The sequence below is a fragment of the Elaeis guineensis genome, chromosome 4, assembly GCF_000442705.2.
Source record: "Elaeis guineensis isolate ETL-2024a chromosome 4, EG11, whole genome shotgun sequence".
Classification (NCBI taxonomy): Eukaryota; Viridiplantae; Streptophyta; class Magnoliopsida; order Arecales; family Arecaceae; genus Elaeis; species Elaeis guineensis.
This window is the reverse complement of record NC_025996.2, coordinates 11020226-11164404: the sequence shown is the minus strand read 5'-3', so window position 1 is coordinate 11164404 and position 144179 is coordinate 11020226. Positions and strand designations below refer to the sequence as shown.

The following is a 144179-nucleotide window of genomic DNA, read 5'->3' as shown; positions in this document are numbered from 1 at the left end:
TTTTTTTCATCAGGCAATAGCCGATAGAAGATAGAGGAGTTGGATTCAAATGTTTAGATGTACTGGAGGTCAGTTGTTGCCCAGCTATGCAACCAAAGAGGGGGGTGAATTAAATTTTTAAAAATTTAAACTTAACTTACAACTATGAAGAATATTTGACAATGAGCAAGATAAGTATGGAGAGTGTAATTTATGCAAGGTGTAGAAGTTGGATGCAAGAATGCAAGAGGATAAAGAAATTTAAAAGGAGAGCAAGTAAGCACAACACAAACAAGAAGATTTATAGTAGTTCGGTGCTAACCTTGCACCTACATCCACTCCCCAAGCTCTTACTTGAGAATTTAAATCCACTAAACTGTATTCAATCGAATACAACGTCGGAACCTCCGACTCTAGCTATTCCAAGCTAGAATACTTATTTTTGGGTACAAGCCAACCTAATACAATGTCGGAACCTCCGACTCTAGCTATTCCAAGCTAGAGCACTTGTTTTCCAGGTACAAGCCAACCTAATACAATCCGATTCAAGGTTCGGATCAACCTTTTCATATTTTGAAATCCTTCCAAAATAAAAAATTAACTCAAAACAGAGTATAACAGTTAATCATAGGAAATACAAATGTAGCTCCTTTAATGAGCAAATAAAGCTTTAAATACACTTTACACAATAAGAATGAAGCTCTTCTGATTTTTCTCAAGGTGGTTGAAGACTTGAATAAGCTTTGAGGGGTTGGTGAACTTGAAATGAAAGCTTTTTAAACTTCAAGAGGCTCTTGCTTAGGGTTGAAGTAAATGCTTGAAGAACCTTTTTCAAAACCTCTCTCTTATCTTTGATTTCTCCTTTAATGTATTTTATAACTTCAAATAATGGTGGAGAGTAATCTGGGCTGAAATAGAGTCGTTAGAGCACATTAAATGGGCATTAAATGCAGCCAAAATGAGCTAAAAACTAGCCGTTGCAGAACTTTTCCATCGCAGGGGTCGACTCATAGGGTCGACTCATGCTCATGAGTCGACTCATGGGGTCACAGGGGTCGACTCATGGGGTCAGCTCATATGGCATAGAATAGAAATTGACAGTTTTGTATTTTTGACTTGCACAGCAATAGAGGTCGACTCATAGGGTCGACTTATGCATAGGGATCGACTCATGGGGTCGACTCAATTGGGTGTGTCAGCTAAAAATAACATGTCGTTCAGTCCCTTTTGCATGAGTCGACTCATGAGGTCGACTCAAATTTATAAATATGATTTTTTTTCAAAATACATATCCAAAAATATTGAAATTGTCTCCAATAGATTACAAATCTTGTGTTCTTGCTCTTGAGACTTTCGAATTAGAGCTTGATAAAATTATGATTTTTCCCTGAAATACAATAAATCTTTTTTCAATCAAAATCATTAGTAACCCCCTCAAATGCTTTGTAATCATCAAAATCAATTCAAGGAGCAACAATCTCCCCTTTTTTATGATGACAAAACACTTGAGCAAAAGCATATATAAAGTATTGAACATGAATTTCAAATTTATGAAGATGCATCACTTAAATATTATAGCCAATTATTTGAACAAATGCATCATAAGCAGTTTGAAGATAAATTTGAAATTTGCTAAAAATTTAAAATTTGTTTATAAGTTCATTTGCTTGGAAAAAAAAAGCTGATGATTTTGATTCTTTGACACATGTGCCCATTTGCTTAACAATTTACTTATTGCTCATTTTTTATTGCTTATTGCTCAATCTTGATTTTGATTCTCTACTCTCCCCTTTTTGACAGCATCAACGAAGATTCTTACTCCCTTTTTAAGGAATATTTTCTCTATTCTCCCTTTTTGATGGGATCAATTTTACTTTTTAGCCCCTTTTTGATTGCTTATTTCTTATTGCTTATTGTTTTACTCCCCCTCAATATAGCAAACGTAAAAGATATACCAATTTGCTCATTTAGAAGATATTACAATTCATAGTATTCCACAACACAAATATAAGTTATTTTTATATCTCATAATTAAAAGCAATTCAATTTGATCACATTCATAGACATTCATTGAAGGTCAAAGTATCTATATATATATTCAAAAAGTGATGAATACATAGGTGTTTCAATATATATGAGTCAACTTAGAGTACAAAATTCATGAATAGAAACTATCCAAGAGTCAATCAATCAACACATTACATAGCCCACAAGATAGATCCTAGACAAAAAAAAAGAAAGGACAGACTACACTGGATCTAATAGATGTCATGGCTAGAAGGATCGGAGTCTGATGAACCAGAGATAGGGTGAGGAGATGTAGGATCATGTTCACGAGCTCGACCTCGACCGCGTCTGCCTCGATCATGGGTAGAGGTGCCAGCACGAGTAGAGGGGTGAGAAGATCCTAAAGCCTGAGAAGTATGGACTGAGCTACGAGTGAGAGTCTGATGGTATCTAGAAGATTCAAAGCTCTCGAGACAGACTGCATCAGGACACTAAACTGAGTAGAAGCATGTTCACTAGAGTCCCTGATCTTTCTCCTCAAGAAGTCAAAACCACTCTCTAAGACTTCTCGAAGTCTGACCGCCTCTGCAGATAGTCTGAGACCTCTATGATGCTCTCATGCGGCTGTGGATGGGCTAGACTAACACTTGCCCCTGCAAGTCAAGTACTCTACCAGTCAGTCTCAATATACAACCCTCAAGCTGCTCAATGCGTACTGACTGATCAGTAATCATCTGAAAAATAGTGAAAATGTGAGGGATCAGTGTCTGATCAGATACATCCTGAGATGTCTATCCTGTGCAAAGACTGAAGTACCAAACTGTCGAGATAGAATGGAGGCTACACGCTGAGATATCATCTCAATCTGATCATCTACCAATCTGAGCTCTGAAGGATGTGCCCTGCTGTCCAACTGTGGAACTGAAGTATGTCTCTCACAGACTCTACGGGCCAGCCTCGTGATCAGAAACAAACTGAATATCTGGTGATGCTGCTCTATGATCACGAAGGGGTGAGGATGGTCCTTCCTCCTCTGCTCTATCCTCAGCTCTCTCTTTCACACTTTTATCAACCACCATCAGTTTTAGAAAATCCATGCGGTGCAATGTGTGGCGGTTGATAGTGTCGGAGTGGGATAGTCTCACTACAGCTCTCCCTCAAAATAACTCGAACCTCCTAAAAACTAAGGTGAGAGCCATACCAAAAGGCAAGTGTGCCTTGGATCTGTTCAAGGTCTCTCTCATGGCCTCAAACATCAATACAGGGAGGTTCAGGGGTTTGTGTGATCACATGGTACATAATACAGATGTCCCTACCAGAAAGAAGATTGTGTCTACCACTTCTAGAAAAAATAATTTGGTTACCATGTGGTGTAGCAGTCTCATCTCAATAGAAAAAATTTTTGCCTCTAATTTGTTCAGACTTCAGTGAAGGTTCTCCTAGGATAACATTTATTCCTTCCTCTTTAACTGGGAGCTCCATGTTGGTATACCCCTCACATGGTAAATGAAGTATCTGCCCCAAAAGCACAGGATCTAGGCTAATTTCTACACCTTCACTGTGATTTCACTGTTTCATTGTTGTACCCCAAATTTAGGTAAAATTCTCTGACAAGATCGACATATGTATTTTCTTTTAAGGAGTAATAAAATTCTCATCCTTGGTCCTTAATCTTTGATCCAATGGTGAACCCTTCTTTTTCAAAAAATCTGAAATCAATATTTTTTTAGATTCTACTTTTTATCAAGAAGGGTACCTTACTAGGGTTGATTGGTGACGGGTTGAAGCTGAAGCTGAACCAGGAGCAGGTTTGAAGCAGAAGTGGTCTCGATTGCTAGTCTCTTTCGGCGCACACTTTCCTCTAACCCACGAACGGATTTTCTCCTCTGTGAAGCTTCATCTTGGGAGCTATTTGCACAGGCAGGACTAGCACGGAACTTAGGAGAGCAAATGTGAGGGAGAGAAAAAGATTTAGTGGAAATGCAAAGATTTTGGAGAGGTGATGTGTCAATTTGGAGAAGACGGATAGAGTCTAGGGGCCGATTATGAAGAAGGAAAGGAGAGAAACTTGGTTCCTAAACGGATGATTTGAAGAGTGAAAATTGGTGGGAGAGATATTTGAGAGAAATCTTTGGTTTGAGGGAAAGAGAGGAGACTGGTTCGGGAGGAAGAAGGGAGAGTTGGGTCGGCTCAAGGAGAATTTTCAACAAAAAAAGAGCCCGAAGGATTTTGTCATAATTACAAGTTTACCCTAGGGTCGACCCTGGGGGTCGACTCATGGCACAGAAAAATTCAAAAGAATGATAGAAATTTCAAAAAAAATTAAAACTCTGAGAGAAGGATGTTTACCCAAATATTGATCATATGAATGATAGTTTTGAGCTTTTAAGCTCTTAAGAAAAATGAGAATTGAGCTCAATAGATTTGGTTAATAAATTTTTGGCATTAAGAATTTGGAATCAGAGAGATATTTAAGCTGATGATCAAGGATTCCAGTTCTCTCCTAATTTCACAAAATCTATCTTCACTTAAGGCTTGGTAAAGATGTCAGCTAATTATTTTTCAGTACAAACATAGTCAAAATTATATCTTTATTTTGAACATGTTCTCTTATGAAATGATATCTGATTTCAATATATTTTGACCTAGAATGCTGAATTGGATTTTTAGTGAGATTTATAGCACTAGTGTTATCACATCTTATGGGAGTTTCATTGAGTTTGATACCAAATCTTGAGTTATTGCTTAATCCACAAGATTTGAGCACAACAACTTCCGACTGCAATGTATTCGGCCTCGATCGTAGACAGTGCTACCAATTTTGTTTCTTGCTAAATCAAGAGATTAGGTTAACTCCAAAAAATTGACAAGTTCACTAGTACTTTTTTATCTAATCTACATCAGTAAAATCGACATCTGAATATCCTATTAAGTCAATTAATGAGTCCTTAGAATACCATAATCTTAGAGTTTGTGTACCATTTAAATATCTAAGGATTCTTTTAACTGCATTCAAGTGTGATTCTTTTGGATTTGATTGAAAGCGAGCACATAGACAAACACTAAACTTAATATCAGATCTACTAGCAGTTAAATATAATAGAGAACTAATCATGCCTCTATAAAATTTTAAGTCTACACTTTTATCTTCTTCGTCCTTGTCAAGCTTATATGATGGGCTCATGGGTGTGCCAATTGCTTTGGAGTTCTCCATTCCAAATCTTTTGAGTAATTCTCTTGTGTACTTATTTTGGGTGATGGAGATTCTTCCTTTGTTTGTTTGATTTGGAGCCGAGGAAGAATGTAAGTTCTCCATCATGCTCATCTCGAACTCCCCTGCATAAGTTTTGCAAAATTTTGACAAAGAGTTTCATTAGTAGATCCAAAAATAATATCATCAACATATATTTGTATAACTAATATATCATCTTGATTTCTTTTAATGAAAAGGTTGTGTCTATATTTCTTCTTGAAAAATCATTATTGAGCAGAAATTTGCTTAGCCTTTCATACCAAGCTCTAGGTGCTTGTTTCAAACCATATAATGCTTTGTTTAATTTAAAAACATAATTAAGAAAAGCATGATTTTCAAAATTTGGAGGTTGTTCTACATAAACTTCTTCAGTAATATATCTATTTAGAAAAGCACTTTTGACATCCATTTGAAATAACTTAAAATTATAAAGCAAGCATATGCAAGTAGAAGTCTAATTGCTTCTAATCTAGCAACAGGTGCAAAGGTCTCATCAAAATTAATTTTTCTTCTTGATTATAATCTTTTGCAACTAATCTTACTTTATTTCTTATCAATTTCCATGTTCATCCAATTTATTCCTATATACCTATTTTGTGCCAATTATTGAATAATTTTTAGGTCTTGAAACTAAAGTCATATATTATTTCTTTCCAATTGATTAAGTTCTTCTTGCATTGTATTTATCCAATTATAATCTTTTTCAACTTCATCTATGATTTTAGGTTCAAGATGAGAGATAAAAGTAAAATGATTGAATGCATCTTTAAGTGAAGAACGAGTTCTTACACCAAGTGTAGGATTACCAATGATTAGTTTCTTGGGGTGATTGTGATCATACCTCCATTCTTTCGATAGATCATTTGTACCTGAGGTTGTTCTTCACCTTCCTCATCCTGTTTGTTTCATGTTCTTCATCATCTTGAATGGTTGAGTCTTTTAGAGTGATCTCCTTTATCCTTCTATAAGAGAATCTGCATCATCAATACCTTCATTCTTCCTTGAAGGAAGATCGTTAATTTCATCAAAGACAACATGTATTGACTCATCTACTACTAAGTTCTTTTGTTGAAAACTCTAAAGGCTTTACTAGAAGAGGAGTAACCAAGAAAAATCACTTCATCGGATTTTGCATCAAATTTTTCTAGTCTTTCTTTACCATTGTTTAACACAAAACATCGGCAACCAAAAATATGAAAATATGCAATGTTTGATTTTCTTCCTTTCCAAAGCTCACAGGGAGTTTTCTTTAAATTTTGTCTAATTAAAGCACGGTTTAATATGTAACATGCTGTGTTAATTGCTTCCGCCCAAAAGTATCTTGAAATGTTGCTTTCACATAGTATGGTACGGGCCATTTCTTAAGAGTTCTATTTTTTTTTCTACTACCCCATTTTGTTGGGGTGTCCTAGGTGCCGAAAAGTTATGGTCAATACCTTTTTCATCATAAAATTTTTTAAAATCTTGATTTTTAAATTCGATTTTATGATTATTTCGAATATTTGGAATTGAAAAACCTTTTTCATTTGTGACTTTTCGATAAAATTTTAAGAAAACATGAAGATTTCATCCTTATGTGCCAAAAAGAAGACCCATGTAAAACTAAAGAAATCATCAATAATTATAAATCATATCATTTTTCACATATCAAATATATATATAATTAAATTTAAAATAATGATTAAAATATTTTAAAAAATATCTTTTCAAAAATCGATTTACATCAAACTAGGACAATCTTTACAATATAGGGGGTAAATCTAATATCAGACAACCTTATATTATCTGATATGAATTTTTTTAATCATTCTAATCTTAGAACTAAACTTAAATTAAAATATCATATATGCTAATTTTTATATCTAAAAAATTGATTTAATTATGAAATTTAAAAATGACTTTGTATCCTTTATCATAAAATTGACTGATGCTTAATAAATTATGTTTTAAACCATCTACTAATAAAATATTTTCAATATACTTGGAGGGAGTGATACCAATGTTACTTATACCAATTATCTTTCCTTTTCATTGTCTCCAAAGGTGACCATCCCTCTATTTTTAGCAACAAGTATGATGAATTGAGATTCATCACCAGTCATGTGTCTTGAGCATCCGCTATCAAGATACCATCTCAGTTTGCTCCTTGGGATGCAAGACACACCTATACACAAGAATCAAATTTGACTTTTGGTACCCAAGTTTTCTTTGATCCTTTTTGTTATCATAATGGTTCCTTTTGGAATCCATATTTTCTTTATATTGAAATTTTCAGATTTGTTAGAAAAACATGAATAGGATGTGTCCTATTCTACCACATTTAAAGCAAGTTATATTTAAAAACTTGTTATATGATGAGTTTACAAAGATGTTTTTCAAAAATTTTTGTTTCTTTAAAGGGTTATATACAAGACTGGCTTTATCATAAATACTTTTTGATTGTCAAGTATCATGTGAAGTTTATTTGAGCTTAAAGTAAATTTTTCAACCATTGGTTTCAACTTGGCAATCTCATTCTTTAAATTCAGATTTTTTGAGACAGGGTAGATTTTTCATTTGAAATGCTCTCAATTTCTTTTAGTAAAGATTAATTTCTTGACTTTAATTCTTTGTTCTTTATCCCTAGCTTCTTTAGTTCATCAATTAGATCATAAAAAATTTCATGAAGTTCTTCAAAGGTAAAGTCAATAGGAGTTTTAATATTTACCTCATTTTCATGTGCCATAAGGCACAAGTTGGCTGTTCATTTGACTCTTCTTCTTCAAAATTTGGCTCATCACTTTCGCTCCATGTAGCCATCATGGTCTTCTTCTTGTACTTCTTGGGATCCTTCTTCAGTTGTGGGCATTCAGACTTAAAGTGTCCCGATTTCTTACATTCATAACAAATAAGGGGTTGCTCCTTATCCTTCTCTTTGCTATGTTCCCCTTCTGTAGGTGGCCTCTTCCTCATTCTTGTCTTCTTTTCTTCAAGAACTTCTTAAACCTTCTAGTAATGAGAGCCATTTCTTCATCTTGCTCTTCATTTTCTGTATCATCATTTTCTCATCAGGTTGAGCAGTTAATTTAAGGGCGATTATCCTCTTCTTTTTGACATCTCCTTCTTGATGTTGTTTCATGCTCAGCTCGTGAGTCATCAGCGATCCTAGATGCTCTTCAAAGGTGGATGTTCAGATCTTTGACTTCTTAGATTGCGGTCACTTTGGCCTCCCAAGTCCTTGGTAAAGACCTAAGAATCTTCCTCACAAGTCACTGTTAGAATAAGACTTATCAAGACTTTTTAAACCATTAATAATATCAATAAAATGAGTAAACATTTTAGTTATTGACTCATCAAGCTCCATTTTAAAAAGTTTATATTTATGCACAAGCATGTTGATTTTTGATTCTTTACTTGGTTAGTTCCTTCATGAGTTACTTCTAATCTATCTTGATTTCTTAGCAGACATGCATGTTGAAATACGATTGAATTCATTAGTATCTAGAGCACAATACAAAATATTCATAGCTTTAGCATTTAGTTGAGCCATTTTCTTATCAACCTCATCCCATTCTCTTTCGGATTTGGTTGATTCCACACCATCAATTATTTTAGTGGGTGTGTGTGGTCCATGTACTATGATACTCCATATATCATAGTCAAGTGCTTGAATAAAGATTTTCATCCGAGCTTTTCAATAGGTATAGTTTGACCCATTGAAAAGTGGAAGTCGGTTAGTGGACTGCCCCTCGGTTAGTGAAGCACCAACTTGAGTTGCCATAGATCTTTAGCTCTTTGATGGTTAAATCAAAGTAGGGCTAGAGCATCGGACTCTGATATCACTTGTTGCCCAGCTATGCAACCAAGAGGGGGGTGAATTAGATTTTAAAAATTTAAACTTAACTTACAACTATGAAGAATATTTGACAATGAGCAAGATAAGTATGAAGAGTGTAATTTATACAAGGTGTAGAAGTTAGATGCAAGAATGCAAGAGGATAAAGAAATTTAAAAGGAGAGCAAGTAAGCACAACACAAACAAAAAATTTATAGTGGTTCGATGCCAACCTTGCACCTACATCCACTCCCCAAGCTCCTACTTGAGAATTCAAATCCACTAAACTGTATTCAATCCGAATACAACATCGGAACCTCCGACTCTAGCTATTCAAGTTAGAATACTTATTTTTTGGATACAAGCCAACCAATACAACGTCGAACCTCCGACTCTAGCTATTCCAAGCTAGAACATTTATTTTCAGGTACAAGCAACCTAATACAATCCGATTCAAGGTTCGGATCAACCTTTCCATATTTTGGAATCTCCCAAAATAAAAAATTAACTCAAAACAGAGTATAACAGTTAATCACACGAAATACAAATGTAGCTCTTTAATGAGCAAATAAAGCTTTAAATATATTTACACAATAAGAATGAAGCTCTTCTGATTTCCTAAAGGTGGTTGAAGACTTGAATAAGCTCTTGAGGGGTTGGTGAACTTGAAATGAAAGCTTCTTGAACTTCAAGAAGGCTCTTACTTAGGGTTGAAGTGAATGCTTGAAGAACTTTTTTCAAAATCTCTCTCTTATTTTGATTCCTCCTTTAAGTGCCTTTTATAACTTCAAATAATGGTGGAGAGTAATCTGGGCTGAAATAGAGCCGTTAGAGTATATTAAATGGGTAATAAATGCAGCCAAAACGAGCTAAAAACTAGTCGTTGCAGAATTTTTCCGGTCATATAGGGTCGACTCATGCTCATGAGTCGACTCATGGGATTACAGGGGTCGACTCATGAGGTCAGCTCATATGGCATAGAACAGAAATTGACAGTTCTGTATTTTTGGCTTGCACAGCAATAGAGGTCGACTCATAGGGTCGACTCATGTACAGGGATCGACTCATGGGGTGACTCAATTGGGTGTGCCAGCTAAAAATAACATGCCGTTCAGCCCCTTTTGCCATGAGTCGACTCATGGGGTCGACTCAAATTTATAAACATGATTTTCTTTCAAAATACACATCCAAAAATATTGAAATTACTCCAATAGATTACAAATCTTGTGTTCTTGCTCTTGAGGCTTTCGAATCAGAACTTGATAAAATTATGATTTTGCCTCTGAAATACAATAAATCTTTTTTCAAGTCAAAATCATTAGTAACCTCCTCAAATACTTTGTAATCATCAAAATCAATTCAAGGAGCAACATCAGTGGATAAAGAGTGAGGAGGAGGGCAGATAGGAGATCTTTACTTTCTTCAGATTCAGGTGGTTTGCTATCTTCGAGGGTGGGGGGGTTTTTCCTTGCCCTCCCCCTACTAGCCTAGTGTCGGATAAGAGAACTCAGATCTGATCAGTCTAGTGTCCAGAGAGAGATTTGGGGGGCAGTGCTGGCCATGATGGAGGATAAAGCCCTTGGTCCTGATGGGTTCCCTCTGTTCTTCAGGCGGTATTGAGCCATTGTTTGTGATGAGGCGATAGAGGCCATTCAGCTTTTTTTTGCCATTGGTTGCATGCTGGTAGCTTGGAAGAGGATCTATATCACTTTTCTTCCAAAGAAGCAGGATGCTTTTGAGCCAAGCCATTTCCGGCCCATCAGCTTGTGTACCATCATGTACAAGATCTGTGTCAAGAACCTGGTCGGCAAGATAAAGCCCATTCTTCCTAGGCTGATCAGTTCCAAGTAGAATGCTATTGTTGGGGGTCGTAGCATCTCCAATAATGTGCGGATCGTGCAGGAGTTTATGCATGATTTTCATAAAGCTTTAGCCCACCAATATCTCATGGCTATTAAGCTCAATATGGAGTGAGCTTATGATCGTGTGCATTGGAACTTTCTTTTTCAGACTCTGGAGAGCTTTGGGTTTCATATCTGCTGGATCAGAGGGTGCGTGCCTGCCCCTTCCTCTGTTGTTCTGATCAACGACACTCCGACGGACTTCCACTCGACGGTCGGCCTCTGTCAAGGTTGCCATCTTTCATCTTATCTGTTCATTATTTATGCTGACACTCTTTGTAGGGCATTGCAAGTGATATCCCTTGGGTAGGCCTTAGAGCCCTATGTGATGGCCCTGGGGATCCAGTCGATTTTGTATTTGCTTTTTGTAGACGATTGTCTCCTATTGGATCGGGCTACTATTCGGAATGCAGTGGTCTTCAAGAGGATCCTAGAGGATTATTGTGTGGCTTTGGATCAAAGGGTGAACCTTCTCAAGTCTATGATCTACTTCAGTCTGACGATCAGGGCTTAGCACAAGCAGGCAATTCAGAGGCTTCTGGGTATCTTTGAGTAGGTCGGGGCCCTTCGCTACCTCAGGATGCTGATGAAGGAAAGAAAATTATTTCTCTTCGGATAGTCCAGGTTGCATCTAAATTTTTTTTTATTAATCTACATGAATAAGGATCAAATTCTTATCTGGATAGCAGCAGAACTGGAGATCAAATTTTCAAAAAATCTGAAATCAACCTTCACAGAGGTTTGGAAGTGCAGATCCTCTACTTCGCATGCATGCCAGACAATGCAGAAAGTGGGATGAACTCCGATCAAATCATCTTTACAATCCAACCAAATGAGGGAGGAGAGGTGTTGGTTGATGCCTCACACCAGCAAGGAGGATGCCCAAAATGGGCCCCACGGCAAGGAGAAAGGGTGGCCACAAGAGAGATGCCAAGAGAGGAGGAAAGGGCTTCCCTCTTCTCATGCCTCTCTCTCTCTTTCTCTCTTTTCTCAATCTGATTTGTTTCTTATGCATCCATAGATAGAGACTCTCTCTATTTATAGATGATTCTCATGACTCAATAAGTATAGAATTCTAATTCAAACATGCTTTGAATCAGTCCAATACTTATGAAAGAAGGACTCCTATATGAGATAGAATTGGAACCACACAAGATGTCCACAATGCACCCATTCCCACAGTCATATGGGACGCCCACAACCAGCACCATACCAGGTGCCAGTCAGCCCAAGAGAGAAGGGATCCCAGTATAAGTAGGATTCCTAATATCTCATCTAAAATAGATTCGATTTGAATCCAATTCGAAGTTGGATCGAAATAATTTCGAAAGGCTGTCAATCCCAAACTCTTTAGGACTTTTGTACCAAATCTAACTTGAAATTTTGGATCCAATTAAGTCTAATTAATTTAAATCTAATCTAAAATTAATCAGTACTTAAATCTAATCTCTCATATGCTCTATAAATCATAGATCAGAAACTATTCATCTCCGGATTGAACCTGAACCTCATGTGTAGTGCTAGCTAGACATAGTCAACACTTCAATCCCGTTTGATCCATAACTTAATTCTCAATCAAGTTAGCTTATATGTTTAATCAAATCAAATACTTTCAAATTGGATATATAAATATAGGTCAATACTTTCCTATGGTATCTAACTTGTGTGCATGACTCTATAGGTTCCAACACTAAATCGGTAGCACATGAATCGATTTCTGCACTAATCGAAATACCATCTAGCAATGATTTCCGACATCTAGATAGGTTGAATTATTGCAAAAGAATATTTCAGAATCTATGCACATGGTTACCGCATAATTCATCCTTTTGATCCTGAATGCTTTAGGATGATCTCAGGTTAACTGTCAATCGAGATTGCTTAATCCACATTGTATTTCAACTTTTCAAATCCATCTCATGGATTATCCTGATCAAAACTTTACTAAATTAAAATACAGCGATACATCAGCTCCAATAATCTGGAGGAGTCAATCCTATCTTGATCCACACATAAACTTCGTAAGTACTTAACTGTACCTAGTAGCCTTACTTCACTGCATTAGAAATCCAGATAGTTCGGTACCAAAGCACAGTGAGTTGCTTGTAAGTCATTATAGTGATCTCAGATCTGAAGGATACTTATATCTATATGCTTCGCAAGCAGTTCTTGACAGCAGAACGCTCAGTAGGTGAGTCACTTGTTCAATGATGATGTATTCTTATATCTCACCTGTATGCCATACCAGTATCACCATACTCCTTGGTTAAGAGGACAACCAATCCATATGGCACACAACGACCTCCACTCAATAAACGTCATCATCTTGTAATGACGTATCATTTGATCATGAATATGTTTAAGAACTATACGATAAATTCTTTCTTTATTGTATACTAACATAGTTCTAAGGACCTCATCACAGCATAAGAGTTCAAGAAAGATGTAACTTTATGATAAAAAATATTAAAATAATTTTTTTATTAATTAATAATTTATATACAAAGAGAAACTCAATCGTCACACGATTGATTTTAGGACATAATTTTCAACAACTCTCACTTGGACTAAAGTCAATCGGGACAGTATCTTATACCCATCTTCCATTTGAAGTCATCGAACTCTTTAATCTCGAGAGCTTTAGTAAAAAGGTCGGCTAGGTTCTCCTTTTTATCGATCTTCTGAAGCTCAACATCACCTCGGTTCATGATCTCTCATACCAGATGATAGCGGCGTAGAACATACTTGGTGCGATGTTGTGACTTTGATTCTTTCATCTGAGCTATGTCACTAGAGCTATCACAGTACAGTAAGACAAGGCCATCAATAGAAGGTATAATTTCCAGCTCGGTGATGAATTTTCACAACCACACCATCTCTTTCATAGCATCTGATGCAGTATTGTATTCCGCTTCGCATATAGAATCGGTCACAGTATGTTGCTTGGAACTCTTCCAGCAAACAGCTCCTCCATTCAAGGTAAATACGTAGTTCGATATGCTTCTGCTATTATTATAATCTGACTGAAAATTAAAATCAGTGTATCCCATAAGTTTCAGGTTAGTATCTCCATAGATAAGTCATTGGTCTTTAGTATTTCTCAAATACTTAAGCATTGCTTTTACAATCTTCCAAGACTTCTCATCCGAATCATATTGGTACCTACTCACTATCCCTAGTGAATAGGCCACATCCGACCTCGTACATGTCATAGTGTACATGATAGATCCCACTACCGAAGCATATGGCATTCAACTCATACGCTCTCTCTCCTCAAGAGTTGTCGGATAATCTTTCTTGGAAAGAGTAATTTCATGATCTATCAAAAGATAGTTTCTCTTGAAATTATCCATATTGAATCGCTTCAATAAGATATCGATGTAAGTGGATTGGGACAACTCAAGCAACCTTCTAGATCTATCCCTATAGATCTTCATTCCTAGGATGTAGGAAGCTTCTCTCAAGTCCTTCATGGAGAACTGTGATGATAACCACAGCTTCACACTCTGCAAAATCGGGATATCATTTTCTAGTAATAGTATGTCATCCATATATAGTACAAGAAAGATGACTACAGAATAGGTAATCCACTTGTAGACGCAAGGCTCTTCTCTATTCCTAACGAAGCCATACGTTTTGATCACCTTATTAAAATGCATGTTCCAACTCCTAGATGTTTGCTTAAGTCCATAAATAAATCTATTAAGCTTGCACACTTTCAACTCATCTGTGGATGTGAACTCTTCAGACTGTATCATATACACCTCTTCTTCCAGGTCCCCATTAAGGAAAGCGATTTTGATATCTATTTGTCAGATCTCATTATCCAAGTGTGCAGCGATAGCAAGCATAATCTGGATGGACTTGAGCATTGCTACAGAAGAGAACATTTCGTCATAGTCAATACTATAATACTGACAATAACTCTTGGTAACTAGATGGACTTTATAGGTCTCTATCTTTCCGTCCACTTCTCTTTTTCTCTTGAAAATTTATTTACATCCTATAGATTTTATCCCTTTGGATGGATTAACTAGTATCCATACACCATTGATCTCTATGAACTCCATCTCGGACTTCATAGCTTCAAGTCATTTTTGAGAGTCGGATCTTTGCATGGCCTCTATATAGGTGATCGGATCCTCATCGTTCTCATTAAGTTTAATGGGATCATTGTCCTAGATCAAAAAATCATAGTATCTGTCTAGCTGATGCGGTACTCTATCAGATCTTCTTAATGGCACCTCTACTGGCTTCGAATTCGATTCTCCAATCAAATCTAATTCTGTGTATCGGTCCTTCTATCTCTTGAACTTCATCAAGTTCAATTTTACAGGTATTAGCTCCTTCATCAACGAACTTCTTTTTCAAAAAGACTGTCCTGTTGCTGACAAACACCTTTTGCTCTGTAGCGAGGTAGAAATAGTATCTTTTAGTTTTTTTTGGGTACCCTATGAACAAGCATCTATCGGACATAGATTCAAACTTATCTATCTTTAAATGCTTGATATAAGTTGGACACCCCCAGACCCTAAGGTGTGAGAGCACCGGCTTACGCCCAGTCCATATCTTATATGAAGTTTTATCGATAGACTTGCTCGACACCTTATTCAAAATATAGCAGGCGGTTTCTAGAGCATATCTCCAAAAAGAGATTGACAGACTCGCAAAATCCATCATAGATTGGACCATGTCTAACAATATTCGATTCCTTCTTTCGGATACCCTGTTATGTTGTGGTGTTTCAGGAGGGGTCCACTGTAAGAGAATCTCATTCTCTTCTAGATATGTCAGGAAGTCACTAGTGAGGTATTCACCACCTCGATCTGACCGAAGGGTCTTAATATTTTTCTCAGTTTGTTTTTCTACTTCAATATGGAATCGTTTAAACATTTCAAATGATTTTGACTTATACTTTATAAGATAAACATACCCATATCTCGATAGGTCATCTGTAAACATAATGAAGTAGAGTATCCTCCTCTGGCACTTATGTTCATAGGTCCGCGTATGTATGAGACCTAGGACATCGCTGGCTCTTTTATCTTTTTCTTTAAAAGGTGACTTAGTCATCTTACCAAGTAGATAGAATTCGCAGATAGGTAATGATTCACAATCATCTATTTTAAAGATATGTTCTTTGATCAACCTGTCAATCCTACTCTTATTCACATAACCAAGCCTATAATATCAACGGTAGGATTCACTGATATTATCTAATTTAGGATATTTACTGGCTGTGTACATTACACTAACAGGCCGTGATATTATGTATATGCCATGTTTTAATTATCCATATATAATTACAGTATAATTCATAATGATATTACAAAAGTTATCCTTTATTATAAACTTAAAATCAGATTTGGCCAAAAGACCTACAGAGATGACATTCATAAAAAAGAGGAACAATAATGACAATCATTTAACATGACACTACTAGACTTGAAGACAAGGTGCAAAATTCTCAAAGTCAGAACTGGAACAAGACTTTCATCTTCAATGTTAAGGAATCGCTCATCCTCACGAAACTTCTACTTACCTACAGTCCCTGCAATGAATTGCATATATTGATCGGACTTTCGATATCTAATACTCAAGTAGTAGTATCACAAATAGAGAAATTATAAGAAGTTATCATGCAAGTACCTTATGAAGCAATCATTTGCTTTTTTTCTTGTTCTTAGGTCTGTTTGGGTCAAGGGTGGTGTGTAAGTAAGATAATTTCTCTTCCAATGGTCCAGCTTCTTACAGAAGAAGCATTTTATCTAGCTCTTATCAACTTTTGATGATTTGCTCTGCTTAGGATCGGCGGCACAGGATTTCTGTACCTTCTTCTTTTTTTTCTCCTAGAGGATCGACATCCTGCTGATGAATCTCTTACTAAATTCACCGGCTCTTCCTGAAGCTGGTAATCCTTCTCAAAAGTCTGTAATAATCTAAACAAACCATGGTAGTTCACTACAGGCTTCGTCATTCTGTAATGACTGAGAAAAGATAGGTAGAATTTTGGTAGCAAATTGAGAATAGCATCATTGCCTAACTGTTCATGCAATGGAAAGTCAAGTTTGCTAAGATGTTCAATCTGCTCAATCATGTACAATGCATAATCGGTGACTGAAGTCTCCTCTTGCATAGGGCATTGAAGACTGCGCAGGAGGTTTTGTATCTCTCCGCATCCTTAAGGGTACCGAAGGACTCATTCAACATTTGAATGATCTCCTTTGGCTGTGTATTTTTGAACTTACGGTTAAGCTCGTCGTTCATGGCTGCCCTCATCACGTAATATACAGTTGTGCAGTCATTGAGCCACTTCATGTAAGTGTCTCTCGTAGCACAAGGAGCGTTGGCAGCAGGTTCTTTAGATGCCTCATCCGTAAGGACATATAAAATTTCTCATGCTCCAAGACGATTTCAACTTTTGATACCAGCTACCGAAGTTGGATCCAGTGAGCTTGTCGCTATCCAACAGCATACGGAGGGATAGTGTATTGACCATATCTGAAAGAAAAAATATATACCAATTAGTATATGAATTACTTTTTAATCCTAAAGATATGAACTTTAGTCTAAAATTTTTCCACTATTTTTATGAATTGGTGGCCTCTACCTCCAACTTGAGAAATTACACTAATTCTTTAGTGGGTACTAGAATCCACACAGACTGCATTCAGCTCGAGTGTGGCTCGATCAATCCTAGTACATCTATGAATAGGTTCATAACCAATTATTTTCCAAATAATTTCTAGCAATTAGGTTTTGCCCCAAGCATCTCTTCAGCAGGTGTGTGGCGCCTCCACTAAAATTCTAATTAGGTCCGATCATTAACATGACAATACCAAGTGCATCCAACAAACGGATGTCCAGGCTCAAGTATAGCTCGATCAATCTAAGCATTGATCTGAAGGTACATCATGATGGTCATATGATGAATGATAATTCTAATACGTAATAGACACCAGGCGTGTGATGCCTCAATATTTATTTGAAATATTGGACTCATTATCACGTACCTTAATGAGAGACTGTGATCAAGTTATCTCATAACTCTATCATTTTATGGACTTAATAATTTAGAGGATTTGATTTCATTGATCTGAGAATAAGAGAAGAGATTGACCTGCAAGCTGTAAATCCTCCCACAGACTTCACCAAATTATGTAGGGGATTTGACACAAGCTGGACTAAAGATATTTAAATCATCACACTGATTTACTTTGAATGCATGGGTCTGCATGAATCGACTAGTGACCTAATCAAAACATAATCACTATGTTGGCCAGATAAGTGAATCAGTGGGAGGAATGTGCTCTTAACTTGTCGTAGATGCATCTAGGTGAATAGCTCTCAATTAAAAACCATTTGATCGAATTTGCCAAACTTATCTTAAACACCAACTGGTTAGTTAGTTTCAATTTGATCCATCAGAAGATTTGGGCTCAACTATGGAGCCATGATTATGATCCATTTATTAGGGTCAAACACATGAACTTGATCAAACTTCAACTATTGAGGTTGATTTAGAGAAATTCTGATTAATCTAATTCAATACTTGATTAGATTTAACCAATTTCTCTACTTGATCCTATGTGTTTCTAACCCTAGATCTAACCCATTAGAAGGACCTGATTCAAGCTAACCCTTTGTCCATCGATTTATGTGATATCTTAATGATTTTCAATTTTTAAATCTAGATCATTCAAAGCTTAATTCAAAATTAAGTGTGAAATGTGTGTTTCAGTCTGTGAAACATTTTATCAGGATTTCAGATGAAGCATACCATATGTTTCAATTCATGAAAATAATTTTTATAATATATTTAACAACTAAATATGCATAGGTATGATCTAAACTTCATACATACATCTCATGCATCATGACAACTTTTAGATCAATACCGACTACATCTTATGTAATATACTATTCAGATTTAAAATAATTTTATATTTGAATTTTATCTTATTGTAATGAATCATAAATCATTTTAGATCTAATCTAAATATATTTATAATCAAAATAATTTATAAAAAATCTGTTCATTTTTTTCTTCATGGAATCAAATCACAATGACATCCCTACACGTCATAAGAGAATCCATCGAATAGGCAAAAGAGAGATTAATCTCTTCGATCTCTTATAACCAGATGTCTTATGATCTCATCAATCGAGTACTAGGCTACTAAGATCTGAAATCTAATTTCAATATAATTACATCAACATGTAATTATTGACAAAATAATTTTATGTCAGAATATATCTTTGATCTTATCAATTATATTTTTTATCTAATTTAATTAGATTTGATGCATCACATACATCATATCAGATTTAAAAATATCTTATACTAATTATAAAAATCAATTTCAGATTTGATATCATATAGAAAATTAATTAGATACAAACATGAATGCATAAGGAATAAATTTTTAATAAAATCTTTTTGGTGTAGTGCTGATTCTTGATAGAATTTAGATCTAAATATCCATCAAAATGAATCCAATTCAGATCTGAAGTAAGTTTCACTTCTTAATAAAAATAATAATATTAAAATTTTATTAAAATAAATTTAAAATAGATTTTAAATCATGTTGTTATTCTATCAAAAATTCAACAACAGCAAAATTCTGTTATAACAATCTTATAACAACCTTAATCAACCATTTTATTAGGATCATCTAATCCAATCAAAATCAGATTTAATGTCTAACATAAAATTTTAATTATATATAATTGTAAATAATCCAAAAAAATTCAGTTATGCATGCATGAATCAAAAATCCGGCTCTGATATCAATTGAAGGGAAGAAAAACTGTTTCTTTTCGGATAGCCTAGGTTGCATCTAAAAATTTTTTATTAATCTACATGAATAAAAATCAAATTCTACCTGGATAGTAGCGAAACTGGAAATCAAATCTCCAAAAATCTAAAATCAACTTTACGGAGTCTGAAAGTACAGACCTCTACTTCGCATGCATGCCAGACAACGCAGGAAAGGGGATAAATTCTGATCAAATCACCTTTCAATCCAACCAAATGAGGGAGAAGAGGTGCTAGTGTGACACCTCACACCAGCAAGGAGGATGCCCAAGATGGGCCCCATGGCAAGGAGAAAAGGATGGCCATAAGGGAGATGCCAAGGGAGGAGGAAAGGGCTTCCCTCTTCTCACGCCTTTCTCTCTTCTCTCAATCTGATTTGTTTCTTATGCATTCATAGGTAGAGACTCTCTTTATTTATAGATAATTTTCATACCCAATAAGTATAGAACTCCTAATTAAATATACTTTGAATCAGTCTAATACTTATGAAAGGACTCCTACATGAGATAGAATTGGAACCACACAAGGCGCCCACAATGCACCCATTCCCACACCCATATGGCACTTCGACAACCAGCACCATACCAGGTGCTGGTCAGTCCAAGGAGAGGAGAATTTCAGTGTAAGTGGATTTCTAATATCTTATCGAAAATGGATCCGATTCGAATCCAATTGAAGCTGGTTCGAAATAATTTCAAAAGGCTGTCAATCTCAAACTCTTTAAATTTTTATACCAAGTCTAACTTGAATTTTGGATCAATTAAGTCTAATTAATTTAGATCTAATCTGAAATTAATCAGCACTTAAATCCAATCTTTCATATGCTCCAGAATCACAGATCAGAAACTGTTCAGCTCCGAGATTAAATCTGAACCTCATGTGTAGTACTAGCTAGACATAGTCAACTCTTCAATCTGTTTGATCCATAACTTAATTCTCAATCAAGTTAGCTTATATTTTAATCAAGTAAATACTTTCAAATTAGACATATAAACATAGATCAATACTTTCCTATGGTGTCTGACTTGTGTGCGTGACTTCATATGTTCAAATACTAAGCTGATAGCACAAGAATGATTTCTGCATTAATCAAGATACCATATAGTAATAATTTTTATATCTAGATAGGTCGAATTATCGTAAAGAATATTTCAGAATTCATGCACATAGTTACCGCATAATTCATCTTTTTGATCTTGAATGCTTTAGGATGGTCTCAGATTAACTGTCAACCGAGATTGCTTCATTTACATTGTATTTTAACCTTGCAAATCCATCTCATGGATTATCCTGATCAAGATTTTACTAAATTGAAATACAATGATACATCAGCTTCAATAATCTGGAGGGATCAATCTCATCTTGATCCATATACAGATTTTGCAAGTACTTGACTTACCCAATAGTTTTCCATCACTGCATTAGAAATTCAGATAGTCCGGTATCAAAACATAGTGAGTTACTTGTAAGTCACTATGGTGATCTTAGATCTGAAGGATACTTATACCCATATGCTTCACGAGCAGTTTTTGATAGCAGAATGCTCGCAAGTGAGTCACTTGTTTAGTGATGATATACTCTTACGTCTTATCTGTATGTCATACAAGTGTCACTACACTCCTTGATTAAGAGGACAACCAACTCATATGGCACACAACGACCTTCACTCGATAAATTCATCATCTTGTAATGACGTATCATTTAATCGCGAATATATTTAAGAACTATACGATAAATCTTCTCTTTATCGTACACTAACACAGTTCTAAGGACTTCATCACAATATAAGAGTTCAAGGAAGATATAACTTTGTGATAAAAAATATCAAATAATTTTTATTCATTAATCAATAATTCATATATAAAGAAAAATTCAATCGTCACATGATTAGTTTTAGGATACAATTTCCAACAGTTGATTACTGGATGGAGACTGCGGAGGGCTGATTATGGGGAGATGAAGGCCTCGATCAGGGAGCGCCTTGAAGGCTGGCGTCTAAGATTTTATCGATGATGGCTAGGGTCACCTTGATAAGATCGGTTCTCAGTGCTATCCCTATTTATATGTTATCTTATACCATCCTATCGAGATCTTTTCTCTTGAAGCTCGAATAGCTCTTCAGAAAGTTTCTTTAACGATCTCACAACAGAGGGGGAGGTTTGCATCTTTTAGTTTGGAATGTAATTTGTCAGTCGGTCAGTAAAAGGGGCTTGGTATAGAGTCTTTATTGGTTAGACGGGAGGTCTTGATTGCCAGACATGCCACAAGATTTTTAATTCAGCCAAATGGCTTATGGAGCTTGATGATGTAGGCTAGATATGGGCAGGTATCCTTAGAGGGAGTTGTTCGCATTGGTTGAGGGAGCTCCTTTTTATGAAAGGAGATGTATTCTCACTTTTTGGATGTAATGACTTAGATTAGCTTGGTCGTTGGCGATGGTCGGACGATTGATGTGATCTGAAATCAATGGATGGCTGACATTTTACTTTTTCGATGGCCGACCTTCATTCTCAGAGATGGGTGAAATCCTCATGATTTGTGATCTGCTTCGTCGGGAGGAGGAGCGAGAATGAGCGACTGGTGACTCGATTCTTTGGTGGTCAGCTGGCCGAGAGATTATGGCCTAAGCGATATCGTTAGTTGAGGGTCCAGATGTTAGGATCTGGCGGTCATCATGCATACTTAAGATGGGACCAGGTTTATATGATTATAGGGGGAGTGGGTTAGGCGGCTTGAGGTGCGCATGGATTTGAAGACTTCAAGGGTTTACCTTTTCATTTGGAAGGTGGCATGGGGTCGGCTTCCTATCAAAGCTCTGTTGCAGGGTCGAGGGATGGATATCTCAGCCATCTGTTCATATTGTGGGCTGGAGGATGAGTTGATGGATTACATCCTCTTCCGATGTGTTCGGACGGTTCGGCTGTGGCAACTTGCTAAGCTTTTTCTCATAGTTACCCTCGGGGAGTGGCTCGACCACGTCTTTTTCGAAGCCTTACGTGAAGTACTTAGGTTCAGGCTACGAAGTTAAGGGCATCAGGATAGCTTATATAGCTTATTAGATCTTGCTAGCTCAGATCACTAGTCTATTTGAGATTAGATGGATGTCGGCGAGATTTGTGCTCGAGAGGGTCTGCTCTCAAGCTGTCGAGATTCTGGAGTTATCGCTGTCTGGATCGACCCTGAGGAGTTGAGACACCTGAGATTCTCCCTCTCCGCTCTTGCAGTGCCCATAGGGTGTTCAATACTTAGGAGCCCTCATTCCTGACTTTTCTCAAGGTCAACTTTGATGACAGTGTGATAGTGGATGTAGTGGTGTTGGTTTTGTGATTAGGGATCCGGATTCTAGATTTATTGTGGCAAGCAAGAGTTGCTTGTTTGAGACTACAATTCTACGGTCGAGTTGTGGGCTGCTTAGGAGGGCATTTGTTATATGAGGCTGCAACTCCGAGCTGATTGGCTGTAGTGGAGGGAGACTCAGTCATGGTGTTGGTTAGATTCAGAGGTGGAGGAGGGGGAGCACAGCCTCCAACCCACTCTTTCATGACATCTAGCGCCAATTGGCAAGGTATGTCTCCGTCGATGCTAGGCTACATATTGAGAGACGAATAGCGTCACTAATTTGATGATGAGATATGTAGCTAACTGTTCTGGAGCGAATATTTGGTATGATGTATTTGTTTTATTGATATCCTTTCATGGCATTTTTTTTGATTTTTTGAATTATATTTATATTCATATTCATATTGATTTGATGTCCCTGTCGCCCACACCCCCCCAACCCAAACAAAAAAAAAAAAAAGCAACAGTATGCCAAAATTCAATATCCATTGTGTTTTGTCAGAACAACAAAGAGTTAATCTCTTGATGAACTTCTATTTTGTTTGAAGCAACATGACTCCCATGCTTAGGCTTATACTGTTTGTATTATCAGTTTTTGGTAAGAATATGGATGCATTGAATATAGCATGGACGGAGAGGAGTTGCCCCTAAGGTCTCGGATTATAAAACATGCATATGATGAAGAAGCAAAGGGTAAAGATATCAAAGTGGGGTGTTATAAATTTTAAAGAAATATTTATTCAGCTTATTTTATTTTATATATATATATATATATATTATATATATATATATATATATTATTGCTTATTGAAGAGGCTTAGGTGCCGGGTTGAGACAAAAGGTTAATATCTTGAATGAACTTTGATATCGAAGGGTAAAGATATCAAAGTGGGGTTTTATAAATTTTAAAGAAATATTTATTCAGCACAGTCCAAGGATGATACAAATTATTAAGAAAATAGAGATTCAAACAGAGAGATTCATATTCATTTAGACACCTTTTCTTTTGGCTCGAATCGGTTGGGACATGGGAGTACGAATTCAGTTCATAAAGAGAGTTGATTGACTAACAAGGGCAAACATTAGGTATTTCATGAGTATCCGAAATTTGAACGATGGTTATTTGTAGATTATAGCTGTTGGTTGTATTGCCGCAGTTAGAGGATTAGAGCTAGTACGGTGCTTTGAAGTAACCTCATTCTATTGTGGAAATAATAAAATTCCCATCATCCCTCACCACAGCTTATCAGCATATATGACCGTACCAGTCCAAACAACTACAGCTGTAAGGTAGTAGTCTGCCGTATTTCTTGTGCAGCACGTTCATACAGCCAATAGCAAAGCACGAAATTTATATTTGACAGGCTTTCTTTCTTCTTCACAAACTTTTATTTTCGGTTACTTGAAGAAGGAAGAAGACAGAAGACAAAACGGAGCAGCAACACATACAAAATACCGTCCCCACCATCCCTCGCTGCCCTGCCCGTTTGACGGCTCCAACGCACTAGCAGTCGGCATTGCAAAGTGACACCACCAATAAAGTTGTCGTACACCTCAATCGGGCCCTCCATCCTCCTGGCCCACCCTCTCACTCATCATCACATGCTCCCCTTTCCACCCTTCTGCTACTATTCTCTTCCTCCTTCCTGCTGTTATTCCGGCTGCTCTGCTTTATTACCCACTCTCATAAAAATCTCGTTAGAAATATTACTATTTACAGCCTACACATCACATATAATACATATATCGCGCATCAGAAACCACAATCTACGGTCAGATTAACCAACGGCCATCAACATCAGAAAGCTTCCACCAACGGTGGCATCGCGTCTCTCTCCCCATTTTCTTCGTCTTCTTCCTCTGCGTCCCACAGGAACTTCGCGTACGACCCCAGCACATAGCTGCAAGTTCATCAAACCAACTAATTCGTAAACAATTTTAGAATCTTGAAGCACTTTAATATCTTTGTATGCTACGATCAAAGTCAGACGGATCAGAACACCAAGGGCGGTTCACCGCTGCAGGTATAATCAAGAGCCAAGATCTTTCGTTCCCGCGAAGTTGTTCCTTTTATTTTATTTATTTTTTATTTTTTTTGAACGAAAGAAAGAGTAAGAAGAAAGGGAAGAACGATACCAGTCGTCGGGCGAGGCCTCGACGGCTCGCTCGAAGTAAGCTTCAGCTCTCTCCCCGTCCCTGTGCGCCTCCCACACCAGCTTCCCGTAGAGCGACAGCACCTCCCCGTCCCCCGGGCTCGCCAGTAACGCCCGCCGTAGTACTCCTCCGCCCCCTTCGCGTCTCCCTCCACCTTTATTCAACAAAAACAGGGAATGAATCAATTGATTGATCTAATTCACATGAAAACACAGATCAAAAGAGGAAAAGAAAACAGAGGAGAAAACTGAGGGCTTCACATAAGCTTTTGGGGTTTATCTTTGCGTACCTCGTGCAAGAACCTTCCGTAATTCCGCAGGAGGAGTGGATTCCCGGGGTCGGCTTGAGCATCTCCTGGTAGTAGTCGCCAATCCTCCGGTTCTCGTTCTGGTCACCGTCCTCCTTCCTCTGCCACCGCCGCTGCTCCCGCCTCCGATCTTCCTCCCCTTCCCTACTCCACCACCCGAATACTCCACCACCACCTCCTCCTCCTCCTCCGGCACGGCTGCCGGCACCGCCGCCTCCGTCCAAATCGCTCCAGAATCTAACGCCCTTCCTTTCCGATCCAACAACTCCTCCGGGACCGGCGATCGCGGCAGGATCGGGATCGGACAGCCTGAACCGGTCAGATCTGCCTCCGATCTGGTCCGCCGGAGAAGATAGGAAGGGAACTCCCTCCTCTCCTTCCCATCGATGTACAGAGCGGCCGATCGGGGGGAGAGCCTGGCGCTTAGGCTCCGCCGGGGGAAGGAGACCCCGGCGCCACAGTACTGGTCGGCGACCGACCCGGCGGCGAGGTGGTGCCGGGCCTGGATCGAGCTAGTCCGGATCAGAACGCTGCTCTCATGGCGGATCCGAGCAGAGAGAACTCCGAAGCCGAATAAATAACTGCGAGTTCCGAGAGAGCGAGAGAGAAAGTCCTCCACTGGCTGCCCTTTCCCCGGTTGGGGTCCTCAATTTATAGTGCCTTTTACTTCTTGGTCCACGGTGTTAGAGTGATGGAAAGGGCGTTGGGAGGGGACGTCCAAATATGTTGCCACGTGTCGGAGCCGTGACGGCGGCTCCGTTAGGCCCGGGTGGGGGCGTTGGTTCTCTTCTCGAGTGTGAGCTGTCGGCCAGTGACGACGTGGAGGCGAAGACCACGTGGGGCAGTCACGGGGTCTTCTCGGAAGGACGGTAAAGGGTGCGCCACGTGGAAGGTTCCTTGTATGCGTCTGGGCTCGTGGGGCGGGAGCGCAGAAAGTCTCGCGCCCCGGTCGTCGGGTTTGCGGTTGCTCGATCCTTTTTTTTCGGCGCTGCTAAACTAGATGAGATCTAAGTCGGATATATACATTTCTTGCTAACACGAACGTATCTTAAGCATAAGACCTGCGACCTATATAAAGTGATACATAACTTTCCATTGCACCTTTTACTCCTCGAATAATATCAATTTATAAGTTCTTTAGTGGCCGTGCCTTACTGTTACTTTAACATTGACACAAGCACATTCTGTGTTCCTAATTGGTCTTTGATTCATTAAGTAGAGAGAGAGAGAGAGATAATTGTATAATATTATCAGGTAAGCTTGGATCTTTGAGGGTTGTATAGTGTTTAATGGTTGTCATTGGGAGATGAACGATTCTCAAATAAGGTAGTCTTACATGTTATATGTATTTTATTTGATGACTGTCTATTTTTAGATGGTGGCCACCAAATGTTATACAGTATTCTATGATACAAAAATTTACTATGGAGAATTCTAGATCTTATCTTATCGTATATCATCCATGTTGAAATGTGGTATGTGGCAATATGTTTGAATGGAAACATAAGACAGCCGTATGGTGGCACAACATTGGTCTCTAGTTTTATGCATGGAATCATGGCAGAGAAATCAGTAGGTGGACTAGGTCCACCATGGACCTAGCTAGGATGAAATCATCCTAATGCATGTTGCTATTTCATATATTAAAAAAAGGGAAAAAGATGGCAGAACGAAGTGGTTTCATCCTAAATCCATAATAAATTTGGTCCACCTAATAATTTGTGATCATAAAGGTAAAATCATCCGCCGATACGTACGATTGAAGTTCTTGAAAATGAAACCCCAGATTGCCATATGAGAGGGAAGTCTGAGGAGATCTTTTATATAATTTTTTTATAAGAAAATATTTTACTCTCTCTCTCTCTTTCTCTCTCTCTCTTTTGTTTTTTTTTTTTTGCGGGGGTCCCACTACCTGTTGCGGCCAATTCCCTCATCGTCTGATCGTCGGGAACGAGCGCCTGCAAAAGAAAGTCCACACTGATCGGAGCGGCTCCGGCGGGGACCCTCCGATGGTCAAGTCAGAGAGGAGACTGGGCAACAGTGAAATGAAGACAGAGAGCTCAATCGAGAGAAAGAAAGAGAGCAAGCCTGAGAGTTTTCGGAAGGACCCCCTAGCATTTGCCTTCCCCGATATATATAGTGGAGCATGGTATGCGCCGTCATTAATGGCGCGGACAATTGAAGAATTGTCAATTCACTGTAGAATGTCAGAGTCGCCGTAAAGGTGTCAAATCGCCATGGGGCCGTCAAATCACTAGGGTTGACAAAGCCATAGGCGGGATAATCCGCTAGGCGGTAGCGCCGCATGCCGTTGTCAGGGCTGACAGTCCCTGGCGGTAGTACGGCACCTAAGGGGTCGTCCGACCTTGGGTCGGTGGCCCGCTGAAGGGCCCGGGTAGAGCTTCGGACCCTCCTACGGTCAGCCTGGCCCGTCGCGGGAGTCGGACACCGGACCCCCCGGTGTAGTCGGTCGGGAGGGCAGAAAGGGTCTGCCCGACCGGCATACTCTCGGTTGGTCCGTCGGTTGGTCGGTCGGTCGGTCGGTCGGTCGGTCCATCGGTCCGTCGGTCGGTCCGTCGGTCGGTCGGTCGGTATATCCCAACAGTTGCCTCCCCACTCCTAAGCCTGATGTCGCATTATCCCGCGTCTCCACGCAGGTGGGACGTTGGGCGAAAGGGTGGACTCCTCGCTACGTCCCGGACCAAATTTGCCGACTTCACCGGCGGATGGTCCGGGCAGGTCGACGTCAGGTGTCCCGTCATCCGATGATGGGACGTCGAACAATCTGGTGTCAGGCGATCGGGCGTCGGACGATTCGATGTCAGGCGATTGGATGCCGGACGATTCGGTGTCAGGCAATCGGGTCCCGGACGATTCGGTGTCAGGCGATCGGGTGTCCGACGCCTTTTGGGGAACGCAAACCGCCGCCCAACGTTGGTTTTGGGAGAGCGGGGCGCTGTCAGGCGTCCCATCGGGGACGCGAATCACCGCGGGCAATTTAATTTCAAATCGCGGCCCTTCCGCCACTTGTCAGGGATTATCGGGCCGGCGTCCTTCGCATTTATTGAAGGCGGCGTGGCCTTCCCGGGATGGGTGCGCCGAACTGCTGGGCCGAAAGGGGGCCCGGATGCCGCCACGTGTCGTCCATCCGAGAAATCTCGATCGACGCAGAGTTATCTCGGCCGTTGAACGGCCCTATATATATAGGGCCACTTGTGCTTGAAGCTCCATTCCTGACGATTTGCTGCGGAGACTCTACCCAAGCGGTCCTTCCGTCGTCGCCGGCAGCTGCCTCCTCTTCCACTCTCGCAAGGGTCCACCCGGGGTTCGTGCTCCTTCCTGTTTTGCCCTAGCTTTCCTTTAAACCTTCTTTCTTCCTTCTCCTTCTCCTTTGGTCTTGTCTTCCTCTTGGTTCTGGTGTTATGGCCGGAACCTCATCTCAGGGGGCTCGTCGGGAAACCCGACCGATGACCCTCGGTCGACTCTGGAAGTTGAGGTTTCCTCGCTTTCGGGGCCGAATGTTGATCGGCTTCGGGATCAGTATCATATTCGGAGCAGTTCCAACTTTCTGCCCCAGGGGCCGGCGGTCGGGTTAACAGCCCACCGGCGGGCCAGGTGGCACTGTACGTCGAGGACCTCCGGGCTGGTCTTCGGCTTTCGATTCCAGAGTTCGTCCGGAATCTGCTAGACTATTACGGACTTTGTCCGGCGCAACTGGCGCCGAACTCTGTTCGGCTAATAATTAGCTTCGCCCTGTTGTGTCAGCTTCTGCCGACCAACCCTCGTATCTCTCTCTTCCGGGCATTTTTTGTCCTCCGACCCCACCCTAAGGCCGAGGGTGGTGGCTCTTCAACCCCGGAAGGGTCTTTCCTTCATCACTGGCCTTCCATCGTCCATTCACGGGTGGAAGAACCAGTTTTTCTTTGTTTCTTCTTCTTCTCCCTGGGGCTTCCCTTCTCATTGGGGCGCGCCCCGAACCGAGGCGAACGAGAACAGCCGGGTGGAGGCGGACGACCGGGAGGACTTCCACCGACTCAAGGACATGTCGGTCCCGAAGCAGAGGGAGCTTGTTACCGAACAAGCCCTCTATGACGCTGGCCTGAGCTTGGTCCCCCGTCTAGGTATCGTCCGATCCATCGGTTGTCTTTTTATTTGGCATTCGTTCTCGTGCATATACTAATCCTTCTGTCGGTATGCAGGGACACCACGAGGATGAGGCCGACCGACGCTGAAATCCGACAATATGCGGCGAGGAAGAGGCCGGCGTCGGGGGCCGGACCTTCACGACCGCCGAAGAAACCCCCCACAGCGGCGCCGACCGTCGCAGCGTCGGCGACCGATCAGTCGGAGCCGGTGATCGCACTCTCGGCTCCGACGGTGCAACCGGAGGAGCGGCCGGTGGAGGAAGCGGTTGAAGGAACGTCGGCGGCTTCGCCGATGGGAGTGGCGTCGGACGTCGTTCGGGAATCCGAACGCTATCCGACGGCGTCTGCAGCTGCAACGGGGGTGCTGCATCAAACTCGAGCATCCCCTCCTTACCGGATCCACTGGCTGGGGGGCCGATCGGGGGAAAGCCCCGATGGACCCTGCTGACGACACGAGGTCGGGGAGTCGCACCGCGCCACCTGGCGCTCAGATCCCCGAAGGGGCGTCGGTGCTGGCCGACCATAACTTGGCCAGGAGACTGTGCCAGGGATCCTCCTCCCAGCCGACGTGGAGGTGCTGAAGTCTCGGCAAGTGACCGAGATGCTATCTTCGTTCTATCCGACCATGGTCGGGGTAAGTTCCACTTCGCCTCCTTTTTCCTTAGTGTTTTCATTACTTCACTTTCCTGACGTAGTGCCCGCGTCCGCAGCTGATCTATACCATGTCCGAACTTGAAGTCGGGTACCAGAGGTTCGGGAACGTCCGGGCGGCTTGGAAGGACAGGGCGGCGGCCGCCGAAGCCGACAGGATGATGCTGGTCGAACACCTGAAGCAGTCGACCGATCGGGAGGCGAAGTTGGTGGATGAGGTCTCTCGTCTCGGGTCCGAGCTCAAGTCGGCCCGAAAAGAAGCCAAGCGCAAGGGTCGGACTGCGCACCGTCTGCGGCGCGAGCGGGACGGCGTCGCCATCGAGCTCGAGGCCAAACGCGAGCAGCTCGGGTCAGCCTGGAGAATCTCGCCAAGGCTGAGGAGGACTTGTCGATTGCCCAGGCCGATGCCGACATAGCGAAGGCAGAGGCGGAGTCGGGAAGGACTCACTCGATCGGACGGAAGCGGAGGCAAGGTCGGCGAAGGAGTCGGCGAGTCGGGCGGTGGACGACTTTCGTGGCTCCGAACGGTATCGAGAGGAGCTACTGGAGTCCGGCTTCACGTCGTACCGGTGGGGTACGAGGATGGTCGGGATGCAGTCCAAGCCCTGTACCCGGAGTTGGACCACAGCGGCATCATTCCACCGGGGGCTGAGGACCAAGCCACGGAAGAGATGGCCGACCCGTCGTCGGGGGGCGTCGCTGCGGCGGGAGAGGCCGTTCGGAACAGATTGCTGAAGGAGGAACGGCCCCGACTCCTGACCAGGCCCCGACACATGATCCGGCCCGACCGCCGGTCCAGCACCGACCGACGATCCTGCCTCGCCGTCGACCCAGTGCCGATCATGGTGGATACACGGTCATCCCCGAGCTTCTGTCAGTCGAGGAGATTGACTCCGAAGGATGATCGTGGCCTCGTCTTCCTTTATCGTTTTTGTTTTTCTTAGCACACTTGTAATCGGGCTCCGGCCCGATTTTGTAACCAAATGAACTTAAGAGATTTCTAGTTCCTCTTTCGACTTCTCTTTTCTTGCCTGCTGGGATGTGCTTGTAATCGCGGGGTCATAAGGTCGGAGGGCCGCAGCCTTGGCGTGCCGCATTAGGACACCCAATCGTCACCCCGAGTCGTTAGTCGAGATAGTCGGCGGTTCAGCGTGAGGTAAGCAAGACGAACCCCGACCGCTGATCGCCCGTCTCAGGACCTAGACCGAACATCCGTCGTTAGGCCGCAAACCGAATGCCAGAGTCGAACGCACGTCGTCCTGGCGTGAGTCGGGGGTCGACCGACTTCCAGGCACGAGCGCGCTGAGTCGGTCGTACTGGCGGAGTCGAAGGTCGTTCGTGGGGAAGAAAGTCGACCGACTTTCGGGCGCACCCCGATGACCCGAATGTCGTCCGAGGTGATCGGTCAGACTGCGTCTGCTACATTGTCGTACGCAGTCGACGTGTCTGGTCGGGAAGGCGATGTAAGTCGAGTTCTCCTTACCTAAACTTTGGTCGGGCGCTTGTGTAGCGCCGTGTGGTAAACGGTGGTAAGCCGAATACCCTTCGACCAGCTTCGACCCGATCGGTAAGTCGCGAACGCGGCGTCGATTGCGTTGGCGCTTTTGCCTTTCCCGGCGGAGTGGGGTCGGTGAGTCGGCTAATCGTTCAGCCCGAACGTTCTAGCCGAAAGTTGTAGAAGGAGTGTAACTCCCATTTTCGCAAGTGCGTCGTCCTTTAAACGTTCGACGAGATGCCGGCAGCCAGTCCGACGGCCCGAAGTAGAACGTAAAGTCCGTGTTGGGACGTCGGTGGCCCGTATTCCTCGATGAGCCCGAACCCCAGTCGAAGGGTCGGAATTCCAGACTCCGAAGTTTAAACTGAGTTCGTATTCCAAATGGGGGGAGGTACAGAGTTCACTGATGGTACAACCTCAGATTGTCGGCGTTCCAGGTTCGGGGGATGGTTTTTCCTTCCAGGGTTTTCAGTCGGTAAGCTCTCGGTCCGTAGACTTTGGCTACCTTGTAGGGTCCCTCCCAGTTCGGGGATAATTTTTCCCTGATCCGAGGGTTTCGAGACCTCCGCCTTTCTCAAGACCAGGTCTCCAGGTCGAAAGAGCTTTGGCTTTACCCTGGCATTGTAATATCGGGCCACCTTTTGTCGGTAAGAAGCCATACGAAGTTGTGCCTCGCGTCGGAGCTCGGGCAAGAGGTCCAAGTCGGCCCTCCGACACTCGGAGTTCTCTGGCTCACAGTATTGCTCGACCCTAGTTGATGGCAACCCGATCTCCAGCGGGATCATGGCTTCCGTTCCATAGGCCAAGCTGAAAGGTGATTCTCCGATCGGGATACGGGGTGTCGTCCGGTACGCCCACAGGACGGAGTTCAGCTCTTCGACCCAGAGGCCCTTGGCTTCATTCAGTCGGGTTTTGAGTCCATGCAATATGGTCGGTTGGTCACCTCGACCTCGCCGTTGGACATGGATGCCCGACCGAGGTCAGTCGGTGTGTGATGTGAAACCTCGCGCAGAAGTCTCTGAAGTTCTGGTTGTCGAATTGTCGCCCATTGTCGGTAATGATGGTGCTTACAGTCCGAACTGAAAGATGATGGACTTCTGTACGAAGTCTTCCATCTTCCGCTTAATGATTTGTGCTAAGGGTTCGCTTCCACCCATTTAGTGAAATAGTCGATCGCGACAATAATGAATTTCGTTGTCCGGATGCCAGGGAAAAAGGTCCGAGTATGTCGATTCCCACTGGGTGAAAGGCCACGGGGCGACGACCGGAGCGAGCTGGCTGATGGGTCGGTGTTGTATGTTGGCATACTTCTGGCATGGCTCGCACCTCCGAACCAATTCAGCAGCGTCCTTCTTTATAGTGGGCCAGTAGTAGCCCTGTCGTAGGACTTTTTAAGCCAAGGACTTGCCCCCCAAGTGATCGCCACAGATTCCTTCATGTACCTCTCTGAGGGTATAGTCCGCGTCGGTCGGCCCCAGGCACTTCAGCAAGGGAAGAGAGAATGACCTTTTATACAGTCGGTCGTCGATCATTATGTACTGGGAAGCCGCCACTGGAGTCGTTTGGCCTCCGCAGGGTCTTCGGGGGTAGATCCGTCGATCAGGTAGTGAGCGATCGGATCCATCCAGCTCGGTTCTGCCGCCAATTGCAGCACCTCCTCGACCCGATCGACGCTCGGTCGTTCAAGACTTTCCACGAACGTCTGGCCCAAGGCACAGTAGTCGGACGTCGCGAGCTGGAGAGCGCATCGGCTCGAGCATTTTCGCTCTGGAGATGTGGGAGATTCGAAGTATTCGAAGGGCCACGAGATCTTTTACTTTTTGGCGGTATTTGACCAGGGTCGGATCTCGTGCTTCGAACTCGCCTCTGATCTGCCCAACGACCAGTTGGGAGTCGGAGAAGACTTTGAGTCGGCCAACCCCGAGCTCCAATGCTAATTTCAAACCCGCGATGAGCGCCTCATACTCGGCCTGATTGTTGGAGGCCTTGAAGTCGAATCGGAGGACGTGCTCAGTAACCACCCCCTCCGAGTTGGCACCCAGGCCAAATCGGGGTCACAGTCGGAGGTCCCGACCTCCGTGGGGCTTCCCTCCCCCGACGGTAGGTCGGTCGTCGGGCATTCGACGATGAAGTCATCAGAACCTGAGCTTTGAGGGCAGGTCGTGGCCGGTATTGGATGTCGAACTCGCTCAGTCTTACAGCCCATTTTGCCAGCCGTCCTGATGTGTCAGGGCGGTGCAAGATGGCTCTCAGGGGCTGGTCGGTGAGGACGCGATGGCGTGTGCCTGGAAGTATGGATGGAGTCGCTGGGCCGAAATGACTAGAGCGAAAATCATTTTCTCTACTTTCGAGTACCGAGTCTCAGCTTCGTGGAGCACCTTGCTGACGTAATATATCGGTTGGTGAACCCGGTTCTCGTTCTCTCGGACGAGCACCGAGCTAACCGCCTCCGGGGATGTGGCCAGGTAAAGGTACAGGACCTCTCCGACCTCCGATCTCACTAGGAGTGGCGGAGAGGCAGGTACCTCTTCAGTTCCTCGAAGGCTTGCCTGCACTCGTTCGGCCAAGAAAACTGCTTGGCCTGTCGCAAGGTTTTGAAGAACGGGAGGCATCTCTCAGCCGACCGAGAAATGAATCGACTGAGCGCGATGATCCTTCCGTTGAGCTGCTGCACCTCCTTCTTGGTGTCCGGATGTCGCATGTCGATGATGGCCCTGATTTTCTGGGGTTAGCCTCGATTCTCCGCTGTGAGACGAGGAATCCTAGGAACTTCCTCGAGGTTATTCCGAAGGCGCACTTGGTCGGGTTCAGCTTCATCCGTGTCGTCGTAGAGTGCGGAAGGTTTCTTCGAGATCCCGGACATGATCCGGGATTTGCGCACTCTTTACCAGCATGTCGTCGACGTACACTTCCATGTTGCGCCCGATCTGATCTTTAAAGACCTTGTTGACCAGCCGTTGGTAGGTGGCGCCAGCATTTTTCAGTCCGAACGGCATTACTCTGTAGCAGTAGAGGCCCTTGGCGGTCACGAAGGCGGTGTGTTCCTCATCTTCGGGCGCCATTCGGATCTGGTTGTACCCTGCGAAGGCGTCCATAAAACTGAGCAGTCGATAGCCGGACGTCGCATCCACTAGCTGGTCAATCTTTGGTAGCGGGAAGCTATCCTTCGGACAGGCCCGATTCAAATCGGTATAGTCGATGCAGATCCTCCACTTTTCGTTGGCTTTTTTCACCATTACGACGTTAGCGAGCCAATCGGGATAAGTGGTCTCCCTAATGAAGCCTGCCTCGAGCAGCTTATCCACCTCCTCGTCGATGGCCTTCTGTCTTTCTGGAGCGAAAGATCTTTTCTTCTGCCTCACCGCCTCATTGACGAGTCGATGTTGAGCCGATGGGTCATCGTCTCCGGGGAATTTCGGCATGTCCGCCGCCGACCAAGCGAATACGTCGGTATTTGCCTTCAGTAGCTCTGCCAAATGTTGCTCTCGGGGTCGGGTAATTGAGACTCGACCCACACCTTTTGGTCGGGGTTCCCTACTATCGTGATGGGAACGAGCCGTTCGGCCGGCTCGCCCCGCTCTCCTTCCTCCCGTTGGTCCAGCTTATCGACCGTCAGGAGGCCTTTCGATTCGTCGCTTTGAGCGGAGATCTGAAAGCATCGACGGACGAGGTGTTGATCTCCGCGCATCTCTCCGACGTCATTTTTGGTCAAAAACCGAACCAGGAGATGGTACATCGAAACTATCGCCTTGAGGGCGTTCAGTCTGGGTCTTCCGAGTATGGCGTTGTAGGCCGAGGGCACTGGACGACCGCGAAAGTCAGGAGGATCGTGCTTTGTCGTGGTTCGGTACCGACCATCACGGGCAGAGTGACTTCTCCTTCCGTTGTGACTGCGTCCCCAGCGAAGCCTATCAGGGGCGAAGAGACTCTCTTGAGTCGATCGACCGACAGTCGCATCCGTGAGAAGGTCGAGTAAAACAGAACGTTCGTTGAACTTCCATTATCTACAAAAATTCTCTTTACATCATAATTGGCTATTGTTGCCGAGACAACAACAGCGTCATCATGGGGGATTTGGATCCCAGAACATCTTCTTCCGTAAAGGCAATTACATCATCCGAGCGTGGCTTCTTCATTGGCTCCCCCCAGCAGACATCCCCGGCCCGATCGTTTGAAATCATATTGATGACCCGGCCGTTGGTCGGTTATCGGTCACCTCTTCAGTCGGCTGGGGTCGCCGGTCCAACTGGTCGAGCCGGTGGGTTCCTCCAAATTTACCGAGATACCCCGCAGATGAGGGCTTCGATCTCATCCTTAAGCTGGATACATTAATCGGTGTTGTGGCCGTGGCCCGGTGGAATCGACAGTATTTTCATCGGTCGAGGCCCTTTGCCTTCAAAGGCGGAAGGCCGTCGCAGGTACTCTTCCCCTTCGATCTCCATCAAAATCTGCGCACGAGGAGCAGAGAGGGGAGTGTAGGAATCGTACCTGGGGCATGTCGGCCTCCGGCTCCGACGTCGGGGCGACCTCTTGTCCCGTCGTGGGGGCGACACCCGACCGTCGGTCGGGGGCCTGCCAGGCACAGTAGGGTCCCGACCCTTTCTCCGCTTCTCCTTCGGGCCTTTAGGCTCGGCCAGGCGTCTGTCGGAAGCTCCCTCGTCCGCGGCATGTACTTGTACGTGCGCTCTAGCAACTCAGCGTACGTCCGGGGAGGATTTTGTCCAGGAAGTAGGTAAATCGAACGCCCTCAGCCCCGTTTCATGGCCGAGATGGCCATATCTTCGTTGAGGTCCGGACCTCAAGTGTGGCCGCGTTGAATCGCGCCACGAAGTGTCGGAGCGTCTCATTTTCTCCTTGTTTAAGAGAGAAAAGGCTGTCCGATGTTCGGGCGGCTTTCGGCTGGTGCTGAAGTGGGCCGCGAAGGAGTGCTCAAGCTGCCGAAGGAGTGGATACTCCCCGATCGAAGATCGGAGTACCAGGCTCTGGCAGTTTGCGTAGCGTGGCGGGGAAGCCGACGCAAAGGAGAGCATCGGTTGCCCTTGGATCGTCATGAGAGCTTTGTAGCTCTCCAGGTGGTCGATGGGGTCGGTGGAGCCGTCGTAAGGCTCCACGTGCGCATCTTGAACCGACTGGGATTGGTTCGTCAAGGAAAGTCGGGAGAGAGGTTGGGCGGTCTGAAGACAACGTCGTTCGAGAACTTCTGCCGTCCACCTGCAACTGGCAAGCCGACGATCGATCTCGTCGAACCTGCGTTCGTAGTCGTCGATCCGTCGGTGCTGGGAGACCTCAGGAGTAGAGTCTCCGGAAGAGTCGAGAGAGAGACGGACGGCGTTCGCGGCGCTTCTCCTTCCTCGCTCGTTCTAGCTGGGAGGGAGAAAGCCGTCGGGCCGATGGGTGTCGCACCGCGGCCGCCCCTCCTCCTCTCCGTGGGAGTGCTGCGGCAGGTGCTCCTGCGGAGCAACGGAGATCGATGCGGGCATCGGGGCTGCTCCTGGAGGGCATCGGACGTGCCGTCGATTGCTCGGCCGGTGTGGCGGCAGTGGACCGGCTGTTGCTGAAGGCTTTTGACCGCGTCCGTCAGCACGGTCATCTGCCGTACGATCGCACGATCTGTGCCTCCGTGGTCACCATGGGGTGCGGTGAGCTGGGTTCCGCCGCGGAGGGTGGAGGAGAGGCTTCTTCCTGGCGGGAAGAGCGCCTCGCGACCCGGTGACCCTCGATCGCTGAGCTTCATCTTTGTCATCTCGAACTTCGTGGGGATAGCGTACCGTAACATCCTGTACGTGTCACGCCCTTCCTGGCACGCCAATCTGTTGCGGCCAATCCCCTCGTCGCCTGGTCGCCGGGAACGAGCGCCTGCAAAAGAAAGTCCACACTGACTGGAGGCGGCTCCGGCAGGGACCCTCCGATGGTCAAGTCAGAAAGGAGACTGGGCAACAGTGAAATGAAGACAGAGAGCTCAATCGAGAGAAAGAAAGGAGCAAGCCTGAGAGTTTTCGGAAGGACCCCCTAGCACTGTTGCCTTCCCCGACATATATAGTGGAGCATGGTATGGCGCCGTCATTAATGGCGCGGACAATTGAAGAATTGTCAATTCACTGTAGAATGTCAGAATCGCCGTAAAGGTGTCAAATCACCATGGGGCCGTCAAATCACTAGGGTTGACAAAGCCATAGGCGGGATAATGCCGCTAGGCGGTAACGCCGCATGCCGTTGTCAGGGCTGATAGTCCCTGGCGGTAGTACGGCACCTGGAGGGGTCGTCCGACCTTGGGTCGGTGGCCTGCTGAAGGGCGCCGGGTAGAGCTTCGGACCCCTCCTACGGTCAGCGGGTCCGTCGTGGGAGTCGGACATCGGACCCCCCGGTGTAGTCGGTCGGGAGGGCAGAAAGGGTCTGCCCGACCGGCATACTTTCGGTCGGTCCGTCGGTTGGTCGGTCGGTCCGTCGTCATCGGTCGGTCCGTCGGTTGGTCGTCGGTCCGTCGGTCCGTCGGTCGCCGGTCGGTCGGTCGGTATATTCCAATACTATCAATCCTTGGATAGCTGATATTTTAATCACATAAAATCATACGAACCCATGTAGCATAGTCTCACCGAAACCACGTACATCACCTGATCTATGTCATTTAATTCAAAAAGAAATATTGGAATTGTCCGCTATTCTATGCATCTCTTTTATATGCCATGCTTTTTTTCCCCCTTTTTCCTCGTGGGAGGGCTATGAATGCTATGAGATAATGGTAAACCTTTCCGCTCAAGCATACGATGGACAAGGGCCAATAACTTCAAAATATATTTGGTTGAAAAAATTAAATTTTAAAATATAAAAAAAAATTAATGATTTTCATTTTAACTATTTTGGTTAAGAAGAGTTTATTTTCATTCTGATTTCACGATGGATAAAAATATCTCAATTTTTCAAAATTTAATTGTCATTATTTTCTAGTATTCAAATTATATTTTAGCTTCAATTTCAATTTGATCATAAGCCAAATGTGTTTAGGAATAGAATCATTCTGTTTTCAATTTTGATTCCGATACGAATCAGACATGATCAAATGTATCCCATTTCTACTAAAAAAAAACATTTATATGTCTCAGACCATCGTGACTCACGTCTCACTGATGGGGCCTAAAGGTCCCACCTAATGTCCTACGCAACATTTGATACATCAACGTTTTACGGCAGCTGGCTTTGTCGCTATCAGATAATTGATCCAGAAAGAGAGAGAGAGGGGAGTGGGGACCATGGAGGTGGAAGGGAGCTAAAACCACTAAATATCGTGCCAAAACGGGGGCTTGCTTTGGTGGGCGCGGAATGGAATTCAGGTCCCCTGAGTGTGGTGATCGATGAACGGACAAAGACCAAAACGTTTGTCGCTATTGCCAATTTGCCATCGAATCTCAAGGCCATGCATAAATAATGACCGCAACCGCAAGACCCCCGCGCCAGCTTATTTTTCCGACGCCAGGCTTTCACATGCAATGCAGCAAGATTATACATCAAGAAATCAAGCATTATTCTAGTGGATATGAATCCTTGCAGTTGTTATATTGCGCATAAATTAAAGGCCACTCAGAGTGTTGGCTGCTCATGAAGGACATGGGACCCATTATCGAGAGAGATGTTTAGGATTTTTGTAAGAAAATTGGAAGAACTAAATTGTTGAAGTACACTAACATCTATGTAAATTAAAAATAAAATATTAAGAATAAGGTATTTAGACTTTTCATTATATTTTTTATCTTTTATTTCTGAAGGTGGTTCTATCCAGTATTTTTTTTTTTGTTACATGCGGATGATCACACCATTCTGATGTGAGAGCAGTCCAAAAAGTCAGAATACAAAAATTTTTGTAGGGCAATTGGGATACTGTCACCCTATCGTCAAGTCCAGTCTCCAAAATACTCTGCAACAAATGTGCGACTTAATCTAACGTGTTGTTTGCCTTTCAATAGACATATCGCACCATCACTGTAGCTGAGAGACGAAGCACGGTCTAGATGTCAGAGAGAAGAAGATGGGCTTCTAGTTGTTTCATGCTATCACGGATCCATCCAATGACGGTGGTTGTCACCTTCGATGAAAATCTTCTTCGTCCGTAGTTTCTGTCTGACAAAGATGATGCTTGTCCAGATGGCATGAAGCTGAAGCTCCGCTCCCAAAACTGAAGGTTCGAAGAGATGAGAACCTCCAGCTGCCAACAGCTTTGCATCCGAGCTCCGGATGACAAACTCTGCACAATCCCTCCAATCTCTGACATTGCTATCAAAGTTTACTTTAACAAACCCCCAAGGAGGAGGCTCTCATAAGATAAAAGTGACCCTTCGGATCACTGCAGGAGCAGCAAGAGAGTCCCAGTGAACAGGGACCTCAAGGATGGGCTAGCAGCATCAAAATGACTATACTCTGCTGCCAAGTAGATTGTTTTCTCCAACATCCAGTATGCAGAAACCACCTCGCCGTCGAAGACTAGATTGTTTCTGGAAAGTCAAATTTGATAGGTGATGTAAACCAACCTATCCCCTTAAGTGGAGGTCATCCTGTTTGCTACACTCCGATGATTGTACTTAAGAAAGACACCAGCTAATAATCCCTAGTCATCTCCCAAGACTGGCCAGCGAACCTCTTCTAAATTAGTCTGACCCTCGGACAGCACAGCATGGTGTGCTCTGTTGACTCATCTTCCAATCCGCATATCGGACAAGAAACTGGCAACTCAATGCCCTTATCTCTGAGAAGTATGCATGTTAGAAGTCAGTCCCATGCAAACTTTCAGAGAAAAAGTTTCACTCTGAGATGGGTGAGTATTATCCTACCCAGCATTCAATCGTGTGGTGAATGAATAATTCCACCACCCAAGCACTTCATGGGATGGTGTTATCTTGGACAAGAAGATAGGGGGTCTAATTCTGAGGTAAGTCAGCTATCGTCTTTACCCTCTAATTAACATAATCCTGGCCACTAAGGTGGTAGCCTGATGGAACGGATCTTGCCTTCCACCCATGTGACCGGGGTTCACGATGTGAATTACACGATTAAATGCCAACAAGGGAATGATCGGAGGCGATTTTGCTTGACGGCCTCAACATGGAGGCTGGAAGCAATATCTGATCCTCCGGCCTTCGGTAGTGCTAGAGTGACATATTCATCCATTGGATTTGACCCGTATGATGAGGAGGAGAGTCCTTCTTCAAACTCGCTCTCTAAATCGAATATTTTTCGGTGGAGATTGGGACTCTATGGTCACGCCCAAGGATGATATCTATGCTGGGGTCGCCCCCTCCCAACTCCCATTTTGCTTACAAAAAAAAAAAAAAAACATAATCCTGATTTTTAATCGTAGGTCATGCTTTCATGTTTAAGGCTGACTATTCAAGCTTAGGGATTCCCACGTCGTGCAAGAACTAACTTTGATTTTTCTCTTTCTTTTGCCACTTGCGAGGACGTAAAGCTAAAAATAGGGCTCAAAGGTATTATTACTCAATGACTTTACCGACTATATTGTTGCATTTTTAACTTTGGGAATATGTAATGCACATTGAAATAGTCTAATTAAGCAGCACAGTATTTAGGAGTTAAAAAGAAAAAAGAAAAGTAGCACCACTGCGACCAAGAAATTTGAGAATTCTCGTACAAACGACAATACTGATCCCAGATCCCTGAAGCTCTTTCTGTACAGAATGAGCAATCTGGTGCTGGTATGGAGAAGTGATAACCCTTAATATACATACATATGTGTTTGTACACATAAACATCTACAAATGTTTGTGTACATGTATGTATATATGTGTATTAATTGTTGAAAGAGATGCAACAAGGTACGTCATTTGACATCCCTAGGCCTCCTAATCTCAAGGAAGTAGTATTAATCCCAGCCCTAATGAGATAAAAAAACTTTCTTAGCAAGCTAATAACGATGTTATTGAAGGTTATTAGTTAGGCAATGCATGGAGTTGAAAGAGATGCTCAAGAAAGTTACCTTAGTCAATGTTTTTATGGAGATTTAGTTTGGTCCAAACAGGACTTTATGATCATATTGCTTCTCTTAGCTGATTCCATAACATCTATACAAAGGCCGATTTTATTATATGTAAAATTGTTGCAAACCTTTAGGGAATGCATTTTAGATCGACTCATCAAGTATAGGCTCCATGCAAGTCTAATATATTCAAGCAAGTTATTAGACAACACCGCAATATCAATAACTATTAGTTCAGTTTGTTGGCTATTGTCCTCCAAGGTAAATTCTGCAACCATGGTGGAAATTGGGGTCATTCATATATCCCTTGCCTTGAACGCGGTCAGATTCTCCTTTTTGGATGCTTGTTTAGATCATTGTGAGACACAGCCTTAGAAATGAAAGCTAGGCTTCCCTAAAGTTGCACTTATCGTCTCATCTGGGAAAGCGCCCACAAGCTTGAGAACGACCACTTGACATTTGCTCGGGTATGCAGCTCAAAACGGACGCTTGCTTCAGAGCACCACCGTATCAGTCTTCATCTCTTAAAGTCGGTTGTCCTGTTTTGAAGGCCAACGGTCGTCCGAAAAGAATCAATTAATCTGAAAACACCAATTGGAGCTAATGCAACCTAGATTGTAGATTTTATGCAGATTCAAATTTATGGGAAATTATATGCTGCACGGCAAGAACTAGGCCGATAAGATCATCTCATTCCTACGGGGATATACTTTGCCCATATTTATCGCCCGACTGATGGGACCCACATTTGACATCAAGTACGAGACCCCACTCTTTTCTGGCACAAAAAAAAAAAAAAAAAATCTCACTAGAAGATCATTTGGTAATTTAGATAACTCAAATCAACTAATGGGGTCCTTCGTGTGCGTGTTTTCCACGGACAGCTTATGCAGTGTTAGTTGGAGGAGGAGACCATAGTTGAAGAAGGAGACAATAGTAGTAACGGACCATACTAATGTTGCTGAATTACAGGAAGCTCATCCTGCCATGTTTCTGTCGCCCCTTTGGCACCCTCTTTTTTTTACACAGCGAGAGAGAGAGAGAGAGAGAGAGAGGAAGAAGGAAGATATAAGCATGTTATAATTAACTCAAATACGAATTCCTAGACAGACACATCTAGAATTTGAACTTAAAATCATTGATTGCTGTAACCACTGGAGCAATTCTATTTTACATCTCGTATCTTCTCGTCGTGCCCAGCTTCAACGAAAGAAAATAAAGGTTATTCTATGGAGTAAATTGTTCTTATGTTGGATTCTCATGCAAGCCATGGCAATACTTGCATCTCCTATACCCCAAAGCTCAAGGAATGTTGACGAAATGAGAGATTTTGATAGGCTAAAATAAAATCACGTCAACATTATAATCTTTGACTGCACGTACTCTGCAAATATAATCATAGGAAATTTAAACAACTAAGGCATGCGGCAAATTTTTATTTCCGCAATATTAGGCCTGCGTTGAATTCAGCAAGAAGGTTAGTAGTAAATGAAATAAGAAGCTACCATTAATTTATTTTTCGGCTAAACTTTAATCCATCGTTCTCTGAAAAAATGGGATTAACATATAGAGAACCCAGCATTAATTAGTACAGGACTTCCATGTTTCTCTCTCATGTTACACCAAACTTGATAATATACAAGGGCAGTTTATCGTACTCAGTAGTTTCGGAGTAGGCAAGATGTCTGGGTCAAGATTAGCCCACAGATTTTTTTTTTTTTTTTTTTTCAAAAAAGATAAGCCCACAGATTTTTTTTTTTTTTTTTTTGATCAAAAGAAAATTAGCCCACAGATTGTTTTTCTAGAGAGAGATGCTTGTCCCTTCCTCACCAGCCACAGGAGAGAAGCGCAACTGTATACAGCCAGGCGCACTGGTAACAGCAAATGGGAGTGCGCGAAATGGCGGTGGTCACGTGACGAAGCCCCTATCTCTCGGTTTCCCGTGGACTCAGCCGTACCCTCTAGCGGGCCCCAGGAAAGCAGCCAATATAATAGAATACATATATATTTGTCGCAGGCGGTCACGTGCCCAGCGAAAGGGATGGGAAATGAGAGCTCAAGCCCGGGTACCGTCACCGCGTCCTACATTTACCTAGCTTTTACCTCCTCGATTCAAACTGCACGGCAACGCGAGAAAATGGCATTCGCTAATAGGAATGAGGAGGAGCAGATACAGAAGTGAGGCCGTGGCACCTTTCCAGCGAGAAGAGAGAAACCATTGGCCTTTTTTTTTGGGTTACAGCTTCCCGAGGGTGATTCGATTCGATTCGATTCGATTGTAAGGTATCGACAAATGAACCTAGTGGTGAGATATGATAATGGTGGGTTTTCGGCTAGGCGGTGGGGCCAAAGTAAACCCATGGATTTTTTAGACACGGTTGATGGAATTGTTTTTTTCCGAGAAGAAGACAGGCCATTTAAACACTGGGGCGAGAGTTGGATTCTGGATTGGAATCCTACTACCGGACTGAACCAATGTCGCGATCTATAAGGACCATTCATTAATGGATAAATATGATTAAAAAAATTAATCAATTTTTTTTATTACTTAATTTATCTATATTTTCATATTTTTTAAAATAAATAAATTATTTTTTTATAAATAATATTTATTCATAAAATTGAAAAAAATCTTATCCATCTGATGATTAAATCATTTTTTCATCGATTAATAAAATATATATTTAATTTTATTTCTAAGATGTCATATCCTTATTTTCAATATTTTCATCGTTTCATACCTAATAAATTAATTATTCATTTTTTTAACTTAAAAAATATAAAAAATATCATAAAAAATATGGATAAATTTTAACAACTTATTCAAAAAAAATTAATAAAAAATAGATAATAAATTTTAAAACTATTTTTTATATGTAAAAAAATATAAATAAATTATTTTTATTTAAATATTATTTTAAAAATATTTTTTTAAAAATATAAAAATTTTAGATAAATTTTTTACTTATAGAAGAATAAACCTCGAGGGATAACTTATTCTGTAGGCGTGATTGTTGCATGGAAGAAAAGGTGGCGGTTCAAAGCGGCACCATACAGCGTACGTCTTTTAATTTATCTATGCATGTCATCTGTAGTCAGGAATGTGCTAGTACATACTTAATTATCGTAATAACATACATAAATTTTTGTAATACAATCTTTTCGCTTCTGTGCACTGATACCATCCTTCCATTTTTGGATGATGTGCTATTTTACTTTTTCTTTCTCTATATGGAGATGCTTAAAGGTACACTAATGAAAGGATTGCATATACAGCCATTAGCCGGCCATTCGCTATGTCGACTGTAATATGATAAAGTATGAATGTAACTAGATATGCAACCCTTATCAAAAGGAGGAAAAGAAACTCTATTTTATTCCCCCAGGGAAATGGATGGTGGACTATTATAGCAGTTTTTCTTAAAAAATAAACATGTCTTTTTTAAAGAAAAATATAAGATAAAGCTAATGCCAATATGTGAAGGACATATTATCTACATGGCCTTCCAAATAGCCCCCAAACTTTGAGGTATGCATGTACCAAAAGAAATTAAGATGTGGGGAGGGTTCCGATGGAGGGCAGGGTCTAGAAGGAACTGGCAAGACTGATCAATGAGCGTATAGAAATTGAGACAGAAGAAAGGTTCAGCAAAGCCAAGGTCAGATCAGACGGTGAAGAAGAGCAAGAAATGGAATAAAGTCAACTATAATCGTGACAGCAGGGCATGACAATGTGGGAGGATCCAGGAGTCTATTTTAGAGTACCCAAGAGTAAGATAGTCATTCTTTATCGTTGATTAACTTAGCCTAAAGATCTTGGTTAGTATTTACAAATAGTTATAAACAAAGGTTTAATACGCAATATTGGCAGAATATTAAGTGTGACATGCAAATAAAAACTCCCTATACATGTCTCTACACATATATATATGTGTGTGTATATACACAAAGATCTATATAATTGGCATATCTAAACCGTTGATATGGATTTTCAACCTGAGAGAAGTGGATATATATACAGGAAATGCACATTAAGGTGGCAAGTGTAAAAATATGTTAAGAGAAGACCGATCATGTGCATATATGCACAAAGGTATGAAAGCTTTGTGTGATAAAAATAACCACCACCAGGCTAGTATGAATATGCACAATGTAGATAAATAAATGGATCGGCTTTTAACTAATGCCTTTTTTTTCCTTTTTTCACAGTCCAAACTACAGAAAATTCCTAAAACCTAAGTTATAGAAGATTCGATCTCCAAGATTTTAAGAGTTCAGCCATTGACTCATGATCAAGACCCACCATTTTTTTTTCTTTTTTTTTTTTTTGAGCAAAACTGCTATTCATATTTGTTAGATTAGACTTGCAATGTATCTTTTGAAAGTTATTTTAACTCAAAGAAAATTACAGAACCATTTATGAGCAAATAGTATGTGATGAAGCTTTAGTACGTAGCAAACAACTTGTCAACTTATTTAAAAGAAAATGCTTGCCAAAGATATAACAAATGCAAGCATTCTTACAGCAGCTACTACCCATTAACCAATAATCATTCTAAAAATCAAAAAGAACAAAAGAAATCTAGGAGAAAACTGTATGAATAAGTCCCATGAATTGTTGGTGACCTTGTTAAGCTTTAGTCGATACCAAACAAGTTATCAACTCATTTCAATAGAAGATGTTTGTTGAAGATTAGAAAAACATTACCAGAATTTGCCCTTTGTTAAATAACAGCCTTTACCCATCGTCTATTCTCAAAATCAAGGGAACAGAAAATCTAAAAGAAAAACTATTAAATATTATAGTCACAAATGCTATTAACAAACCCGCTTCTCTCATCTCCCCGACCTCTCTCCTCTCTCTTTGCCCCAAAGTCATCTACTTATTTTTATATCAATTTTTCTTTTTAGATTATCTTTTTTATATATTTTTGTTTTAATACTATTATATTTTATTATTTGATTATATATTTTTATATTTTTTGTTTCCTACTAATTTGTGTTTTTGGTTTTCTTAATATGTTTGTGTGTTTATATTTATTCTTAGATTTATTTTTTTAAATTTTATTTTTGCTCATTTTATTTTAGATATTATATATTTCTCATATCCTTGTTCTATATCATTTGCTATATTCTTTTCAAATTGATCATTTTTCTTTTGCAATGTATTTTTGTGTTTCAGATTATTTTTTATGCATTTTTAATTATTTTTATATTCTATTTCATATTCCTAATTCATTATTTATCCCAAAAACATATCGATTTTTAATATATCATTATACTTTTATCGGATTTCTTCTATTTTCTAATCTTTTATATTACTTGACATTACTTATAAACATTTGGTTTAGACTTTTAGCATTCGTTATTTTATTCAATATTTTTTTAGGAACTGTGTTCTGGGGCTCTTTATAGGTTTACTTTACCATATAGGTTTATATTTATATGGTTTTTTTTTATTTAAGTTTATTTTATTAGTGTTCTGTATTTTTTATAAATAATCCACTTGTGAAACTAAACAAGAGCTTATCATGACAGCTAGTATTTCTCGGATAATATCGGTCAATAGTTTGGGTTAGGGCTGACAATATTCAACATGATATGACATGTATTTAGACAGATTCAAGTTTGGAATAAATAAATTCGAATTATAAACGATCCATTTATGACACGATAAATTCGTATCTTAAACGGATTGACTCGCGTAATCCATGTTGACCTGTTTAACTAAACAGGTTAACAGATTACACAGATTAAAACAGACTAAAACAAATTAAATAGATTAAAACAGATTAACAGATTTTTTTAAACAAATCGTTAGATGAGTCGTGTACCCATTTGATCCATCAACATTATTATTAATCATGTTAAATGGATCATATCATGTCAATCCGTATATATTCATGTCGTGTTCGTGTTTCACAGATCGATCTGTTTAATTAAACAAATCATATTCAGATTAAGCTAATCTGTATTATACCTTCAAGTCGACACGACTCATTTACGACCCGTGAACATGAATTGCCAGCATAATCTAATTCCAGCCCTAGTCTGGACCCTAACAAAGGACCATCCTCAGAAGCTGCAAAATGGTAATGACTAAAAGACTTAAGTAATGCATTCATGTATTGAACCAAACAACAAATGATGGAATCTACAAAATGATTATTAACCTTCCAGGTGAAGCAAATCAATTATTAATTTACACAGGTTGAACATTCTTATCCTCTAAAAAAAAAAAAAAAAACAACTCCATGATCATTTCTACTTTATCTTGGATGTCCAACATCGGAGATAAACATATTACCCCTTCCCAGTTAGTTGGCAATCATATTTCACAGGATCTAGCTTCATCCTTAGATATCAAAATAATAAACAACGGTAGTACCCAACAAAATGATAAGCAAGAGAAATCCCCTATGCTATCCTTTCCTTTTTCCATATTGTCTGCCTGCAGATGCGTTTTACTGTTTGTTGTTTGTCTATGGCTAAGAGCCAAGCTCGATTCTATTCACTAACAGTAATCAGATGCCTTAATTTTATCCGCTGGGAACATGGGATAAAAGGAAATTTTTATTGACTTATTCTATATATTACCAATAAAGTACTACTTTTATCTGTTATCAGCATCAGACTACTAAAACGGCACCATGATGCATGACATCGTCTAAAGGGACTTTAGATTCTATATGAATGACCTATGCATTGGATATGGTAACAATTTAAATAAGCATTCTACCATTGTTTCTTAAAAGTAACAACCCTCCTTCACATTGTCATGTTCAATATCCAGTTCATTGCTTCTTATTCTGTAACAGCCAGCACATAAAACCACTGAATGGATTTTTTGTAAAAGAGAGCTGAAACCCATGGGAACAATTATTACACACTGCATGAGCATCCACTACTTATGTTGTAAAAGACATCAGAGGAGAATAATCTCAAATTCTCAGAAGATTAAGCATAAGTTTCACTTGGCATGAACAAACGAAGATCAATTTTTTGGTTGAAGATGTTTTCTTTTTGTATCATACATTATGTCTCAACTACACCAGACATCAAAAACAATGGTTTGAGGATCTCTCCTTCAAATATACAAGAAAACAATCTAACAGATGTACTTAAGAAAACAAGAACGCCCACCAGATTCCCCGTTTCAGTGCAACCACAGAACTACAGATGTTTTTTCAGTTTAGGTACTGACCTGGAAGAGACCATTTCTTGATTTGAAGTTCTAATTATAAAGAGAACTGTTTCAAGTAGCATACCACAGATCAATCCTAAGATGCCTCCAGCAGTATTCTGCAAAGTTTCAGTACTGCCATGGTTAGAAGTTTGCCTTAAAATGTGCATTTCCTTTGAAAGCCTTTGACAACCTATTATTATTGTGGAACTGTATGGTTAAAATAATGAAATGCTCTCAGTAGTTACCATCACAGAACTATGATTGAACAAGGCTCTGAAAGCAGCAAATCCAACCAAATACCCTGTAAACATTATCAGCACAACATGTAGACCTGTCAAAGAAAAAGGTTGCTTGCCTTTAATGTTTGATGTATCAATATGGGGAATGACTGAAACAAGGACCATGCACCACCATAAACTTATCTGAAAAAGGCTAATCAAATTCCATATCTTTGCTAATTGGTTTGTCAAGTTGTGAATATCGTTCTTCCTAAAACTCAAATCAGTTTCTGACTTTGGAACCAATCTTTTTTTTTTTTTTTAACTTGCAACCAATTCAGGTCAGACTGGATTCAATTTAGTGCCAGAGTGAAGCATAAATTGAATTATATAGGTCACATAGTGCATATAAAATTGCATTTTGACTTAGTGAATCAACTCTAGTTGGGTGGGACCAGTTTTATAAGACCAATGCAGTACAGCTATAAGATCTGTGCAAGGGCATGCATAGAGAGGTTGATACATGAGACTGGTATGCAGAAAACCACATGCACCTATGACCCTGCTGTATGAATCTTATCTCATTATTCACTCATACAAAGCTGTGTTCAAGTTCTACAGATCCTATAATATTTTTAAAAAACTTCTGGTATTTGGAGAACAGGTTAGCACACTTGAGTCAACATAGCAATCACTTACCACTGGCTCGAAAGTGAAAGACAATATTTTATAATTTGGGCTAGGGATTTTTGTAAAATTATGATAATTATCAAGAAGAATTAATCTAGACTCCCACCAATAACCGTAAAGGAACCAACAAATGTTTGATACATTAGTCTGCAGTCACTTTTATGAAATCTTAACCATATGTTTGCCAAGTATTAATTTAGACTCCCATTGCTAACCACAGAGAAAACTGACAAACCCTGTTTCCTTGATGCCTCCATTTGGAGTCTTTTATGAATCTTCACTATGTTTCGACAACTTTTTATAGTCTGGCATTTAGGCTACAATTTCAGTTGAGTTCAAGTTTCATTTTTGTTTTTTAAATCCTGATAATATTTAATTGTAGGAAGAATTCATCACAAATCTAAACAACCATATATAGAATAAACAAACCCTCGACGCATCTGCGTAAAGTCATGTGTAAGCAGAAGAGGACAGAATCTGAGTTACACAATGCTGAGAAACCTCAAACAAGTCGTAGTCTTTGCACAGTGTTGTCATGGGCAGTTGCCTGGGAGGCTGAGCAATAAATGGGCCTCCAGATACCTAAGCAATCATCACCAAGACCACCATAATATACACTCATGTAAAGTTTTTCTCTTGTAAGACATATTTATACATGATAAATTGTGCTAATGAGAGGACTAAGATACATCAAATTAGACACAAATATAAAACAAAATGTACAAAAAGAAATAATGTAAAGATCCCAAAATATCTTTCATCCAAACTGGAACATAAAGTCTCTTGAAGTTTCTGCACCTCAGAGGATGCTGGAGAAATTGTTCCCTGGAAATCATGTTGTATTTCTAAAGACCAACTTCTAGCGAATGGTTGCCTTACAGGAATACAATCAAATTCCAAGGATGTGTCAAGACTAGAGAGCTCATATGGTGAATTTAGAACTCCATCTTCGGGTCCATCACACTAGAAATTGTAATGTCAATTAATCACTAAAAAAACTCCTTAACGAGAATTGGAATGAAATAGAATCTTAGTTGCCAAAATTGGGAATAGTGTAGGAAGCAGGTCTTTTATAAAAACTGACAAAATAAGGAAACACTAAGGAAGTGGAGGTGCGACCACAAGTTTCCAATTGGTACACCACCCTGAATAAAGTTTCTGGATACTAACAATAGGATGAAAGATAAAGCAACTGTGGGTAACAAAGTAGTAATGCATCTGACATTTCCTCTTAGACATAATAAACTGATATACATGACCAGGCTTCTTGCTAAGAGATCTGAAAGGAAGTTGATTAAGTGGAGAGAGGTCAAACTTTGGGGCAAAACAAAACTAACTAAACAGGCACTTTTTTGAATGCACAATCGTATTCTGTACCTAATCAAAATATCCAGGATGGCTATAATACTGAAAGAGAGGATATGAGATAAAAGAATTATTACAAATACAGGTATAGTGAAGGCATTAGTCTTTAATTCTAAAATTTCACATATATTGCCTTCTTAAACAAATGGCTATGGAGTAGGATGAGACATTTAGTACAAGTCGATTGGAACTAGAATGTTATGTGAGACCATTGAAATGGGACATTATGTTACACAGATCTCTCATGTTATAAGATCTTTTTCAAGGTTGAAAATATGTTCTCTATGTACTATTTATAAAGTTAGAGGGCAATAAAAGTGCTCTTGGGAGCACATGTAATGCTCTTACTTGGGATGGCAACGGCTTGGGTATTGATCAGATCGACTGATATCTATACCCATCCTAGCAGGAAGAAACCCATACCCACCGCATACCCGTCTCAGGTCGGGTCAAGTCAGGCTACAAGGCCGAGTCAGGTCAGGTCATGATACAAGGTCAGGTAAGGCATACCCTAAATCTCTCTTCTACTCAGTCTCTCATTTTGCCCTACTCCCACCTCCACTCCATTCGTCGCCGCCCTTCTTTGTTTCCCATCTCCACCGCTGCCCCACCACCACCCCTTGCAACGCTTGAGAAATCATCTCTCCTTTTTCGACCTAATCTCTCCTTTATCATTTCTTTCACAATTGATTGGATTGATTCACTCTTCCGATAAAAAATCCCAAGCCCCTCAAATCTCTGATCAAAAAGAAGCGTAAAGCCAAAAAACAAAAAAATATGATCAATCTATGTAGAAAAAACTCTTACCTTAATCAGGTGGACGGCTGAAGGCTTGGAGCAACTGAATAGGGAAGCTTAGATGATGGCTAGGGTTTTGTTGGAACCCTAGCTACCCCCTCCCCCGAACAAATGATCCCGAATTCCATCCTGCTTCCTCTTCACTATTGGCACCTTCCTTGTCCACAACCAAGCCCTCGCTGGCACTAGCAAACTCTCATCGGCATCATCTGTTCCTCTCTGCCATCGGCATCCTCCTCGTCCACCACCAAGCCCTCACTAGGCCGTTGCTAAGGTTGGGGGGGAATGGGAATCTGCCGAGCCACCGCTAAAGATGGGGGAGTGGGGACCTACCGGGCCGTCATAATGCTGCTAGGGTTTGGCCCTTGGGTGTTAGGGTTGGGGGGGGGGAGAGTGAGGACCCAAGTTGGATGTTTGAGTTTTATTTAAATGAAAGAGAGATGTTTTAAGTTTTATTTAAACAAAAGAGAGAGAGATATTATCGACGCAGGTTCAGGGCCGGGCATATCATTACTCGTATCCGATTCGAATCTGCTTCGGATATTTTTTTAGAACCCATACCCGTCCTATCTCTTAATTGGGTTGGGTAAGTCCCATCCCATTAGGGTCAGTTCAGATATCTGATGGGTCCGTAAAAAATGCACCCCTAGCCCTTACAATCCCCTCACACATCAATATCCTTAGTTTTGTGGAATAGAGATGCTGAAGTGACTAAATCAGGAATATATTGGCAAAGATAAAAATCCTTTTGGCCTAACTCGGGAGACACTTAATTGATTGGCAAGCTTGTTCATTTGTCAATAAATGTTTTTTTTTATATTTTACTTTCTTTTGTAATAGAGGAAACATGGAATACTTGCAGGTTAGCAGGACTAGATAACTGGATATTTCATCTTAACTTTTATATTTTGATGTAACCACAAACTTGAGAATGAAGGTTCACTAAGGTTAGCTTGGCTTTCTTTCCATTTTAGAGATTTAAGTGGGTATAGATGAATAATTTGAATGAAAGTTCAACATACAATTAAAGCTGGCATCTGGAATTTACAGGGCAGATGGGGACTATGTTTCATTTATTTACTTGGCTTATGTTTTCATCTCAGAGATAAATATGGTCCCTATAAACAGTGCCCTTTCCCCTTTCTAAGGTTAAAGGAACTTCTAGAGCTGCTCTCTACCTGCATAGGTTAAAGCTGCAACTTCCCAACGCACAGATTTACATTATAGGGTTTCTGCCCAATCTTTCTTTAACAGAAAACCAAAAAAATAAAATTTGAAGGGGGGGGGGGGGGGACAAACTAAGCTCTGTTCTAGAACTAATTCAAAAGGGTGACATCAAGGCAGGAACCAATTACTAAATTATCAAACTTTGCTGGATCATTATTGCTTAAGTTAAAGGAATCTACTAATATCCTAGTGAGGTTGATAATGTCAGAGTGTGATGTTTTAATGTGCTCATGCATGAAGGATCCAAAACACAGCTTGTGGCCTCTTGGTTCCATCCCAAGTCATTTCAGATGGAATCCCATTAAAAAAAAAAAAAAAAAGGAGTTCGACCGATCTTCAAAAAATATGGGTCACATGGTTTCTGTTATATCTGAAAAGGGAGAAATGATTACATCTCCATGAAACAATAATAATTGAATTATGATGAACAAATATAAACCACACCACTCTAAATTGGGGAAAAGAATTTGATAGGACACATAAACCAGTAGACTAGAACTACACTCAGTAATAGGACTTCTGTGGTTAAATGGACATGTACAGTAACCTTTTTTAGGGGCTATGTTCATGTGAAAGTCTAAGCCTTGGTGCTTCGCATCCTTCATGCAGTATACCTTCCTATTAGTCACTCGCATTTCTTCAAAACAGGAGGCCCTGGTGTTTCATGTTTTATGCAAAGGAGTCCCATTTAGGGTTTAGGCTTAACTCCCCCTTCCGATTGTAGAGCATTTTTAATCTGGTTTCTTGACTCTGCAAACATTTTCAAGAAACCACACAACTACCATCTCCATTTCAAGAAAATAGAAGAACAAAGAAGAGATCTTTACCAAACCCTATCTGATCTTTGTAGGAAGAGAAGGGCTCCACAATCTGCTTCTTGGAAGCGATGTCCTTCACAAGCTCCTCGTATTCTCTCCTCTCCGCCAGTTCCGCGAGCTTTCTCAGCCTCCCCTTCAACTCCTCGCTCTACCAATCCCATCCAAATCAAAGACCAAAATCTAACCCTAAAAAAAGATTCCGAGAAAAAAAAAAAAAGAAGAAGAAGAAAAATTGATGCTCTCGAGTGGGATTCGCACCTTTTCCCGGGGTTTGGGTCGGGAGAAAACGAAGTCAGCGCCGGCGAAGAGACGGCGCAGGGCGGGACGGCCGGCCGGGGGGAGGGCGGACCAGATGCTCCTGAGGGATCCATAAGGGACGGAGCTCCGGGACGAGAGAGACGCAGCAAGCTCCCGTAGCTCGTCGGTGAGATGCTTCCTCTCCTCCGCAGCGGACAGGAGAAAGGATCGGATGGTCTCGTTGTTCCCCAGGACAAGCCCAGCAACGCCGTCGCCGGCGGCGCCGCCAGAGTGCGGTGGCTCCTCGGGCATCGGCTTTGGCCTTCGACCCTATCGGGTAAAGGAAGAATCCGCAGATCTTTAAGCCTGAGAAAAACGAACTTATTGTTTAGATGCACGTGTCTTGCATCAGATGGGCTTGGAAAGAAAATTGTACGGCACATGTGGACCGGCTTATGTTAAGCCGTGGGGGATTCGGGCCGGCTTGAAGGAAGCCGGAAGGGCTAAGGACTTGCTTGTGTCTAAACCGAAGGAGAAACCCGAAGCACTTTTCCAGACCATATTATGGAACATTTATTGTTAAAAATTAATATTATTTATTTTAAAAGTCACAGAAATGTATTTTTAGGAAATGCCAATGATATATTTCATGTTGCATTTGGTTTCGAAGAAGAACAGAAGAAGGAAAAAAGGGCAATCTGTCTAGCCTATTCAAAAAATGTTTTTTTTTTTTTTTTTTTTGTAAGAAGTGTTTTTTTGGATGATATCACTAAATACTTATAAGTATTATTTTATTTTAAAATTATAAATATATTTATAAGAATATATATATATATATATATACACACACACACATGTAAACAAATATAAAAGATATACATAAATAGTTAATTTATAAAAATATATATGTAATTTTAAATATTTATAAAGATATATTTAGAGAGAGAGCGTCAAACTAGAATAAGATCGATCGAATTTGGACTTAGATCTGGTCAGATCAAAAATTTATAATGAGAATTTTATATCGATAATCGAAGCTATTGGATGGGATTTAATACCTCAAAATTGCTTGTACATAAAAAATCATATAATTAAATTTTTTTAGCTTATGTATCAAGTAGTCAAAAATTGGACAGTCTAAATAAACTAGGATTTTCAAATCATATGATTTTAGATATGCAAGTAGTTTTAAGATAATAAATCATATCCATTGGTTTGAATCATTGATGTAGGACTCCTATTGTCTAATTTGATCCGACTAAATTTGAGCCCAAATCAAATCAACTTTATCCAAATTTGTCTATATATATATATATATATAGACACACACACATGCATGCGTACATACACAATATATATATATAGAGAGAGAGAGAGAGCAAGGCTAGAAACAGGTCGGTCATATCAAAACTCTATAATAGATGTCCTACATTAATGATCTAAACCGTTAAATATGATCTACTATATCAAAATAATTTGTATACAAAAAATTATATGATTTGATGACCACTTAGCTTATACATCAAGTAGTCAAAAATTAGATGATTTAAATAAAATTAAATTAGATGTATTTTTTGATCATTTAATGTATGGGCTAAAAATCTTCAAATCATATAATTTTTAGTGTGCAAGTAGTTTTGAGATAGTAGACTACATTCAATGACTTGGATCATCGATGTAAGACCTCCATTGTCTAGTTTTTACCTGACTGGATTGAGTTCAAATCCAATCGACCTTATCCAAATCTATTTATATATATATATATATATAGTGCGTCGAGAAGACTATTCACCAATAAAATACATTCTTCTTATGGCTTCAAGACTAAACCAATAAGATTGAATATTCTATAAAAGGTGAAGAAAGATTGAGAAGAGCTGCCCTAATCAAAAAATAAATTCAAAAAAAAAAAGAAAAGAAAAAAACTGCTGCCTCCCATATTGCTCAATGCATGGCAGAATGTATTTTTCTTAATCCCCTTTTGAAGATCTTTGTAATTGTCAAAAATATCTTTACTTTTTTTTTTGATACAATAGAGCACCTATACATTACGAGCATGAATACAGCAAAAAAAAATCAAAAAGAAGCACATCCCGAAATGTTTGAGGTACCTTGATAAATTCCGTCCAAAAAATATCATCAGTGTGCTCCACCGCAAAGAGGGCCATCCAATCAACTGCACCATTGGCCTCCTGATAAACATGTTTGATGTTGACCAAAGAGCATCCCTGCAATAGATGATAGGCATCCCTAAGTAATGGGTGAGTTGTCTCGATCCTTTGCTCCTTTCACAGCCAATCAATCACCGTCGTTGAGTCTCCCTCAACCACCAGCTTTTCTACCTGTAGCTATATTTTCGCAAAAGATATACCAACCCATGCCGCTCTCAACTTTGTTGCGGGGACGGTATTGTCTTGGAGGTGACACCCACCGGCAGCGTTCAGTCTGAAATCATGACCTCGGATGACAAAAACAGTAGCACCTCTGAAGCTTCTGACACTGCCATCAAAATTGATCTTAAGAAAACTTGGAGATGGAAGCTCTCAGAAAATAAAAATCATATAGGTTAGGGGAGTCCCAAATATCTTTGCTTATTAATCTCTCTGTCAAACTGCTTTTTTCTTTTTCCTTAAATCTATGGCAACAAGGTCAGCTATTCATTAGGAGATCTGGATCTAACTTTAGGTCCAAAACCTATCCATCTATCACTAAGACATAATCCATGATCGGGATGTGATAATTTTAAGATCCACGAGATACATGTGTCAAGCAATAATCGAGTATAAATTAACTATGCATCAAGTCTTTATTCAAATCAAATGGGGTATGGTGTTAATTTTTACCCTAAAAGTATGGAATTCTTGATTTGGTCTACTTCGGCTCTAGTAGGTACGGGTTGTGCCAAGATATACTAGTTTGAGTGACGTTGCTATTCAAAAATCAAGGAGAAAAAAATAAATTCTTATTATTATCCAACCCCATTCTCATTTCGAGTACTAATAGTTATCATAAAATCATAATCTTAAAATTTATACATATCTTGGTCCAAATGTAATCATTTCTTTTTGTGTGAAAGAGGGATATCCACATACATATAGTTATCCAGATGCAAATTTTTGAGGATGCACCATCCAAGATTCTAATTCAACACTTTTGATTGCTAATTAAAAAGGGCGTTACAATTGGGCAAGCTTTAATTCATTCTAATCCGCCATTATGTGCTTATGATTGTTCCACATATTTGTCATGATCTACTTTCCTAAATACAAAATGCTAGTGTGCATAATTACAATGACCCATCCATGGATAAAAATGGGCCAAACTGGGCCAGTTTTTGATCGGACTAGGGAACAAGCTGGGCTGTTCAGACCAGCCTTAATTTTAACAATGGCGAATGAATAAATCTTAAGTTGATTTACCAAAAATAAATAAATAAATCTTAAGTTGGGCTCCTTAGCCTTCGCCCAGCCCAATAGCCCAGCCTAAGCATAGGCCCATTTCATGCTCACAAGATATGTACACCTAGCCCTTCGTTCCTCTCTCTCCTGTCTTTGCTCTCTCCTCTCTCCTCTCTCCTCTCTCCCCTTTATCCTCTGTCTTGCACACGATATCTCTCCGCTCTCTCTTCTATCCTCTCTCTCTCTCTTGGAATCTCTCTCTTCCTTATCTCTTCTCCCCCAGTCGATCTCTTTCTCTCCCCTCTCCCACCCAATCTCTCTCCCTCCTTTCTCACTATCCTCTTTCTCGTCTCTCTCCATCCCGATCTCTGTCTCTCTTCGTCTAATTTCTCTCTAATCTTTCTCCCTGTTGGGATATACCGACCGACCGACTCCATCCGATCCGACCGACTGACCGACTCCATCCGATCCGACCGACTCCGACCGACCGACCGACTCCATCCGGCCGACCAACTCCTCCCGACCGACGGCGGACGGCACCGACAGCGACTACCGATTGTGCCCCAACTGGAGCCGATCGGCCTAGCGGCCCCACGTCGCCTCCGATCGCCTAAGGGCCGACCCCCCGTCACCGACTTCCCATCGGATGAGACGCCGACGACTCACTACCAGTTTGGATGGCTGACGTCCCACCTCTACAGGCCCTCCTGGACGCCGGATGAGCGGCGTGGGCTGCGGTCCCATCAGGTAAACGCCGTACGAGCGCCAGGGGGCATTACCCTGCCAGGAAGCCTGGGGCACTGTCCTGCTAAGGACGAGAATTAATTTCTAGGACCTGTCAACTTTGTCAACGACATGACAACTTCCGACGATTTGACAACCCTTCAGTTGTCTACATCACCGATGGCGAAGCCATACCGCCTCCTACTATAAATCGGGGAAGGCAACAGTGCTAAAGGGGGCTCCAGAAAAAAACGCTCAGGCTCTCTCTCTCTCTTCCTCTCCCCGTAGAGCTCCTTGTCTCCTTTTTTTTACTGCTGCCTAGTCTCCTCTCTGACTTGATCATCAGAGGGTCCCCGCCGGAGCCGCCTCCGGTCAACGTGGACTTTCTTTTGCAGGCGCTCGTTCCCGGCGACCAGACGACGAGGGGATTGGCCGCAACAGATTGGCACGCCAGGTAGGGGTAGCTAGGGCGAATTCTCATAACGGTATACTATCCCCATGAAATTCGAGATGACAAAGACAAGAGCTCAACGATCGAGGGTCACTGGATCGGCGAGGCACTCTTCCCGCCGGGAGGAGGTCTCCCCTCCACCCTCCATGGCTAGGGTGAAGCCCAGCTCTCCGCGTCCCACAGTGACCACGGAAGCACAGATCGCGGTAATAGTTCGGCAGATGACCGTGCTGACAGATGCGGTCAAAAGCCTTCAGCAACAACCGATCCGGCTGCCGCCTTCACCGGGCGAGCAGCCGGCGGCACATCCAATACCCTCCAGGAGCAGCCGCCGATCGCCGTCGCCTTCTCCGGATCCCCTGTCACGCCGCTCCCACTGGGAGGGGAAGAAGGAGCCCCCACGGCGGGACGCCCATCGGTCTCGACGGCCCTCCCTTTCTCGGCTGGAACGGGCGAGGAAGGAGAAGCGATCGCGAACGCTGTCCGCATCACCCTCGGACTCTTCTGGAGACTCCACCCCTGGGGTCTCCCAGCACCGACGGATCGACGACTACGAACGCAGGTTCGACGAGATCGATCGTCGGCTTGCCCAGTTGCAGGTGGAGGGTAGAAGTCCTCGAACGACGTTGACTTCCAGACCGCCCAACCTCTCTCCCGACTTGTCCTTGACGAACCGATCCCCAGTCGGTTCAAGATGCCGCATGTGGAGCCTTACGACGGCTCCACCGACCCCATCGACCACTTGGAGAGCTACAAAGCTCTCATGACGATCCAAGGGGCAACCTGTCACGCCCCGAACCCAACACCCGGGTCGGATACGTGATGGCCGCACACTCCTTAGAGCAAGCCCTAAAGAATATGCAAGGCCAAAATAAATATTACAACCTTAACATCCATAACAATTAATTTCAAATATAATTCATAAAACCTTGCATAATTACAATTTAAATTTCTTCAATTCTCTGATCAGATACTATGACACTCTATTTATCCTTCTGCTCACCCGTAAATCCAAGCCATAGCCAATCTAAATCATCCTGTAACTCTGAGAAGAAAAAGAAAGATGAAGGGGTGTGAGCTTTACAGCCCAGTAAGAATTCCCATATCACACTGATATAGTAATATAGTCTGAAAATAAGGATAAGCAATAAAATATAAAATCTCATGTTCAATGTCCAGAATAATGCAAACATTTATAAATTTTCTGTCTTGTCAAAATAGATGCATCATCATATGTTAACAGGTAAAATACTTTTGTTCAACAATTATCTCATGTCTTATCTTTCATTCTCTTTTCATAATCACATGATTTTTAACCTTTTCTTTCTGGCTCTGGACTATCCAAGTCTATACCTTAGTCATCATCCGGATCGAATCCACTTAAAAAGTCTTTCAAGACTGTCCCAGGATGAGCTCCTGGCCGGCTGTCCCACGTACGGAAGCCCGTGAGAGGCTGTCCCAGGCATGAGCTCCTGGCGGGCTGTCACAGGCATGAGCTCCTGGCCGGCTGATCCACCTGTAAGCCAGTGGGGGCTGTCCTAGGCATAAGCTCCTGGCCGGCTGTTCCACATGACAAGAGTAGTCCATACCATATATCTCTTTCTTTTCATTAAATCATTATGTGTTGATTTCATCAAATCAATTCTGACTTGCATTATGATCAATCAGATATGTCATATCCATATAATCATGCCATCAATCTCTGATACATATATATATTGACATACATACTCATGTTCAAAATCAAATAACAGTATCTCAGGTATAATAAATTCATCGATCTCAAATTCGACGATGCAAAACCAACGATGCAAGACCAACAGTAAAATAGCATATATATAATAGTGATCATGTATAGGGATTCTTACCTTTACCGGTGACTGATCCAAACACAGAAATCAATGTTCTTCTTTGATTTATGAATTTCTTTAACAAAATATTCCACTCGATATCATTTGCAGATGATCATCTCTTCGTAATCCTGATCAATATAAAAATCACATATGGAGAAAATTATCGATAATCGACCTGATAACACAAATCTAGGATCTCTCTTAGGATTAACCAAAATTAGGATTTACCTAAATATCTGGATCCTCCACTGATCCATAAGACTTCTAGAGAGAGAAAATTCATGAAGAGAGAAAATTCTAGAGAGAGAAAGTAGAGAGAGAAAGTGGAGAGAGAAACTTTCGTATCCTTCCGATGAGGCACTCATGATCGAGATCATCAGAGGTCCTATCAGAGTGACTCAATATGAATCAAGTGTTACAAATTTCAAATAGAATCGGACTGGGATCAGATCTACCGCACGAATTTCGGAGCAATCTCAAATCATCATATTTTTATTTCAAATTTATCCTAGGATCTGTGATGTAATCAGAGAGAGTAGAAAGATTCTAGAGAGATAAAATCCACAAAAAGAGAGAAAGATCTAGAGAGAGAAAATAGAGAGAGAAAATATAGAGAGAGAAGGTAGAGAGAGGAGAGAGAGAAAGAAGAGAGAAAGGAGAGAGAGAAAAAATTCTCTCCTTCTTCTTCTTATTTTATTTTATTTTATTTTATTTTTTATTTTTCTTTTTCCTTTTTCTTTTCTTTTATTTTTTCTTTTTCCTTTTTCTTTTCTTTTCTTCTTCTTCTTTCTTCTTCTTTCCTTTTCGTTGGCCGAACAGGGGAGGACCGGAGGGACGTTTGCCCATGGTCCGATGGACTGCAGTGGTATGGCTGGTGGTCGGCCAGCAGCAACCAACGGCGGTGGAGCCAGAGATGGCCAGCGATGAGGTTCAGCCGGTGGGAAAATTAGAAAAAAAATTGAAAAACAGGGGACCGCCCCTTTTTTCTTAAATTTCTTCGGTCATTGGCCGATCACCGACGGCCATGACCTTCGGGAAACATAGGCAGAGAGGTGGGGGTCCAAAACTAGGGGTGCGGCACCATGGACAGCGACGCTGGTGGCCGGAAAAGGGAGGGAGATGGCTCGGCCGAACAGAGCAAAATAGGGTCTTACCTTTTTCATGAGTTTTTCCGATGATCCCGACGGCCGGCAAGGGTGTGCGAGCCACGGAAAGAAGGGGAAGGAAGAGGGGAAAGAGGAGAAGGGCTTACCTACGACTCCGGTAAGGTCTCCAGTGAGTATTTGAGATGAACACGATGAGGACATCCGCGGCTTCGACGGAAAAATTCGAGAAAAATAAAAGAAGAAATCTGGTGCTCGTCGTGGCTAGCTTTAGGAGAGAGAAAGAAGATTTTATAGAGGTGATTTTCTACCCTTAATCGGACTCTATCGATCCGATTTTGTCGGAGATGGGAAGGAAGAAGACTCCGGCTAGGAGTCTTCCTCCTCCCCGGTTATTTTTTTTTTATTTTTATTTTTAAAACTGGGTTATTACACAACCGACGCTCTCCTTTGCATCGGCTTCCCTGCCATGCTACGCAAAGCTGCCAAGGCCTGGTACTCCGGTCTTCGATCGAAAAGTATCCACTCCTTCGGGCAGCATGAGCACTCCTTCATGGCCCACTTTAGCACCAGCCAAAGTCGCCCCGAACATCGGACAGCCTTTTCTCTCTTAAACAAGGGAAAAATGAGACGCTCCGACACTTCGTGGCACGATTCAACGCGACCACACTCAAGGTTCGGGACCTCAATGAGGACATGGCCGTCTCGGCCATGAAGTGCGGGCTGAGGGCATCCCGGTTCACCTACTCCCTGGACAAAACCCTCCCCCGAACGTACGCTGAGTCGCTGGAGCGTGCGTACAAGTACTTGCACACGGACGAGGGAGCTTCCGACCGACATCTGGCTGAGCCCAAGGGCCCGAAGGAGAAGCGGAGGAAGGGTCGGGACCCTGCTGTGCCTAACAGGCCCCCGACCGACGGTCGGGTATCACCCCCACGACGGGACCAGAGGTCGCCCCGACGTCGAAGCCCGAGGCCGACACGCCCCAAGTACGATTCCTACACTCCCCTCTCTGCTCCTCGTGCGCAGATTTTGATGGAGATCGAAGGGGAAGAGTACCTGCGACGGCCTCCGCCTTTGAAGGCAAAGGGCCTCGACCGACGGAAATACTGCCGATTCCACCGGGGCCACGGCCACAATACCGAGCAATGCATCCAGCTTAAGGATGAGATCGAAGCCCTCATCCGCTGGGGATATCTCGGTAAATTTTGGAGGAACCCACCGACTCGACCAGTTGCCGATCGACGACCCCAGTCGATTGAAGAAGCAACCGATAACCGACCTACGATCGGGGTCATCAATATGATCTCCAAGCGGCTGGGCCCGGGGACGTCTGCTGGGGGGAGCCAATGAAGAAGCCACGCTCGGACGATGTAATTGCTTTTACGAAAGAAGATGTTCAGGGCATCCAAATCCCCCATGATGACGCTGTTGTTGTCTCGACAACAATAGTCAATTATGATGTAAAAAAAATTTTTATAGATAATGAAAGTTCAACGAACGTTCTGTTTTACTCGACTTTCTCCCGGATGCGACTGTCGGCCGACCGACTCAAGAGAGTCTCTACGCCCCTGATAGGTTTCGCTGGAGACGCTGTCGCGGTGGAAGGAGAGGTCACCCTGCCCGTGACGGCTGGAGCCGAACCACGACAGAGCACAGTTCATCTAACTTTTGCGGTCGTCCAAGTGCCCTCGGCCTACAACGTCATACTTAGAAGACCCGGACTGAACGCCCTCAAGGCGATAGTTTCGACGTATCATCTCCTGGTTCGGTTCCCGACTAAAAATGACATCGGAGAGATGCGCGGAGATCAATACCTCGCCGTCGATGCTTTCAGATCTCTGCTCAAAGTAACGAATCGAAGGGCCCCCTGACGGTCGATAAGCTGGACCAACGGAGGAAGAGGAGTGGGGCAAGCCAGTCGAACAACTCGTTCCCATCGTGATAGTGGGAAACCCCAACCAGAAAGTGTGGGTCGGGTCCCAGTTACCCGACCCCGAGCGACGGCATTTGGCAGAACTACTGAGGGCAAATACCGACGTATTCGCTTGGTCGGCGGTGGATATGCCGGGAATTCCCCCAGAGACGATGACCAACCGACTCAACATCGACCCAGCAATGAGGCCGGTAAGGCAGAAGAAAAGATCTTTCGCTCCAGAAAGACAGAAGGCCATCGACGAGGAGGTGGATAAGCTACTCGAGGCAGGCTTCATCAGGGAGACCACTTATCCCGATTTGCTCGCCAACGTCGTAATGGTGAAGAAAGCCAGCGAAAGTGGAGGATCTGCATCGACTACACCGACTTGAATCGGGCCTGTCCGAAGGACAGCTTCCCACTTCCAAAGATCGATCAGCTGGTGGATGCGACATCCATTATCGACTGCTCAGCTTCATGGATGCCTTCGCAGGGTACAACCAGATCTGAATGGCGCCTGAAGACGAGGAACACACCGCCTTCGTGACCGCCAAGGGCCTCTACTGCTACAGGATAATGCCGTTCGGACTAAAGAACGCTGGCGCCACCTACCAACGACTGGTCAACAAGGTCTTTAAAGATCAGATCGGATGCAACATGGAAGTGTATGTCGACGACATGCTGGTAAAGAGTGCGCGAATTTGGATCATGTCCGGGATCTCGAAGAAACCTTCCGCACTCTACGACGACACCGGATGAAGCTGAACCCGACCAAGTGCGCCTTCGGAGTGACCTCGGGGAAGTTCCTAGGATTCCTCGTCTCGCAACGGGGAATCGAGGCTAACCCCGAGAAGATCAGGGCCATTGTCGATATGCGACATCCGGACACCAAGAAGGAGGTACAGCAACTCAACGGAAGGATCATCACGCTCAGTCGATTCATTTCTCGATCGGCTGAGAGATGCCTCCCGTTCTTCAAAACCTTGCGACAAGCCAAGCAGTTCTCTTGGCCGGACGAGTGCCGGCAAGCCTTCGAGGAACTGAAGAAGTACCTGGCCTCTCCGCCACTCATAAGATCGGAGGTCGGGGAGGTCCTGTACCTTTACCTGGCTACTTCCCCGGAGGCGGTTAGTTCGATGCTCGTCCGAGAGAACGAGAATCGGGTTCACCAACTGATATATTATGTCAGCAAGGTGCTCCACAAAGCTGAGACTCGGTACTCGAAAGCAGAGAAAATAATTTTCGCTCTAGTCGTTTCAGCACAGCGACTCCATCCGTGCTTCCAGGCACACGCTATCGTGGTCCTCACCGACCAGCCCCTGAGAGCCATCTTGCACCGTCCTGACACATCTGGACGGCTGGCGAAATGGGCTGTGAGACTAAGCGAATTCGACATCCAATACCAGCCACGACCTGCCCTCAAAGCTCAGGTTCTGGTCGACTTCATCGTCGAATGCCCGACGACCGACCTACCGTCGGGGGAGGGGAGCCCCATGGAGGTCGGGACCTCCGACTGTGACCCCGATTCGGCCTGGGTGTTGCACATCGATGGAGCTTCCAACGCTCAAGGGAGCGGGGCCGGTTTCCTGCTCACCAACTCGAGGGGGTGGTTACTGAGCACGCCCTCCGATTCGACTTCAAGGCCTCCAACAACCAGGCCAAGTATGAGGCCCTCATCGCGGGTTTGAAATTAGCATTGGAGCTCGGGGTTGACCGACTCAAGGTCTTCTCCGACTCCCAACTGATCGTTGGACAGATTAAAGGCGAGTTCGAAACACGAGATCCGACCATGGCCAAATATCATCAAAAAGTGAAAGATCTCGTAGCGCCCTTCGAGTACTTCGAGATCTCCCACATCTCCAGGGCAGAAAATGCTCGGGCCGACGCGCTCTCCAGGCTCGCAACATCCGACTACGGCGCCTTGGGCCGGACCTTCGTGGAAAGTCTTGAGCGGCCGAGCATCGACGAGGTCGAGGAAGTACTGCAATTAGCGGTGGGACCGAGCTGGATGGACCCGATCGCTCAGTACCCGACCGATGGATCTACCCCGAAGACCCTACGGAGGCCAAACGACTCCGATGGGCGGCTTCCCAGTACGTAATGATCGACGGCCGACTGTATAAAAGGTCATTCTCCTTTCCCTTGCTGAAGTGCCTAGGGCCGGCCGACGCCGACTATGCCCTCAGAGAAGTACATGAAGGAATCTGTGGCGATCACTTGGGGGGCAAGTCCTTGGCTTACAAAGTCCTGCGACAGGGCTACTACTGGCCCACTATGAAGAAGGACGCTGCTGAATTGGTTCGGAGGTGCGAACCATGCCAGAAGTATGCCAACATACAACACCGACCCGCCAGCCAGCTTGCTCCGGTCGTCGCCCCGTGGCCCTTCGCCCAGTGGAGAATCGACATACTTGGACCTTTTCCTCCGGCATCCGGACAACGAAAATTCATCATCGTCGCGATCGACTACTTTACTAAATGGGTGGAAGCCGAACCCTTAGCACAAATCACTGAGCAGAAGATGGAAGACTTCGTACAGAAGTCCATCATTTTTCGGTTCGGACTGCCAAACACCATCATTACCGACAATGGGCGACAGTTCGACAACCAGGACTTCAGAGACTTCTGCGCAAGATTTCAGATCACGCATCGACTAACCTCGGTCGGGCATCCACAGTCTAACGGCGAGGTCGAGGTGACCAACCGGACCATACTGCATGGGCTCAAAACCCGGCTAAACGAAGCCAAGGGCCTCTGGGTCGAAGAACTGAACTCCGTCCTATGGGCATACCGGACGACACCCCGTGTCCCGACCAGAGAATCACCTTTCAGCTTGGCCTATGGAATGGAAGCCATGATCCCGCTAGAGATCGGGTTGCCATCAACCAGGGTCGAGCAGTATCGTGAGCCGGACAACTCTGAGTGTCGGAGAGCCGACTTGGACCTCTTACCCGAGCTCCGATGCGAGGCGCAACTTCGTATGGCTTCTTACCGACAAAAGGTGGCCCGATACTACAACGCCAGGGTGAAGCCGAAGCTCTTTCGGCCTGGAGACCTGGTTTTGAGAAAGGCGGAGGTCTCAAAACCCTTGGACCAGGGGAAATTATCCCCGAACTGGAAGGACCCTACAAGGTGGCCGACACCTACGGACCAAGAGCTTACCGGCTGGAAACCCTGGAAGGGAGATCCATTCCCCGGACCTGGAACGTCGACAATCTGAGGTTGTACTATCAGTGAACTCTGTATCTCCCCCATTCGGAACATGAACTCAGTTTAAACTTCAGAGTCTAGAATTTCAGCTCTTCGACTGTTGTTCGGCGCTCACCAAGGGATGTGAGCCTCCGACGTCCCAACCCAGACTTAACGTTTTATTGTGGGCTGTCGGACCGACCGCCAACGATGCATCGGACGCTTAAAGGAACGACGCGCCTGCAAAAATGGGAGTTACACTCCTTCTACATCTAAAATTTTCGGTTAGAACGATCGGGCAGAACAATTGGCCGACCCACCGACCCCGCTCCAGTCGGGAAAGGCAAAAGCGCCAACGCAATTGATGCCGCGTTCGCGACTTACCGACTGGGTTGAGGCCGGTCGAAGGGTATTCGGCTTACCACTGTTTATCATACGGCGCTACACAAGTGCCTGACCTAAGTCTGGGTAAGGGGAACTCGACTTGCCATCGCTTTTCCGACCAGACACGTCGACTGCATGCGACGATGTACCAGATGCAGCCCGACCGATCGCATTGGACGACATTCGGGCCATCGGGGTGCCTCCGAAAGTCGGCCGACTTTCGTCCCCACGAACGACCTTCGACTCGCTGACACGACCGACTCAATGGACTCGTGCCTGGAAGTCGGTCGACCCCCGACTCATGCCAAGATGACGTACGTTCGACATTGGCGTTCGATTTTCGACCTAACGACGGACGTTCGGTTCAGGTCTTAAAACGGGCGATCAGTGGTCGGGGTTCATCTTGCTTACCCTATACCACACCACCGACTATCTCGACTAACGACTCGGGATGTCGTTGGGTGTCCTAATGCGGCACGTCAAGACTGCGGCTCTCCGACCTTATGACCCCACGACCACAAGTACATCCCGACAGGCAAAAAAAAAAAAAGGGGGGGGGGGAAGTCGAAAAGGAATTCAAAATTTCTTAAGTTCATTTGACTACAAAATCGGGCCGAAACCCGGTTACAAGTGCGCAAAGAAAAACAAAAACAACAAGGGAAGATAAGGCCGCGATCATCCTTCGGAGTCAATCTCTTCGACTGATGGAAGCTCGGGGATGACCGGTGTATCCACCATGATCGGCACTAGGTCGACGGCCATGGCAGGATCGTCGGTCGGTGCTGGACCGACGGTCGGCGCTGGATCATGGGTCGGAGCCTGGTCAGGAGTCGGGACCGTCCCTCCTTCGGCAATCTGTTCTGGGATGGCCTCTCCCGCCGCAGCGACGTCCCCCGATGACGGGTCGGCCATCTCTTCCATGGCTTGGTCCTCGGCCCCCGGTGGAATGATACCGCTGAGGTCCAGCTCCGGGTATAGAACTTAGACTGCATCCCGACCGTCTTCGTACCCCACCCGGTAAGACACGAAGCCGGACTCCAGCAGCTCCTCTCGATACCTGTCGGAGCCACGGAAGTCGTCCACCGCTCGACTCACTGACTCCTTCGCCGACCTCGCCTCCGCTTCCACCCGATCGAGTGAGTCCTTCGCCGACTCCGCCTCTGCCTTCGATATGTCGGCATCGGCCTGGGCAATCGACAAGTCCTCCTCGGCCTTGGCGAGATTCTCCAGGCTGACCCAGAGCTGCTTGCGTTCGGCCTCGAGTTCGACGGCGACGCCGTCCCGTTCGCGCCGCAGATGGTGCGCAGTCCGACCGTTGCGCTTGGCTTCCTTTCGGGCTGACTTGAGTTCGGACCCGAGACGAGAGACCTCGTCCATCAGCCTCGCCTCTCGATCGGTCGACTGCTTCAGATGCTCGACCAGCACCGTCTTGTCGGCCTCGGCGGCCGTCGCCCTGTCCTTCCAGGCCGTCCGGACGTTCCCGAACCTCCGGTACCCGACCTCAAGTTCGGACATGGTATAGATTAGCTGCAAACATGGGCGCTACGTCAGGAAAGCGAAGTAATGAAAACACTAAGAAGGAAGGAGACGAAGTGGAACTTACCCCAACCATGGTCGGGTAGAACGAAGATAGCATCTCGGTCACCTGCCGAGACTTCAGCACCTCCACGTCGACTGGGAGAAGGATCCCCTGGCACAGCCTCCTGGCCAAGTTGTGGTCTGCCAGCGCTGACGCTCCTTCGGGGACCTGGGCGCCAAGTGACGCGGCGATGCTCCCCGACCTTCGGTCGTCAGCAGGGGCCATCGGGGCTTTCCCCCTATCGGCCGCCCCGGCCCGTAGATCGGGTAAGGGGGGGTGCTCGAGCTTGACGCAGCACCCCCCGTTGCAGCTACAGACGCTGTCGGATGACGTTCGGGTTCCCGAACGGCGTCCGACGCCACTCCTGTCGGCGAAGCCGCCGACGTTCCTTCAGCCGCTTCCTCCGCGGCCGCTCCTCCGGTTGCACCGTCGGAGCCGAGAGTGCAATCACCGGCTCTGACTGATCGATTGCCGACGCTGCGACGGTCGGCGCCGCTGTGGAGGGTTTCTTCGGCGGCCGTGAAGGTCCGGCCCCCAACGCCGGCCTCTTCTCGCCGCATATTGTCTGATTTCGACGTCGGTCGGCCTCATCCTCGGCGGCGTCCCTGCGATGCCGACAGAAGAATCAGTATATGCACGAGAACGAATGCCAAATAAAAAGACAACCGATGGATCGGACGATACCTAGACGGGGGACCAGGCTCAGGCTCTCTCTCTCTCTCTCCCTCTCTCCGTAGAGCTCCTTGTCTCCTTTTTTTTACTGTTGCCTAGTCTCCTCTCTGATTTGATCGTCGGAGGGTCCCCGTCGGAGTCGCCTCCGGTCAGCATGGATTTTCTTTTGCAGGCGCTCGTTTCCGGCGATCAGGCGATGAGGGATTGGCCGCAACACTCCCTTTCAATTTCTCTCCCCTTCCCTACCTCTCTCTCCCGTCTCTTCTTATCCGACGTTCTCTCCTGAGTCTCCTCCCCTCTCAAGAATTGCATCAAAGCCCAAAGAAAAGCTTGGGCTTAGATCCAGACTGGCCCAATTGGAGGACTGAACTCGGGTCATGCTTGGGCCGGAATGTTTCTTTTTCAGCTCTATGTCCTCTATGATTTGCTCAACCAACCAACCTTATTTAAAGCTAACAGAGACTAAAACCAAGAGTCGTGGCCTATCGTGCACAGTTCCATGAACCCGAAGCCACACAAGTTGAAATGGACACCAATGGACGAGGTGTTCCTACCAAAAAAAAAAAAAAATGGACGAGGTGTTCGACTCTCCAACTCCTACGTCATACATTAGTGAACATTCTCACACCAGCCCGCGTCAACAAATATTTATTGAGGCGAGGGAGCCCCGGGACGATCCGCATTTAATTCCGAGCCCAGCTGTCCGTGCGGACACGGTGTACCGTTTGATGGGAAGGTCGTGGACCGTGGGAGCTCAGCCCAGGGATTTCCTTCTGCGTCGAGACGAAGGGAAGCTTCTGGCAAACTGGAGGGTTCTCGACCGTCCCAACCTGATACGAACCTGAAAGCCGTTTAATGTGCGGGACCATCGTTCCTTTGATCAGGACCGCTCGGTGGGTGGACCTTCTTACTTCCTTAGTTGGACCGTGTCCTAAATTGGCGCAGCAGAGGGGATGGGCTTTTCACCCGCTTATTAAAGGCAACCCACTGGCAAATGATCGTAAGATTGAATGCCGACCGCAGGTTAGCTGGCAAAGCAAAGCATTTATGCTAAAAAATTAAAGCGTATACATTTTGGTTTATTAACTCCAGCCCTTCAAGGCGCACAACAATACTGATCGAGGGCAGAGTCAAGCTGCAAATTATGTACTGGTTCCACGTGGACGGCATCGGCCTGGATACTGTCTTATATTATCAGAACTGGGAGCTACAGCTGTACCTTTCCTTAGACCGTTTTTTTTTTTTTTTTTTTTTTTTTTTAATTTTTATAGAAGGTTTCTTGGACATAGTTGATGAGGCTCAGCCCCACTGTATAGAATTCATGGATTAGTTACAAATAATTTATGGATGAATTACAAAATTCATGTGAAACTTAAGGATAACAGAATAGCTCTTTGGTTGTAGTTTCCTTTTCCTGCTTTCTATTACGAGAGGCTATAAGCTAAGCCTATCTATCTCTTTATTGACTTTTATTCCTCTTGCACTAGTGAATGGATTGACAGTGATAGGTATCTAAGGACTCTTGGTTTACGGAAAGAATTTTTCTTTTCAAAAAATAACTTCTCAAAAATTATTTTAAAAAAATAAAATTTTAAAATATTTAATTGATGATAGAAAAATAATTTATTGTAAAATGGTTTATGTTTGATTGAGCATTCATTTTTCTAAAAAAATTGTGTAGAATATCTATTATATTCTTAATAGATATAAGACCATATCTTTTTACTCATAAATTTTATATAAATAATAATATTATATTTATATTAATATATTATAATATAACATTAGATCATAATAATTTATTGTATTATTATAATACTAATATTTTAATAAATATATTATAAATTTAATATAAATATTAATATATTAATATAACTATTATATTAATATTAATAAAAAATATTATATTAATATAAATTTTAAAATTATATTAAAATATAATAAATATAATAATAATAATACTAACATTATATTAATATTCAATATTTCATCCTAGCCATTTATTTATGCTTGCAAAATCTCAGCTGTGGATCTTAAAAGGACACTTATAGAAAGAAAAAATGTCGTCAATTTTCATTTCATGAAAAGTCCCAAAATCCATATCTTCCATAGATTTTCACTTTCCATGAAATATAAGAAGTATCTTCCTATGAGAAGAGATTTTTTCATTTTTTTCTCCTCTTAAAACTCCAATCAAATCAAAAAAAAAATTTCTCTTTTTTAGGAAGTACCTCTTCTCCCCGTCATTTTTCATGAATCAAATGAGTCCTAAGATTCGTGTTATATCGTTCATCTGAAAAAATTGATTGATCTTCTTTTGCAACCCCAGCTATCCGATTGTGTTTTACACAACTTTTAAAGCACTATAATCTATTTCTTCCATCTGCTTACATAGATATCGAAGTGATTACTGCATGATCCAATAGTTGATGTTGCGAAAAAAAAAAATTATTCTTTGACGAGAAAAATAAAATGGAAACCATACTCTAAATATAAGGAGGCATTTGAATCCCCAGCTGGGTTACTTAAACCGGAAATCACAGCATACCCGGTTTGCTTTCTTCTCTCGCATCTCATGTAAGCACAGCTGACAACGTAAGTAGAGCTCAGAGCTTGGGTCAAGCACGTTATGCTGGTCAAGTCAACAACGGGACAGTGATTCCGTACTGTTCAACCAATTGGGCCGCTGTTCGACACACTGTTGTGACTCATCACGGCCCTATACGGTTTGGTTCATGCTTGGCCCGTGTAATTTGTGGCAGCTCTAAAATGCTTTTCTAGCAGGTTCGCTGCATTCAAAAAAACACAAACATAAAATAAAATATTAACGAAGGATCCATAGGAATGCCACCAAAACCACGGCGAGTTGGGCCCACAGTATACGTCAAATAAAGCACAAAATTAAGGATGCACTAAATTCGCCCAACCTAAAGCTCCGACCTTCCACATATTAACTTGTCAAATGAGTTAATACTACGGCTCTTCGCATGCCGTGCCGCGTCGTTTTCGAACCATGGAAAAAAGACCCTAGTCCACCACTCACAAACAAGATATTGTAGTTACTTGTCAAACGATGAAATGGACTGGCTTGTCTATTTCTCCGCCACAATACATCATCTCATCCAAAAAAAAAATAGTCAAAAATTATTATTTAATTTTTTTAATTTTATATAAATACATAATATCTATCCAATATACAATTGGTGTGCTACTAAAAAAAAAAAAAATTTGGTCCGAGCCTTGCCGTCTCGAACTTCTGGGATTCTCTTACTACACCTACAGCGATCCAGAGGGTTCTGTTTATTTCCTGATAGTCCTCTTTTTCGAGATTTGTTAAGGTTAATTTCGACCACAATATTAAAAATGACAGAGGTGGGTCGGATTATGTCATCTGAGGTCCCGATGCTCGAGTGGGGGGTCACAGCTCTTTGATCTAGTCATCTTTGATGCTAAGCTTCGCCGCTTGGACAGGCATTATTTGCACGAGACAGGAGTTACGGGCTGTGAGGATATTCATTGAGAGTGACAAGCCATAGTTATTAGCTGGATCAGGAATAAGATAAAATGTCTAGATATTCACTCGCTTCTCCATGACATTTAAAAATTTCTTCACCATCCATTAAAGTGATTATTCGGTATGTTACCGAGAGACTAACAGTACTGCTGACTAGGTTGCCTTCTTTGTTACCTAACATACTAGAGTCTAGATCTGATGTCAAGGTGACACCTGCCCCTAGACTCTGAAAAATATTTTGTACTTTGACTCTTTGGGTTGCTCTTGTACTAGAATAGTATGATGTATGTTTGTATCCTCTAAAAAAAAAAAGCTTGCACGGATCCTAGCTCATAACTTATGCTCAACTCATACGGACTCATATTGTAGGATCTTTTAATTTATATGAACCATAAGTTTTATTGCTGCAAGGCTTGGAGGAGGTGTTGACGTGGCTGGAGCTGGATATCAATCGGGTTCCGTGACGTCAAGAAATACCTACAAAGAAAGTTCACATTCATTGAGATGTTCCGATGGGAGATCTTCCAATGCCTAAGTGAGTCCGAGTTTTAAGAACAATGGAGAAAAGATAATAACAGCAGAGCTAGAAAGCTCCTATGTGTTTGTAAGCATTCTTTTTTTTTTTTCTTGCTTATCTAAGGGTCTCCTTCGTACCTCTTTTATTTGAAAGTTAGGTTCGTAGGCTGTTAATCGAAATCTATATTTGTTAAGCCACGTTTTGATCTTTATTGTGAGAGAAATTTTTCTCACTCCTCTGTATTAAGATTGTTAGTTGTGGATGTCAGAAGCGAACTTCACTAACGTACATGACTAGCTGAATAGATGGTGTCTGGTACATAGCTGGTATAATTTTACCATATTATCTTGGATGCAGCTCTATGAAAGATTGGTTTGATGGATATCTCCTATAGAAAATTTCATCAAAAATTATTTATAATAATTTAAGGTGTCGTCTAAAAAAATTTAGTGCCTCTCTCTCTCTCTCTCTCTCTCTCTCTAAAGTTGTTGGGTGGGGTGTTATGTGGGGGCCGGGTAGCGGGCAGCCAATACGCACGCTTTCCTACCAAACCACTCATCAATGTGCCCGCATCTCTACCTCACCACACAGCTACCAACCATCTCCCCCTACCCGTCTCCTCGCACGCCCTTTGAATGCTCCCTCCCCACCCCTATCTCCACCGCCCCTCCCTCCTCCTCATCCCCTTTTAAATCCCAACTCCCCCCCTTCCTAACCCTCCTCCAACTCTCATCTCTTCCTCTTTTCTCCCTCATTCTCCGTCTCTCTCAGACTCTCCAAGTTCTCAAAAGATCTTCCTAGAATGGCGCCAGCTAATTCTTTCCAGCACAGCTCCAAGACCGTCTGCGTTATGGACGCCTCGGGCCGCCTCGGCGTGTCGCTCGTCGAGAGGCTCCTACAAAGAGGATACAACGTCCACGCCGCCACTTGCAATAATGGTTTTACTTCTTTTCCTTCTTTTTCTTCTTTCGCTTTGTTTAGGTTGTTGCTCGTCATGGTGACTCGATCGATGGGTCTTCCATATTAATTGGCGCTCCAGGTGGTGAAGAATTGCTTGGCTTGAAGGGGTTGTCGTGCGATAACAAGCAGCTCAAGGTGTTCCGAACGGACCCCTTCGACTACCACAGCATCGTCGACGCCATGAAAGGATGCGCCGGCCTTTTCTACTCGTTCGAGTCTCCCCAAGATCAATCTAACTACGATGTGAGTCCCTCGCTAGCTCGTTTAATTTTAGAGGATATTTGATTTACAACCGAAATCAGAATTAGAATGAAAAATAAATAATTTAAAATTAAAATCGAAATAGTCAAATCTTCTAAGTATTTAGTTCGAAATTAGAATCAAAATCAAAATTGAAATGAAAAATTAAATTCATAAAAAAAATAGAGATTGAGTTCTGAGCCATTTCTATTTCACTTCGGAATCAGAATAGAGCTCTTCCCAACCAAACGTTGGAATGAGTCACTCATTCCGATTTCGATTCCAAACTTCTACTCCTTCCAATCAAGCACTTTCTTAATTTATAATTACTTCCTAAGTAAGTGCTGCGGGGTGGTGCAGAGTGGAAGTGGTCATGAGTTGGACTTCTAGATGACACGGGTGTTTCAATGTTTGGCAGGACCTTTTCGTGTGTATTAATGTTAGCACATGGCCGGAGTCGCCATGGGAGCTAAAACTCCCTTTCGACCGGCCTCCAAGAATTCATTGTGATAGCAAGAGGGGGGGGGGGGGAGTGGAAGTGGTCATGAGTTGGGCTTCTAGATGACACGGGTGTTTCAATGTTTGGGAGGACCTTTTCGGTGTATTAATGTTAGCACATGGCCGGAGTCGCCATGGGAGCTAAAACTCCCTTTCGACCGGCCTCCAAGAATTCATTGTGATAGCAAACAGTCAGAGGAATCCAAACGTCTCTTGACACGAAGGATCTCCATGACAAGTGTCTCATGCTGGATTAGTTTTTGTTCACAAGGTGAAGCAGCTGACCCAGTCTAAGGTATCCAGCTAGGGGTCTTTAAAGAGCGTACAACTTGTGCAGGATTTATCAGGTGGTGATCCAAATGAAATGCCGACAGGTTTTTAATGACTTGTAGACACTTTTTTTTTTTTGGCTCTTTAGTCAGTCGCCCACCTCCGTGCGCAATGAAGCGTGGCTTTTGCTAGTCTCGTGCTATATCATGCCAAAGTCTTCGCTTTATTAACAATAGTAGATATTCTGATGCTGTATATATGGCTGCTTGGAGCTTTATTTATTTATTTATTTTGATAATAATAGATGTTTGGGTTTGGATCCTCTCCAATCTCAACTTAGATAGGAAAGAGCCAATCTTTCAATCATAACCATCCGTGATTGACATGATGGCTATGATTTGATGGAGCCTACCACTGCATACATATGGAGCAACATATTGGTAGCCTTTATCTCGCATCAATCATGGATGGTCGTATAGGCCCTCTCCGATTCAAATTGGAATTGGAGAGAATCCTCGATCCTAGTTACTTTCATCATAATATAAGGCATTAATGTTTTACTGGAAAAGGATGTGAGAAATTGATGACAAAAAAAAAAAAAAAAATGCTAAGGAGGAAAAAATTATGAAATCTGATGGAACACCTAATTATTTATAACCATTTGCCACGATGATTATTTTAACTTTCTCTCTTTGTAAATTCCTAAACTTTTTACTCTGAATAAAATTGGTGAGTAATTGGGTTCTCCCGCTACTATCCACACTTTTCCAAAAAAAAAAAAAAAAAAAAAAAGAAAAAGAAACTTTCTTTACCCAAAGTATTGCAGCCCTTGTTAGCCAGTCTCTATTAATAGTAGTGCCAATTAAATGTTCAAACTGGCTCTACATAACCTGGTGGTTATATGCCTCTTGCAGGAATTCATGGTGGAGGTGGAGATGAGAGCTGCCCACAATGTTTGGAAGCCTGTGCTCAAACAGAGACCATAGAACGGGTGGTGTTCACATCCTCTGTGACTGCAGTTGTATGGAAAGAGAATCGCAAATTAGGTGCAGACTTTGATGAGAGGGATTGGAGCGAGCCTAATTTCTGTCGAAAATTCAAGGTATGATGTTGATTTACCCATCTTTTATTGTACCTTTCTAATATTTTTATAATATTAGAAAGAAGGCTAAGGAACATCTTATTGGGGCAAACATAGTGTGTCATGGAAGCCATGAATGATATATTGAGGATTTGGACATATTAGGTGGTATAGATGGATTTGATAAGATTTAAAATGCTATCTAATCCCAAAGAATGCATCCAACCTTGAGTCATTCAAAAAAAGAATAGAGGTGACACACTAGATTTGCATTTCCATTTGTTTAGTTAGTATGTTTTAGGTTTGCTTTAAGAATTTAGAGTCTTTGAAAGTGAGATGATCCCTTCTTCTTGTCTCATGAAAAATGAGAAGCTTACGTTCAACTTTATATCCAATCGCTTGTAAGAGAGAACAAAAATTTGGGAGGGTTTTGACTTACAATTTACTATACAAATTAAGAATTGGTATTTGCATTCTATAATGATTCAGTTTCCTTGTTGCATTTGTATGTTGATATATCTCCTTGCGTAACATAGGTGTTGCAAATTAGTTTACCTAAAACCACCAATGAAGGATTATTGAGGTCTTGATGGCTTATTGACCCTTTCTTAGTAGTTAAAATAATGAACTTAAATTAACCGGGATCTTCGAGAAGTCTCTTTCCTTATAATTTATTAATTTATCAGTGCAGTTTTAGACAAGCAAGGGAAACATCTTCTGTTGATTAACTAGCAGGTGGGGCTCCAAATCTAGGAACGAAAAGTACTCATTAACCATTGAAACCCCCTAAATCCCTAGAGTGAAATATTAGTTAAATGAAAATGTCCCTGTCTCCACTCGAACCTCAAATTTGAACACTGACCGGCTTATTGGACAATTGACCTGCTCAACATTCAAAGTTGGCTACTGTTTTCTTGGACTGGAGAAAGATTCATTAGGCCAACTTAAAATAGTCTTTATCCTTTTTTGTATAGATTTTAAAGCAATCCAATCTGTCTTCCATCGGTCTGCACAAATCCTAAAGCAGATGTTGTGCAATCCAATAGCTCATGTTGTGGAAGAAGGAGCATCATTCTTTCATGCGAAAGATGCAATCCAAATCCATGCAGGATCAACAGTTTCATCTACGTACCAGAATTAGCATCCAAAAACTTTTCCTTATGTTTCACCCAAAAAAAAAAAACTTTTCCTTGCAGAGAGAGAGGCGGGTCCACCACCTTAATAACACTCTAATCAAGCACCAACTCTAATACTATAAGATTAATTCCTGCTTTCAAGTTAGTATGGCATGCTATGCTTTTGAATGAGATGGACAAACTGCGCTGCCACTTAAAAATAGGCCTGCGAGAATTCGATTTCGTCCCAATTGTGTCTCGTGTCAGTTGTGTCACGAGAGTCCAGTTTCTTAGCTCGTGCGTTGCACCACGCTTTGCAAGGTAGTGCCTCACTGCTAGCATCCGAAATAAGGTACGCAAAAATAAAGGTCGTGCCAGCCATCCGAATGTGATATTGGTGTCCAAGTTTGTCTGCTTGCCACTATATTCTCCACAGGGAATATTCTCCGTTTGGATACGTTACGTTCAATTCGGAGGTTTTCAAAAATTTAATGTGGTTATTAATAGTTTGTTTTTAATGTTTTAGGAATAACAAAAATTGGAATAATAATTTACTTGTTAACTTCTGAGCATGTCTAAATGCCCTCGACTATTGGCGGTTTTTTACGACCGTATCACGATGGGCTTTTGATTTTGGGCAGCTGTGGCACGGACTGGCGAAGACGCTAGCGGAGAAGACGGCGTGGGCGCTGGCGATGGACCGTGGGGTGGACATGGTGTCGGTCAACGCTGGGCTGGTGGTGGGCCCGGGGACGTCGCTGGCCAGCCCCTACCTCAAGGGCGCCCCGGAGATGTACGAGGACGGCGTCCTCGTCACCGTCGACGTCAACTTACTCGCCGACGCCCACCTCGCCGTCTTCGAGACCCCATCCGCCTACGGCCGTTACCTCTGCTTCAACCGTGCCGTCTGTCGCCCCGACGACGCCGTCAAGCTCGCCCAGATGCTCTCCCCCACCTCGCCTTGCCCTTCCACAAGGTATTAATTTGCTCCGTCTGCACCGTCGCTGGCATTTTCGTAAATAATCACGGAGGGTTGACTATATTTGTTAAAACTTGTCATTCTATTTGTCAGCGGTGACGAGTTGAGGGTGATCCAGCAGCGGATCCAGAACAAGAAGTTGAACAAGTTGATGGTGGAATTCGCCGCAGGGAGGCACGTGGACGGATAGGAGCCGTATACAAGAGTTGTGATTACTAATAGATGGCCATTTAATAATAGACGGGGACATCACGTTAATTGGTTATTTTGTTACTATTATTATTGATGATTAAAGAAAAGAAGGTATGGTGCGGCATAAGGTTGATTTGATTGGATAAACGGTGCATTCGAAATGGCCAAAAAGATGGCTGCCTGTATATAGTGGCGTGTGAGAAAGCTTGCGTCAAGCGGCATCTTTGTTGAAGCATGTTTTTTTTTTTTTTTTTGATAAGTAGTTGAAGCATGTTTTTTCTCCAAAAAAAAATAGACATGATTCTCGACGGAACACATGAGAATGGTTCGAAATCTTTACCTTTATGTCTTCTCTGTGTTCGATCATTGTCATCTATCATATGGCAACCAAATGTAACCAAACTTGATAAGAAACAATTTGCAACTCGGATAATTATTTTGTCTGAAATGCATGGGTGCGAACAAAATAACTCCTAGCATTTGCTATTTTCTTATCTCAATCATCTCCGTCTACGTGAGCCGGTAATTGACACAAGAAAAACCAAAAAGCAGGTACTTGATCCACGCAATTCCAACAACTCTTTGGTTGTGATTGTGAGACTAGCTATGCGAAAAAGACATTCATTTTGGAGGACTGAAGCCCCAAGAGGAATCAAGCATGGAGTAGGCTCGTAAAGCCGAACCCAACTCGCAGCAGCTTCCTTCAACCGGTCACGAGCTAGGTGATTGTTCATTACGCCTATATTATGAGTAATTATTTGCAAGTGCTGAGATCGTCAGGATATAAAAAAATTGAGTGAGGAAATCACAATAGTCTAATGATTCTCAGGGTGATAACCTTAAGAAGCATGGAAGAATACTTGACTCCATACCAACCCACAGAGTGATTTACACAAATTAAGGGTCAGGACGAGTTTAAAGAGTCTTTAACTCCATACCTACCCTACACTCAAAATCTGACACTAGCATTATGAAGAGAGCCATTTCTTTATCCATAATAACCACACCACATGCACACTGGATCCCCTGTGACTAATACGATTATTGTGAACAGTAGTGCCCTGAACTGCTTCAAAATATATTGTGAAATAGCATCTCATATTAGGGACACGAGAAAAAGAAATTATTTCAAAATATTCACCTCACAAGAGTGAAAAAATTATAGACATAATATTGTTTTTTTTTTTTTTCTTACAAGAACAGCTTGACCAATCTGATCAATGATCTGCCGAATACCAGGCTGGATGTGTCTTTACATTTTAAAACTCAGAAAATGGAGCATTGCACAGCTTCTCAGGATATACGTACATACATAACCAACCGAAGCCAAGAGATTTGAGAAGTTAATGAGGGTTCTTCAAACCTAACTCCTGAAATTTCACTATTACTAGGCACCAAGTGTCAAAGAGACGGCACTTGAAAGCTTGAACTTAAGAGGTTTTTTGGAGTTTGATGGCTGAAACAAAAACTCAGTATTTGGCTTCACTGAAACCTCATTCCATGCTGAAGCTGAAGCCCCTTCACTTCGATAATCACGGTGTGAATACAAGATCTGGATTCTTGATCTACCTGCATTCATATTGCAATATAACTAAGATGGTAAAAGCAACAATAATACTGGTCTGCTGTTCTCCCTAACCTACCATTCAAATTCGATAACTGTTCTCTATATTAAATTTGTGATTTGATTGGCACATTGACATCAATAATATGAGCTTCATCTAATGAAATGTTCTAGTTAACTCTCAGAAGGTTATCATCTTTACAGATGCCTCAACTTATGTCAAGGACTAAGGTTGTGGTTGGATCATCATTGATACAGTTATTTATGACATACACAAACTTCTCGTTGAATGCCATGAAAGGATTAAGGGTGCTAACAATCTTAGTATAAAAATCACTGGGTGTTGATACTCCTGACTAGGTTCGAATCTCACCTTCACCCAATTCTGGCAAGAGCTTCCTCTTGTCCTCCTCGCAAGAAGAAGAAGAAGAAGAAGAAGAAGAAGAAGAAGCAGGGGCGTGGCAGGGGGAGGGTGGAGAGAGAGGGGGTGTGAGTGGGGAGCGAGTCATGAAGTGATTTTCTCAACATTATGTTTGGTTAATGTGAAAGTAACTACAGAAGTCCGTAAACTTAAAGCAACCTTATCCATTCAATCTAGAAGACAACATATCATAATTTCTAATCCATGGTGATATTAACATGATAACCAATGTAAGAAGCTAAGAGCATTTACCCATAAAAAGTTTTTACTAAATTTAATTTATGCCAATTTGGACTTGTCCCTGAAAGATCAAAATGGTGGCTACCTTTTTGCTTAGACAAATGATAGAAAAATACAGAAAAAGAGAAAAGTCTGCATATACTCTATTGATTTAGAGAAGCTTACGATAGGGTGCTAAGAGAACTGTAAGGAAGGATATACACAAACAATATACTAATATAATTAAGAACATGTATGTTGAGGTATTAAAAAGTGTGTGGGATACAACTGTTTTGCCAGTCAAAATAGGCTTATATCAAGGATTGATGCTAAATTTATATCTTTTTGTATTAATTATGGATGAACTCACATCTAATATTCAAGAAAATGGTGCATGTTATTTGTCAATGATTTAATATTGGTCGATGAAAATAAAACTAGACTAAATAATAATTGGAATCATGAAGTAAAATTTAAGAGGGCAAAGGCTTAAAAATTAGCAGAAAGAAGACAAAGTAATATGAAATACAAATTTAATGAGAATGAAATGAAGATGTAATATCAATTGAGATTGATGGATAAGACACTATAGAGTGACAATTTTGTTATTGCAGATTTATTATACAAAATAATGGAGGGATGGATGAAAATATATGTAATAGAGTTAGAGTTGGTCAGATGAAAAATAGACGTACATCTAGAATATTATATGATAGACGCATTCCTTAAATGCTCAAACAAGAATATTATATAACAACGGTAAGACTTACAATGTTGTATGGCTTAGAGTGATGTAAATGCAAATGTTAAAATAGACGTGTAGTTAAACTAGAAAAATAGATTAAGAAATGAAAATATTAAAGGAGTTGCAAGAGTTGCACAAATTAAGGACAAAGAAATAGAAGATGATCAAGCTAGCATGGACATACGACTCGACTCGACTAAGTCACAATTCCAAACTAGTTAGGGTTGCCTGCACGAATCCTTTTCCTCATTCCACTTGAGATGGTATGGATATGTACAGCAAAAATTTGCAGGGACTCCAATGAGGAAAGATTCTTTAGTTTATGTTGAAGCTTGTAAGAAGAGAAGAGAGACCTAGACTGACATGGATGGAGGTTGTGAAGAATGACATGGAGAAACCTGGAATAACACCCAAGGTGGCCCTAGATAGGAATAGCTGGCAAATGAGGAACAATAAAACCGATCCGAATAGTTAAGTAAAAGCTAGATGATTATGACGTTATGTTACATGCTCACAGAAAGTTTGGTGTGATCCCACATCAAACTCTTTTCAGCTGTGCATTACCATTCAATACACAGATGCAAATTAACATCCTTGAAACATTATAAAAATTTCATTTATGCTTGTGAAGTAACCATTCTTCAAACCTCTGAAAACTTAAGGTGTTAAAGATGTGGCAAAAAGAATCAGATATCATCATCAATTCTGATCAATGGAATGCATACTACTATTCAATATAGGGATGGAAATTAACATTATTGAAACATAATAAAAATTTTGTTTACCTAGTCTTCTGCTTGTAAAATAACCATTCTTTATAAGATTTTAAATCCCGTGGGATGGGGCTGTCCCGATTTTCTCATGGAACAGGACATGCCGCTATCGCACCCCATCTTGACACTTGAGATGAAGATATTCTAAGACGTCCCGATCGGAATACTGCAATGCTAGCGGGATGGGCCGTCCTGACACATGGAATGGTACCCTATCCCGATATCCCACGGAACGTCCCGCTGTGATCTAAATCCTTAATTCTTCTAACCTTTGAAAACTTAAGGTGTTAAAGGAAAGGCTAAAAGTATCAGATATCATCACCATTCTGGTCAAAGGCTGCGTGCTATACATGCCTTGTAAACTTGTGCCAAAGCTAGATGCACTGAAAGTAGGGGTTGCTGAAAGTTGTACAACCTAGTCACAATTTCATTTAACTAGTATTCTACTCGTGAAAATAGCATTCCTTGAACCGATGAGAACTCTAAGGTGTCAAAAGACGAGACTTAAAGTTTACAATATTATTGTCATTCATGTCAAAGGCTGCATGGTATATGTACCTTACAACATCTTGCCAAGGCTAAACATGCACTAAGAGAAAGGATTAAACAATATTGCAGAAATACGCATCACAAAAAGACTATGATGTGCTAGGATTCTGATATTATTCTCAATTCTCCAACATGTTTTATAACTAACAGAATTAAAATACTACCTTACACAACATTAAAGACATTGTTGGTGCTGCTTAAAATGCACTAAGTACTATCAATTTAGCCTGACACACAAACTGACACAAAATATTATTTACTGTAATAGAAAGCAATGATGCTTTGGAGATAGAAAATAATACATGACAATCAATTAAATGATATATTTGATATAGGTGTTAAGTAACCAATTGACTCCAAAAGCTTGAGCTGATAGGGAAAGGGTCAACAATGCATCATGCTTGACATACCCTCACGTGCGACCCAGACAATGCATGTGGAGGGAGATCAATGACAGAAATGAGTTAAGACAATAACAAGGATAATTAAATAAATAATTAGCATGTAAAGGATTTGAATTTACAACGTCCAGCAAATCTGAGCTTTGATAGCATATTTAGGAACTAATTGACCCAAAAAGCTTAAACTGAAAAGGAAAGGATCAACAATATATACCAAGATTAACACTAGGCCCATGACAATAGCCTTGTCCTGTTCTGGATAAACCAAAGCTCCCTGAGTTACATAGGCCCAAGCAAGTTAAACATTAAATGTTAACCAACTTCTAAAGCCAGCCTAGCAACAACAGTAGGGCCTGGAGATTGCTTTCTTTAGAATTCAAGTGACAAAGTGACCGAAAAGCTTAAACTGAAAAGGAAAGGATCAACAATATATATCAGGATTAACACTAGGCCCATGAGAATAGCCTTGTTCTGTTCTGGATAAACCAAAGCTCCATGAGTTACATAGGCCCAAGCAAGTTAAACATTAAATGTTAACCAACTTCTAAAGCCAGCCTAGCAACAACTGCAGGGCCTCGATGTTGCTTTCTTTAGAATTCAAGTAACAAATTGAAGTGTTTAATGCAAAGTTGTCATTATATAGATCCAAAGTTACTGTCCAAAAAAAACCCATATTATCTAACTTTTTTGTACTTTTCGAAAATTAAATCATGTTTGTCTCTAAAATCAAATTGCACTAAGAAATTGAAGAAAGAATGTCATGAGAGGTGCAATAGGTTCAGGTTCTCCAGGCATTCTAGGAGTATCCAAAGGACAACCTATCTTGAAAGGCCATTGAATGATTTAGGTAAAAAGAGAGATGTTAACAGTGACAACCCACAATTGCAATAATTTTTGAGTACATTTCTACCATTATTTCGTCATGGTTTTCTAATAGTTGTGTAATACTATATATGCATGTGGTTTGCCGTCCCATGTATCTGATGATGAGTCAAAACCAACATCCCATGGATACAGATGATTCTTATGGTTGACAGTTTCAAAAGTTTATGACTAGTATATGCTTAATGGATATGCATAGCCTAAACCTGCTGTATTTGTTGCTATCATGTAATAAGGGTTGCTGTACCTAAGTAGATGGCAGTGCTCTATGTCAGCTACAGAACTACTGATATTATGAAATTCCCACAATACTGATGAGTGCACGGATTAGGTGTTTTAAATGAGAAACATATTCATACCTCCAACTATGAATTTAAAGCTTATCTGTATTGATAACTTGTAATAATAGTTTCATATCACTACCACATGTTGAAAATCAATTAGTAAAGATTGTGAAAATAATTAATCACACTGGATTTCTCTGGATTGGTTTAAGATTAACTTTACATTTAACACATATACATTATATCAAGTAGTTAATATTGGTCTGAGTTAAAAGGAAATTGAACAAAAAATTGTATCTTTTGACCAACATACGAACATGCTTGTGGGAATGCACTTGAAGTGACATAAGTACAACATGGTATGTGCATATTGCTGGGCCCTGGTTGGCATGGGGAAGGTACACGATGATTTATTTATTTATTTTTTCATAATAGCTAGAAATGCCGCCAACTTGTAGTGCAAATTTAATGACTTATTCTTACCGCTTTTTTTTGGGGAATTTTATGTATGTCCGATTTTTGACACGAGTTTAGATTATGCCTCCTAACTGGCTGATAATCTAGTTCTTTATATATATACAATGGCCAGCAAGATGGTTGAGAAATTACCAAACCCTAACATAGTTGGCTTTTGGATGATGAATTGACTAACTTTTGATCTCTTCAAATTTCTCAAAGCTTGCATGTCATCTTGATTTCCTTTGAATTCAAGGAACTCACCGAGAATGTTTCTGCCACCTTTAAGTCTTAAGCTGCACAATACATGGAATACAATCTAATTAATTTTTTTCCTCCATACATAGCATTGACAAATAGAAATAAGCAGATGTATATAATGTTAAGCTACATGCCAACAGGATGAGAAATGGAACTAAGATGAGACATTTAAAATTTCCAAATGCTCAAAACAAATGACGACATCAGATACAAATGCAGCTGCAGTAGCACACTGAACACATGCATGGATTATCTTTCCATACAAATATATATAGTAAACTATAATAAATGAACGATAAATTAGGTAATTGATGACCAGCCATCCATTTGGAAAGTACAACAAATAAGATATTTTGATGCTTGCCATTCCTGAAAAACATATTGATCTCTAATATAATGTCAGGTCCCACTGTGACGCTTCCATGATTAACATTTTTTTGCTGAGGAAATGACGTAAATTTATTTGATTAATCAGAAGACAAGGACCTCTAGAACCCCAAAAAAAAAGCCGAACAATCTCTGATCGCTAAATACATTGATGACTTGTGGGGATTTTGTTGTCAGATGCAATTATATTATAAAATAAGATTTAATCAGATTAGGAGTCAAGCAAGAGATCCTAAATGTCTTGTTGTTTGCAAGCAGTTCTAAAATAAGTTTCATAGTTATGATTTCTCTTTGGTCTCAAAATTTGCTGAGCAAGAAAGAAATGAAGCTTACATATATTAAAGCCTGAAATTTTATGAGATAAGGTGAGATATCTGCGAATGTTTGAGAAGCATAAGCTACAAATAACCATAGGATTATCAAAACCTCTAAGAAATTTTAGCAGAAGATTCCTATTTAGGTTACAAATTGCCGTTTACCAAAACTGACTTCTTTATCTAGATGAAAGAAGCACAGGAGACTGTCTTTCTGAGTACCATGATGCTGGTGATCTAAAAAGGGAAAAAATCTACTATAATTGATCTTTAGTTATAAACATTTTGTCACATGTTAACTCATTTTAGTATTAGCATAGATGGAAAAATTCCTACAACAAGCTCATTGCATTTTCAGTTAGAGGCATGTAGCTTTGGACATATTGTGGCTGTGGGTTCAAGTTTTTGAAAACTCATCTCAATAAGTCTTGCAATACATATTTCTAGGGATTCTACCATTGCAGTTCACCATGTTCTTGTGAGTGAAATAATAAATAACCAATTTACTTCATAGTACTAATCTAAACTTCGAATTACCTATATATCTACTACAATGTGGAGTAATACCTTTACTTGTTTAAGTCTTTCTTCTTTGTCAAGAAAAGAACAATCCAGCCGTTACTAAGATTCAATCCAACCCATTTTCTTCAGAAGAAGGGTACCTAATTGCTGGACCACCGAGCTAGCAACAACAATACACGGGTATGAAGCAATTTTAAGTAAACCACTGTTGTTTCCATGTGAAGCATGTCTGAATTGATCCTGTATCTTTTATTGATTTAGTTAATCATTTTTTTCTGGATATCTTATGCTTGCAGTTTCCACTCCCTAAACACCTCATCTTTGACAATGATCAGATTGGTGGACCTTTCTGTCTCAGCAGTTTAAGTTGATATTCCAATCTGCACACTCTCAGAAATTCCTAACATTCATAAATTAACATAAATACTACAGGCACGCTTTTTTATGCACTGGCATGCTAGCATGGGAGCAGAAGCAGTCTTCAAAGCGAGGCAGGTCCCAAACTTTGAACATTTCTTCTAATCGCATGTCCTATAAGCACATTAAGGAACTGTGCATGGGTAGGATATGTCTCATGACGAATAGATGCAGTCAGAGGTATTGAAGAACTAATAGCATATTGACACACTGACATAAATTCTAAAGCTGAAATGTGAAATATAACTATTAAATAGAACAATTAAAGCAAATAATTAGCTAGATTGCATCAATCCAAGAGACAAGCAGAATAATCATCACGATACCCAGCAAAATGCATCTCCAAGCTCCTTTTACAACATTAACAGAAACAGGAAATGGATCGGGCATGTGGTTAGAAATGTACCAATCCCACATTGGTGATGTACCGAGAATAAAACTAAGTTTCTGATATGACCCATCCTGCATGACACTCTTGCTTCCATGAAAAGCATCTTTAATCCAACTGGAAACTCCACCTTTCCATTCTGGCTTGAGCTCTCTTAATTTCTCAAAAGAAATAACCTCTGGTTGAAAAGCAATAGAATAGGCAAGCCTACAAAATTACACAACTCGAAGCATGAGCTTGAGTAAAATAAAGGATAATATATAACACAAACTATTAACTTATAATTAACTTAATAATGGAGAAAATGTATAGCCAAGTAAATTTATTTAATTTTTAGTCCTATTTCTCTCAGACCCGTTCTTTGATGGGTAAATATCATAGAAAAGTTGGTCAACTTTCCTATTGACCTATGAAATGGAAAAAAAAAATCTTATTTACCTAAAGGATGGCTAAATAATTTTTCCATCAGCCAGTAAAGTAGACTTTTATTTTTATTCTTAAGATGCCCCATCTTCATTTCCAATGCCTCTATCATTCAATGCCCAATAACTTAATCATCCACTTTCTCCAAACCTAAAAAGCATAAAGGATATTATAGAAAATATGAATAAATTTTAGTAACTTATCTAGAAAAGTAGGAATGTGAACGAACATGGGTGATAGATTTCGAAACTACTTTCCCATGTGCAAAAGAATATGGATAAATTATTTTTCTGTCTAAATGTTGCCTGAGAAATATTTATCAAGAAAAATATAAATTCTCAGATGAATGTTTTACCACAAAAGAATGGTCACTAAGCATACAACCATACTATATTGAGAAGCCAAGCAGCTTGGTCACCAAGCACATATACATTTCAAGAGTTCAACTGCACTCCACACCCCCTCCCCTAACCTAGAAAAAGCTAAGATCTAAAAGATCCAATTACTAAAAAATTTACAACTGTGTACATCAAGTCATATTCATATCGTAAGCATTCAATATCACACCAAGCCTAGCAAGGTTTTTAAACATTTTACCTACATCTCATGGTTCCCCTAAAAGACACAAAACTGGTCGAACCTTGCAATCTAAAATGACAGTCAAAGTTACCAGATAGGAACTTGCAAGACAAAAACTCAAAACTACATTTGGAATGAAAAAAGGTGCCTGAACAATCAAAGTGCAGAGAAAGGGGAACCTTTCAGATATATGCAATAATACACTTCTGTAATATTTGTGAAAGTTATGGGGGGAATGCTCAAATACAGTTGTTAATGGTCACTTTGGCCTGATAAATTGAGAACATGTAGCCAATGAAAGCTCGTTAGTATGGAAAAGTATGTCCTGCAGGTATGCCCATAAAACCATAGGTTGTTACACTACTTTTGAATATTTGGACATAATATAACCTAAAAATATGTTTTTTCACGAAGTATATCATGTAAAAAATTCCAGCTCTACTCAGATAGCAGAACCATTCCAAAATATATATACATTTGGACACGTGAGACCAGAATACGATTCCATAATAATGGTAGTGTTGATTCATGTTCATACACACCTGCAATTTGGATTTGGAAGTACTATTCTGCCAATTATGTGCCCCTCGGGCAAAGGTGCCCCCCTTTGTTCCAAGTACGATTGAAGAATTCCAACTTGTCTGCTGATTTCAAGCATCTGAAGTAGAGAGTTACTTTAGAGTGAGCTCAACAGGAGCGAACAAGAAAGCTTAATCAAAGAACTGCTATTTGTATTCTAATTTCCAACACCTGAAAGACTTACAAACATGTAAAATTGACCATGACCATATGAAGCATGCAACATTCTTACCATTTCAATAATTTTGTTTCATATGATCGAACAAGCGGAAACTAAAACATTACATTATTTAGGGAGTCATATATAGCTTGGAAAAGCATCAGGAAAAAAAACAAGTATGTTACAAACATTTTGATTCTTCTTCAATTCTTAGTGTTAAAAGAAGCTAAGAAATGGCAAATATTGCTTTTCAAGGTTTGAAGTTTATCAGTTTTAGATTGAAACAAATATAACATGTTCATTCCATTGATTAAAAGGCCTGAAAATTTCAGAAAGGCTATTTTGTTTATCTGGTGATTTTTTTTATAAATTTAGTGAGTTACACGGCAATTTTTTTAAGCACATAATACAAGGATGAAAAAAATAAATGGAAATAATTGCTGTATTGCTGATTATACAAAGGTTGTTCAATTAAGTATGGTTGCAATAAAGCTTGATCTAGATGGATTTCAAAAGCAATTGAAATTTAGTCAACCAGAGATTTTACAGTAGGTGCACCATCCTAGATACATGTCATTTATCTGATAAGAGTCAAAATGGTAAAGCTAAAGATGCCATTTAATCTAGATGATTGATTACAGGTTGGTAGCCCTTCATAGTAAGAATCTCAAACTATGAAATAGTTCCTTATAATTATGATAAGAGAAAAAAGATAGAAAAGCATCTGAGACAATAGTGGCACTTTCAACAAATATCTAAGAAGAAATTAGTAAGGATAGAACTTAGTTTTATATAAAAGGTTAGAAAAAAAGGGAGAGGATGAGTTTAGATAATATAGATGGAAGCAGGGGTGGCAATTGGGTCGGATCGATATAAGTCGGATCAGAAAACTGTCAATCCAAATCCGACCTGTTTATTAACAGGTCAAAAATTCAGATCTAAATCCGATCTGCTTATTAAACAGGTAACCAAATCTGACCCGCTTAATCCATTTATTAAACAGGTCAAATTAGATTAAATTGCTTAAATGGGTTAAACAGGTCGGGTTAAATGAGTCAGAAATAGGTTAAGCAGGTTTTAAACAATTTAAAATATGTTTTAAATGGCTTAAACAGGTTATCTAACTCAATCTGACCTAAATATTAAATAGTTTAAATAGATCAAATATCTAAAACCCAAATCCAATCTAATATTAAATGGGTTAAATAAGCTGATTTATTTATGACCCAAACCCATTTAGCCTAAAGCCAAACCTATTTATGGCGGGTGGAATATGGATCAAATTGGTGAGCTAGGTCATATTTTTCCAGCCCTAGATGGAAGTTGTACAGAAGGAGTTGTGAGTAGTTCTTGCAGATGGAGAATGATGCATTTTAATGATCGAACCGCAAAGAAGTATCACGTAGTGGATTCTAATTTCGATTTTGATTTCGATTTCGGCCATGAACCAAACACCTCTGAAATCTTCACCTCGTCACGTGATACTTGAAGTATCCATTCCAATTTCCATTAAAGTTTGGTGCATAAATTTTGTAAAATCTAACAGAATTAGTTACAAGAATCAAAGAACTATAACAGATGAGGTAAGAAATTCAAGAACACGTAGCACGTACAGGATCCGGATGGATTTCCGGCTTCTGTTTCTTGTTACCGGTACAAACCCAGCTCCCATCCTTCCCAACCTCCACAAACCCAAAAAAGTTCCTCACTGCCACCACCATCACTTCCCTGCAACCATAAAATCAGTCCCTTTCCTCTCTCCACCAAAGAATTTAATAGTTATAAATTGCAATAAAGAGCAAGGACTAACCTTTTGGTGACAAGAACTACATCAATGTGCTGCCGGGAGCCGGTGTCAGGATCGGGAATTCGAAGCCCAACGACTGTCTTCCCACCATAAAGCTTCTCCAACCTGGGTGAAATAAAAGATCAAACGAATTATTCGGCTATGTTAGGGTTAGGATTTCGAAAAGTAGCGAGAGCGATGGGGATTTGGGGACCTTTTGGCGACGGCGAAGCTCGCGTCCGAATCGGAGCTATCGACGTCCGGGACGGCATCGTCGTCGAAGAGGACTCGCCGGAGAAGCTTGTAGACGACCATACCGCAGATGATCTGCACCCACATGGCGATCGCCGATTGTCTCTGCAGATTTTTTTTTTTTTTTGATTCCGGTTCGATCGTTCAACGATGCCGGGAGTGGGAAGTGAATTTCGGAGACGAGCAACCAAATATATTCTTTCGGTCGCGAGAAAATGTTGAAACAAGTGAGGTCACTTCTCACCAAGCGAGGAAGATGTGCTGCTGAAGACTTGGAAGGGAAGAAAGCGAGGAGAGAGTACTTGGGCCTTGCCCAAGAAGGTATGACAAGGGTTGGGTCCTGGGCACCGAAGGCCGGGCCTGGGCATAGTAAAAGCAAAAGCGTAACAAAGTCGCCCCAAGCCCGACTAAAGTGAGTATAGTTTAGACCCGGGGCCTGGCCCATGATCAGCTCTAACGGGCCATAGATAGTTTGGACATTGTACCCTCAGCGCCACAGAAAAAACCGGTTAAAGACTTGAGATACAAGAGTGGAACAAGTATTTTTCTTTTCTATTTTGATTTATATTTGAATTTAATAATTATATTTGAATGATTATCAGGATGAGATTGGTGATGGGATTTCGAGGCTGAAGTGGTGGTATAGTTTGTAATGTTGGGTTGGGTTGATGGATTCCTCCGGAGGGAGGTGGTGGTCGTCGTCGTTACTTTTCGCCTGACGGCATCGAATGTGGTCTTTAAAAATGTTAATTTTTTGAAGTTAGAAATTCAGCAAGAATATTTTGTTTTTGGAAAGATTTTAAGAGAGAATTTTTAATAGAATTTTAGTTAGATAGATTTTTTATTTTTATTTTTTATTTTTTTATTTTTATTTTTATTATTTTATTATTTTTGGCTGAAGGCATGAGAAGGAAAACATTCTATTTGCTTTAACCTGATTAATTTATTCTGTCAAGGAGATCAACTTATTATAAAATGTATTTAAGATGCACATGATGATATAATTTCAATTACTAGAAGACCAAAATCAAGTCGAACTACGTTTCAATTAAGAGCCTATATAATCAAGCACCTAAATTTGGACCTTATACAAGCTTTCCTGATTTCATAAAACCCTTCTGTTCTACCTTCAGTTGGGCATTAATCCACTGTCTGAAACACCGGCAGTGCCAAGCTTATAATTTTTTTGGCTGGCACAATGGGTCCCAGAAGTACACTACTTGGGTGCAATGAACAGAACAATGATGCTTGTTTCTTGGAGATGAGTCATAATTTGCTGCTACAAATTGTGTGACACGTCAGCCATTTGGATGTGAGATTTAGCAAAGAATTTCTGAGACCATAAGACCATAATCCATTCGAAAAGCATAAAAGAAACAAATTTGCTACTAAGATTGCGTTCCCCCCCCCCCCCATCCCCTTGCTCCCACTAGGATCCTAATATTCATGAAAAAGAAGAGAAAATAAAGTGTATATTTGATCTTTAAGGTTTGCACATTGAAGGGGTAGAAGGTATTTTTGGGCAAGCCATATTTCCGTTAGAGATTAGAGGAAATCTGTGGGCTGTGGATGGAAGCAGGCCTGCAGTGCCCAAGGGGCCGAGAAGCTTACGCTGCTGAATGTTTTTGGGCCACATTGGTCCCATTTTTTATACATATATGGCAGCAACAACAAGAACTCTCCTTGTATGATTTTGTTTCCCCGGTAAGGAGGAGGCGGGAGGTAAATGGAACACAGGTCTATGGATTGTTACAACTGCCAAGAGACTTGGGCAGCAAGCAACCTAAACTAATGGTTAATGTGAGGCAAGTGTGACGGACCTATCTTATTCTTCGATCAACTCATATTAGATTATTCTGGAGAGTTCATACGCCTGGTTCATATTGCAGTATAAAACAAAAAGTTAAAGTTGAGCCAAATAATATTTTTAAATATTTGACAATTGGTATACCTTTATAAATGTGGAATATGTCTTTCAAAAAAATTTTTTTTGACATCATTATTCATAATTCATTCATGTACCTCAGAGCTTAGAAAAGCAATTATTGAATATCTTTTAGAAATGAGTTATAATTAAATTAAACATAAGAACAGTCATATAAATCTGTACGAAGTCATGTAGTAGAGAATGAATAGATAGAACTAAGAATTGAGTTGTCTAAATTATTTTTCCTTTGAAATTGGTGATGAATTTCACCGGATATCTCCTATTTTCTTCTTTCCTTTATCCTTTTTTTTTTTTTGCTTGATCCCTATTATTTCTGGTATTGTAATATAGTTTATCGATCATTCTCCACACATGCACTTGCTTCTTCTCCAAAATAAATAAATAAAATAAATTATCTTTAAATTAAGGTCTCTTTTGGCAACAAATATAACGATCCACCGGGCATAGCTTAGGTAGTTAGCATGTTACTTTTTTCCAAAGGTTTTGAGTCTCGTCAAGGTGCTTTGTGATATGCATTTTGGACCTAATGAGCATGACGTAGAGGCTCATAACTTATGAGTAATTTGCATTGAGGATGTGCTTGGTGGTTGCAAAGCCTATGAATTGGTGATCCATTTTATATTCAACCCACAACCAGAACTTCTATTTAGGTGATGTTTGGACCCCTACAGGTGGAGCACCCTCAACTCAAGTTGCACGGCTCCGGCACCCGTATTAGGTTGGTTCTATGGGTGTGAGTGGAGCTACAAGGAGGAGAGCCAGGGTAGGAGAGAGCCATGGTAGTAGTCAGGAGGGGGCTAAAAGAGGAGATAGGGGAGGAGAAGTGGGATTAGTGACGATGCAAAGCCCTCCTAACCTCTCTATGTCTCTACTTGTCTGAACGAATCATAACCCTTTTTTTTTTTTTCTTTTAGCTAAACTGATAATTTATATCCATCTAGCATAGGTATATCCAATAAAATCAAAAAATAAAATATCACAAAATTCAAAAAAAATGAATATAATATCCATCCATAGATTGCGACCAGAATGCTTCACGACAAATGCAAAACAAATCTTCTCCCAAGTCCGTTGAAGCTCATTTTGGTTCTTCTCCTACAAAAATTTGTTTCTTTTTGGTAAAGGTCCTACAAAAGTTTGTTCATGCGCATGGGTTGCATCAACAAGTTGAGTGTGCTCCACCTAAGCCAATTTAGGGATGTGATTGAGAACATGCTGCTTCGAGCTCAGAAGATTCCCTTGCCTCGACCCTTCCTTCCGTTCTACGTTATGGATGATCACATCACCCACATCACCATCTCCCATGTGGCATTCACATGCAGTGACATAGCATTTTGTCCACGCAGAAGATTCCCTTTTCTAATGTTGGTCTCTGTAAGTTAAGATTCATAAACAGATCAAAAGCCGCATGATGCACTATCCGGACCTGTCAACCATTTCACTAGGTTTTACATTTGAGTGCAGATCCTCTGCTGTGCATGAAATACACTGTACCATCCGATGCATCGTACACACCATCCATCACATGATGAACGACTGTGCGTAGGTGCAAGGGGCATGTGTCGCACAGATCGTTGCGCACGTGGCAGTATGCACCATGCAGCTGCGCATAGGGGCATGAGGTATGTGTCGCACGGGCCACTACGTGCACAGCAGTGTGCACTGTGTACCGCATGATGTGGTACACAGCAAAGAATTCTAGTACTTTATATTTTTATATCATTTATTGTGAATCTGTACCTGATCTCGACCGTAACATCCTTAGTTTCAGCCAATCTATGAGAGATGGATATCTGTCATATTACGGATATCCGATAGATACGAAGGTTGTCGGACAACCCATTGAGTTAGCAGCAATTCCTGATTCCTCGGTCTGTGCTCAATTTATCTTAGCTTTGGACGATCTATTTTAACTCATCCTCGGCCAATCTATTCCGAATATTTGAAAAGTTATTAAGAATCTGAGACGGACACGACTTCAATTTTTTCTTTATAATCAAAGAGACTTCCGGATCTTCAAAATAAATTTTTAATTTTTAATTTATTTTTATTTATTATTTTTTATCTCCCGACTTAGATGGAGAGTCTTTACCGTAGAATATCTCGATGGAGATTTTTTTGTAAATATTCAAGTAGAACTCCAGTAGTCTTATCTCGGCCATCCTCATCTCGGTGGCCGATTTTAGACGCAGAGATCAAGAGCAATTAAAATAGGATCGGCTGAGCTGCATGGGTCACCGGACACCTTAGCTTCACCAACACACAGATGGCAAGTGTTTCCTTTGCACTCTTTATTTGCTTACGAAACACATTAAAATTGACAACATCGAAGGCCATAAACCCCGGAGAACAACCAAAGTTGCCGAATGTGATGTCAACAACTGACCGAAAATACGAGATATAATACACCAAGCAATGCAACATGCATAAGATATTCCATGCACATAGCACCAACCATACTCCTTTCAGCTATTCTTTATTCAGTAACTCAGCCTGGAAGTCGTCGTAAATTATGCAGTGGTTGCAGATTTTCTTTACGAGAAAAAAAAATGGAGGGAAGTCCTACCCGGAGTAAGGTCCCAAATCTAATTGTCCAAAGGCCTGGTGATACGCCACGTGGGAGTGGAGCTCTAGGGACTGGTGGTAGGTGTGACCACTGAAGCATTTCCCGGTTCAGCAGTAGGCCAATTCCATTAGATATGCAGCATGGGCTGCATATAAATCAGACAACAAAGTTCTTATCTTTTTCTTCCATCACCAAGTGATCTGGTAAAGCGCATGCTGATTCATTTCCACAACTCGATGGTTACGGGCTCAGAAAACGAATACAAGACTGCGTATAATGTGCGGCCTTGGAAGCGGGGCGATGTGCTGTTCCTAATGGACTAACATTCACTTACCCTAGCTTTTTGATGGCAGACGACCCAACATCGCATCGACACGAACGGTATGGTGTAAATTTAGCTGTTATTTAGGTTGATGTTTCTAGGAGCAGCTCAGCTATCTCGTTTCCCATGGAATAAAACTTATGAGTCTCCATTTAAATATATATATATATGGCAACACCCGTCAATTTTTTTAAATTTATTCTTACATCTTAAAATATTTAATTTTTTTTAATTAAATTTTAAAATTTAAATTTTTGTTACAATATGACCTAATCGCCATCTCTATTTATCACGTGAGATGAGATTAGTATAAAATTTCATCAATACTTTTATTAATTAGATTAGAAAAATTTTATTTTGATGGAGATGAAAATCCGAGGACACATCAATAATGTAATTACGACATTAGAGCTTAGTTGGCCAATAGAACCATATTACAACCAATTCATGATTTTTGGAAGGATAAGTCATAAAAAATAAAAAACATATTTATATAATTAATAATATTTTTATTTTATTTTATTTTTTTTTGAATCTTAGCCCACTGGCTCTCGGTTAGGTAAAGTCCCCCTCAGTCCACGTCATTTTTGGAAGTAAAGGGATTGTGGAGATCTGACACATCATACGGTGGAGATGAATCGCCTCTGAATTCTGAAAAGCACGCAGTTGATATGCATCTCTCGATGCAAAAGTAAAGCAACAACCAGTTAAAGGGCAGACTCAGGAGGAACATGTGAAACAAGCCTTCGAGGACACACTGCATGAAAGATAAAAATACGACACAAAGTCTTCAGCCTTGTAATAATTGCACATGCAACCCATCTCTGACGATGATCCCCTAACATGCTAAGAGTCTGACAACACAACTAACCAACGCCCCCAACCAAACGATGGGCCACAGCCTCGGAAAAGCAAAGGACCCACTGATCCAAATACCCACAAGAGGAACCTAAGAGAAGAACTAGGAAATTTCCACCGGGCGAAGCACCGGACCCCACGACGCACAAGGACAAATAAAAGCGACGAGCGATCTGAGAGACATTCCATGTGGGATCTCGTTCCGTCCACCTCGCACTCGGGCCTCTTTCCGAGCAGTTTCCCACCAACCCCACGAAGACAGCCGAACCCTTTGCCCTTTAGAAGCCAAAAAGTACTAAATTATGTCGCTTTACTCGTTACTTCTTACATACGCCGGGAACGGGCATCCCACTTTAATAAAACTTTCTCGTGAATAGGTATGGAACTACCAGCAAAGACTGTATAGATTATTAAAAAATTAAGACAAAATCGATATGAATATTATTTACCCAAATTTATTTTCATACCTGAAACAATCTAAACATAAATTTAAAAATTTAATTAATATTTATATTTATATTCATAAAAAAATAAATATAAATAGCTATCCAATTCGTATCCAAATATTCAAATTTATATATAATTCTATATAATTTTATATAATATTTATTAATTTTTTAAAAAATATATAATTATATAAATATATTATTAATTTAATTTATTATTTATTTAATACTATTTTTGATTGTATAATCATAAATTTAATTATTTAAGTTATATTCGTCATTATATTCATACTTTTATATCCGAATTGTATTCATATTCATTTAAAATAAATAAAATATAAATTTTTATATCTCAATAATATTTTTATTCATATTTATATAAAATAAATATAAATATAAATATGTTAATATCAGATAATTCCAATCCTATTAGAAACCGATAGAACTGAAAATTCGTCACCCCCAACCATTATTCTCGGTTGGCAAAAGTAGTAGCTGTTATTGATTCAAAGGTTCAAACAAATTGGTCCCGCTAGGGTTATACAACGCATCTTTCTGTTATAAGCTTTAATGAAAGGAAAAGTGGGCGAGATCTATTTTGGATTGAGAAATCGATTTGCCAGTTATATTAACTTATAGTCCAGAATGAAATTTCATATTCGTGACAATGAGCTAGTACTAATTGGGGGTAGCAGCGGATCAAATAGACGAGCATAAATATGGATAAAGTCAAGAAAATAATCTTTCTAAAGAACAATCAAGAATAGAAGTATCTTTGGATTCTAGTTGTATGATGAGCCATATGAGATGCTACCAAGCCAGCAAGATTGTTCTACTCTCTAAAATATATAAGATGCACAAACATAAGACATCCGTCAAATATCCAGAAGTAGAGGATGAACTTCTGCATTTTGATCGATGCATTATTTGAATTCTCACATTTTGTCTTATTATCTTTTGGCTACTAGCAATTGGATTAGACTCCAAAAGATTATAGACTTTCTAATAGCAGAATCCAAACCAGATCTGGTTTTCTTGATTGGACTAAATCAAACCAAATTAATTAGAAAGATAAAGAAAGAAGTTTAAATAAAATCTTTTATCATATGTGATACTGGAAGAATGGGATTGGCTAGATGGTAAGAGGAGGGAGCGACCGGAGAAGTTATAAGGTGGTGGGTTTCCTGTCTAGGGGCGGAAGAAAGAAGAAACACGCGCACGGGAGACTTAGGGAAGCCAAACATTTAGTTTTTTATTTTTTTTCCATGTAAATGGCTGTCCTCACAGTTATGACTAATCTACACGATCGATTATTTTTTTGATTTTTTTAATATTCATTCCAACAAATTGACAAGTTGATTTTTTTTAAGTTATTTGTCTCTAATTTCTTTTACGACTCATATATATATATATATATGATTTTCTATTTCTTAGATTTCTTTTTTTAAAAAAATCAACATCATTTCCCGCGCTTGTAACCTTCTATAGGGTAGAGCAACCTGGAGCGAATTTTTTAGGCATTTTACTTGCATGGTAATGGTCCCAGGAAGGACTGGAATGGTAAGCGGTGACCGATGAGTAGTCAAGAAGGGGAAAGATACACCGACCAGTCTACCATTCGATGCCTTCATAGGCCTCGGCCGGTAGTGGGAAGTAGGAAGATTCCGGAGAATTTTTAAGTACAAATATATACGTAGTAAATGGCCCATAATGCCCCTACCTAGGTCCCACGCCCACAACACCACAACCACAAGCCCAATACGTGAAGGAGATTGGGACGGTTCTTATCCTCAAAAAAAAGGGAGTGGGGCACAGAGAGAGTGGGCAATTAGCCAGCCATATTATAGAGTCATACAGAAGTGGTATTCTGGTCACCCAGGAAGGAGTAGGGAAGAATAATAAGTTCTAGGAAAAGCAGTTTGATTGAGTACAAGATGTCAGAAAGCCTCACATGACCGACGCTCGCATAAAAAGAAACGAGCTCATGAATCAACGAGATAGGGAGGGAAAAGAGAGCACATGAAAATGTGATGAGAGACACGGTTTTCAACTTCCAAAATATTAGGACTCCTTTTAAGTGATTCACCTGGTGGCTCTTCCCTCCCTTTCTTTGAAAGCAGAGACTAGAAGGATGTGACATTTGGGTGCCATAAACAAAAATCTCAAAGCAAACTTAAGCATCTACGATTCTATATACAACTAATGCAAATGAATTTTGAAAAGGAAAAAAAAAAAAAAAAAAAGCTTATAGAGAACCCTACACCTCCCCCCACCTCTTTTGTGACAAATGGATGGTTTTAGGTCAATGCAAGGTGTATGAGATCTCAAGATCCAGTCTCCAGTGTGGCAATTTCATTAGTTAAAATGTTAAATAATGATAACCATCTAATCTTCAACAAAACAACTCAGCTGCCTCTAGTTTGGCCAACCATCCATGTCCCAACACGCACCCGGAAAAGTAGGCTTCCTCTCATCCTCTTAGTTGGCCGCTAGTTGTTGCAGTGCCGAAAGTATTATCTTTTGTTTCCTTTGTCTTTCTAACACTTGGTAGTTGGGGTCGTAATATATTCCAATAATAAGCCGCAAACCTGATTTGACTTCTCAATTGGGAGGAATATAACTAAAATCCTTGATGGTGTGCATGTCCAATAAAAAAAATAAACAATAAGTCTTTTTCACAAGCCAAAAGCAGGGTAAATAAGAACATCAAAAGCCTAAAGCTCATGCTCATTACAATCACAATATGGCAAAGGAACAAAGAAGCAAATTATCTTCGATACACACTCTATGTTGGTTAAATTTTCAGATAGACACTACATAGAACTATTTCAAGCATTTGAAACCATGAAACTGATTGATGATGCCCAAAGCAAAGCAATATATTAGATCAAACAAGAAAGATGAAAATACCTGTGGCAGGGATGCTCTACTGCTTGTGGTTACTTTTCTTCTTCAGTAGGCTCCCAAATTTCTGCAACAAAGCCTTTTTCTTTTTCAGCTGCTGCTGCTGCTGCTGCTTGGTGGGAGATGTTGCCCCATTGTCCAACTTTTCTGATGGCAATCCATTTGCCTGATCAGCACTGACACCATCCATCTTTGAATCCAACTCATCATCCAAGTCAGCCCCATTTTCCCTCTCAGTTGACAAGCCTTTGTCATCCGTGGTCTTGCAGAATTCCTGCATCTTGCCTTCCTCTTCCAGCAGCTCTTTTTCTTCAGCTCTTCCATTTCCATTTTCCTCTTTCAGCTTCTCATCAACTCTACAACATTCCTCAAGTTTCTCTGCTGGATCATCTAACCTGGTTTCTCGGATTCACCATCATGAGCATTCTCCACATGAGACTCCAACATCGTCGGCAGTTGCTCACACTCTTTTTCACTCTTTGATACCTCACCATCTACCTCAGTCTTCTTGGTGGTGACCTCTGCAAGCAATGCAGTCAGCTCTTTAACCTTCTCTAGAGCAGCTGCTTCTCGCATCCGAAGGTCATCATTCTCCTGAGTTATATTCTGCAGCTCATTCTCTTTGTCTAGCAGCCTTTCCCTCAGCTGTAAGCTGTCAGCCGTTGCTAATTCTGCAGCTCTATTGGCATCAGTTGCCTCAGATTCGGCTTGCATCAGTTGATCCATTAGCTGGACAGCCTCGTCCTTGGCAGCCAGTATTTCATGCTCTTTGTCTCTAAGAGACTCAACTACCTTATCCATTTCTACTTTCATGGCAATGATTTCCCCTTCTGATTTTTTGATAGAATTCTCTAAATTAAGCTCCTTTAAATCCCACTCAGCCCTAGAATTTTTGGCTTCTGTTTCAAGTCTTTCAACAGATTTTCGGAGGCAAACTATCTCATACCTTGCTTCCTCGAGTGTTTCCTCATACTTTCCTGAGTGTTCTTCAGAGCCAACTTCAAATCCTCTATCTGAGCTTGGGCATCCTCAACCTCAACTTGCTTTGCCAATAACCTTTCTTGTGTTTCTCTTGCTTCCGTAGATGCTTCGTGCAATGCAGAAGCTAGACATTCCATTTCCTTTTTGACTCTTTCTCCTTCATCTCTAGTAGTTTCGAGCTCAGTAGCAAGCTTATTCCTTTCCTCTGTCAAGCTTTTGATATTTGAAGATGCAATCTTTTCATTGTTCAGAGCCTCCATCTTTTCCTCCTCCATAATTTGAATCTTAGATTTTAATACCTCAATCGTTCTTCCCAGTTCACTAGCTTCCTGTTGTGCCACATCAAGGCGATGACTTGACTCATCAAGATCTGCTTTGTAGCTAGCCACCTCAAGCTCCAAGGACTCCACATCTTTTTTAAGAGCAGCAACTTCGGCTTGTTTGTCTTGCAACAATGCACCGCCCTCCGCCAGCTGTTTCATCACTAAGGCGAGAGAATCCGCTGTGGATTTTTCAGACTGATCAGCTTCCTCCAGCCGAACTTCTAACAGCTCCACCTTCCTCTTCCACTCATCCACTAGCTGGCCTGCAGCTGACTCAGCCTTCTTTGCATCAACGACCTCCATCCTTAGCCCTTCAACCAATGCTTGCATCTCGACCAACTTACTCTCGGCTACCTTTGCTTTCTCAAGTTCAAGTTTTAATGCCAAGGACTCAGATTCCAACTTCTTAACCAGCTCGGCAGTTTCATTGGTCTTACTCTCTAGTTTGGAATCAAGCAAGGATTTCAGGTCGCTTACGTCACCTGACAGGAGCTCCACTTTCTCTGCGTTGATTTCAGCAATCTTCATTGCATCATCAGCATGGCTAAGGGCAGCATTCTTTGCATCATTTGTCATTGACAGTTCTTGTTTCACCCTCTGGAGCTCCTGCGTGGCGGAAACCAGTGATGCAACATCCACAGAATGCTGGTCTCGGACACTTTCGAGCTCCTTCTGCCATTCCTCCTCCCTCTTCTGAGCAGCCTCGATGCCCACCTGCTCCAATTCATCAGCCCGGAACTTCTCAATCTCAGTAGCCTCCTCAGCTCTCTTCTGAGCAACAACAGCCTCCTTGAGCTTCTCAGTCGCCTCATCAGCCAATCTCTTCGCATCCTTCAATTCCTCTAGAATTCGGGTCTTCTCCTTCTCCACAGAAGCCAATCGCTCCCTTGCCTTCTTCAAATCCTCCTGAACCACCCCCAGCTGTGCTTGCAACTCTGATCCCTTTGATGCTCGTGGTTGTTTCTATAAATTTTAACACATAAGAAAAGATCAAATTAGTCTACCAAAATTAAGAAGACATGAAGGAGAATTCAACAAAGTTTCAGTCCTCTTACATCAGGAGGGGTACTGATTTTAGGTGATCGACGCTCAGCAGCGTGCTTGGAATCAGCTGATCGCGGTGATCGATCGACAGAAAGGCGTGGATTTTGCTGGGGTGAAGGCGAATCAGCATCCGACTTGATGGATCCTCCCCTGCCCAATTTGCTAACCCTAGGGGTTGCCGGTGTGCTTTTGTTATTCGAAGCTTCAGATAAACCAGATCTGTTTACAAAACCCAAATTTTAGTGCCATTCTACAATCACTCTCAAACACATAGCAGAATAGCAACAATGTGATGAAATCCAAAGATAGCTCGAGAAGCAAATTAGGAAACCTAAAGTTATACCAGTCCGAAAAAAGCCCAATCTTCACTAGGGAAGGAAAAAGATAAAGCCTAATCTCATAATTGTACAACTGAAAAACCCAAAACTCTACAAAGAAAACAAAGTAAATAACAGATGACAACATACGAAGCTAAGATTAGGAATTCAGCCTAAAGAAACTGGATTTTACACTCAGACAAAAGTCCATCTCGCATTGGCGACGGAAAAGAAGGAAAAAAAAAAAAATCTACCAAAGGAGTCATCATGAACAGCCACTACCCACCAAATAAATAAATAAATAAATCAACAACTCAAAAAAGAAAAAGAAAACATAATTTGACCGAGTGGTCATGATTTCAGAAAAAGAAAGAACCAAAACATATCTCAAACCAAGCTAAGAACAGCGACAAACAGTCAAATAGTGAAGCTGATTTAAATTCTGCCATCTGATAACAACCTACTGATTAGGAAAGGCGAAATCTTCCACATTAGCGTCAAATATTAAGGCCAAAAGAAGCAAAAGAATTAAAGAATAAAAGGCATCTTGACAGAAGGAAACCAAAACCATATCACAAGCTCATAATTTTTAGCTCAATCAAATAGAAATCCAACGGAAGGAATCAAAATCCCGCGGAAAATTTTTGTCCGAGCCTTTAAAAACATGGAAAGAAAAAAGAAAAAAATCGTAGCTTGGCGGCAAACCCGGAAGAGGCAAATGGAGCGGAGGCGAGATCTCGTGAGAAGAGAGCGCTTACTTAGATTTGGAGGCAATCATGTCGCCCGACAGAGGAAGAAGGAGAGATTATAAATGCCGACGGTATAAGAGTCTATAGCGGATGAAGAGCTGAAGAAAGGAAGGCGCTTGCCTCAGAGAACAGAGAAAAGAACCCACGAACCCGTCTCCTTGAGGAGCAGTAGCAGTGTAACAGCGCAGTGAGGTACCTTTTCTCTCTTTATTTGCAGCTTTTTTTCCCCCCCCGGGGGCCATGGGGCTAGAAAAAGATGAAGCGTTTGATACGATTTTACGGGAATAGCCCTTCTCAACGGAGTAAAGAGTTTCAACCGAAAAAAAAAAAAAAAAAAGATTAAAAAAATGAGACAATTAACGGGAGAGTCCTTGATCCTAGGGATACGACAAAAAGGAAACAAATTGGACCCGGGCTATGGATGTTATTGGGCTTGGTTCATCAACCTCAACACTAGGCTCGAGGTTATCCCAATTTATAAACTATACAACGTGTTTTAGCTCAGTTTAAGATGAAATTAGAGCTAATTTTAAACTAGTTTTCTTACAGCTATTTCTTAACTTATTAAACTCCATATAAAAATGATGCTATTCTTCTTCGTTTCTAAGGTAATGATCCGGCAATACGTTCACAGAACGTCCTTATAGATTATCGGCTACGGGCAATGGTCTCCCCTGCTTCACTAACATGCCACTTGGATCCAACAGCAGTTTGCAATCCCATGACCGGAGAGCACGTCGATTAGCCTGTTCCTCACAGAGCCCTCGATCCACCTCGCACGTTGGTCTGGGCTTTGATCCTCCTGCCAAGGAATATATTGAAGTAATACAATACTCCGAAGAAGCAGTTATCGTATGCACTTTGGGAAACAGGGCAACATGGAGGGAGATCCACGATGGCTATGGGTATGGGGGGCCAAGGTATGTGGATGGCACGGCATACACTGTCTGGGGTTGTCGCTTCGATGCAAGGATTGAAGCGAGTCGGGCGATGGACTTTTCTGATCACATCTGAGGATTGAGGGAAGCTCTTTGTTAGAAGATTCACTACCATTGTTTGGGGATTGATTGCATCTGTTTGCATGATATCAAGGGCCAGGAAGGAGGGCAATGCTTCAATGCAGGGATTACAGGCGAAGTCTATCCTCCCTGAGGTAGGAAGAGCCTAAGAGGTCCTCCACTCATGGACGTTCAAATAGGTCCTTTGTTTATTTGACTTTGCTCTAGGAATCTATGAGAAGCAAGAAACAATTTTCTTAACGTTATTATACCGGTTCTTTCATTCAATATGTTAGAACGTGTGAACTGTGAAGTATGAACATTGCAGTTTTTTCTTTATTGATCACTCTCTGGATGATACTATTTTTTTAAAGATTCTGTCACGTTTTGGTTTGTTTTAACGTAATCTGTGTATAATAAGAATTAAGTCCTTTTATATTGGTAAGTCAGTGGGTTCCTCGAAGAACGTACATTACAAACCCCCTAAAACTTTACTGGACAAAGCTGACAGCTCCATCCACACCGTCTGCATGCCAAGCCCAGTTGATGACTTCCATAGGCTTCTAAGAATGTGGGAATGTGAGAATTCTATGAATTAGCTTTGGGATTTCTGTTCGTACGATCTAAGAGAAAGTGATGGAGGAAAATGGTTCGGCAAAAATGGAATGCCGCCTCCAACCAGGGGATTTGGGAGCTTTGCCTGAGTTATAGGCCAGGCCTAGTCTCTTTAATGGAATATGATTGTGGATCTGCTGAAGAGAAGCTAAGCAAGTTTGGACCATCGCCTATCCTCTGTTTGGTGCCGTCTATTTTCTGTTTGAATTTTTATTAAATTATTCTTTGATAAAAATATTATTATTATTATTAATTTATTTATATTAAAAAAATAAATAAAATATAAATTTATAATAATTATAATTTATAATTATATAAAAATATATAAATATTTCATTTTGATTTAATTTAATAAATAATTTATAAATTAAATATTAATGAATTAATTATATAAATAACTAATTAAAATATAATTTAATTTAAATAGTTAATTAGTATTATATAAATAATTAATTAAAATAATAAATAAAATAGAGAAAAAAATAATTCTAATTATAATTAATAGTATATGATTAATAGTGTATATAAAGATATATAAATAATATGAATGAAAAAATGAAGAAATATTATAATTTTATCAAAAAAATTAATGATGAATAATTTTGTCAATACAAAAATCCACTCATTAATACTTCATCCATCTTTCCGATGATGCAAATTGGTAGGTCAGGATGTATGGATAATCCCTCGTTTTCTATCCATCCTCTCTGTAATTTTTTGAAATAAATAATGGATGGAAGCAGTCCATCCTTCCAACTTCATCCATCCACCCACTCATGACTCCAATCAAACATAAGATGATCACAAGCAAATGAGCAGAATAACACATTAACAAGTGCTATGATAGAGTTAATAATTTTCCATCTTTGTGATATGGCTCAATGTTTTAATGCCATGTGTTGAATGGGAGAAAAATGATTGTTGGAAAACTAAGTTCTGTTTTGTTTTATCTATGTTTGCAACGATGGAATAACAAAGATGAGGAGAGTCATCCAGATCAGGTCCCGCGGAACTCGTACGAGTAGTCTGACTGACAATACTGTGGGGAGTACATATTACAAATTTCATTGAGGATCATATAACCTCTCCATTCGTTGGAGATTGCGTAAACCTCATCCCTGTATAATTTGAGAGACGGTTTATTTACCCATATTCAACAATCATTAGCCCACCCAGCTCCAATCACTTGCAGGCTCTGATCTTTCTCCCCCTCGTCCAACTTCTGCCAAGCAGTTCAGCTTCCAAGCCACAGCCAACTTCAATTACTCTAATCTAGAATTTCTCACATCTTACATCAGGTAAAACATTGTGAACTATGTGTAGACCTCCTCCAAATGATTTTGAACACGGTAAACAGATCGGCATATAAGAAAACCACTGGTGCAGGCTGACTCTATAGTTTGTGTTGAACAATTTGAAGCTTATGGCATGAAAACTACAAGATGATACCACCTCTTAATATATTGAATGATGAGCACGGAAATTTGCCGAATACACAGGTGGCATACCAAGAAATGAAAGCTTTAAGCAACCATGCAAAGAAATCAAAACCAAAAAAACAAGAGATATTAGATAGTTATACCAAAGAAAGAACTAGAATAAGACTCTCGTGAAAACAGTTCCAATCTAAACAGGCTTTGCTCTCCCTTTCATAAAAAAGAAGGAAAAAAAGAATATGCCAAACCGAGAAAACCTGCACCGTATTCACCGTGCAACAAGAAACTCATGTTCAATAATGTCAGAATGTTGTTTTTATTGGCATACAAGGGGCCCTGAAACCTTTCAGACGCACACTATACCGGCATGAAGCCAGAAGGTAACAATTGCCATGCAAAAGTCGTCACTTCTACAAGACAAACTGACTTCAAGTACTGCATTCAGGCTACACCTGTAAGAAAGTTATGTACCTAGCACAGGTCTGGCATTCATCTGTTGTGTTAGTGTGATTTGGAACTTGAAACCAATTGTATGCATCCAGTATGCCAAGAAATTACTCTTACCATTCATCAGGAGTCAAGAGCAAGAGTTGTTATTATGAAAGCTGTTAACTATTTTGCAAAGCTGAAGTTGGAGAATTTCTCCAACTTTCTTTTTACCGTTTCATGCCTTTAAATTCAGTGTTTATCATTTTCTCAGAAAGAGATTGAAAAAATTCTTAGACTACTACAAGGACATAGAATCCCAGAAGATTTGTACAAGAACAGTTCCAATTGATTGACTCACCACACAACCCCAAATTCTCAAACATACTGAAATTTTCATCTCTAACTGGAAGTCCCGGCTGGTTTAGTCACCTTCATCTTTAATAAGCTATTAGCTTGTCTTAAAGGTTGCCTCTCATACAAGAGGCTGATGATTTGCCATCACCGATGATGTTATTTGAACTTGCATCATTTACAAATGGCATTGAATTCTACACACAATCTTATGGTCAGAGGTTATATTTGGCTGAAGCATTGTCCATGCCTAGGGAGCATTCAAAATTCCGACTTGAAGGCATCAACATCTCAATGGATTAGTTCGAAAGAACTGATAGGTACCTCACTAAAACAACAGGAGTATGAAACTCATCTTTCATTACAAACTAAAATTCTGAAATCGTATTCCTGTGGAGATATCAGACATTCAGGCATTCTTCGATGAAATAGACTGGTGCAGCCTCCAACTAAAATGTGGCAAACTTACACACAAAATCTGCTTCTAGAACTTGAAAATACTAGCTATTCTTGACAACACCTACCACATTAGAATTGTATAATCATTTATCAAGTATACGTAAATTGCAAAAGAAATATAACCAGACAAATCATGGTGACAACCTCTTCCAGAAGATCCAGCCATGCAATGACCCAAAAAATGCAGTGAAATCAAGTCCCTATATATGCAAGAAGGATGAATTTTCCATCAGATAAAATAAATGAATATTATACTAAATCCATGCCTACCTTCAAAGGTGGAAGCAAATTCTCAAGTTAGAGATGCTCCTACAAAACCCCACTTCTATCCAACATCTAGTAGGAAGCCATCTCCTGTGGCACAAAGGTCTTATGATCAAATAATGAAACACAGAACACATAATTACTTTTATATTACGTGTAAATCCAACTGTATTTGTTTGTGCAAAATGCTATTGCCTGGAATCATCCACTCTTGATACCACAATCACTAATCCAACTTATGAGTTCAACTTCTACTCCACCTATGAAACTATAAACATAAACCCTACCTTTCTATAGAGCTTATGCATCACTGTCTTGCATACTTCATATATGATTGGTTCATGCAAACGAACTACCATCCCACCTCCCAGATAAATATTATGCATACCTCAATCCAAACCAAGTAAAGTGATGCACAAACTCTAAATCAGCACTCACCCTTATTTTTCATTTCAAATGACGATAAGTACTTAGAGCCTTTCAATCATATCGCACATGCTTTTTTTTACCAGCTTGTCCTACCAAATCACAACTCTCATAAAGATTGGGTTTTCTGGCTTCAAATTTTTGATAAAAATTGCCTCATCATCAAATATTCCAGAATATGTTTTTATTCATGATGAATGCAAATAGACAAGCAGGAGAAGGTAACCAGCGAATTCCTGAAACAAGATAGACTAGGCTAGAGCAATAAGGAATGCAGTTGACATGCTGTGTCAACTCAATGACACAGATGTAATCGACAATGGATTAGTGAGATGAAAGAAAAAAATCTTAGTCCAAAGTGTTCCTTTCAGTAGGTCTTCTGAAGGCCTTTGGCAATACTCAAAGGCAAAGGTAAGGTTTTTCCATTATGGAGGTTTGAGCAAGCCATATGAGCAGGTTGAGGTGAAAGAACTCATAAGGGGACTAAATGTGCTATACTCTGGTTTATCATATACATCATCGGTATATGGCAAGCTGCAAGAGCTTAGTCAACAGGTTGGTATACATCACTGTAGCTTCATTGTTGACTAAGATGTAAGAGCTTACAAAGGGAGGATTTTGGGTGTTCAGGAGTCAATAATCAAAAGAATCTTCATTTATCTAATTGTGGCAGGATTTCTAACACTAGCAAAGACAGTCACTTTGGGTATATTGAGTTGTAGGAATTTCAAAGAGATGAACATGGAGGGCATACTATTGGCTAGAATGAAAAGCTTTCAGAAGGAGGGAGGAGAAGATGAGTATAGGATTTTAAGGAACTTCCATCTTTTTTATCGGGGTCTAGTTAGTGGGTGCAGGAAGGTGGTAACTTTATAGGGATTCAAAATTTACAAACCTGGAGGTGTTGGCAAATAGCCTTAAAGAACAGGGGTAAAAATTGAACATGGAATGTGGTTTTCTGTAATTAAAAGGCATGTGGTTTCAGAGAATGATGGATGGCTTATGAGCATCCAATCTAGGAACTTTTGAGTTAACCTGTGTTTTGGTTTTACATAACCATCCTTCCCTGTAATTTAGCAAGAAGTCCTAAATTCAGAATCAAACCTGCATTTAAACTTAATATGTCTAGCAGATATACAAAATTTATTCCTGTGATATCTTCCAAGTAACAAACTGCAATTTTTTCACCCTAAAATACAAAAAACTTCCTGGAAGCACACCTTAACATAGTTAATAGCCAAATTTTCAACTGTTGCCAAAACCTCTTCAAGTGCTATGTGCTTCCAACTTCCATGTAGAAAAGTAAAGAGGTCCAACTAATTACTTCTAAATGCTATTTGTTGCGGCTCGTCTTCGGTGGGGTAGTCGGATCGTCGCGTCTGGGTATCGAATGGCAAGAAACTAGTGGAGAAGGACCGCTCGCCGGAGAGAGGGTACAGTCGAGAGGGTTGAGAATGAGAGCGAGGGCTCATGGTGCGCTAAACGAAAGCAAGGTCAACTCGGGCCAGACGAAAAGGTCGGTCTGCGGCGTCCGATGGCAACAAAGAGACCTACAAGAAAAGCCCACGCCAGAGGTGACTCCGGCGTGGACACTCCGACACTTAAGTCAGTTTTTAACTCAAAAAGTGGAGGAGCAAGTGAGGTAGAGTTTTTGAGTTCTAAGTATTGGAATGTGCATACCTTCTAGGGGTCTTCTCTTACCTCTATTTATAAAGAGAGCAGGATGAAAGGATGAAAATGTATTCTGATAACGTCCAATCGTACGGAGCCACATGGTGGCATCTTTAAATGACCCTATCAATGGACATGCCTTCTATCTGGCGTGACGAGCCTCATCGCGTGCGCATGACATAATTAATGACTTTGTGGTGTCCTATCACAGCACGGAGCGGACCGCCTAGGTATGGCCTCAAGATGACGCGACTTGATATGACTCGATGTGACTGTATGGCAGCCTCACTTAACCTCCGACAGTTCAGTCGATGTAGATATCCAGATCGGCCACTAGCTGGGGCAAGATGAAAGAGATTGGAGGCAGCCCGAGGTGAATACCCTGTGTGCTAGCAATCCCGAGCTCGCCGAGTAGGATTGAAAAAAATTAGGTCGGTAGATGACTGATCTAAAGTATCAGACGCCGTAGACAGCTGATATCGATTTCTCGCTGACGCCAATGGAGAAATAGACCAGTCGTTGGCCGATGTAGTCTTCAACTTGGACTCGCCACGTCCAAGTGATGCTGAGGTCGGACATACACTGACCTCAACTTTCAGATGAGGTCGGCCTTCTGGTGAGATCGGTTTCCTGGGGACTACAATCTTCTGATGAGGTCGGCTTTTACCGAGGTAGGCCTCTGGTTAAGGTCGGTTAAGTGACGAGAACCTACCCCAACACTATTCTTTTCATAGATAAATTTGTTCGTTTCAATTAAAAGATTTCATTTCCATATCTAGCTATTGCGCACAAATTTGACACTTTCTTTATTGGGGCTTCCACGGGTGAATACATCATCACACTATCTAATATCTACTAAATGCACTCTCAAAAATACAATCCTCGAGCTTTCTTTGTGGTTTTTTGGATGCTGTTATTTACAAAACAAAAATAGCAATTTAGACTTGCAATACAATGATAGCAGATCAGAAAATGCAATTTTCAGCTGAGAAGTTATTTGAAGAAGGGGCTTTTGGAGATTAAGATAAATGACCAGTCCACCAATCTCACTCCTTGTAATTCCAGGATTTCATAGATTGGCTTTTGATTGATCCAGGGATTCATGTCTTCAAAGTTTTCCAACACACAGTAGTCGGCATGCTGATGTCAATGTGCGCACAATCTTTTTTCCTCCTTGCTTCTAACAGACAGAAGTCATAAGATCGTTTGCCTTATTATTATCGGGTAAATCTTTTCTTCTAATTCGCAAATGACACATCATTTGTAAAGCATAGCAACACTAAAATGCCATCCCATTCATTTCTTATAGTAAGTGTCTGCCTTATTTCAATAGAATTTTGTATGATAAAACTACAATAAATTTACCATTTTGGACTATCATTAGCTATCTATTTTGACCATGGATTCACACTCGTCTGTTTCCTTATTTCAATTCCATTCCACTTACACCAATTTCATATCTTGTTAGCAGCAATGAATCAATGTAATATGATGACCACCCAAATGTGAGGTTGGCAGGTTAGAAGCTAGAGTTAGGGTTGACAGTCATAGACATTGTTTACAGACAGGGTAAGCAGCCATCTGGTGTTTGTCAATAGTTAAGGGTAGTTATAACAAGTGCTAATGGTTAGAAATAATCTAGCCAATGAAACCAATTGGTGCTAGTCAATTATGTGATGGTTATGGTGGCATTCGGTAGTGTTAGCAACAAGGCTACAGTGCAATCAATGGTGTAGAAATGGTGGCAAATACAGCCTATGATGAAAACAATAAGCCTCACTGCCTCAATATGACTACAGGTAGAATTCACTAACTTCGTAACAGTGAGGAACAATCGCCAGAATTGTGGCCTTCAAAGTTGAAGGAATAGGATCTTAACAAGTACTCTCTCTTATTCCATAAGTTTTTCTTCCCCAAGTCAGCCACCTTGTGAAATAGTTATACATACTCATCCCCTAATTTCAGCCACTTTATTCCTCACTCAATCCTCTTCACATGAACTTCCTTTCAAGTTTCAATGAATTACTAAAGTCCAATCCTCCTCATGCTGACAACTTGACATAACCAAATATCTCATAATCTATATAAAATTTTCAGAAGACCTTGACGTACTAGTATGAACTAAGTATGTTGAAATTTGAAAGTGGCAAACTTTTTCCAGAAAGTAGCAACTGAACAATATTAGCTTGGCACAATTTCAATCTGCACAGAGAATTTTTTATTTCACCACATTTAAATTCATCCACATTATTTACCAATATTACATATACAGAAAAGTACTGAAGCTTCTGCCATTCTTATATGATGCAAAAGCCTGCTTAATAACCTTATATTCCCTTTATATGTGCAACTAACAGTACTGTATCAGACCCACTTATATTAAACTGTAAACTGATATTATCAGGCTGTCAAATCTAACCCAGTTCACAATATTTGCTGTCAAATCTAATCCAGCTCCCAATATTTGCTGCAAAACAATGACCAGCCATTTGTGAGGGGTATTTCCACCTTCTAATTACCTACCAAAAGCTGAAATCGCCCACCAACTCTGGCCAATGAGAATAGACCTCATTATAGTGCATTCATTCTCCTTGCATTACTACCCTTTCTATTTTTACCCTCTCAACCATTTTTCCGATTTTACTTCTTCTATTATTCTTTGCAAATCTTGAAAACAAACAGTAATAACTAATAACTGCAACTAGCAAGCTGTTACAGTCATTTCTTCCACATCTACTTCCCAATGCTCAAAGAAAAATCAAAACATGTCTGTCTCAGATTTCAAGTAGAAATATATATAATTTCACGTAACTGAAAATCACGTCCATATGTTCATGTCTTCTTAGTTCCTTAAATTTCACTCTAGCATGCATCTGATTTTGTTCAGCATTTTTAGCTTTCTTGTGCCTATTAGCTAACATGTCCTTGCTATTGTTATGTACAATGATTTTCAGAAGCCCCACTACATACTGCTTCTTTTCTTCCATTTTAAACAGTGCAAAATGACTACCTTTTGATGTTATACAGGGTCATATTAATCACCCTCGAGCATAAAAACAAAGTATCATTGGCAGAAAAATACTAATAGACCTGCATTCAGTACTCTGTGAGACCAGAAAGTACAAATCACTAGCACCAATGTATACAGTCACAATGGTCACACACGCCTTAGGTTGTCACTGAAACCACAATTCCCAAACATCGTCAAAATATATGTTTGAGTTAAGGAACATACTTCAATTGTCAATTCATAAAACCATTATACTTTAAATTCACTGCCTAATATTAACCCACAGGCAAAACTTATTTATGTCATAGATACACTAAAAGATATTATATAACAAAACAAGGTAAGCATGTCAGCATCTAAGCCGACACACAGATAACCGCAAAGTTTATTGATACCAAATTTATGGTTTACGATCATCATGCAAAAAAAAAAAGGGGAAGCCTAGCGCACAAAGCTCCCACCACCACGGTTGTTTGGGGATGGTTAAACGTATACAGCATTACCCCCCCACATGCAAAGAGGCCGGTTCCATGTTTTGAACCCATGACATCCGCTTATAAGAAAACAACCTCACCATTGCACCAAAGCTCACCCTTGCATCATCATGCGAACCAATCATAATATTTTGCCCCAAGCACATTCAAAGTTAAGCTCCTGCAACTAATCAATCAATGTTACAGGAAACGATATTGCAAGATTCCACATCAATCTTCATGGCAGGTTATTAATCAGTCATTAGAAGCTAACCACAATTAACATCCTGAAAAGCGTTAAACAAAAATGCCTCTATTACTGCTTACATATCTCAAGTAAGGATGAAACAACATCAAAACAAAAATCACCCATTGATAGTTGCTCCGAAACAAAAAAAGTAGTTTCACTCTGCAATTACTACCACAAATCAACAACATACACATGTGTTTATCAATTATCCCCATGCCATTAACCTTTTTTGAATAGAAAAGACAGCTGTATGTCAACTAGCAGTGAACTCCACATTGTTGCAATCAATATGTATTTGCAAGACCATAAATAGCATAACTGCAAACTGTATAGAGCGGATAGACAATTAAAAAATCATAACTCTTCCAAAACGCAATTCATAATAAAGTTACAACATCTATAGTCTTCAAGTGAATGAAATCAATAGATCCAGAAACAGAGTTACATACAAGCATTTGATGACAGAGTTCACTAATTAAACAGGAACTAAATGTATACAACACTGCACCTACCTCATTTCCATTATACCTCCATGCAACTGAACACCTAGAAAGCCAGCCTATTTCTCCAAAGAGAGAAGACCTGCTTTCCTAAACGAATAGTTACTTCTATCTTTGCTCGTACTTCTCCGTTCGGCTTTTGGTCAGAGCATAAGACATTTGAATTATTTCATTATCCACCATTTTGATACAGGAAAACTTCCTATCGTAACAACGAGAGGAGAGGTCCTTCAGCCGTTAAATGTTCCTCCATCTTGGGCTTAGGATGGAGAAGAACCCCGAGGGTGACTGCGGAAAGAAGAGCCCCGGCGATGATGGTGGCTGCGTCCCCATCCCCGGCCCCGGCCCTGGCGAGAAGGCGAAGTTGGGGCTCAGCGGCGGAGGGTACTGGAACCCGGGGGACAGAAGCGGGTAGGGCGACTTGGGGGACAGTAGGTTCAGGAAGGCGCTTGGCGACGGCACGACGAACGGCGACCCAGGCGACGGCAGCAGGGCCGGCGGGGTAGCAGGGGGCACGGCGGCGTTGGCTCGGGAGGAGGGAAAGGCGGGCAAGGGCGGGGAAGGGAGGAGGCCGGGGGATGGGAGGAGTGGAGGCTGGGCCTGGGATTGAACCTGCCGGGAGGTGTCGGAGCTGAGGGAGCTCTCGAGGTAGCGCATGTAAGCGGTGACCGGGGACTCGGCCCAGGCGGGGCCAGCGCCGGTCGGGGAAGGAACGGAGCGGGGGAAGAAGGGGGGATTGTCATTGGGATGGGGGGACGGGGACGGGGACGAGGACGGGGACGGGGACGGGGCCGGGGTGGGGATTTTGGTAGGGAATTGGGGGGGCGAGAGCGGGAGGGGGATGACGAGCGATGGGGGTGAGAGGAGGGGGGCGGATCTTCTGGAGACGCATGCTGGAGGGCTTGGGGTGGGGAGGGCGGGGGGCAGGGGCAGGGTTGGAGGGGGGCGGGGGGTTGTTGCTGGCGGGGGGATCGCGGGTGGGGGTGCCGGTGAGCTGCTGGACGATGCTACGGAAGTCGCTTTTGCTGATGTTGTACACCTGGGGCTGCGGCGGGGGCGGCTGCTGCTGCTGCTGGTATTGCGGCGGCCTCGCGTTCGCAGCGAAGCTGGGCTGGTGGAGGGGGCTCTTGCGGATGTTCTTGCCCAGCTTATTGACGCCCAGATGTTGATTGTGATTCTTCGACTGATCCATTCTCCAATAGTAGGGATTTAGATAGCCTATTTTTTCCTTTCCCTCTATTGAGACTTTCTTTCTGGAGAGGATGTAAAGGGAAAAGAATGGGTGGAATTGCGTTGTTTCATGCCGTGATGGCGTAAGGCAGGATATGGGAGATGAGAGGGCGAACAAGGAAGGGGATTTTTGGAGACTATTGACTTTGGGAGTGATGGAATCTGGAGGCCTAAAGACTTCTGGGGTTGAGGATAGGGGAGAATGGGAAACCCTGGATGGGAGATCGTCGGATGGGTTTTGGGAGCGTGAGATTTCTGGTGGGGGAAAAGAGAGAGGGAGAGGGAACGGTGGGCGTCTGATGAGAGGGTTACATGGGTTTTTTTCCTCCGAACTGGATCCGGGGATCTACATCAGTGGGCTGCGGTGTTTCTACTCTTTTACTCAGCTTTGCTTTTGCTTCCCGACTGGCTCTCCACTCACGGGTATAACAGGAACGGGGCTGCGAGGGTGCGGTCAAACTGGCAGAGCGAGGACGAAAGAAAAGTAAAACGGACGAGGATTTTCGCTGGATCAGCTGCAGCCGCAATTGGAAGGTCCGTTGTAATTTCAAAGATGGGAACGGGCAGGGAAAGTGAGTGATTTGTCCTCCAATATGTGGTGTTTCACCGATTTGTTCTAATATTTCTGGCGTTACACTGATTTTTTCACTCGTTCGGATCCGTGGTCCTCTTCCAGTCAACCAGTGTTTTATTTTGGATGTTTTGAAGGCCTCGGAGTGGGAGTTGTGACGGATGAAACGGTTAGAAACAACCAGACAATGGTGTTCCACGTGGACTGTGATGTTAAGTGCAAGTCATAATGCAGATGTAATGAAGTGTTTCATTATTGGATATTTTAGTTTACTTCCTTGGGGCTTTCACATGCATCAACAATTCCTTCCTAGCCTCTACGTTCTACACCGTTCCTTTCTCTTGAGAACGGCAAATTAGCTGCCGATCTGCCCCTACCGCACCGTGGAAAACTTCAGAGGAGAGACCGAGAGAAAAAATCAAAATCTTCAAGAGATGTCTCCTTGAGTGGTGGGGCCAATTTTATGCTGAGGTTTTATGGCATCTTGGGGCCAGTTGGCTTGTATGAATGTGGACACCTTCTTAGCCGAGTTAGGGCCCTCTTCAAGTCAACAACAAGTTTGGATCAGGAATGTGTATCATGTACAATTACAATTCCATTAGTGGATGGTCAACTCAAACCAGGATTCATTGTACCAGTATATACCATTCCGTACCAAATGCATCTTACACATCGGTACCAAATTGAGACTCGATATGGAGGTAGGTCTTTTTTCTTTCTCCTCTTTTTTTTTTTTTTTTTTTTTGTTGTAAAAGATGTCTCATAAGCATTATATAAACCAAATCTGCAGTACATAAGCAGCACAGCAGTGCTGAATACAAAGGAAAGAAAACCAGTAGCCTAACACAGCACTGCTGAGTACAAAAGAAATAAGAAACAGCAACATGGGAGCAAAATGAAATAAACCAAGAGTAAAACATGACCTGTATCTATGCCTGGATACTGTCAAGTAGGATATATACATTGAGAGAAAAGTATAAAATAGGCACAGCATCCTTGTTTGCTGATAACATAGTAAATGTTGTAACTCTGAAGCTTCCCAACAGTGATCATGGCAGCAGTATGCAAAAATGAATTTGACCATATAAAACCGATAATAGCTTATAACCCAAGAGAGGATGAGGCTTATCCGAAATACCACTGGATCCATCCACCAAGTAAACTGATACATAATATTTAGTTGAGCTCTTTGTGATGTGTACGCAAATAAGTCAGACTGTAAGGATCTTTGAAGACAAATAAAAAAAAAACCTGCAGTATCAGCAGAATATATATGAAAGAAGAATGATTTTGATGTGTAGAGCAGACAACCACATTGATCTGTATATAGAGTTGGATGGGACCTTGATACAGCCCTGGTAGCAGAGAAGAATGTGTAGATAGATTTGAACTAATCACCAGAAGGCTGCAATATGTTGAACACCCGAAGCCAAAACAGCAAAAACAAGAGCCATCGAAGAAAAAAATACATCTTCCCAGCACCTGTTTGTATCAACATGTTGTATGTTAAGGTAAAGAAAGGGATGAAGTAAGCAGACCAGAGGAATATATATATTACCATAGAGCAATGAAACCTGCAAGATAATCCAAAAAAAGTTAGTGATAAAATTTTTGTTTGCATGATTTTCTTTTGCTTTTTTATTTTCTTTTCCTTTTTCCTTTTTTTCTTTTTTCCTTTTCATCTTTCTTTTCTCCATATGTTCTTTTTGTCTTGCATTAGTATGTGATATGGCTGAATACAAGATCTTAGAAACCAGTCAAGGGCAGGAGGCATTACATAGAACTTGGCACTATAAAGTTCATAAAATGACAGTCGATGCTGGCAGCCAGAGTGATGCAGGAGAGCATTTAACATGAACCATAAGAAGCATGCAATTATTGCATGGGAGCCAATATTCCCATGTACTGAGGTAGTAAAGCATCATCTTCAGCTAACCAATATATATACATAGTTCTTCCCAAAACTCTCCTAAGAATTTTTATGCAAGAGAAATGAAGTATCACCGTTTGGATAGCATAAAAGATTAGAGTGGGGCTTTGAAGATTAGCCAACAACGTCCTTTGGATTACATGAATGATGAATTCAGCAGGACATTTAAGTATCAATAACTTATTAGAAACATAATGTGATACCTGCACATATGAAACACCAAAGGTTATGCATTTCTTCCCCTCTTTTCTTTGCTGTTCTGATTTTGCTTCTTTTTTCTCTGCTCTTTTATTTTTCCTTTTTTCCCCTCCGATATTTTTACAACTTTCAATTTTTTACCTCTATATAACATTCTTCTAGAGAATCCCATTTTTTTCCATATTCTTTCTTTCCCAGTTTCTTTTCTATTTACTTCCATCAATGAGTTTTTTTGACTGAAACATGTACCACCATCTATCCACATAAAGAATAAGAACAATTGAGAGAAGACGGCTATGTCAGCACAGCCAAGATAATGATTTAAGCATCCAGGAACCATACACGGACACTAATGGTTATAGTAGACCAACACATACCACCATGTTGGCCAATCCTGCAATATCAAAGAAGTAGTTATTCCATGAAAGTCAATAACATGTGAAAAAAAGGAAATCCTACACATGCCCTGCTCACTAAGGTATTGTTTATCAATTATAGGAGATCCCATATGCATCAGCTTGTAAAGATATATAGTATGATTATCCAAAATTTCATCATAAGACCACACAAAATCCCCTTGTAGTGCCTTATTAGCCATGAAATCTGCCACTGATTTGTCTCTCTAAAAGTATGAGAAATTTCATAAATATTGACACTTGCAGTCCATCACTGAAAATCTCTAACGTAAGGATTATATTTGAGCAACTGTAAAAGTGGATCTTTTAACCAACACATTGCAGTAGCGGAGTCCCCCTCCAGCTTGAACCGAGTAGCTTGAAGTTCCTCTACAGCAACCCTGATTCCAAGCCATGCAGTCATTAGTTCAGCAAAAGAACAGACAAATGAGGAAGTACCTTACCTCCAGCACGTAGCATGAAAGCATCATGATTCCTAATAACATAATCTGCAACCACCTTATTTTCAAAAACTGATGCATCAAAATTAATTTTTAAAATCCCAACAGGAGGGGGTAGCTAAGATGTAGAATGGGTTTGATGCAAAGAAAGATTTCTTCACAATTGGCTATCCCAGTACTGGCACGGGGTTTATGGTTGCTAAAATTGAAGAAAACCAAAATTTTTGACAAAAACCATCAGTTTGCATATAAGCTGTGCAATCATCATTTGGTTGTTGTTAAAAATTCATTCATTATGAGCCCACTAGAGCAACCAAGCTGCATATATCAGAAGTGACCTCTATTCCATCGCTATCATGGCATCGGATAAATAATCTATAAACACCGGCAATGAGTTAGAACAAAAAGTCACTCGGTACATGCAACTCGGTGCCAAAACAGTTGTGCATGATAGCATTGGAGGATAGGATGCTCACAATCCTCTACTTGATTAGGGCAAACATCACAATACTTTTCATTTATAGGAATTATGTTGGAATGGCTGAGGATATCTTTACAAGGCAACTGGTTCCATACCGGTCTCCACCAGAAATGTTTTGACTTGTAAAGGCACACGTAAAGACCAGATCCAAACAGAGTTAACCTGCACGTTTGGAACATCATTAGTAAAAGATAACCTCTTCACATCACTCAAAAAAATACGTAGTAACTTTGAAGAGGCGCATGCCAACTGATCTGGCCACTCACCCTACGATAATGGTATCATACAAATAAGATTTAAGAGATCAATTGAGAAAAGAAGAGCTAAAAACTGAATGTTCCACTTTCTATTAGTTCCTATAAGGTCAAAAACATTTATATCAAGATCCAAATTATTCATATTAATATAAGTAGGCCAGTCCATAAGTGGATTGTGGTTATCCAAGGATCTCTATACATATTAATTGCAGTACCTAATCCAACAATCCATTAAAATTGATACTTCATAAGAGATCCAGCCTGAGCAATTTTCCATCATATTGCAGAGGTCCTTCTAAAGCAAGTATAGTCAATCCAGGACTCCATGAATTTATATTTAGCATGTACGACTTACGCCCATAAAGTAGTAGGATTTAATACTAGTTGGCCAGCTAGCTTGCATAGACATTGAAGATGTCTCTGAGTGAAAATTTGAAACCCCAGCCCTCCTTTTGATTTTGGAGTGCAAACTTGACTCCAAGCAATCGGATAAAAAGCATGGTGCTTTGATGCATGACCCCAAAAAAAGGATCTGAATTATTTATCAATCTTATGAACTATAGACATAGGAACATGAACAACAGAATAAATATAAAGGGGAATAGCACACAAAATAGACTGAAGTAATGTCATGTGGCCAGCAAGAGATACGATTCATCATTTCCAAGCTGTAATCTTATTTGTGATTTTATTTAGAAGAAATTGAAAGTCTGAGGCATTGTATGATATACCTGATAGCGAGGCCCCAGTTAATACCAACCCCCCCCCCTTTTTTCTGAAATATGAAGCAAACCAATTATATTATCCCGAGTGGTAAGATTAATACCTAGAGAGAAAGTACTATGAGATTTTGCAACATTCATAAATTGACCAGAATAAGTAACATAAGCATCAATAATGATCGCAATACAAATAGCATTTTGCATTATCACATGAGCAATAAGTAAACAATCATCCATAGAAAATATGTGAAAATACGAGGACCATCACGGATGTTATATGCTTTAAGCAAATTTAATTGGATAGTAGTATGCAAAAAATTCAAAAAAACTTGAAAACATAAAATAAAAAGATAAAGCAAAAGAGGACAACCCTAACGCAACCCCTTAGTGGTAACAAAAGATGGAGAAGCCACACCATTGAGAATCAGCATAAACTAGGGATTTGAAAAACATCCATAGATCCAAGAGATAAATTGATTAGAAAAATCAAACTGCATGAGAATATTAAATAAATAGAACCAATGAACCCGATTATAAGCTTTTTTTCATGTCCAGCTTAAGCATCATCAGATCTCTTGAAGGGGAACAGAACGAAGAGAATGCATAATTTCTTGGGCAAGCAAAAGATTATCCATCATATTTTGATTAGCAATGAAAGCACCTTGTTCCTGTGAAATTAAATGAGATAGAGTAGATTTTAATTTATGAACCAAAATTTTAAAAATGATTTTATACACAGTATTACATAAACTGATAGGACGATAATCATTAGGATTCTAAGGATTAACTTTCTTAGGGATTAAAGCTATATACGTATCAGTCTAAGAAGCAGGAAGATGAGCATGTTGAAAGAAATAATAAATTGTAGAAACAACCTCATGCTGGATAATAGACCAAAACTTTTGAAAGAAGAAATCTGGAAACACATTTGGACCGGGGCTTTGTCAGGATGCAAGGATATTACAGCATGTTCAATTTCCTCATCTGTAAGAGAATGAGTAAGCAAGGTTCTCTAGGAAGGAGATAGCGTTGGAGTTATAATTGGATAAGTAAGATCAAGAATCGATGCATCAGCTGTCCATCTATGTCGAAAATGATCATGCATAAGATTTTGGATGATGGTAGAATCATCAGTGGTACCACATTATGGCAAGGAGAGAGTATTAATATGATTAGATCATCTATGTAGGATAGTCGAACAATGAAAAAATTTTGTGTTAGCATCACCCTCTTTTAGTCACTGCACATGAGATTTCTGGCACCACATTAGTTCAATTCTGTGAAAAGTCATATTGTAGTCCTGAAGTAGAGAAAGCACAAAGTATGATCATTCATGGTTAGGGTTCCATCTTGAGATTCCAAAGTTGAATGTCATAGATCTGATCATGTAGTTGTCTATCTTGTGTGTTTAAATTGCCTAAAGTATATTTCCATTTATTTATAGCATGCCGAATCTTTTTGGAAGAAAGGAAAGTCTATCCAAAGGATTATCTATAGTACAACCAACTCAATGCTTCTGAATTAACACAGCAACTTTGGGGTAAGTAAGTCAAAACTTTTCAAAATGAAATAGTCGGGGACCCCGATTAATGTGATCAAGGATTGAGAGAAGAAGAGGACAGCGATCAAAGGTAAATCGAGTCAGTTGAGTGATTGTAGATTCTGGATAATTATTAAACCAAAGATCATTTGCAAACCCTCGATCAATCTATTTCTAAATCCTAGCAAGATCCAGATATTATTGCATCAAGTGTATGAGGTACCCAAAAAATCCAAATCAATCAGATCGATTGATCGAAGAAAAGCCCAGAATTTCCTAATATCATGATTGATAATGAAAGGTTTACCTTCTTTTTTGTCAGACACGTTTAAGATGCAATTAAAATCATCAATAAAAAAAAAAAATTGAAGAGTAAGAACATCTTGAGACCAAAAAAATCTACGTTGAAAAATCGAAGTACTGGCATACACAATACCTAACATCCCAAAGGGCCATTAGTCAAAGAAAGAACTCCAAAAACAATTTGACGATCAATATGATAAAAATTGATCTTTCCAAGAACTTTTTTTCACACTATAATTATACCACCTGATAATCCTACCGTAGGAATAATATAAAAATCCCAGGCTGGGCCAAAAATCTTATGAATATGGTTACAGGCATTCACACCAAGATGGGTTTCTAAAAAATATAGCATGTCAATATGATATTGTTGTAATAATGACTTTGTGTAGTTTACAAAAGGGGCCTTAGCTCACCCAATTCATACTAGCATTGAGTAGTCTTCATATGCCAAATTGGGTGTGGTATGAGATACAACATAGTATTGGTATGAAGTTTGGCATTAACATCATAAATTTTATTTTTGTGTAATATTTTATTCTTCTAATATTTGCAAGATTTATAATTATAATGTAGAACAACCATTAGATCCAAGAAAGATTAAATAATAGACATCTTTTCAACAAATTTTGTAACAAAAAATTGGATATATTTAATCTCACGGATATTTGAATGGAAGAAAGAATATTAATTAATGGACTTTGATTGAGCCAATATATGAAACAATTGATGAAGACATGAAAATAGACAACGACTATATTTGGACATAATGTGATTTACACACTAATTGGTGCACAGTAAAATTGATATGATGTAAATTTTTAATTTTATATGCTTTTAGCACATAAATTATTTTGATTGATCCTTTTTTTTTTTGTTGATGTGTATGGAATGTAGTGATGAATTCAGCATTTTATGCCTTCCTTATCATTTGCACTTAACTAATATTGCTACTTAAACCAAGCTAGTTTAGTTGGAAAAAAAAAAAATAGTGACATCAATTCTTACTTTGATCCAACAAAAGCTAATGATAAATAATATATTCTAATGCAACTTTATTGTATTGTGCTTGTTAATAATCACATCTTTGCAAGCTTTTTGACAATTTTCATCATGGGTTTAGAACTTCTGAAAAATTTACATTGATTCAAAATGGTAATCTTTATTTAATACAAAAAAATTTTACAAAGACAAACCACTTTAATTTGATCTTTTTTCATATTTAGATCTTTTGCTTTTCACTACAATGAACACATCTAGTTGTATGCTTCAATGTATCTAAAATTATATAATGAATGAACATAGTTTAGTAGCAAACGAAAATATTTTTCATATAAATAAAATAATCTTTAATATGTAAAACACCTATTTGTTGAGTACATATAACAACGATACACAAGATTGCGGCAAAAGTACCAAAAAATTACAAAGTTGAATGTTTCTTGAAATAAAAATGTCCATACTTGAAAAAAATATATAGTCGCAATCTCAAACTATTTTTAAATATCCATGGTGAATAAAATGATATGATAGACTTTGGATAATACTTATTTAATAGAAAAGGTAAACGGTAGATGATATATGGTCATACATGCCATATTTATTTAAGAGAAATTTGTATAACCCATGCCACCTTCCTGCTCAATAAAATGATTTGGACTTTAGAGCTTTATTCAACAAATCATATTGGCATTTAATCGTCCAATGTTTTACCTGTCTCAATGCATAAAACTTTTTTCAAGTTGCAAATCTATGAACACATATTTGTCTACACAGACCACGTTTCCTTATATTGTACATTTCTAGCAAATAATTCAACAATCAAATTATAATTAGAAATCATCTGCATTGCCAAATACGAAGTTAAATGCTGCTTAGCTAACTTGAAGCACATCCTATTTATGTTCATTTTTAGAGTTGATCACAACTTGAACATGGTAGATACTTGAAAATTGTAAACAAAAACTACCCAACATCCATGCGATCATGTATTATCAATTGATTGGTCTATTTTAATGTGCAAAATTGTGATAATATATTCATCTTGTGCAAAGTTGAGTGGACATATTCTCTCAGATTTTCCACGGTATTATACTATTAAACAATGTAGTATACATTGAGAATCATTCAACAAGGACCAGGAACTTTCATTAAACTTTTATACTGACATTCATGTTAAAAATATTTTAAGACTCAAAACCTTTTTTTTTTATGATGACATTTTCTCGAGTTATTATGAAATATTGTAATATTTATTAATTGTATACAGAGATTCAGTCAGATAAGCTGTTTCATAAGAGTTTCATATGACATTCTCTCGAGTTATTATGAAATACGATAATATTTATCAGTATATCCAATTGTATATAGAGATTCAGTCGGATAAGCTGTTCCATAAAAGTTTCATGCAATACCTTATGATTTTTTAAATTAAAAAAAAAAGGGAAAAAGATTTGGGGTGAGAGAGGCTCGAACTCTCGACCTCAGGATAACTCGGAAGCTATGAGACCTACGCGCTAGCCAACTGCGCCACCACCCCGGACAAGTATCGGAGGCCAAAACTTATATTCCAATAATTATTAATTTATTCAAAGTTTCAAACCTCGTGAGACTCGCCGTGAAACTTCGAAGCTCGATTCGAGCGCGCCTGCCACGCTTCATCAGAGACGGCATTTCCGCTGCCTTCTCTCTTTACCCCTTGTTCTCTCGTTCGCGACTCTCTCCCTCCCTCGCTCCCTCCCCCCACCCCCCGTGTTTCCAAACTGAGCCAGTTCCATCCCTCTTCCAAGGCCCAGCCACCCTCGCTAGCGTCCAAACCTTCCACCCTCAACAAAATAATCCATTCCAATTTATATCGGTAAGAGCCCTCCATGGAGCATCTTTTCCTTTTCTCCCGTCTCTGCTTCCTTTTTTGTGTATGTATACCTGTAAAATGGTATCTTCGCTTCAGTTTTTATCGATCTTCCTCTATTAGATACATCGGAGAAACACGTTTATCTCCGCATTTTTAATCTATTTTTGTCTTTGCTGCATAGGGTTTCGTAACGATTTTTCCCTTTCTTGTCAAATAAATTTATGTCTTTTGGACATTCGTTGTTTCTTCTTGATTATATTGGAAAGGAAAAATGATTTGCGTTAAAGATTAACGAGTATTTTCTCCCCCCCCCCCAAAAACAAAAAAATTTAACGAGTACTATGCACATTAGCAGCATCTTGTTGGATGAGGTTGAAGATTGTCGGGGGAAAAAAAGTTCAACAAGTAAATTCTGATTCATTTTATTTCAACAGCAATGTGTTTTCTGGGTGACGTGGAGCTAAGTATCTCTAATTGTGGAAGATATTTTTGTTTCACTTCACCTGGCGATTGGCATGGACTTGATCTTTGTATGATTCTGTTGGCTGTCATTTCAGTACCAGATCCTGTATCTGTATTGCTATGTCAAATATGTTGAGTGCGTATCCAATTCGATGTACGGACGCTTAATACATCTTCCGTTCTGTATACGATATGATATGGTCAGTGTGGTACGGCAAATCTTATCATGAACCATTTCCATCTTAAAGTTGGCGATGTTGAGAGTTTAAAGCTTGGTGCCGTGTCCATGGGGGCATAGAGTGAATCACTTAACTTGGTTGGCTGGGCTTGGTATGCATTAAAACATGTTTTTATGCCTCTGTTGCGACTCCTAATTTATTAATCAAGCAGTGCGGGTGCAGGATATTTGTTTTAATTTGTCACAATTTACTACTTCTCAATAACTGACAGATCTATTTGAATGATTAGGAAGAAAATTTTAAATGTAGCTCTTGCTTTTTTTTTTTTTTTTTACCCTCTCACTAATCATGACTGCATAGGCATTACATTTGTCATGTTTGACAAAATAGAGTAAGTGGGGCCTGTCTCAGAAGTGTCACACTATGCATTTGTTGCGTGGTCCACCCTGTCTTCGCGCATGCTTTGTACTTATTTACGCAAGAATTCTGAACAGGTGTTGAAAACTGACACCCATCCTTGTCATCAGTGTGAATTATGCCAACCCTTTGGTTTGCAAGAGGCTTGCAATAGGTTGACGTTTGAGAAGTCCAATCAATAATTCCCTTTAGCGACAGTACTTCAGCACTCTGTTTTGCGTGGCAATCAAAAATGAATAATTCTTGGAACTATTGAAGAAAATGTCAACTGATTCAGAGTTCTTTTCCCCCTTATTTTACCATGATTAAATAGCAAACTTTTTTCTTGTTACATATTTTTGAACATTGTAGTAACCTCGGTATAGATTGACTGGATTTTGGTCTTTTTGCTGTATTATTGTTTTTCCATTTACTGATGTATGACTGGCGTAATTTATTTCTGTTGGAGGAATGTCAATTGCCCAAACGAATGGATGGCATGTACCCTGCATGCCTATTCACCATGTACAAACGAAAGTTCTTTCGAATCTTGATACACCTGGCATTTTGGTGAAATTATTGCTCATTTTTTATGTTTTTCCTCAGAAAAAAAGCATGCATTTTATTGTTTTAGGTGTTGAATAAGGCCAGCATTTAAGCTTTTCCTGAATACTTGAATGCATCATGTTAGTCTTCTGCTCAGCTGTTAGTTTCTATAGCTTACATTTGAATGCCAAATTATCAGTACCACATGCTTTTAGGCCTGTTTGGTATTGGTTTTCCCCCTTTTTTTCAAAAGGAAAAAGAAACACCGAATCTGATGAAAAAGGTTGTTTGGTTACTAATTTTTTTAAACGCATTATTTCTAAAAAAAATAGAAGTGAAACATTTTCGCTTCCAAAAACGTGGGTTTTATGTTCCTCATCCTTCTCCCCTGCCACCATTACACCGCTAGAGCTTCTCCTCCACCTCTGCCTCCTCCTTCGCTGTTGCCATCCAGCTGGAGCTCCTCCTCCACCTCTGCCTCCTCTTCCACCACTTCGCCCTTGCTCTTGCAACCTCCATTCCATGCCAAGCTGGCACTGTGCTATTGATGTTGCAGCGGAGACCAGCATCCTCACTGCCCGCCTCCATCTCCTTACCAGTGCCACCATCCTCACCACCACCATAAATCTGAGTGCTCCCTGGCGGTCTGCGGGATTGTTCCCCTCCACGTGCTGCTCCGGCAGCGGTCCTTGTCTAGGACGGGGTGCTCGACCAAGTCCGCAGGGGATTCTTGATGGAGGTGTAGGTGGAGGAGAAGCTATCGAAGTGGCTGATATGGGTAGTGAGGGCCGAAATAGAATCCTATTTCTATTTTTTTTATTTAAAAAAAGACTATCAAGCATATTTTCGTTTTCAGAAATCTGAAAAAAAGTGGAAACAGAATTTCTGTTTATTTTATTTTATTTTATTTTTAAGTGACAGGGATGCCAAACACAGCCTTAGTCTTTGGTTTTTCTGCCTTTGATTTCCTTTATTCTCCAAAGCCTAAATTACAAGGCTTGGAAATATAAAAGTGATTTAGCTTCTCAGTCTGCCTGTATGTCATCAAAAGGGAACTATGATCATGAGATTTTTTTTGGTGTTAGCATGTGGCTTTTGCTCATACGTTGAAATGTCTCCAGATGCAGTGAAACACATGATTGACTAATGGACCATGACATAAGAGATGGTGATGAATATATTTGATGTAGTTTTGGAAGATGTGAAGCCTATGGGCATTACTGCGTTGTTATGTGCTTAATGTGTATTAAAATCATTAGTCAATTGAGGCTCAGTGTGTGCCTTTGTTCTTTTATTGCTGGTCCCTCTTCTGATGAATTGTTTGTTTATTGATCAAGTGCCGTTTAAAGCAACTTATTTGACCAAAATCAAGACCTCAGACTGAGGAGGGCCACAGAATGATTGCAGGGGATGCAGAAAGTAAGCCTGGTGACAGTCAACAAGAGGTGAGTATTTACATATGATTTGCCTTCTCCTGTTACATCTTATTTAATAAAACAAACTATTCAATGTTCTTGTTATGTGGGATAGCAAAATGGCAACACCTTAAGGACAACTGGGATTCATGTAGAATAGGGAAATAAATGTACCAAAAATGATGCCACATGAAACATAATGATGCAACGAGGCTTCATGCACTGAGGGCAATGCAAACCACATGAAAATTTTATGGTGTATGCCAGTGATCCTCTTGGATGATCTATATATTTCTTGATTCCTGCAGGTGGTCCAGCCATCACCGGTTGTCACCGATGACATAATGACCCGACGCCTGAAGAACAGGGAGCGGCAGCGAAGATACAGAGCAAGGAAGCGCCTTGAAGCAGATATGAAGAAATCATGTTTGCTAGGCCAACATGCATTGGTGCCAAGTGAAGCACAATCAAACAGAATTTTTGTTAATGTTAATCCCTACCAATTTGTACTGCCACTTGGGGTGCAGACAAATGGAGTCACTATCACATATGAAGCCCGTGTATATTCTGGTCGAAAATGGAAACAGGATGCAAGGAGAGCACATTTATTCCAGGAGCTAATGGAGCAACCAAATGTGCCAAGCGTGCCTCCTCACTTGGGAAAGCCACCATTAGAAGCTGGATCCAATCTTGAGTGTCATGCAAATCCAGCTGGTAAAAGACACTGGAAAGCAGATGCAAGAAACAAGGTCGATGTGGATGTGGGAGCTGAGTAATTCTCTCCAAAGCTCTTCGTTTCAAGTTACTGAAAGGTGTAGAAAGCACCATGTATCTGCTTCAAAGAAAACATGGCAAATAAATGTAAAGTTTGATTGTTGGGCATCCTGTTCAGCGATATCCTTGACTGAAACCAGGAATTGCCTCGTGGGATACGTTTGCTAGGTGTTGTGCTTCATGCTTTTTGCATGGACTGTTTTTTGTGGTCTGTAATTGAGTTTTGACCGCAAAAAGGGTGCTACCGAACATCTTGAGGGTGTTGGACTTTGTATTTCTATGCATGACAGGGATCTCAAGTTCGTTGGTCTTGCAATCAGACAGAACAAATAAGCATGGTGCAGTATAAATGTTTTAGTATTACCGCCTTGTCTGTCTAATGTGGCATTTGGATGGAATGCAGATCTCTTTGAAAGCATAACCAGTTTTTATCAGTTTTTGTGGTCATCAGTTTCCAATCCCTCCCGATTTTCCTCACCAAGCTTAAATCTGCATCTGCCCAGTTTGAACGCTGGACCTCCCAAGGAGAGGGGTACCAACCAGCTAAACTCGGACAAACCATATCCATAAATAAATATTATTTTTCATCATATTTCAAGTATAGTTCTTTCCTGTCTTTTGTTTTACTTTTGTTATATGTGAGTTTTTCTCAAAAAAGATAATCATAACTTTTGATTTCCTATAAAACAAGTTTTTATGAAAATATTGAAGAAACTCGTTTGTTTTTACTAAATATTATGATCCACTTCATTCAGTAAATTATATTTTATGAAGGGCAACCAAATGAGTATTTTAGAGAAAACTGATTCTTTTGGAAGTCTGCAGCCTCTATTTCCAAATGTACATGAATCAAATAAATTATGGATCATAACTAGTTGAAAAAAAGGCTAGACGATTGTGATTGAAATAAACTATGAAGACCTATCTTGCCATAACCTATCTCAATTACAAACAAATTAGTTCAAAGTCCATTCAACTTAATTAACCGAATCAACAAACCAAGTAACTCTGAAAGCAAACCTGAAGATGTGCCAGGCTTGGGTACAAAAAAACAAAAAAAATTAAATTGATCTGGCCTGAAGCTCAATTAAAAGTAAATTTAGCTTGGACCCAAGATCCGATCCATGATCAGCTCTATCCAAAGGTTAGTAAAATTGTGGAGTTACAATGAACCAACAAAAGAAAAAGAGTCTCAAATTTCCTGACCAAGGCCAGACTAAACCTGAAGTCAATAAAGTAATTGGTTCAAGATAAGTTATACCCTCTATCAAATGTACCACATCAACAATGTATCACAAAAATAATCTGAGATGAGGATAAGGGCTTATAGAACTGAAAAATCTAGTTGGCAGGGTACACCATGGATTTGGTGCATCTGATTTAGGATATAATTTCTTTAGATCCAAATATTGATCAACAAAACAAAAAATTATATCCTACGTCTGGTGCATCGGCGGTGCACCGCGCCAATATGGATTCCGATACGTGTGGGCTCCATTCTCCATTCTATCGGCCTCACAGGTTTAATTGCACGGATTCTCGCTGGTGTCACGGAGGGGCCGGTAACCTCGATGCTGTCAGCTTCAAGACCGAGCATGTCCAGGAGGAAAAAGTAGGGGTCCGGCTTCTTGTAGACGTCGGCCGGCGTGCGAAACATGGCCCTGGCGTTGTTAAAGCGGACTTATAACGAAGTGCAGCTGGATGACACTTTGCTGAGGTGTGCTGTCTGGATGTTTTTTCCCGTTCCCTCCACCGAAGGATCTCGAGATAAGAAAAATTCTATTTGCACCGCCCGCGGTGCAGAAAATCTGCGCGCAGCTTCAGTTCATTAGGCTCCATAATTATTATTTTTTTAAAAATTATAATATTTTTTTATAAAAATTATGATATTATTTTACAGAATTATACCACCTTTTCATAAAAATTATGACATTTCTCTTTTACAAAATTATAATATTTTTTCATAAAAATTATGATATCTCTTTATAAAAATTATATTATTTTTTTCATATCATAATTTTTGTAAAGAGATGTCATAATTTTTAAAAAATATCATAATTTTTTTAAAAGATAAAAGTGTTATAATTTTTCTGGAAAGATGTCATAATTTTTATTAAGAATGTCGTGACTAAAGAATATAGATATTTTCGTTATATAAAATTTTTAAATAAAAAAAATGATTTATAGGTATTAAATACGTATTGCAAAGTGATGACTATATGGATCAATTGGATAAGATGGTGTATTTCATGTTGAATTTTTTACACTGCACAAAAATTTTTTTCTCGAGATAAAGAAGGGATGTCAGAAGAAAAGATTTTTATTTTTTTTTTAATACCCATAGGGCATCATATGGGTGTTGGATGGCCCTTGATCGTTGGGGCCTTGGCCCAGATCTGAATTCTGGGCCAACCACAATGCTGGTATACGTGGAAGGCTATTCAGGGGTTTGGCTATAGGCTATTTGGGAGCTAGCTCGAGTTTGGCTCAAAATTTGGCATCAGTTAACTTTATTTGATTAGTAAACAAACTAAGCTAGATCCAAGATTAGCTCACCTGAGATTGGCTCAATTTATTTCAACGCACTAATATAATAGTAATTCATACATTATGTATTCTTTTGATTATTTTTTATCTGTGAACTATTATTATATTATTCTTTACCATAAGTTAATATAAATTTATAGAATAGAATGTATTTCAATTTAAGATTACAATATAATTGGGACAATAGCTTTAAAGAATATAAAAGGAAGCCGTTGATGAGCTTAGGTTATATTTGTTTGCAGACTAAATTTAGATAAGTTTGGATAAGTTTGGATGAGTAAAGCATTCCAGGGATAAAGAGATTTTTGTGTTTGCTTCAGGGGAGTGCCAGAAACCGGCAAAAAGGTAAACCGGATCATCATCTGATCTTCCTTTCAAGTATCAATATCCAATCCTCCTGCACTGACAACCTCAGTTCTCTTTGACATGACCAAATATCTCCCAATCTCTATAAAATTTTTGTAAGACTTCTAAATATTACTATACTAGTATGAACTAAAAATGTTTAAATAAAGGCAGCAAACCTTTTCCTGAAAGTGGCAATTAAACAAGATTAGGTGTGGCATGATTTCGATCTGCATGGAGAATTTTGTGTTTCACCACATTTAAATACGTCTATATTATTTAGCAACATTACATATATATATATATATATATATAAAGCTACCAAAGCTTATGCTGTTCCTCTGGCATCTAATTCTTCACCTCCTTCATTCGAACACTTGGTCGGATTAGGCTCAATCCGTCAAACAGAGAGTACAAAGTTGTCCGGATTTGTTACCCTTGAGGTGAGGTAAATTCATGCGGTCCAGATATCTCTGTAGCTGTTGCTGAGGTGTTCACCATCGGTTTCCCAGCTTCATGGAGAGAAATTCCCATGCAAAACATCCACCATCCTCTGAGATGGAAATCTGCGTATGTTGGTGGGAGGATATATGGCTTGGCGGGTTAAAGTGGATCAAGTGGAGTAAAAGGGCCTTTGCTCTATTTAACCCTTCTCTAACCTGCAACTGTGAGCAGCCATATAGAGTTTCATTAAATAATTATACATCAATGCCCTGTTTTTTGGTTGAATGAAACTCCATTGCTTAATAATTACTTTATAAGACATTCGAAGGCATTGCGTGCATTGCAGTTTATGCATAATAATTTTCGGATAACTACATAAATTATAATTAAGTTTTGGTACAGTTTTTTTTATAATATTTTATTATAAAGGGTATTATAGCTATTATACATTATGATTTTAAATATTTTATTTTTTTATAAATAATATTTTATTATTATTTTTTCTTTTCTTATTTTTTTCTCCGTTGTTCCTCCGCTAGTCCACCTCCCTCTGCTTCTCTACACCCACCCTCCCTTCCCAACGCCACCGCAGCTGCTCCGACCGGTCCTCCGCCTACAGCTCCTCCCATGAAATCACATGTTTATGCCACTAAGATACATGGCTCAACGGTTGAGATTAAAGCTATTAAATAAGGAGTGATGCTTTCTAGTTAAAGGAAAAAATAAGGATGATGAAAAGGAAAAATCCGGTAGAAATTGTGGAGTGTCTTTTACTGACCTTTTATTTTTGTGTTGCAGGGTATAAGTTATATGAAAGATTTTACCATTGCATGCATTTTGTTACGACTCTAATCTCTTATATGTCTCTTACTATGGTTGCAAGATTTGATTATTCTATCTATCTAAATGCACAATACATAGCTCTGTGCTGTCTCTATGTAGTTGCGCGCACATGCTTCTCACCCAAGGCAGACTGGCTTCATTCATGTGTCTCAGTTACCTTTTCATTACTATGGGTTTGCTCCTCTGGTTCCCCAACGGAGAACATGTTTTCGGCTACCTAATGTTAGTATATCAGAAATCAGTTCATGCTACACTGTGATTAATTTTGTGGATTCTCAGTTTTCCTTCTTTGCTGGGGCAATTTTGAAAGCTTGTGTTTCTCTTCAATCAACTTAAGGTCCATGTCTATTTGCCTCGGAACTCCAGCTATGCAGTTACAGGCTCTTCGGCAACAGGGAGTCCAACTTATTTCTCTTCTGCATACATGGCTCCTTATTTTGGCAGGGGTGCAGTTATTGTTATTTATATCTCCCATACTCCGCAGTCCTACTTTCTGTTGGCCTACTTACTAATGCAGGGTGTTGTACCTTTCGAGTGCAAGATGATCATGATCTTCTTCTATGTCTGCGTTACTTGCAGATGTTTTCTCCAATTTTGCTAGAGTTCATATGTCCAATTAATTCTCCTGGAGCGCCTGTCGAAGAACATGCTTTATTTCTACAATTATTTGGATACATCGAAGTTCAGACCTACTTGACTGCACATGTTCATCGTATATATATTTGGTTGTGTTGGGATATACCGACCGATCCTACTGCCGACTCACCAGCACCAACCCGTTCTCAACACCGACTGTACACCGACTCTACTACGGGCCCAACCGACTTTGCCCGACCAACGATGGGCAACACCGACAGTGACTACCGATCATGTCCGACCGGAGTGGATCGGCCTAACGGGCCAACGTCGCCTCTGATCACCTGAGAGCCGATCCCCCGTGACCGACTTCCTATCGGGTGGGACACCGCCGACTAACCATCGATCTGGATACCTGACGTCCCACCTCTACAGGTCCTTCTAGACGTCGGATGAGCGGCATGGGCTGCAGTCCTATCAAGCAAACGCCGTACGAACGTCAGGAGGCATTCCCCTGCCAGAAAATCTGGGACGCTGTCCTGCCAAGGACGCAAATTAATTCCTAGGACCTGTCAACTCGTCAACGACGTGACAACCTCCGACGATTTGACAACTCTCTAGTTGTCTACATCATCAATGGCGAGGCCATACCACCTCCCACTATAAATCGGAAAAGGCAACAGTGCTAAAGAGGTCCCTTCGAAAACTCCCAAGCTCTCTCTCTCTCTCGTTGAGCTTCGTGTTTCCTTTTACTGTTGCCTAGTCTCCTCTCTGACTTGACCGTCGGAGGGTCCCTGCCGGAGCCACCTCCGGTCAGTGCGGACTTTCTTTTGCAGGCGCTCGTTTCCGGCGACCAGGCGATGAGGGGATTGGCCGCAACAGATTGGCGCGTCAGGAAGGGGTAACCACCGTAAACACACGATCGACAGCATCAGGGATTATAGCTCCCACGGAACTCGAAATGACAAAGACAAGAGCTCAGCGATCGAGGGTCACTGGGTCGGCGAGGCGCTCTTCCCATCGGGAAGAGGCCTCTCCTCCACCCTCTATGGCAGAACCCAGCTCTCCGTATCCCGCAGTGACCACGGAGGCACATATCGCGGCAATCATGCGGCAGATGACCGTGCTGACAGACGCGGTCAAAAGCCTTCAACAGCAACCGGTTCGGCAGCCGCCTTCACTGGCCGAGCAACCGACGGCGCATTCGATGCCCTCCAGGAGCAGCCACCGACGTCTGCACCGATCTCTGTCGCCCCCTCCGGAGCACCTATCTCAGCGCTCCCACCGAGAGGAGGAGGGGCGCCCGCGGCGTGACACCCGTCGGTCTCGACGGCCATCTCCTTCCCAGCTGGAGCGAGCGAGGAAGGAGAAGCGGTCGCGAACACCGTCTGCTTCCCTCTCGGATTCGTCAGGAGACTCCACTCCCGAGGTATCTCAGCACCGATGGATTGACGACTACGAATGCAGGTTCGAGGAAATCGACCGTCGGCTTACCCAGTTATAGGTAGACGGGCAGAAGTCCTCGAACGATGTTGACTTCCAGACTACCCAACCTCTCTCCCGACTCATCCTCGACGAATCGATCTCCAGTCGGTTCAAGATGCCGCACGTGGAGCCTTACGACAGCTCCACCGACTCAATCGACCACCTGAAGAGCTACAAAGCTCTCATGACGATCCAAGGGGCAACCGACGTTCTCCTTTGCATCGGCTTCCCTGCCACGCTTCGCAAAGCTGTCAGGACCTGGTACTCCGATCTTCGATCGGGAAGTGTCTACTCCTTCGGGCAGCTCGATCACTCCTTCGTGGCCCACTTCAGCACCAGCTGGAAGCTACCGCGAACATCAGACAGCCTTTTCTCCCTCAAATAAGGAGAAAACGAGATGCTCCGACACTTCGTGGCGCGATTCAACGCGGCCACACTTGAGGTTCGGGACCTCAATGAAGACATGGCCATCTCGGCCATGAAGCGCGAGCTGAGGGCATCCCGGTTCACCTACTCCCTGGACAAAATCCTCCCCCGAACGTACGCTGAATTGCTGGAGTGCGCATACAAGTACATGCGCGCGGATGAAGGAACTTCTGACCGACGTCTGGCCAAGCCCAAGGGCCCGAAGGAGAAGCGGAGGAAGGGTCGGGACCCTGCTGTGCCTAGTAGGCCCCCGATCGACAGTCGGGTCTCACCCCCACGACGGAACCAGAGGTCGCCCCGATGGCGGAGCCCAAGGCCGACATGTCCCAGGTACGACTCCTACACTCCTCTCTCCGCTCCTCGTGCGTAGATTTTGATGGAGATCGAGGGCGAAGAATACCTGCGACGGCCTTCGCCTCTGAAGGCAAAGGGCCTCGACCGGTGGAAGTACTGCCGATTCCACCGGGGCCACGGCCACAATACCGAGCAATGCATCCAACTTAAGGATGAAATGGAGGCCCTCATACGCCGAGGATACCTCAGCAAGTTTCGAAGAAATCCACTGACCCGGCCCGTCGCCGATCAACGACCCCAGCCGACTGAAGAAGCGACGAATAACCGACCTACGATCGGGGTCATCAATATGATTTCCAAACGATTGGGCCCGAGGACGTCTGCTGGAGGGGAGCCGACGAAGAAGCCACTCCCGGACGATGTAATTACTTTTACAGAAGAAGATGTTCGGGGCATCCAAACTTTCCATGATGATGCTGTTGTTGTCTCGGCAACAATAGCAAATTATGATGTAAAAAGAATCTTTGTAGATAATGAAAGTTCAACGGACGTTCTGTTTTACTCGACCTTCTCTCGGATGTGACTGTCGACCGACCGACTCAAAAGAGTCTCTACGCCCCTGATAGGCTTCGCTGGAGATGCTGTCACGATGGAAGGAGAAGTCACTCTATCCATGACGGTTAGCACCGAACCACGACAAAGCACAGTCCATTTGACTTTTGCGATCGTCCGTGTCTTCAGCTTACAACGCCATACTTGAAAGATCCGGACTAAACGCCATCAGGGCGATAGTTTCGACGTATCACCTCCTGGTTCGGTTTCTGACAAAAAATGGAGTCGGAGAGATGCGCGGAGACCAACAGCTCACTCGACGATGCTTTCAGATCTCCACTCAAAGCGAGGAGTCGAAGGGCTCCCTGACGATCGACAAGCTAGACCAACGGGAGGAGGAAGAACGAAGAAAATCGGCCGAACGGCTCATCCCCATCTCAATAGAGGAGAATCCCGACCGAACGGTATGGGTCGGGTCTCAACTACCCGACCCAGAATGACGACGGTTGGCGGAGCTGCTGAAGGCCAACGCCGACATATTCGCTTGGTCGGCAGCAGATATGTCGGGCATTCTCCCGGAGATGATGACACACCGACTCAACATTGATCCAGCGGTGAGATCGGTAAGGCAGAAGAAAAGATCTTTTGCTCCAGAAAGACAGAAGGCCATTGACGAGGAGGTGGACAAGCTACTCGAGGTAGGCTTCATCAGAGAAACTGCATATCCCAATTGGCTTGCCAATGTTGTCATGGTGAAGAAAGCCAACGGGAAGTGGAGGATTTGCATCGACTACACCGACTTGAATCGGGCCCGTCCGAAGGACAGCTTTCCGCTTCCGAAGATCGACCAGTTGGTGGATGCGACGTCCGAATTTCGACTGCTCAGCTTCATGGATGCCTTTATCGGGTACAACCAGATCCGGATGATGCCCGAAGATGAGGAGCGCACTGCCTTCGTGACCCCCAAGGGCCTCTACTGTTACAGAGTAATGCCTTTCGGACTGAAGAACGCTGGCGCCACCTACCAACGACTTGTCAACAATATCTTTAAAGATCAGATCGGGCGCAACATGGAAGTATATGTCGACGACATGCTGGTGAAGAGTGCGCAAATTTCAGATCATGTCTGGGATCTCGAAGAAACCTTCCGCACTTTACGACGACACCGGATGAAGCTGAACCCGACTAAGTGCGCCTTCGGAGTGACCTCGGAGAAGTTCCTCGGATTCCTCATCTCGCAATGGAGAATCGAGGCCATCCCCGAGAAGATCAAGGCCATCGTTGATATGCGACATCCGGACACCAAGAAGGAGGTGCAGCAACTCAACGGAAGGATCATCGCGCTCAGCCGATTCATTTCTCGGTCGGCTGAGAGATGCCTCCCATTCTTCAAAACCCTGCGACAAGCCAAGCATTTTTCTTGGCCGGACGAGTGCCGACAGGCCTTCGAGGAATTGAAGAAATATCTGGCTTCTCCTCCACTCCTTGTAAGACCGAAGGTCGGGGACATCCTGTACCTGGCTACCTCCCCAGAGGCAGTTAGCTCGGTGCTCGTCTGAGAGAACGAGAACCGAGTTCACCAACCGATATATTATGTTAGCAAAGTGCTTCACGAAGCCGAGACTCGGTACTCGAAGGCAGAGAAAATAATTTTTGCTTTGATCATTTCATCATAGTGGCTCCATCCATACTTTCAGGCACATGCTATCGTGGTCCTCACTGACCAACCCCTGAGAGCAATCCTGCACCGTCCTGACACATCGGGACGGCTGGCAAAATGGGCTGTGAGACTGAGCGAATTTGACATCCAATACCGGCCATGGCCTGCTCTCAAAGCTCAGGTTCTGGCCGACTTTGTCGCTGAATACCCGACGACCGACCGACCGTCGGAAAAAGGGGACCCCGAGGAGGTCGGGACCTCCGAATGTGACCCCGATTCAACCTGGGTGTTGCACATCGACGGAGCCTCCAATGCTCGAGGGAGCGGGGCCGGTTTCCTGCTCACCAACTCGGAGGGAGTGGTTACCAAACACGTCCTCCGATTCTACTTCAAGGCCTCCAACAATCAGGTCGAATATGAGGCGCTCGTCGTGGGCTTGAGGTTGGCACTGGAGCTCGGGGTCGACCGACTCAAAGTCTTCTCCGACTCTCAATTGATCGTTGGACAAATCCAAGGCGAGTTCGAGATGCGGGATCCGACCATGGCCAAATACCACCAAAAAGTAAAAGATCTCGTGGCACCCTTCAAGTACTTCGAGATCTTCCACATCCCCAGGGTGGAAAATGCTCGGGCCGACGCACTCTCTAGGCTCGCGACATCTGACATGGCACCTTGGGCCGAACGTTCATGGAAAGTCTTGAACGACCGAACGTCGATAAGGTCAAAGAGGTACTGCAATTGGCGACGGAGCCGAGCTGGATGGACCCGATCGCTCAGTATCTGACCGACGGATCTACCCTCGAAGACCCCGCGGAAGCCAAACGACTCCGGTGGGCGGCTTCCCAATATGTGATGATCGACGGCCGATTGTATAAAAGGTCATTCTCCCTTCCCTTGCTGAAGTGCCTGGGGCCGACCGACACAGACTACGCTCTCAGAGAAGTACATGAAGGAATCTGCGGCGATCACTTGGGGGGCAAATCTTTGGCTTACAAAGTCCTGCGACAGGGCTACTACTGGCCCATTATGAAGAAGGACGTGGTGAGTTGGTTCGGAGGTGCGAACCGTACCAAAAGTATGCCAACATACAGCACCGACCCGCCAGCCAGCTTGCCCCGATCGTCGCCCCGTGGCCCTTCGCCCAGTGGAGAATCGACATACTCGGACTCTTTCCTCCGGCATTCGGACAACGAAAGTTCATTGTCGTCGCGATCGACTACTTCACTAAGTAGGTGGAAGCCGAACCCTTAGCGCAAATCACTGAGCGGAAGATGGAGGACTTCGTGCAGAAGTCCATCATTTTCAGGTTCGGACTGCCAAACACCATCATTACCGACAACGGGCGACAGTTCGACAACTAGGACTTCAGAGATTTCTGTGCAAGGTTTCACATCACGCACCGACTAACCTCGGTCGGGCATCCACAGTCCAACGGTGAGGTCGAGGTGACCAACCGGACCATACTGCATGGGCTCAAAATCCGACTAAATGAAGCCAAGGGCCTCTGGGTCGAGGAGCTGAACTCCATCCTGTGGGCATACCGGACAACACCCCGGGTCCCGATCGGGGAATCACCTTTCAGCTTGGCCTATGGAACGGAGCCATGATCCCGCTGGAGATCGGGCTGCCATCAACTAGGGTTGAGCAGTATCATGAGCCGGACAACTCCGAGTGTCGGAGGGCCGACTTGGACCTCTTACCCGAGCTTCGATGCGAGGCACAACTTCGTATGGCTTCCTACCGACAAAAGGTGGCCCGATATTACAACGCCAGGGTGAAGCCGAAGCTCTTCCGACCTGGAGACCTGATCTTGAGAAAGGCGGAGGTCTCGAAACCCCTAGACCGGGAAAAGTTATCCCCGAACTGGGAGAGACCCTACAAGGTAGCCGACACCTACGGACCGAGAGCTTACCGGCTGGAGATCCTAGAAGGGACGGCCATCCCACGGACTTGGAACGCCGACAATCTGAGGTTATACTATCAGTGAACTCTGTATCTCCCCATTTGGAATACGAACTCAGTTTTAAACTTCAGAGTCTGAAATTTTGACTCTTCGACTGTTGTTCGGCACCCGCCAAGAGATGCGAGTCCCCGACGTCCCAACTCGGACTTGACGATCCACTACGAACCGACGGACCGACCGCCAACGATGCATTGGACGCTTAAAGGACCGACGCATCTGCGACGACGGGAGTTACACTCCTTCTACATCTAAAAATCTCGGCCAAAATGATCGGCCGACTCGCCGACCCGGCTCCGGCCTGAAAAGGAAAGCACCAACGCAACCGACGTCGCGTTCACGACTTACCGACCAGGTCACGATCGATCGAAGGGTATTCGGCTTACCACCGTTTATCACACGGCACGACGTAAGCACCCGACCTAAGTCTGGGTAGTGGGAACTCGACTTACCATCGCTTTCCCGACCAAACACGTCGACGCCGTACGATGATGTATCAGACGCCATCTGACTGATCATGTCGGATGACACTCGGGTCATCGGGGTGCGCCCAAAGGTCGGTCGACCTTCGTCCCCGCGAACGACCTTCGACACTGCTAGCGCGCCCGAGTTAACGGACTCATGCCTGGAAGTCGGTCGACTCCCGATTCATGCCAGGACGACGTACGTTTGACTCTGGCCTATGGTTTATGACTTAGCGATGGACGATCGGCTCATGCCTTAGGACGGGCGGTTAGTGGTCGGAGTTCGTCTTGCCTACCCTATGGCATGCTACCGGCTATCTCGACTAACAACTTGGGATGTCGTTAAGTGTCCTAATGTGGTACGTCAGGACTGCGACTCTCCGACCCTATGACTCCACGACTCTAAGTCGCAACACATCCTGACAGGCAAGGGAGAGAAGTTGAAAATGAAATTAAATTTTTTTAAAGTGTATTCAGGTCTACAGAATTGGGCCGAAGCCCGATTGCAAGTGCGCAAAGAAAAAACAAAAGAAGATAAGGCCGCGATCATCCTTCAGAATCAATCTCTTCGACCGAGGAAAGCTCAGGGATGATCGGAGTATCCACCATGATCGGCGCTGAGTCGACGGTCGGCGCCGGATCGAGGGTCGGTGCTGGGTGAGCTGTCGGCACTGGATCGAAGGTCGGTGCTGGATCGAAAGCCGGTGCTGAATCGGGGATCGAAGCCGGGTTAGGAGTCAGGACCGTCTCTCCTTCGACGATCTGCTCTGGGACGGTCTCTTCCACCGCAGTGGCATCTCCCGACGATGGGTCGGCCACCTCTTTCGTAGCTTGGTCCTCGGCTCCTGGTGGAATGATACCGCTGAGGTCCAGCTCTGGGTACAAGGCCTGGATCGCATCCCAACCATCTTCGTACCCCACCCGGTACGATGCAAAGTCGGTTTCCAGCAGTTCCTCCCGATATCTATCGGAGCCACGGAAGTCGTCCACCGTCCGACTCAGCGACTCCTTCACCGACCTCGCCTCCGCTTCCACCTGATCGAAGAAATCCTTCGCTGACTCCGCCTCTGCCTTCGCTATGTCGGCATCGGCTTGGGCGATCGACAAGTCCTCCTCGACTTTGGCGAGATTCTCCAGGCTGACCCGGAGCTGCTCGCGTTCGGCCTCGAGCCCGACGGCGACGCCATCCCGTTCGCACCGCAGTCGGTGCGCGGTCCGACCCTTGCGCTTGGCTTCCTTTCGGGCCGACTTAAGTTCGGACCCGAGATGAGAAATCTCTTCTTCCAGCCTCGCCTCCCGATCGGTTGACTGCTTCAGATGTTCGACCGACACCGTCTTGTCAACTTCGGCGATCGTCGCCCTATCCTTCCAGGCCGTCCGGATGTCCTCGAACTTTCGGTACCCGACCTCCAGTTCGGACATAGTATAAATCAGCTGCAAACGTGGGCTAACCGTCAGGAAGACGAAATAATGAAAACAGTAAGAAGGAAAGGGACGAAGCGGAACTTACCCCGACCATGGTCGGGTAGAACGAAGACAGCATCTCGGTCACCTGTCGAGACTTCAGGACCTCCACGTCGGCTGGGAGGAGGATTCCCTGGCATAACCTCCTGGCCAGGTTGTGGTCGGCCAGAGCCGACGCTCCTTCGGGGGCCTGAGCGCCGGGTGACACGGCGCGATTCCCCGACCTTGGGTCGTCAGCGGGGGCCATCGGGGCTTTCCCCCGATCGATCGCCCGAGCCCGTAGGTCGGGTAAGGAGGGGATGCTCGAACTTGACTGAGCACCCCCCGTTGCAGCAGCAGGCGCCGACGGATGACGTTCGGGTTCCCGAACGACGTCCGACACCTCTCCCATCGGTGAAGCCGCTGACGTTCCTTCAGCCGCTTCCTCCGTCGGTTGCTCCTCCGATTGCACTGTCAGAGCCGAAAGTGCAATCACCGGCTCTGACTGATCGACCGTCGATGCGGCGACGGTCGGCGCAGCTGTCGAGGGTTTCTTCGGCGGTCGTGATGGTCCGACCCCGGACGCCGGCCTCTTCCTCACCGCGTACTGTCTGATTTCGGCGTCGGTCGGCCTCATCCTCAACGGCGTCCCTGCGATTACCTCAAGAGAATCAGTGTATGTTCGGGCCAAATATGAAAGGGAAAAACAATCGATGGATCGGGCGGTACCTAGATGGGGGACCAGGCTCAGGCCAGCATCATAGAGGGCTTGTTCGGTAACAAGCTCCCTCTGCTTCGAGACCGACATGTCCTTGAGTCGGTGGAAGTCCTCCCGGTCGTTCGCCTCCACTCGGCTGTTCTCGTTTGCCTCGGTTCGAGGCACGCCCCAGTGAGAAGGGAAGCCCCAGGGAGATGAAAAGGAAACAAAGAAAAATTGGTTCTTCCACCCATGAATGGATGATGGAAGGCCAGTGATGAAGGAAAGACCCTTCCGAGGGTTGAAGAGCCACCACCCTCGGGCCTTAGGATGGGGTCGGAGGACTAAAAATATCCTGAAAAGAAAGATCCGAGGGTTGGTCGGCAGGAGCTGACACAACAGGACAAAGCTGACTATTAGCCGAACTGAGTTCGACGTCAGTTGCGTCGGACAAAGTCCGTAATAATCTAGCAGATTTCGAACGAACTCCGGAATAGAAAGCCGAAGACCAGCCCGGAGGTCCTCGACGTACAAAGCCACCTGGCCCGCGGGCGGGTTGTTAACCCGACCCCCAGCCTCAGAGGCGAAAAGTCGGAACTGCTCCGAGATGCGATACTGATCCCGAAGCCGATCGACATTCGGCCCCGAAAGCGAGGAAACCTCAACTTTCGGAGTCAACCGAAGGTCATCGGTCGGGTTTTCCGACCGAGCCTCTTGAGGTGGAGTTCTGGCCATGACACCGGAACCAAGGAGAAGACAAGACCAAAGAAGAAGGAGAAGGAGAAGGAAAAGAAAAGGTTTCAAAGAAAGCAAAAGCAGAGCAGAGGGGGGCACAAACCCCGGATGAAGCTTTGTGAAAATGGGGTGGGGGCAGCTGCCGGCGACGACGGAGAGACCGTTTGGACAGAGTCTCCGCAGAAAGACCGTCAGAAATGAAGCTTTGAGTACAAGTGGCCCCATATATATAGGGTCGACCGACGGCCGGGATGTGGCCGCGCCGACCGAGACCTC

At 41.8% G+C, this 144179-nt stretch overlaps 6 protein-coding genes, 2 non-coding genes and 1 pseudogene across 8 annotated transcripts; 3 read left to right on the top strand and 6 right to left on the bottom strand.

Annotated features, from left to right (window-relative positions):
- Positions 1-24781: 24781 nt before the first annotated feature.
- Positions 24782-41019, bottom strand: LOC105037051 (uncharacterized). The gene is made up of 7 exons (XR_012140838.1): positions 40898-41019; positions 40523-40597; positions 40236-40346; positions 39941-40119; positions 25555-26217; positions 25248-25419; positions 24782-25012 (listed from the first exon to the last, which is right to left on the bottom strand). It is a non-coding gene; the product is annotated as an uncharacterized protein (transcript).
- Positions 41020-48802: 7783 nt separating this feature from the next.
- Positions 48803-54744, bottom strand: LOC105043933 (uncharacterized). The gene is made up of 4 exons (XM_010921661.4): positions 54406-54744; positions 54157-54295; positions 49277-49362; positions 48803-49147 (listed from the first exon to the last, which is right to left on the bottom strand). Exons 1-4 carry the CDS (start codon positions 54694-54696, stop codon positions 49019-49021), a joined length of 645 nt encoding a protein of 214 aa, XP_010919963.1. The 5' UTR covers positions 54697-54744; the 3' UTR covers positions 48803-49018.
- Positions 54745-64963: 10219 nt separating this feature from the next.
- On the top strand, positions 64964-65928 carry LOC140857251 (uncharacterized). The gene is made up of 2 exons (XM_073256014.1): positions 64964-65257; positions 65431-65928. The coding sequence occupies exons 1-2, from the start codon at positions 64964-64966 to the stop codon at positions 65926-65928; spliced, it is 792 nt and encodes a 263-aa protein (XP_073112115.1).
- Positions 65929-74338: 8410 nt separating this feature from the next.
- Positions 74339-79143, top strand: LOC105043932 (cinnamoyl-CoA reductase-like SNL6). The gene is given in 6 exon segments (XM_010921660.4): positions 74339-74619; positions 74721-74884; positions 76564-76600; positions 76603-76751; positions 78487-78821; positions 78918-79143. Coding segments are annotated over 6 exon segments (918 nt in total). The 5' UTR covers positions 74339-74483; the 3' UTR covers positions 79015-79143.
- Positions 79144-80095: 952 nt separating this feature from the next.
- LOC105043930 (uncharacterized) lies at positions 80096-91615 on the bottom strand. The gene is made up of 7 exons (XM_010921659.4): positions 91341-91615; positions 91151-91252; positions 90954-91068; positions 89144-89259; positions 87618-87806; positions 85464-85606; positions 80096-80585 (listed from the first exon to the last, which is right to left on the bottom strand). The coding sequence occupies exons 1-7, from the start codon at positions 91463-91465 to the stop codon at positions 80404-80406; spliced, it is 972 nt and encodes a 323-aa protein (XP_010919961.1). The 5' UTR covers positions 91466-91615; the 3' UTR covers positions 80096-80403.
- An 8601-nt stretch (positions 91616-100216) lies between these two features.
- LOC105043929 (WEB family protein At3g02930, chloroplastic) lies at positions 100217-104080 on the bottom strand. The gene is given in 5 exon segments (XM_010921658.3): positions 100217-100818; positions 100821-101393; positions 101396-102689; positions 102782-102989; positions 103846-104080. Coding segments are annotated over 5 exon segments (2469 nt in total). The 5' UTR covers positions 103866-104080; the 3' UTR covers positions 100217-100444.
- Positions 104081-114564: 10484 nt separating this feature from the next.
- On the bottom strand, positions 114565-116398 carry LOC140857124 (uncharacterized; annotated as a pseudogene).
- Positions 116399-125260: 8862 nt separating this feature from the next.
- TRNAM-CAU (transfer RNA methionine (anticodon CAU)) lies at positions 125261-125345 on the bottom strand. Its single transcript is given in 2 exon segments — positions 125261-125296; positions 125308-125345. It is a non-coding gene; the product is annotated as a tRNA-Met (tRNA).
- Positions 125346-125547: 202 nt separating this feature from the next.
- On the top strand, positions 125548-129785 carry LOC105043928 (uncharacterized). The gene is made up of 2 exons (XM_073255076.1): positions 125548-128688; positions 128967-129785. Exons 1-2 carry the CDS (start codon positions 128641-128643, stop codon positions 129432-129434), a joined length of 516 nt encoding a protein of 171 aa, XP_073111177.1. The 5' UTR covers positions 125548-128640; the 3' UTR covers positions 129435-129785.
- Positions 129786-144179: the final 14394 nt, after the last annotated feature.

Coding starts and splice junctions, on each gene's coding strand:
- LOC105043933 (XM_010921661.4), bottom strand. CDS start 54,696: ATGCCCGAGGAGCCACCGCACTCTGGCGGCGCCGCCGGCGACGGCGTT. Junction 54,296..54,405: donor GACCCAAACCCCGGGAAAAG/GTGCGAATCCCA, acceptor TGGGATTGGTAG/AGCGAGGAGTTGAAGGGGAG. Junction 49,148..49,276: donor TCAATCATAGTTCTGTGATG/GTAACTACTGAG, acceptor GAAACTTTGCAG/AATACTGCTGGAGGCATCTT.
- LOC140857251 (XM_073256014.1), top strand. CDS start 64,964: ATGCTCGTCCGAGAGAACGAGAATCGGGTTCACCAACTGATATATTAT. Junction 65,258..65,430: donor GACCTGCCCTCAAAGCTCAG/GTTCTGGTCGAC, acceptor CACCAACTCGAG/GGGGTGGTTACTGAGCACGC.
- LOC105043930 (XM_010921659.4), bottom strand. CDS start 91,465: ATGTGGGTGCAGATCATCTGCGGTATGGTCGTCTACAAGCTTCTCCGG. Junction 91,069..91,150: donor GTAGTTCTTGTCACCAAAAG/GTTAGTCCTTGC, acceptor TTATGGTTGCAG/GGAAGTGATGGTGGTGGCAG. Junction 80,586..85,463: donor GCCAACTATGTTAGGGTTTG/GTAATTTCTCAA, acceptor ATATGAATGCAG/GTAGATCAAGAATCCAGATC.
- LOC105043928 (XM_073255076.1), top strand. CDS start 128,641: ATGATTGCAGGGGATGCAGAAAGTAAGCCTGGTGACAGTCAACAAGAG. Junction 128,689..128,966: donor CTGGTGACAGTCAACAAGAG/GTGAGTATTTAC, acceptor TGATTCCTGCAG/GTGGTCCAGCCATCACCGGT.